Source organism: Falco biarmicus, chromosome 10 (genome assembly GCF_023638135.1).
Source record: "Falco biarmicus isolate bFalBia1 chromosome 10, bFalBia1.pri, whole genome shotgun sequence".
Lineage (NCBI taxonomy): Eukaryota > Metazoa > Chordata > Aves > Falconiformes > Falconidae > Falco > Falco biarmicus.
Genome location: NC_079297.1, coordinates 1407868 through 1551315, shown reverse-complemented (window position 1 = coordinate 1551315; position 143448 = coordinate 1407868). Strand labels below are relative to the sequence as shown.

At 42.5% G+C, this 143448-nt stretch overlaps 4 protein-coding genes and 1 long non-coding RNA gene across 9 annotated transcripts in view; 3 read left to right on the top strand and 2 right to left on the bottom strand.

Annotated features, from left to right (window-relative positions):
• ASIP (agouti signaling protein) overlaps positions 1–26548 on the top strand; it is a 27253-nt gene extending 705 nt beyond the window's left edge. Inside the window, exons 1-4 of one of the 3 annotated variants that reach the window (XM_056354891.1) lie at positions 17756–17795; positions 17919–18073; positions 21616–21677; positions 23261–26548. In XM_056354891.1, coding sequence (XP_056210866.1) covers positions 17920–18073; positions 21616–21677; positions 23261–23437 — 393 coding nt within the window. In that variant the 5' untranslated portion in view covers positions 17756–17795; position 17919 and the 3' untranslated portion in view covers positions 23438–26548. Of the gene's footprint in view, positions 1–17755; positions 17796–17898; positions 18074–21615; positions 21678–23260 lie in introns of those variants that run through there. The other 2 variants (XM_056354889.1, XM_056354888.1) reach the window with 2 other exon arrangements.
• Positions 26549–34298: 7750 nt separating this feature from the next.
• On the bottom strand, positions 34299–63226 carry AHCY (adenosylhomocysteinase). Its single transcript, XM_056353585.1, has 10 exons — positions 63085–63226; positions 61221–61411; positions 58107–58182; positions 56092–56244; positions 49977–50089; positions 46861–47068; positions 45916–46003; positions 44862–44979; positions 38966–39160; positions 34299–35277 (listed from the first exon to the last, which is right to left on the bottom strand). The coding sequence occupies exons 1-10, from the start codon at positions 63110–63112 to the stop codon at positions 35146–35148; spliced, it is 1302 nt and encodes a 433-aa protein (XP_056209560.1). The 5' UTR covers positions 63113–63226; the 3' UTR covers positions 34299–35145.
• On the bottom strand, positions 51110–56085 carry LOC130155845 (uncharacterized). Its single transcript, XR_008824230.1, has 2 exons — positions 52243–56085; positions 51110–52114 (listed from the first exon to the last, which is right to left on the bottom strand). It is a non-coding gene; the product is annotated as an uncharacterized LOC130155845 (long non-coding RNA).
• A 10135-nt stretch (positions 63227–73361) lies between the features above and the next one.
• ITCH (itchy E3 ubiquitin protein ligase) lies at positions 73362–132288 on the top strand. 3 transcript variants are annotated; one of them, XM_056353268.1, is made up of 24 exons: positions 73362–73494; positions 97456–97546; positions 100132–100270; positions 102722–102846; positions 104094–104231; positions 106438–106480; positions 108517–108686; positions 109893–110127; positions 111392–111487; positions 112772–112946; positions 113919–113985; positions 115523–115607; positions 116993–117121; positions 117777–117849; positions 118840–118911; positions 119847–119935; positions 120588–120747; positions 121030–121163; positions 123685–123825; positions 125615–125735; positions 126472–126576; positions 127629–127725; positions 128111–128183; positions 128844–132288. In XM_056353268.1, exons 2-24 carry the CDS (start codon positions 97477–97479, stop codon positions 128941–128943), a joined length of 2637 nt encoding a protein of 878 aa, XP_056209243.1. In that variant the 5' UTR covers positions 73362–73494; positions 97456–97476; the 3' UTR covers positions 128944–132288. The 3 variants fall into 3 exon arrangements, with proteins under 3 accessions (XP_056209243.1, XP_056209242.1, XP_056209244.1); XM_056353267.1 differs by lacking the exon at positions 73362–73494 and adding an exon at positions 74218–74241; XM_056353269.1 differs by lacking the exons at positions 73362–73494; positions 125615–125735; positions 126472–126576; ... (1 more) ...; positions 128111–128183; positions 128844–132288 and adding exons at positions 74218–74241; positions 125043–125571.
• A 1452-nt stretch (positions 132289–133740) lies between these two features.
• Positions 133741–139413, top strand: DYNLRB1 (dynein light chain roadblock-type 1). Its single transcript, XM_056353270.1, has 4 exons — positions 133741–133865; positions 136171–136246; positions 137640–137807; positions 138885–139413. The coding sequence occupies exons 1-4, from the start codon at positions 133863–133865 to the stop codon at positions 138926–138928; spliced, it is 291 nt and encodes a 96-aa protein (XP_056209245.1). The 5' UTR covers positions 133741–133862; the 3' UTR covers positions 138929–139413.
• Positions 139414–143448: the final 4035 nt, after the last annotated feature.

The window sequence follows — 143448 nt, the reverse complement described above, 5'->3', positions numbered from 1 at the left end:
TTACACTGCTTCATTTGGCTGGCTAAATTATTTTGTTTCCCCATCCAAGTGAGGTAAATAAAATTACTATATAATATTGAAATAGAAAAAAACTTTATCTTGCTGAAACTTTTGTAACTCCTGAAAGATTTTAACGGTTTAGAATTGATTTGTCTTGGGAGTGGTAATATTTCTCTTCAAACTTTGGACTGTAATTCTTTTACTAATTTGCCCTGTAAGTTCTCTCTCTAGCATGTCACAAAAAGGTAACTTTACACTACAGATATCCCAAGTGTCTAATCCTCCATTAGTATTCATAATATTGTATAATTTTGTGCAAGTTTAGCAAGCAACAGTTGCTTTACAGAGTTAACAAGATACGAAATGTAAAGATAATTTGTAATTGCCATTTGCAATACCAGCGTTTTTCTTCCACCCTGAATTCCTACAGTGTTTTATCAACTTTATCATGACTGCAGTCACTAGAAAACAAACAGTAACATTGTTCATTTTATTACATTTGTGATTTTCTTAAACAGATGCATTTCTTACTGCTTTCCACATTCTCATCTACTTTTTCTCCCCCCTACATTCTCATCTACATTTTTTTCCCCTACTTTATTTCTCCTTGTATATTATACAGCTCTCTTTCTTTTGACTTTCAGCTATATGATGAAAGAAAAGTGTAGTTCGTTGTGTTCAAATGTGCCTTTGCTGCTTTCTGGCATTTTCACAGTTTGTGGGCTATCCTCTTAATACCAGAAACATTTCTGATGGAGGCAGGAAGGGCTCTCGAGAGGTATTATTTGACTGTAGATCTGCCCCCCCCCCCCCCAAGGTTATGTACATTTTATTTCAATAGTTTGAAGTCTCTCCAGCCTACATTTTGGGCTGGTTTAGTCACAGTCTCTCTAAAATAAGGTCTTTTGAAGCTGGGGGGGGGGGGGGGGGGGGCGCGGCTGGGGGTGGGAAATGTACAACTTTTATGGTTTGTGTTGCTTTGGGCTTTTTTTGCCTTGATTTTTTGGGTTTTTGTGGGGTTTGGTTTTTTTGTTTGTTTTTTTTAAGAACACATCTCCGGTTCAGCTTTCCAAATATCAAACCTGCACTTCCCTGTGCATCTTTTTGCAGAACTTTTCACAGAATAATTTTTTTTTTCCTCTGCTGAAGCAGGCTCAGAAAGCTTTCACAAACATTCCAACCCAAATGCAAAAAATACACAAGTGATCACAGATAGGGAAGATAACTTGGGAGGGGGGAAATCTGATTTTTCTTGTACATGGAAAAAAACAGTTCAATGAAAACTGCAGAAGAATTTTGCCAGCTTCATTACAGGTTTGCATCTTTAGTATTCCCTTTAGCTTGTGATGCACAAGTGGACTCACAAGCAGAGCTACACACAGGAATTAGCCTCCAGTATTTTGCAGAATAAAGACCCACTAAAAACACTGACTAGATAGTTAACTCCTCATTAATTAAGTGCCCACACTCATGTGGCATACATAGTTGCACGGAAGAAATATTGCATAACGTTGTTACTTTTTAACAACATTTCTAAAACCAGCAAATTTAATGAAAAAAGCCCACTGACTTCTTGCATAGCATTTGCTTGTGAAATTTGTTTTTCAAATCACACTATTTCTCTTCAATCTTTTTTCACGTGGGTCATTCAAATTTTATTTAGTCTTCAAACAAGTATATTTAATTAAAGTTACAAGGAAGTAGAAGGCAGCACTGACCAGTGCTCTACTCGGGAAGCAACTCACTAGACTTTTTTCCCCTCTGCATTTTGAAATGCTCATGCCATGAAAAATATCTGTGATGCATTCCCACCTACAAATAACTAGGAAGACATAATAGCATTTAATTCAGCATTTCAAATCCATTCAACGCGATAATTTTGTTTAGCAAAGTATGAAGTATGTGTTCAGCCTGTCAATAGCAGTATCCCAGTTACAAACAAAGCCTGGCCCGAGCGGACACACACAAGCGCGCCTGCCCTTCCTGTGGAGCACATGTGGCACTGGGCTTTGCCAGGTCCTTCTCCAGGTGCCCCAACCAGGCATCCCTGCAGCATTGCGGGGCCAGCCAGGACAGGGAGCGCTGCTGGGGCCGCAGCAGGTACCTTCTGCCAGGGGAACCCCCGGGAAGGCTGCGCCTGGGAACAGCACCCCTGTTTCTTGGTGGCTGTAATAAATTTGCTTAAAGGAAAAGCCATAAAGGTGACTGATCCCACTGTGGGGAACCGGCCATGATGGCCCACAGAGAATCATCAGTTGTTACATGCGATAAAATGACAAAGCTCTGGGCTGAGCAGATCTAGTTCACTCCTGTGATCAACTAAAAACATGAGTTAGAAAGAATCTGTACTGACACTTTTCTGAGCCCGAGCCATATAGAATCTACAAAGACTTATTTCCCATCTATCTTTCTTTCTTTTTTTGTTTTGTTTTTAAAAAACATGAAATGGCAGCAATGTCGCACAGATCATCTGAAAGCAATAAGCTTTGCATTTCAGGGGACACAACACATGAAAAAAATTAGTACATCACTACATATTTTCAATATATAGGCATACCCCTAAATAATATCTGTGTATATATTATATAGGGATTCACCTTGAGCTTTTTATCGTTTGCAGATTGAATCTCAAAGCTCATTGTTCCAGCATGTGCTTTCTAAGGGTTTAGAACGGGCTGTAGTAGGTCTGACTCAAAGCCTGACACTGGAGAGAAATTTTACTTATTTTCCTAGAGCTAAAGAGGCTTCAGAGATCTCAGGATTTAGGAAAAAAAAAAAAAAAAAGAAACAATACCCTTTAAAATAAGGAAATGGAGAGGTAAGTTAAGTTGATAGGGAAACTGTGAAATTACTGCATTTGTCTCCCAGATGATGGGTGAGAAGCGTGTCCCCAGCATGCCCTAGCTGAAGTGACCAGCCACCTCCCGGCACAGATTCCAGGATTTGGAAGACCATAATAAAACCGAACACCTAATCATTAGTTAGCATGTAACACAGACCATGTCATTTCCAGCAGTTTTGCTTAGAATTTGTTTTTCTTACTGAAATATTTATTTTCTTTTAAAATTTCTGTAGTAGAAAACCTGAATCAGCCTTTGGGTGGTCTAAAGTAGAACTGTTAGTAGAGCCAGAATAGTTCAGATCTGGGAAATTTTTTAGACCCGGCTTCTACTTCTGGTCACTTCATCTCATTATGCTTTTGTCATCTTGCTGGCAAACCCTTCTGTCATCGCATCCCGCCTCCAACCCTGCCAAGTACATTCAGGAACTGAGAGACTCTACAGCTTCTCTTTTGTATTAAAGAGATTGATCTTTGAGAGCTCTTTTTAGACATATTTTTCCATTCCTTCGGTCATTTTAATGGTTTCTCCCAACTCTTTCCACTCAGTTAGTGGTGTTCCTGGAGCATGCTCCAGACATAGCCATACCAATCCCAAATAAGCATTCTTCCTCCATTAGTCCTATTTTCTCATTAAAGAACTCCATTAGCACTTTTGACAACCGTGTTACACCGTGAGCTCATTTCCACCACAGCTCCCAAGCCCTTTTGAGTCACTGTTTTCCAGAACAGCAGAAACTTCCCACTCTGAATGTACAATATTCATTTCTTCTTAGATGTTTGTCCATAACTTTTTCATTCTTAGAATGTGTGTTGCTTTCCTATGTGTAGTTTATCAATTAACATCTCCCAGATACTTGTCTTCATCCTCATTTCCCACTTATGGGCCACAGATGGCTTTTCCTTCTTCCATGAAGAAAGCTGTGCCTCGCAGCACTTTGTAGAGATAGCCCAGATCTCTTGCTGATCTTGCATAGATACACAAGACTGCTCCGACATCTTTCTTCCATATGGTACACGATGTCCACGTCATAGGTTTTCCTACATGGACAAGGGCGATGCAAATCGATCTTCTTATTGTCTATTTCCTAATTTCTAAAAGAGCATATAAGTGCAACAAATTAATTTGCATTAAGTAGCTGCATGCTTTGATGGCTCCAACCGTTATTCGCCCATGCCGCAGTCAGGAGAACACGACCTTGCCTGCATGTGTAAGGAATGTCCAGAAACGTCCATTTCTCCCCATAGTCATCGGTGGCCACGCCAGAAGGGGCTGCCCTCCCCCTCATTCAGCACCTTCTGAGCTGTGCCAGGCTGGCGTGTGTCACCAATGTGCAACGGGCACCTTCAAGCAGAAATTGTGCTTCTTACCAGTCAAAGATTAACACGAGCCAGAAGCCTCTAGTCTACGATGTCAAATAGAAGAGTAGGATATTTAGAAGTTCCATTCCACATTGAAAACAAATAAAAGGCATTTATCGTTCTTTCTTAAATATAGCCCTTTAGCCATAGCCCCTTCAAGCCTCCCTTTTGCAGGTCCTTCTGCCATCAGCTAAGGAGAAATTCCTGCCTCCTCTGCAGCACCTGAGGGAAGCAGGGAGTCCCTGAGGGGGCACCTCCCAGCTCTCCCCCACAGCCTGAGCCCAGGTTACAGCTGCAGCACCAGCACAAACCTCAGGCACCAGCAGCGGGGACGAGGCTGCGGACCCGGCTGATTGCTTGAGACCCCAACAGTCCCTCAGAGCATCCTGGGCTGATCAGGAAGTCTGACAACCACAGCTGTACCCATCTTCCATGCACGTACTGCACAGTAGGAACCCTTGCCAACGCTCCATCTCCTATTCCTCACCTGGTTTTCCATCCACCACAAGCAGGCATTGCACGGCACTCAGCACCTCTCCCTGTTCCATTACCTTCTGTGAAACTCTCGGTCCTCTGACTTTCAAGCAAGTTGCTTAAAATTAATCAGCAGCAAAAGCCAGAGCGTGATGTTATTTTGGTTTTATCATCAGATATAAATCGGCTGTTGATCTTATTTATCACATTGCCAGAAGGACTGTTGTTGCCCAAAGGATTTCTGAAGCTAATCCACCATCAGCCTCCACCAGTCACAGATCAAATATCTCACAACTCATACCCTCCTAAAAAAACCAACAACTTCACCTCTTAGATGTCTGGATTGTGACATAAAAGCCATTTTTTTCCTGAATGGATAAACAGAATACAACCCAAGACAACAGAGGCTTGATAGTGTATACAAATGGGAGATCTCCCACACCCCTGTCTGTAAAGCCTGTATCTAGTCATGCATAGGAAGAGAGCAGAAGGATGTGCCAGAAAAGTAATGCCTCTTAATAAAACAGCATGTAAGCTCTTACAGGATAGTACTTTGTATAATTGTGTCCTGGATAAGTATTTCTTATAGTTATGTTGTGGTTTATCACAGCAGGCAGCTAAATGCCACACAGCCACTCACTCACTCCCCCCTGCCAGTGGGACGGGCAGAGAATTGAGGGAAAAAATAGTAAATTCGCGGGCTGAGATAAAGACAGCTTAATAGAACAGAAAACAAAGGAGAAATAATAATAATAACAAAATAATTAGAACATACAAGTGATGTACAGTGCAGTTTCTCATCACCTGCCAGCGATGCCCAGCCAGTTCCCGAGCAGCAGCCCCCAGCCAGTTTCCCCCAGTTTATGCGCTGTGTGATGCCACATGGTTGGGGTGTCCCTGGGGTCAGTGGGGGTCAGCTGTCCCGGCCGTGCCCCCTCCCAGCTCCTGGTGCCCCCAGCCTGCTGGCTGTGGGGTGGGCGAGGAGCAGAAGAGTCCTTGACTTAGTACAAACACCAATTAGCAACAACTAAAATATCAATGTGTTATCAGCATCATTCTCATCCTAAATGCAAAACACAGCACTGTGCCAGCTACTAGGAAGAAAATTAACGCTATCCCAGCTTGAAACCAGGACAAGTTGTTTCCCTGAAAAGTGAACTTGGAACAACAGTTTCATGGCTTCCTCTTTCCTACAGTCTTCAAAGACAGACACTTCACTGGCTTCTCATCTTCTGAGAACATACTTATCCTCCTAGAGGCAGTTCCATAAAGCTGGAAAGAATTATATTTCTCCCAAACAAGCTAGGAGAAAGACTTAAACATGCAGAAGATGAGGGACAGCCCAGAACCCTTAAAGAATGCTTTATAACATGCCCTAAATCCCAGTACAAAGGTGGGAGTACATTTTCAAACAGAGTCCTGTCCCTGAAGATGTTAGTAAAAATAAATAAGAAGATTAGAATCATTTAAAAACAGGAAGCAAAATGATAATCTGTGGCAGGCAGATCAAATTCCAAGTAGAGCCTGTAGAGTGCACTGGAAATAATAAACCCCCCTAACAATGCTATGCGTCTCATACATGAGAGCACAACTTGAACTTAAACCAGAAATAACAACACAGAAAAAGTGAAAGGTTCAAGAAAAAAATATTATATTCACTACTGAAGTAAATCCAGATATTAAAAACACTTTCCCTTCTATCAGTCAATCAGAAGAAGCATCAGAGCTCTTTTAAAGCAACTGGTCTAAATAACTTGCCTTCAAGCATGTGACATGCTGGCTGATGAACAGGGAGCTTCTCACAACTGAGATGCACACTCAGCATTGGGAAAGGAGTGCTCTTCCCCCCTGTAGTCCTTAAGGCAGGAATCCAGGATTCCTTCTATAATCATCAGGCTGACTGACTGATCAATGGATCGATCAGCCCACCCAATCTCAACCCCAGTTTCACCCCATACTGGTGGAATCAGTTGCTCCTTTGGGGAAGGCTAGACAACCAGTTTAAAGAAGGTGCTAATTGTTAAGCTGGTGAAGCTGGGTGGGAAGCTCATTCTCAATAAGACATGGAATAGCTAGATAGTTGCTAATAACCTAAACGACTAATTGGACTATAAGGACATTATATGTGCTTTGGCTTGACTCGGTTCCTAGAAAAAAACTGAAGCAGAAAATAGAGAACTTGATTAAAAAATAACTAGTGGAGTGGAGTAAAAAAAAGAGTGGAGTAAGGAAATTATTTGGCATCAGCAAGGTCACTAAAGAAATACTACCTCTGCTCCTAATGAAAAATTAGAAAATTGAACAGAAAAGCCATGTAGATAACTGAAGAATTGGGAGGAGAGTAATTTATACTTAGTAATTCTATGGGCTGAGCCTGTTCATCTGAGCTGGGAGAATATGAGGAAACTACCTCTCAGGAGGGGCAAAAAAATGAAAACAAAAGCATTTTCCACAGTGAAGAGGAAGGTTTAGAAGGATGCAGGTCCTAGAAACTGAAATTAAACAAATCTAGAGTAACAAAGTACCAGACATTTTATCACTTGGTTTAATTAAGAATTAAGCAGTGAAATCCAGGAAAGGTCTGCAGCCTGTCATGGAAGAAGTCAGGCCATGGATCACAGCAGCCTTGTTTGCTTTTGTGAGCCTGTAGCTTCATTACGGCTTTGCGCTCTCCTAGATATTTAGCAGCGCGGTTTATCCACTCTTAGAAGCTAGAGGCTTCTAGCTACTTTCTCAAGAGCTCTTATAAACCATCAGTTTACTAGTCACTTCTAAATCCGTCGTAGGCTCTGTTACAAGGCAGTGTCCATGAGACGAGTCACCAGCACCTCATCGTTCATACTGATCACTACAAATAGCCAGAGAAATCATTGATTCTCTGTGCCTTTTCCACTTGAGCAGCACAACAACTCCCATCACTCAGAGTTGCTTCTTTTGACATTAGTTGTGTCTAAGTATTTCAGTTATTACACTCTATTTTTAATTTTTAAATTCACTCCATCCTCAGTTGTGGCATCTAATGTGTGTCTGACAACTGGGACACAGATCCATATTTGCTTTATAGGCACCATCACACTGGGTAGTTTTAAAGAGGGTGTAGTTTTGTCTGGCTTTGGTGGGGGGTTTTAATCTGTGTTAGTTTTGAGTATGAAAAGTGGCATAGCAGGCTGACTGACAGACATATGTCTAATTCATTCCTAAATGTCTCTGACTTTGGAGACTGCGTAATTATCTCCAGGCAAGCTATTCCAGTGCTTCCCTATCCTCAATGTTGCAAAGATTTTCCCTATGTCTCATCTCAACCTTTTCTCCTGTAATCCAAACCTCTTTTTGTTGTCCTGACCATCCTGAGCAAAGAATGCAGCACCTGAGCAGGTAGGGGTGGCTCCGAATGAGCGATAGAAGGAAGAGCAAGCAACGTAATTTATAGTTATAGTGACTGTGACGGACAAGTTTTTCTTCTAATCAGACTCTTCCTTTTTAGTCCAAACACAGTTGATCTCTGAGCCCCAGTGAGTCTTGGTTCTAGCTGCCATAAAGAGTGATTCTCACCCTTTTTGCCATCCTGAAATCTGAGCTATGACGGCCCAGTGGACTCAGCTGAACATCCTCAGGATGGAAATTTATTTTCTTCCTTTTCAACGCATCCCAGCTCAAGTGGTTTTGGTCTAAACAGTGTGATATACAGCCTAATTACAGGGGGGGTAGTAGATAAGTGTAGCTGCAGAGAGAAAAATAAACACAGGGTGGTTTGAAAGAGTGTGCTGAGCTATCCCCTTCCCTACGTACACACGCAGAGAATTAAAAATGACTGCATTTATATATTTCTACAAAAATAACACATACAGCATCTGTAAATCAGGGCTTTTAGACATATACAAGCCAAATTATGCGTGTCATTGCATAGTCCTGCACATTGCAAATCTTTTTGGATTGGCTGTGTGCCTCGTTTGCCTTTAATTGTTTTTAGCCATCAAGCAGCCCCAAGCGGCTGCAGGTCATAGCAAGGGTCGATGCAGCCCATACAACTTTTGCAACTGCATCTGTGTGTATGGTTATGAGACACAGATGAAGGAAAGCGTCAGCTTTCTTCCATTGATCAAATTATGACTATTCTTAACAGGAACAGACTGTAGAGGATGCCATCAGTTTCATATTGCTGCTTTTTTTATATATATGTATGAGGTACTCAAAAACATGAAAACTGTAAAGCCTTCTGCTTCAGTTAATGAAATGCATGTGCCCAAAACTTCAGGAACAGCACCCATGCAGCATCTGAGCACTGTAGTGCTCTGGGATTTGAGGACTGCCTTCCATCAGGCTTTGATCACCCCGTTCCCCCAGTGTTTGATAGCTGTGCTCCTGCAGAATTCAGTTACCGAGGTCCTCCGGGACCTGAGGACTTGAAGGATGACTGTTATGTTATTCTTGCTTTACCGAAGGGGCAGGTAACATTAGACACCAGTCTAATGGAGGAGGTCTAATTGGAATCTCCTCCTGTGCAACCTGCTCTAGGAGAACCTGCTTCAGCAGGAGGTTGAACTAAATGGTCTCCAGAGGTGCCTTCCAACCTGACCGTGCTGGGATGCTGGGATTCTGACACAAGAAGAGTAAAGCTCAAAGTCAGTATGACTGAGTTTACTAGAGATGGAACATGCCTCAGATACTCTCAGAAATGCCTTCCTTTTTCAAAGTTAAGAGGGAAGCTTGAAGCAATTTTCACTGTAGCTCATTTTACTTTTACCAAAAATACAGTAAACCAGTTCGATGCAACCAAGGAAATGAGGGAATGGTATATGTTCGTAAGGTGCTTTTAAAACCATGCAGTTAGATGTGATAACAGTGTATTAGTATTCAGGCATCCTTAAAAAATTCAAGAATATTTGACCCCTAAAGCATTGTTTCTAGGCATAGAACAAGATCCTTTTGCCTGATCATGTTCAGGCTTATCACAAATGTAAATGAAATGTTCTCATATTTGTCATCAACATGTATGAGGGGATGAAGGCCCACACCACCTTCCACATGAAGTCATGTCAAGTGGAGTATAAAGAAATTGGGTGTCTAGGACACTATCCTGGGAGACATTGCTAGATCGTATGTTATCTCAAGCAATGACATTTTGTAATGATTTTATGGTTCTTTGCTGCCATCCATTTTAATTTAAATGCATTTTTGTTCTACATGGGCAATGAAATTTGGACACAATCCTCTAAATGAACACCAGTATCTGCATACAATATAAATGCTTTCATAGCTCTGTTACAAATACTCCTCTTGATAAACCCTGGGACTGAATTTGCTTTTTTCACAGCTGCATCACATTATCACTCTTGGTCACGCTGTAATCAATACAGCCAGTTCTTCCCTTTCTAACATTTGAAATCCAGAAGCCATTAACTTCAGAAATTTTTTTGCCCTCAAGCTTCAGTGTTTGAACTTGGCCTTTGCACTGTTGCATCTCATCCAGTTTCACTGCTTCATTCCTCAGGATCATCCAGCTGGAGATGATGAGGACAAGGTAGGGAAACAATGGAAAAGTGCAAAAGGAAAAAGAATTAAATGCATGAAAGGTAGGAGAAATGTGTCCAAAGAAAATTCTGTGTCAAAAGCAAAGGGCACAGTGGATCACTGAAAATGAAAGAAAACAAAAGGTAGACAGAAAATAGAAATAAAAGGAGCAAGAAGGGTAAACTGCGTTCAATAGCTTAAAAAAATGTTAAAATTGCGCAGAAACTTAACATACTACATCAAACACAACAGAAGTCTCTCTGGTGCACTTACCTCTGTACAATATACACAATTCATTTTAGTAAACTGATTGTGGGTTTGATATACAGAAGCTCGAGAAAAGACAGTGCCCTTTGTGCTAGGCTCCTATACCGGGGAATGAAAAAAGTAATACACAAAAGACCAGAGAAAAGAGTCTGAAAGACAGAAACGGAATGAGAATGAATTGAGAGAAGCCCTCCAATGCCACCTGCCCGTTCGTCTTTGGTCAATAGTATTTTATAGCTCTGTTGAAGCAGAAAAGAAGCCAAAATTTGGATGTGACACATTTTAATCCTAGAAATTCGTGCCAGTTGTTTGTTTAAAGCCAAGTTAAGATTACACCATTTTTGTGCAGGTAAATAAGGATATACACCTGTTTTATGCAAAGGGAAAGCCGAGCCTCACAGCCACCCAGCCAGGGCAGGGAGGAGCCGGTGCAGCACGGCACGTGGTGGGCACAGACAGTGGGAACACGGGCTTGTCTGGCAGCAGTTTGGGCAGGCTGATGGATGAAATCCCTGAGCAAAAGGCATGTAACCACCCAGCTTCACCTGCAGTACGGGCTCCAGGGCGATTTCTGGAATACCTAAGGGAAAATATGTAGGCTGGAGGACAAACTTAGCCAATAGCACTAAGTAGGGGTATTAGAGGAGAACTATAAAATTAGCCTCAACTATTACCCCTGAAAGAAAAAAGACTTGGACCTAAGTTTGCCTCAAGTCTGAAAACGGTTGCTTGTCAGCTACAGCCATGTCTATCTTCACAGACAGCACACGGAGCATTTCTTACCCAAACTGAGGTTCTGTTTATACCCAAGCACCACAACCGTGCACTTCAGTTTTTTTAAACAAGTTAAGATGCAAGGGTAGAACATGAAATAATGAACAAAGTATCAGACTGGAACAGATTCTCGAAATATGGAACCTGTTTTCTACAACCATGGGCAATTGTTTAAAAGAAAAGTAAAGTTAGACTGGGAGACGCCCAGAAAAAAGTACACAAATGGGACAATCAGATAGTGACATTTCCCCCACCCCTTGACTAACACAAAATAGATATTGGGGGGCAGGGGAAGGGGGGATCAGGAATCATTGTCACTTATAAATACATTATCGTGTTCAGAACAAAAATGTTATGGTTTTTGTAAAATGCATTTGTTCAATGATTTTAGTTGTTATGTGCAAGGGATCCACATAAACGTAAATCTGCATTCCTGATTCCATATCAAAGCCCATTGGTAAGTGGAATTAACATTGCCCTGGTGGCTTCCAGAACAGCTGAGTTTGGCAGAACTCTGATGCTGTGGTAATTATAAATGCAAGCGATTGGAACTAGTGACAAGCAAACCCTGCAGAGATGTGCCCATGCAAGCAGACACAAACAGCAGGTCTGGCAGTAGCCAGGAAAGTTATCTCCAGGCAATGCAACGGTATTTATCATACTCATCTAGCTGTACTGAAGAAAAGGAAAACTTGGACTATTTTGAGGATTTCCTATGATGATCAGTAGCAGATGGGGATATACAGGATATTTCCCACAGGAAAAAGCCTTTTGTACAGACCCTGCACTTAAGGTCAAAGGGATGCGATGGATGTGTGACAAGGAGACCCAGCGCACTCCATTTCATCCTTGCCGTGTGTTGTGAGGTCACAAAACTACTTTTGCTGTGATGGCTGCTGACAGTTAGGTGGTTAGGTTACAGTTATGTTTAAGTGAAAGAAGCACGTTCAGCATCGTGCGTAGGGGGCTGCCAACAGGGAAGACGTGCTGGAGTTCAGCAGCCGAGCAGTGAATCGCAGTGCTTAACCCTCAGAGCAAAGGTACGCGGGAGCCATGCTTGAGTCTGCGTGAGACCTCTGTGGATGGTGCAGTGACAGTGGTGACAGCGCTCATAGCACCCAGGAGAAGGGTACGGCCATTGGTCCTGCCCTCAGGGAGCGCCCCAGGCACCCCCTGAGCCCCGCACCCCTGGGAACGCACGCTGTTGGGGCACTACATCGCCGGCGAGGGATCCGCGGGAGGGGGTTAGCAGGCTCAGTGTGATCCAGGACAGGGCTGAGCCCAGCGTTGGCATCAAGAGATAGCTGTGGGAGATAACGACAAAGAGCCCCTGCTGCAGGTGGAAGCCCCTACATGCCGAACTCCAAAGCTCACTGGGGGCTGAGATCTGGGAACTTGCAGAGAGACTGCCAGGGCTCCTCTGGGCCTGCGCGCTGCCCAGCCGCACAGACACCCAGCCGCACAGACGGACACCCAGCCGCACGGACGGACACCCAGCCGCACGGACGGACACCCAGCCGCACGGACAGACACCCAGCCGCACGGACAGACACCCAGCCGCACAGACAGACACCCAGCCGCACAGACAGACACCCAGCCGCACAGACAGACACCCAGCTGCACAGACAGACACCCAGCCGCACAGACAGACACCCAGCCGCACAGACGGACACCCAGCCGCACAGACGGACACCCAGCTGCACAGACAGACACCCAGCCGCACAGACGGACACCCAGCCACACAGACACCCAGCCGCACAGACGGACACCCAGCCGCACAGACACCCAGCCGCACAGACACCCAGCCGCACAGACAGACACCCAGCCGCACAGACAGACACCCAGCCGCACAGACGGACACCCAGCCGCACAGACAGACACCCAGCCGCACAGACAGACACCCAGCCGCACAGACGGACACCCAGCCGCACAGACAGACACCCAGCCGCACAGACAGACACCCAGCCGCACAGACGGACACCCAGCCGCACAGACGGACACCCAGCTGCACAGACAGACACCCAGCCGCACAGACGGACACCCAGCCACACAGACACCCAGCCGCACAGACGGACACCCAGCCGCACAGACGGACACCCAGCCGCACAGACGGACACCCAGCCGCACAGACAGACACCCAGCCGCACAGACAGACACCCAGCCACACAGACACCCAGCCGCACAGACAGACACCCAGCCGCACAGACAGACACCCAGCCGCACAGACGGACACCCAGCCGCACAGACACCCAGCCGCACAGACAGACACCCAGCCGCACAGACAGACACCCAGCCGCACAGACGGACACCCAGCCGCACAGACACCCAGCCGCACAGACAGACACCCAGCCACACGGACGGACACCCAGCCGCACAGACAGACACCCAGCCACACAGACACCCAGCCGCACAGACAGACACCCAGCCGCACAGACAGACACCCAGCCGCACAGACAGACACCCAGCCACACAGACAGACACCCAGCCGCACAGACGGACACCCAGCCGCACAGACGGACACCCAGCCGCACAGACGGACACCCAGCCGCACAGACGGACACCCAGCTGCACAGACAGACACCCAGCCGCACAGACGGACACCCAGCCACACAGACACCCAGCCGCACAGACGGACACCCAGCCGCACAGACGGACACCCAGCCGCACAGACGGACACCCAGCCGCACAGACAGACACCCAGCCGCACAGACAGACACCCAGCCGCACAGACGGACACCCAGCCGCACAGACACCCAGCCGCACAGACAGACACCCAGCCACACGGACGGACACCCAGCCGCACAGACAGACACCCAGCCACACAGACACCCAGCCGCACAGACAGACACCCAGCCGCACAGACAGACACCCAGCCGCACAGACAGACACCCAGCCGCACAGACACCCAGCCGCACAGACACCCAGCCGCACAGACACCCAGCCGCACAGACAGACACCCAGCCGCACGGACAGTCACCCAGCCACACAGACACCCAGCCGCACAGACACCCAGCCGCACAGACACCCAGCCGCACAGACACCCAGCCGCACGGACACCCAGCCGCACGGCTGCACGGCCACCCAGGCACACAACTGCACAGCCGCACAGCCAAGGAGGCGCGGAGAATAGCCAGGGTGACTCAGGCAGTCAATGGAGCAGGGAGATATAAACAGATGAAGTACTTGATGTCTTCCCCAGACTGGTCAGGCTGAAAATTAAAAGGACAATTAATTTCTATATGGCAATTAAGCAGGGAGGTGTGGAAGGGCTCTACAATTGCAATAATAGGTCAACTTGTCATGAACCTACAAAGAGATGGACACGCGCTGATTGTGGAGGATAACTATGTATTGGACTTAGCAGTTCAAAAAGTTCCACTCAGTTTTATTTCCTCCAGCTGCAAGAGTTAGAGGGTTAATAATCACACCAAATGGTTACAACTTCAAAAATCTCAAATTTTTAAAAAAATCAAAGTGAAAAAATGTGTAATCCCCTCCTTTCACAGCTAACAAGAAGGCCAAACTTGTGTCAATTGCTCTAAGCATATTTTTTTCTAACAGATCACCAGATATTTGCTCTTAATCATTTGATTCAGTTTCATTGTAGCTTTCTAACCACAAGTTAGTTTTCTGAATACTGGGGGTTTTTCATTTCAGCTTTGTTTCTTGTGGAGCTTTACCCATAATTTCTGAACTTACAGAAATCTGTTTTCTCAAAGTCCGCTGGATTAGTTTGCTCCCCTCTCTCCTTTGGTTCTGAAGACTAAATTCTGTTCAAACATCTGTGTCTGCTCTTAATGGTTCTACACCATGAGAATTTTCTATGCAGTAATGTCTACTTTGCTGTTGTAACCTTCTGCTACTAATCTTGCTGCTTTCGGAGATTCCAGGTTTCTTATCCGTAATCATCAGTTTTACTACACATATGCTGTTATTTGCTTGCTGTGTTCTCTGAACGCTGTTCAGAGTTCCCTGTTGCACACATCTAGCAGTCTACGCTGCTCCAAGGTGTGTTACCTTTTTCAGATAAAATGTATATTCACCAATATATACGTTTTCCAGGTTCAGTCACTCAAAGGCTGTAAAATTCCTCCCACCTAAGTGCTTTTGGCAACCCACTCTCTGCCCCCCACGTGCACAAGAATTCAAATCAACACATGCAGCTAGGTTTGCATTTTAACACTAGAGTGTACTCGCATGTCACCCTGAAGCGAACACATGCAAGCTGTAGAATTTTACTATTTTGTTGCATTTGCACAGGCACAATTGCATTCATTGGCAGTTTTGCTGAGATAAAGCCAAGGAACTGCAATGGAAACAACATTCTGGGACAGAAGAAGTTTACCTAAACAGTACTTTGGGGGCATGTTGACATGGTCTCCAACAGACAGTCATGTGCCAGCTGTGCCAGTACGCCAGATGGGCAGCATGCACTGACCTGTAAGGCATAGGTATGTTCCACAGCGTATCCTGCGACTAGGCTAAAAAGTTGCTTAAGAAAGCAAAACCCACAGCATGAACACCACATGTGCAAATATAAACAGCTTCCAGCTCACAGCTTGCTCTCTTCACTCCAGCTGAGAGCAGGGGAAAAATTAAAGCCCAAATGTCTACATTTACCTGTCCTAGACATGCCGTGTACCACAGAACAGTTTGGGTGGGAGGGGACCTGAAAGGCCACCCAAGTCCAACCCACCTGCAGGGAGCAGGGACGTCTTCAACCACACTGGGTTGCTCAGCGCCCCCTCCAACCTGACCTTGAACATTTCCAGGAACGGGACATCCACCACCACCTGACATTTGCTAGGTCAGGAACCTAGCCTGATTTTATTATTTTTTTTTAATGCAGAAGAGATACCCTTTTATCATTTTCCCCACTTCTTTTCACAGAAGATGCCCAAACCTGACTGAGATTTCTTGATGCTTTCTAAAGACTGTTCTAACACACACTTATATATGTAGATAACTGTTTAGGTCATAACCATAAAAATTCAGGTCCCAATTAGAACTTCTTTTTACGTAACTAATTTTACCAAGCTGATTATCCCTGCTGATGTTCATATTCTAGGCATATGCTTAAAATTCAAAAAGAACTGAATAATGGCTTGTGTTCCCAAAAGCTGGTCTACGTTTCCAAATGCGCAGTTGGTCAAATAAAATACCTTACTTAAAGAAATCTTAGCTTGTTTAGCATTTAAGTATGCTGATTTTCACAGGATCTGGGCATACAGGGAAGGAAGGAATTTTTTACAGTGAGGGCGGTGAAAGAGCAGCACTTGCTTCCCTATATGTTCATCTCCCCTACTGGAAAGCTCTGAGCTCGGATGCATCCGCCTCGGCTGCAGCTTGTGCAGATGTCCCTGAATCACCGGGGGTCCAGCCCAGGTGCCCCGCAGACCCTGGCAGGACCCCGCCGAGGCTGGGTCCTGGCGGTGCAGCTGCAGCCAGCGAGGTGAGCGGTGTCGACGCTCTTCCCACCAGCATGGCCGGTGGGACAGGCTGGAGAAACCAGTGAAGCACATGGAATGGGGTGCAGCATGCAGCCTCTCCAGGGAGTGGGGTCAGTGGAGGCTGTAAAAGCAGGTGTCACACAGACCCGGCTTAGCAGCAGCAGTTAGACTGAAGCTCTTCCGATGCAGCAACTCTGCATATCTTAACTCTCTGGTAATTAAGTAATTACAACCAGATTAACAGCTCAAAACATTTGGTTTCACTCCCTCTTCTTACTGCTCCTAGTGGCTTTTCACTGCCCCAAAGCCAGGCACAAATCTGGAGGCTGCAGTGCCCCAGGGGAGGCTCCCCTACCTCTGACACAGCACAAAACTAATGCAGATGGAAATAAAATCAACCTCAACCACGTAAAAAGGCACCAGGACGGGGACACGCACTGTGCACCCTGCAGAGCTGCACTGCTCACGCGGGGCTCGGCCAGGGCCGTTGGCTTTCCTCCAAGGCCCACAGCCACATCCTGCAGAGCTCAGGCTTCTCCATAAACATGCTTAAATTCCCTAGAATTCATTACATCTCAGAAGTTATTAAGTACATACTAAACCCTAAGACCCATAAATGATTTACAGCACTGGGTGTTCTATAACTTGCATGAGTTATGGCTATGATTTACCATAGGACCAGAGCAGCCACATCAGTGTATAATAAAACAAGACAGTTCTTCAATGACTTGTTTCAAAATGGCAAAAACTAATAGGAAACATAATTTGTGGGTTTGTTTTAAATTATTGTCATTTTTCCAGGTTTTGTAGCACAAATTTTTAAACGAGGTTTTCTGGGAAAAATCTGATGATGTGATTGAGCCAGGCAAAAGTGACTGCAGCAGTTCTTCCCCCCTTGGTCACACAATACACAGCACTAAGCCTCAGTGGCAAGAACACACAGCTTTTGGGAAATCTGAACCTTTTGAGAAAAGAACTGGGGTGGTGGGGGGTGTTAGAAAACAAAAGGCCATCTGTGAGAGTTACATTTAAGGCAGCATTGTTCCCACTCGGACAACTGCAATCTTAGGTGTGCTGGTATCAGAGACAAAGGGTTGGAAGCAAAGGAATTGTCAGAGGTACGTTGCTAAAGCTGCACAGCATGACAGAAAGCCATTGCTGAGATTTGTATCCTTGCGTCTCTCCTGTGTGCAGGTTTTGACCAATTTGGTTTTCATAACAATGGAATTTTTCCTCCACAGGATGGAAAGCAAGAACCTCTTCCTAAGCCTATTGCTCTGCTACAGTTTGCTGAGAGCTGCCGCTTCCCACATGGTGATTGAGGAGAAGACGGAATGCAGCCTCTCGAAGAGCAACAAAATGCACCTCTCGGATCTCCCACCCATCTCCATAGTCGGTTGGTAAAACCTGCCATTCGGTGCCAAATCAGCAAGGTTTGCAGCAAACACAGCCGTGGGTTGCTGTGGGCTGCTTGGCCAGCTGACCACAGCGTGGCAATTGCACCCCAGTGCCTCAGAGTACGCGGAGCTGCAGTGGCAACACGGCCACAGCAGCTAAGAACGGCAACAAGGCAAACCACAGTTTAGAGCAAAAAACTAAACAACTAACTAAATACATAAATTTGTTTCATCTTACAGATTTTGCTTCAGCTCCTCTCATACTGTAAGTGTTTTTATGTTAGAGAAGTGTTCTGCCGTTAATACGGGCATTAGCCTTCCAGTACTCCAGAAAGTCTAGTGCAAAGAGAAGAAGTCAACCTAACTTTTTGGGGTTTTTAGGATCTGCTCTTGTAGCTGAGAACTCAACAGTTCTCTAAGGTGTTCATTTAGTGTAAGGTATTAATTAAATATAAATTCAATCTCAATTTACTTTCATGCCAAACAATTTTTAACCAGGGGAAGAAAAGAGCACTGCAGAGGATAGCCAGGGCTCATCCCTTCACCCAGGACAGGACCAGCGATGTCGCTGCTGTTACGGGCCGGTGAGCAGCTGTCCTGTTAGGGCAGTCCCTTGTCAGGGCAATGCTTACCCATTCACAAATTTTTGTCCTAGTGTCTGCCCTAACTCTTTCAATGTAATTTAAGCCAACTTTTTCCTTCCAAGAAAGGATAATTAGCTGCAGAACATCATCCATAACTGTATCAAAAATATAACAGATCAAAAAATAAAGCTTCTCGTGGTTAGCTTCTTTCCACAGGCTTTTAGGAATTTTGCTTAAAGCAGGTTGGGTTCTTACCTGGCTGCCTGTATTTTCTCTGCACGCTTGCTGAGGACAATAATTCTTTAAGGAGAAGGAGTTGCCCCACACATGCATTTCCAATGAAAGCTGAACCTTCGAATCCCGAGTTAACTCAAGGTTGCTTAACTGCAAGCTTAGTAAAGCTGATGCTGTTCCGCAGCTTCCCAAGCTATTCCATCTCATAGTCCTTGTGATCCTAGATGCCTTCAGTCTCACACTTCCAATAACTTTATTATTCCACTTAAAATCAGAGATACAAAATGCATTCCCTTCAGCTGATTTCACTTATCTTCTCACAAAAATGTGCCTGTGCCTTAAACATGGCAGGTGGGCAGTGCCATGCCATATCACTTTGCCAACCGCATTCATCTGAGCAGCATGCTCAGCAAATATCCACGATTTAGAGCAAATATCGCGAGTGTTTAGATAACCACAGCCACCCCTCCCCTCCTGATAATATCAATTTCTTTATAACTTATTGCTTATAATCTGTCATGCTGATATACATAATCTATTTTTATATTAGCCAACAGAAAGATTTCTCATCAGATCAGTTTAAACATTTTGGATAGACCTTCCTATCCCAGTGACATTTCTTTATACCAAGTCCAGTTCCTTCTGGCTGCCCACACACAGCAGAGATGCAGGCAGTCATGTTATGGCTCCAGTTTTAAATGTTGCCATAGCCATGCTTGAGTAATGAAATTCATTTGCAATCAGCTGTTTACACACCTATCAATCAATCAATCAATCAATCAATCAATCAATCTATCAGAGTGCTCGTGGTACCAACTCAAATTCAATAAAAACCAAGATGGAATTAAAAGGTAAGCAGAGAATTTGTTAGCATCGGCTGGTAAAATACTCAATCATTAATTAATACACGCTTTTTATAGCTCTTCAAATTGCAGTTGTATCAACAGGGCTCAGCGGTGCGTGCTATCAGTATCTTCACAAGCCTGTTATGTTGTCCTGTATCGTCACAGCCGAGCTGTATAAGGAGCTGGCCCGCTGGGCAGCTGTTGGAAATGCAGTAGGTAGAGGAATATGAGATTAGAGGCCAGCTGGGAAAAGCAAGGGTTTTACCCAACCCAGAAGAGACAACTACAGCATTCACTTGTCAAAAAAGGCATCTCTGCATCTCCCTCTCATCTGCCCACTGAGCATCGTTTTCTTCACCAAATTCCCCGGAACAATCAAAGCATGTTTACATCATGCCAATATTTAAATCTCTGCTCGGTCACTTCATATAACCTTTCACTGAATGTTGTTGAAACAGTTTTCTAGATGGAGCAATCCAGACAATCCTGTACAATTGTACTGCAGAAAATTAAATTCATGTAGAATTAAATGGCTTACAAGCATCTTGGTTAGAATCAGAAAGTTTCAAAGGGCAGCATAACAAAGCTGGCATAATCTGCCAGCTGGAACTGGATCCAAACCACTAATCCTAGTTAGAGCAAGGCCCCCGTAAAGACATGCTCTTATTAAATGGCAATAACTTTATATTCTTGAAGTATAGTTTTCCTTCCCACTGTTTCTTAGAAGTGTATAACCCTACCTAAAATGACAAAAGGATAATAAATGAAACTCCCCAAAATAGCCTAAAATATGTATTCTTCATTCTGTAAATCCTGGCAATCATTAAATATTCAAAAAGATATGGAGAGCAAACACTAGAATAGACAAGGGTCTATCATTCATTGGTGGGCATATGTAAATTTTTCATCCCAGTCTTTTGTTACATACAGGTAGCACTTATTACAGACCTCACACTCACAGAATAAAGATATTAAACATACCATACCAGATTAGGGAGCTGGGAAGTGTCTCACACTTGAACAGTCTTGCAGGGTTGATCCCAAGAGAAGTCTTAGTCACGGAGTTTATACGTAGTAATAAACAGCGTTAGAGTTGGAATGATAATAATGACAATAACAACTGCAGTAAATGCTATTAGCCTTCAAGGGATAATAGGAGGAAGTTCACAAATATTAGCGATTTGATCTAAAGAAAAAAAGAAGTTACATCGGGCATAATCTGAACACACACACGCTAAATTTACCAGATCCAAGATTCAACTCTACAAATATTCACAAACCTTCCAAAGCTACAGGCACACTAATGAAACGCCTTTGCAAGTCATGTTCTGTAAAACAAGGCGGTGGGTGAAAAAGGACCAAAATGAAGAAGGAAAGGTGGGATCATACAGATGAAGAGTTTATGCCAAATCAGCAAAGAGGTTTTTGCTTGCGAAAACCAGCGTACGCTCATTAATGCCTGCAAAACTATGCAGGTAACACCACCTATTAAGAGGAAAAAAAATACAGGATTCTAAAGGTTTTTCCCATTTTTATTCATGTGACTAATGTGCATAAGTAACCCTACCTTTTATACAGAGACCTTTAATTTTATTTCTCTGAAATTATTTTTCTTGCTCACACCTGACCAAACAATGTGTGAAAAAGCCCTTCCAGAGCCCTGCCACCAGCACCCCTCTGCCTCGCCGAGCCCCCTGCCCACGTGCGTCTGGACCCGCTGGTGCAGGGGGGTCACCTCCTAGAGGCGACGTGCGTGGTGACAAGGTGGCTGTGCAGGTTGTCTGCCTTCTCTCCCACAAAAATACTATTAAGCATCTCAATTAAATAACACATGATGTAAAATTGATTTAATATTATGTTGTGCTCTTCTCTTTGAAGACTTAACTAAAAGATCCCAGAAAGTCAGCAGGAAAGAGGCAGAGAACAAGAAATCCTCCAAGGTAGGTGGCTGTTCAGAGAACTCTGCTGAATTAGAGCGGTTTCTTACTTCTGCAGTTTTCCTCAGTGTGCTCATTTGCAAGGCTTTTACTGCCATACCCCAATTTAAATAATTGACATACAATTTGAAGCTCTAAATACTGTAAAAACAGATGCAAAACATTAATGGTGGAAAGAAAACTGTGTGATCTTAGATTACTCAGAGGTGGTTGTTTGGGTTTGAAGGGTCGTCTTGGGTATGATTTCGCTTTTGGTTTTTACAGACCTCTTTTACACAAAAGTTACTTTAACCTTGAGCTGATTTAATTATTTGTAAATTTATCGAGGCATCTGCCATAAAGAGGGACCATTCCCAGCCGCACTGTGTGGGTTCACCCTCAGGCTCTGCAGCCCAGGGGCACAGGCTTTCTGTCTGCTGGGTTTTAACTGCAGGTGCTGAAACATTAAAGCAGAGGCATACAAAGAAGCTGGTACTTGGTTGAAAATGTTAGCTAATGATTTTACCAGATCAGTAAATTCAGATTGATGGATTTCCTCAATGTGACGTTACCCATAGGTCTCGAATGTAAAGTATTACAGGGTCCAGTACTTCAGAGATTGCCTAGAAGAGTAGAAAATAGCATTTTTACTTTATTTTTAATGTGTTGTGATAGCCATTTATAGCCAAACCAGTCACTGCTGCAAGCAGAAACGTTTCAAGATCCTTTTCCTTTCTAATTGACTCCCTGTGCCAATAACCCTCCTAGAAACACTTCCTGAACTCCTGGGATGACCCAGGCTCAAAAGGATGTCATTTAGTTCCATTTAGTTCCTTCAGCTCAAAGCAGGATATTCTTGTGACCAAACTTTGCCAAAGTATTTTGGCTTAAAGGCTCCTAAAGCACTTAGAGACCACTTAACACTTTACCTTAAAACTGAAACTCCTGAGGAACTCCCGAGCTGAAGTGTAGGGTGCCTGTGGCTGGAGGGCTGCAGCGATCTCCCCTGGTCCCAGGCACACGCTGACCAACCCCAAGTTTTCCACCTTTCCAAAGCACGGACAGATGAGTGGCACTCCCTGGGTAGGCTGAGAGATCTTCTTCAGCTCACTTACCCGTGTCTGTAGTTAATTCCCGTGCACAAATCTGGTGGCACAGAGTTACCGAGCTCCAACAGTAGCTCCAACAGATTGGTAGGGAGGCTTCACTCTTTCCTTTGAAAAGTCTGGGGATCCAAGAGTAATTCCTTACTTTATGTTACTTGTAACGTCATTACCTTTGCAGATTCTTCCATCCCTTCCTTCACTGCTGCCACATGCTTCCCTACAGAGCATTTCCCAATGCTCTAGCCAGTCACGTTTCCAACTGCTCAGAACGGGGGGCTCAGGAGGTTTACCATGTTGTTCAGGAGGTTGGTCCCCAGCCAGCGTTTCCCGTGATCCAGTCCCACCACACCTCTGCACTGCTGCTAACACAGGTCTCACTGCTGGCAACCGCCTGCTCATCTCCAGCCAGCTCCTCTCACAGTTTGCTTTCATTGCACCTATGCTTTATCCTGACCCACACCCATGTCACCTTTATGTGAATTTCCATGTGTTTTCTTCTAGAAAAATGCTGAGCTGAAGATATCTCCAAAACCAAGGCCCACACCAGCTGCTGACTGTGTGCCAAACTTCAAAACCTGCAAACCGCACTTGAATTCATGTTGTAACTACTGTGCTTTGTGCAAATGCCGTATTTTTCAGACCATCTGCCAATGTCTAATGTTAAACCCAAAGTGCTAAGCCAAACTGGGAACGCAATAAGGCTTCTGTCTTTCTTAGTTTCTCAAGCATATATTGCAAACTGCCCCATGTGTATAGCAATGAAAGTAGAGAGCTTTGAAGCTGGAGGCTTGGATTTGCCCCTCTTAAAACCAAACAAACAATGGCAATTTTTTTTCATGGGGTTAATGCTACCATAGATAGGAAGTTTTTTGAGGGAGCAGACAACCAAGGAGATAGACATTGAAGAGGAATTTTCAGCAAAACTGACCTACATTTTAAGAAGAATTCTTGGTTCCTGTTGGTTTGGGGGTTTCTTGTTTGATTGGGATTTTGGGTGTTTGTTTTTGTGGGTTTTTTAAGGATTGCATTAACCACAGACTGCAGCATTGCCTAACCAGCACTAAAAAACCTGTGCCAATGGCACGCAAACAGCCTCACTAGAGCAGTGAAGTGAAGGACACGAGCCTGGGTTTGCCACAGGGACCACACAGCACCAGCTCCCAGCACCAGCTCCCAGCACCGCCAAAACATCACACTGAAAACGCAGGCTTCAGGGTTAACTGGCTTCCCACAGGAACACGGATTCAGGACTTTGAGGAAGAAAGGAAAGATCAGCAAAAAATGAATGTGTATCCCACATGTACTCTTGAAGAAGGCCATTACAATCAGTCTGTCTTTCCCCGCCCATTCTTACTACGGGCAACTCCCAGCACCTACCCCAAGCATGAATCCAGCTGGCAGCCTCCATGTGCTGCATGCAACCCGCGCCCAGAGGGAGCAAAAAACTTACCGAACGCCATACCAATCCTCCAAGGCTCATAAACAGCTCTAGAGGTACAGGTGAAGCAAACAGGTGTCTAGAAGACATCTTTCTCTTGTTCTTGAAGCTCTCTGCCTTACCCTTGAGATACCCGAGATGGCACAGGAAGGAACCTGTGGTTACACTGCCAGCAGCGGGGTGCGTGCTCACGGGGGAGCCGGGGGGAGCAGACCCAGAAGCTGTCCCCAACATCGAAGACTCTTCATCTGCCAAACTCCAGCTTTTACTTCTTACCTCCTCTGCTCTGTATCCACAATGTTCCTTGCCCCCATCTTCTACACTTTTTTCTTCTGTGGGCCTTTCTTGGTTTTAGTATTTTCCCTTCATCCCACTGCTATTGCCAGTGTCCACAGGAGCCGCGTGCACCCCCAGGGCTAAAACTGCATCCTCCATGTTCACTCCACCTGCCAACCAGATGGCTGCACCCATGTCCACACCAAAGATCTTCAGCTTTCACAATCAGATATTTTCTAACCATTAATTTTCTAATCCCAATCCTGAATTTTCTAATGCTCTCTGCATGTCTAATTGAGAAGAAAATTCTTTACTGATTTATTTCTAAACATGGCTGAAGGCTATAAAAATCTTCTAGGCAGGCAGGCAAAGATGACACAGATGACACTCCAAAAAGGCTCAAGCCAGATGAAGGTTTTTTTCTTCTAATAATAATCAGCCCAAACCTCAGAGCTCAAAACATAGCTCAAACTTTGACAGAAATGTTTGTTCATCTTAGAGATGTATACAGATGACAGATTAATCTACAAAAGGGCCCAAATAAGGACAGGATGTCATTGTGTTACTCATCTTTTATAAAATACATCAGTTGTCAGATATGATGCAAGCTTGCATTCTTTTAAACGTATATGTCTTTTAATCAGATATCCTGGCTCAGGAACCTGTGAGCCATTCCATTATGATAAAAAGAGGATGAGAAGGGAAAATGATACATTACAATGGGCTTAGGAAACAGAATTGGGCCGCTTCTTTTACTAGGTGAAGATTTAGGTTCCCATCAAGTTGTTTCCAAACTCTTGTAACTATGAGAAGTTGTTGTTGGTTCATACTAAAATCATATCAATAATCACACAACAACAACTCATATGGAAAAAATACCATTTTCTTACCAACTGATGAGAAATTTATATTTTACCAGGGTGGAGGGGAGCAGAAGGAGAAGAAAGGGAAGGAAGGAGAGCCAGAAATCAAAGAGACAGCTGTTCTCTAGACAGCAGCTCCCACTCCAGCTTTGCAGAATCCCAGAATGGTTGAGGCTGGCAGGAACTCTGAAAGTCATCTGGTCCAACCCCTGCTCAAGCAGGGCCACTTGCCCAGGGCCATGTCCAGACAGCTTTGGAATACCTCCGAGGAGGAGCCCCCCAGCCTCCCCAGGCAGCCTGTGACAGTGCTCAGTCACCCTCACTATTAAAAAAAAGTTTCCCAATGTTTGACTCTCTCCAGCGTGTCCACGTCTCTTCTGCTGGGGAGCCCCAAACTGGACACAGCACTCCAGGTGCAGCCTCACCAGTGGTGAGCAGCGGGGAAGGATCATCTCCCTGACCCGCTGGCAAGAGTCTTCCTGTCGCAGCCAGACACCGCCTGCGGTCGCGTTCAGCTGGTGTCGCCAGGAGCCCCAGGTCCCTCCCCGCCAAGCTGCCTCCCGGCCAGGGGACCGGGGTCACTCCTGCCCAGGTGCAGGGCTGCGTCTCCTCCTCCTCGAGCTGCCGGAGGGTCCTGCCGGACTTTCTCCAGACCCTCACAGCCCCGGCCGGCGGCACGTCCCTCTGGCGCGTCGGCCGCTCCTCGCGGTTGTGTGTCACCTGCAGGTGCTGAGGGCATGCTCCCCCTCGTCACCCAGGGCATTAATGAAGACGTGGCCACAGCTCGGGGCTGTCGGCTGGGAGGGGAAGGGCCGAGCCCACAGCGAGGAGCTGGGGGCGGGGGGCGGGGAAGGCAGAGCCACCGAGCACCGAGCACCGGGTGCTGCATGGCCGCAATGAGGGAAAGGGAAAGATCCTTTCACACGACAGTGAGGGTATTTGCTTTTCAACACATAAGCACATACTTTTTGGTATAGCATTTATATGTAGTGCATTTTGAGTAATTTGGTTTATTGATAAGCCTTCTACGTAACTGGAATTTATTAGAAAGGAGTTATGCTTTCTTTGCCATTTATCTATCACACCAAAGAATATATATAATCACATACTCTGAAATGGTTATTAGCCTTAACGACTTTACTTTTCTGGGTAATGATCATGTTGCTTGAGGTTTTTTTAAGATACAGAAATCAGTAAAACATGTACACCTAATACTCGCTTCCTGTATTTTGTTTGAACAGATATTGCTGTCGAGGAGCTGTTTGTAAGCATAAGAGTTCCCTAAGGGACGTACCTGAAGTGTCACCAGTGCACAGACGATAAAACATACACATGACAAAGACGGAGTGCTTAATTTTTAGTTGTCACATACCTAAGTGTCTCCACTGAAAACTTACTGGAATTCAAGCTTAAAGACAGACCGGTAAAGCTCCACGACAGTCATTTTGCTCCTAGAGACTAGGGGAAATTTTACCCTAATTACTTCTTAGTAGGATTAAGCACAAATAAATCACTATTAGCTTCTCCAAATACTGCTTACCTTGTGTGAATTTAAAACAGATACTGTATTTTCCCATCCAAAGTCCTGGCTTGATTGCTTACTTTCACACTTAGACCATAACAAAAAAAAAAAATATCCAAGTTTATCTGATGGATAAAGCAAATGGTCCAATTAACATCTCGATGACTATATCAAACCAGCTCTAAACACCTCACAGTTTCCCAAGCTAATTACTGCAACTTTCTATGAGACTCCAGAAGGAAAAAAAACCAACTCCCCATACCAGTCTTCAGGATATTCTCACAGAAAGAAAGATCTGATGAAAGGTAGAAAACAACTTTTTCCAAGTTTTATAGATGAGCCAATAGTACCTGTGATGCTGCTTTGGCTGAGGGTGATGAAAGATCCAGTGAAGTCCTTTGAGATGCAGAGATAGTGCTAACTTCATGATGAAATGAATTATGGGAGAACCAGATGGAGAGTTGTATAATCAAACTGAGGAGCCAAGAAAAAGCTTGTACATGCTATGCCCAAAGCTGACTCTGTGGGAGCTCTATTTTACACTGCAAAAGTCACATCATCTTAGTCTACAGCAAACGCTTCTCGGAGTGTTGTGGGGGAAACTGTTCATGAGATGCTGCAGTCTTGAGGTCACTCACTGTATAGGTGTAGACATATAGATGACATCCAAGACCAATGCAAAAAAACATTAAATCAAAACATTTTCCAAGGCATTTCAAGTTGAATTAGACCATTCTATAGCCAGAAGTGACTCTATAAACACATAAATAGACCAATTCAGCATTTGTTCACATCCAGCATCCTATTTAACTCAGAAAGACATGAATCTGAGTTGCAGAATAAGGGCTGGGGAAAAAAATGAGCACTTCACATTTTTTTCTGTCTACTTCTGAGCTCTGAACTGTTGCCCTTCTGGACAGCCTGCCCCACACAGCAATATGACGTGCAGAAGGAAACACGTGGGATGGCCCACTGTGCTCACTGCACTGCAAATCCCAGCTGCTGCTGCAATACCTGAAACAGCTCGGCCAGACACCTCACTTCCAGAAATGAAAATGCCCAGCAAACAGCTGCTCATTTCCAAACAGAACCATAACCTTAGATCTATTGTAGTACATTTAACAGTTGAAAAGAAATAATTTCTTCCCATGTCAGATGCAAACCACTGCATGCTTTTCTAACTGTGGGGATGAGACAAAGTCCCATCTTGCTTTTGATGGGCAGCCCACCAAAGGCAACGAGTGCCATCCCCCAGGCTGCTGAAGGCTACAGTTAGCAAGTCATAGTAATGCAGCTGGGGGCATCACAGGTGTGCCCACACACAGGCAGCGCTCCGCCTTGGCCCTCCGCCAGCACTGCTTCCATCTCTGGTCGCACAAACTCCACTTGGAGCCATTTCACCTCTCCTTTTGCCAGTATCCAGACTCCACTAAGTATTTTTCAATGGCATCATCAGCTCCAGTCCATCAGTGCCAGTATGGCGCAAAGCACGGGAACACACACAGCAGACCTGCCTCACTCTTGGTAGCTCCTTCAGGCTGTAAAAAGGAAGCAAAATCCTGTGGCTCCTCATCCAAGTCAGTCACTCAGCCAGCTACAGGACCCGTTGTGACATCCCAACACTCGTAACATGTTTAATGTCATTCCTGAACACAACAAAAAAAAGACAACGCCCGCCCCAGCAAGCTCCAGACAAGAGATGCTGAGATGCTCTGCTGGGGGCCGACCCAACAAGCTGTAACGATGCTCTCAGTTCCTTCAGACCCAGCAGCAGCTTGAGGACCCTGCTGGCAGCAGGACCCTGCTTGGCGATTTCCATACAGCAACAGCAAGGGAAGTTTTATACCTCGAGAGGATTTGGTGGGGTTTTCTTCCCCTTCCCCAGCAAATCACCCTGATCCAGGGGCCAAGACACCCAAATGTCAATCTGGCACACCGGGTTAGTTCAGGTTTTTCTGGTCCTCCAGAATCAAGGCGGGTATTTTCTGCTTCTGGCACAATTATATTTGAAGGAGCTAAGGAGAGGGATATGGAAGTTTGCCCCCTGGGAACTGACCTTCCCAAAAGGCCCCATTCATCAGCGTGAGTGCCCAGTGCCATGAGGGACATCAGGAGCACCCGTGCAAGGCTGGCACATGTGACATGGGACCCACAGGAGACCGTCCCCATCTGGAGCAGCAGCACCAGAGCAGAGACACACCCAGCAGCCTGAAGGAGCAATCCATCACTCTGAGTGCCCTTGTGAGATTTGTGATGCACGCAGATTGCTTTCTGAGGTAAAACAAAGATTTCACTGGGAAACTTTTCAGATGATATGCAGATGGCCAGCAGATGGCTAAATCCCTCTCCCAGAAGAAAAAGGAAGCTTTAATCATTTCTGCAAGATTTTTCAGTGAAATGAAAAAAAATATTACAATTGTTGCATGGTATATACACACTTAACGTCTATCCAGGAAATCCTTAGAGACTAAATCATCATCTGAAATACGGGACTCCTGAAATGGCTGCAGTGTTTTCATAACACAATTCACATGTGGCATTCCTTTAATACACATAAAGGCAGGGAAAAACAAAAACACAGCCTTCCTCGTGATCCAGTTCAGGCCCCTGTGGAAATCAGTGGAAATCTTCTATTGACTTTAATAGACTTTAATAAACACCTTCATCGCTCACTCTCTACGATCAGGTGGATTTAGCTAATAACAGTGTTCTTGTGGCATCCTTGCTGGTTTTGGCAGGTTCTTAAGCTAAATATCTTTCATGATCTCATATGGGCTCCCCTTCACTCCACATAGCTGCCTCAAATTGGTAAAGAACATTATTAGGTAATTTATAACAGTAATAGCCAGCAATCAACTATGAGAATATACATTCTCACTCTTCCTTGTGTTCCATAACAAACAACTGTGACATTTTGGAAGGAAAAAAAAATCAATTCATTAAAGGCTAATGATGTTTCAACTTATTGGTGAAAGACAGCAATTCTTTAAGTCTTCTAGAATGGAAACTGTAGCAGATGCATTTAAAGTAATTCAGCAGCCTGGGGTCCTGTGATTCAGTTTGTAATAATTTCTCCATTTAGGAGCCAAATATTCAGAGCACTATGTCAGCATACCAGACAGTCTGCTTCCCTTTATCCTCTCCAGACTGCTCAGCATCCCTCCATCACTACTGCTTTCTTCTGAGTGCAAAGGCTCGGTCAGAGATGTCGTTCTGTATCTACAAAAGGGCATCTCAGCAGCAGGTCAGACAACACCACAGGCAAAGGCATTGACTGCCAAAAAGGGCCAAAAGGAGTTTGTATCCCATTATTCATAAAATACACATAGGAAGCAAGTTTCAAAGGGGAGGAAAAACAGGACCACCGGGTGTGTGTTCTGAGTGGAAATCAAGTGAATCATGCAAAGCAGATACCTGCAATAAGCACCAGCTCAAGACAAAACCCTGGCGTCAGCCTGATTACTGAGCATTTAAGGTGCTTCCAACATCTGCAATAGTCAACTGAGATGCTGTGCAGTTTACTTCTAAAATGCTGCTGTTCCATCAGGGAAAAGGAACACATGCCTATGGATGTGGCTCAGTTAATGTTCCCTTTGGGAAATGATTTCTCAGCTGATGAAACCAAAAGCAGAGGAGTAACATGTCTGCTGAAAAGCCTCCCCGGACTCTACAGATGGAACAAAAAGTAAAAGCTTTGCTATAGACTTTCTAAATGTTCTAAAGAGTTTAATCCCTCTACGATGGAATTTCAGGGGATTGGACAAGCAGGAGGGATGTCAGTCCCCATCCAGTCGAAAGGATGCTGCAAAACCTTACACCCTTTCTTTTTCCATCCTATTAAATTCTAGAAGTATTTGTCCACAGGAGGTTTGGTTTTTTTCTTCTCTCAGTCTTTTGTTTGTTTTTGCTTTTGCTAAGCTGGCGTGCAAACTACAAGCACTCGTGAAGGGTTAGTGATTTTAAAAAAGGAAAAAAATACTTAATTGTAATTGATACTTCTTACAGTTGTGTGAAGTTGTACAGTGGCAAGCAACGTTACTACAAAAACTACTGAGGCTTTGCAGTGTACATTTGCATTTGATTTATCTTAATGAAAAAGCCCCAGAGGCTAAAAACCACAATTAGCTTCTAAGAAGCTTCATATCAAGAAGCACTGTCACGGGAACAAGCTCAGTCATGAATCACAGTCACAGCAGAACACTCATGCACCCGCCCTTGGTGCCACGGTCCCCGGGGCTCCGTACGCCTCCCAGTCCCCATCACACAGAGCATCCCACCAGGCAAAAAATAACGAGCAGGACCCAGCAAGACTGTGTGGCAGATCAGTTGCTGTTTAAACGTCACGGAGACTTGTGCATCTAGCTGAGATAAATGGCAAAATCGGTACAGCCTGTACTCTCTTAGTGCTGCTGACTCGCCAGCGGAGGGAAAACAGCAGCAGGAGCGGCCGTGATTGAAAGAGAATCGGGCTCTCACTGGTGACAGTACCAAAAACTTTAAAAGAAAAGTAATCTGAAAGACATTTGAGGAAATATGTGATTACTTTTCTTGGCCAAGTCAGAGACCTGTCTAAAGACCAGGAGTACAATCCTTCATCATTAATTTCATTTTACCACCAGGGTCAACCACCTGCAGGGGCAGGCTGCCCGAGGCAATGGCGCCTGTTCCCAGCCTGGGGCAGCCCAACCGCACCAAAGGCAGGGGCTGGAGGAAACCACTGAAGGCGTTAAAGTGAAATTGGACATTGCATTAAACGAGAACTTCTCCCGGTGTGGAAAAGCATCAGTCAGGTCTGGTTTAGCATTACTTAATTACGGGGGGTGGGGGGTGTGTCCTGATCTACTTCAAACCCCCTGTTAAATTAATAGTTGGAGATAGCTACATGTGAGGAAAAGATACTAACTAGAGCAGACTCTGGCATTTCCCAGTTCTCGGCCAGTATTTGGGGGACAGTGGGGCAGGGGGAAGCTGTAATCAGCGTCAGTTCCTAGCTTATGAAAGAGAGCACACGCTACCTCTCCGCACTCCTCTGACACACCGTGTGCACTCTCCCAGACTGGATCTCATTTATGCACAGCTGGAAATCTCACTTTTATTTCTGCCTTTCAAAATGAGCCCACCAACAGGATTAAGAAAGTGGCTGATGAAGCGAAGGGCTTCATCGGAGCCGTGCCCGGACAGCCCCCGTGCCGCGCCAGCCAGGGGGGCTGGGTGCAAGAGCGAAGGTAAGTGCACCACCCGCTCACCCACACAGGACCTGCTGAGCTTCACAAAGCCCAGTATGAAATCTGCCTTCGTGCCCGCCTGGCGCTCTCGCCCCCTCCCCGCGAAGGTCTCCGCTCGCAGCACGGCGCCCGGGACCCCGCGGCTCCCGCCTCACCCCTCCCTGGCACATCTGCTGCGCAGCCCCACGGGGGGGAAGCTGGACTCTGTCACTGCCATATGACTCACCACGCCAGATGTGTGCCACCCGTGAGCTGGTGCTTGGGGTGTCGGTGCTGGGGAGGGGGCACTCGCAAGCCTCAATACCGGCAGGTGCTGGGCTCTCCTCGGTGGGATCGTTCTTCGTTCACCAGCTCCAGCTAAAACCCCGGTGAGGTAATCACAGCGGGACTGACCACCCATATCCAGGGAAACAAGATGATTGACCTCAGGCTAGACTGAATACTGAATTAATTGTGTGTAGATTAAAAATAAAAAGACAAGAGAAAACAGCTTAAGAATTAGTAGTAAATGATTTAGTGAAACTCTCAGTAACAGTTGTGATCTCTTGCCAATGAAAAGCAAGCAAGCAATAAGGCCAAGTGTTTTAACAGAATCATTCAGGTTGGAAGACACTTAAGATCATCAAGTCCAACCATAAACTTAACGGCCAAGCCCACCACTAAACTGTGTCCCCAAGCACTACATCTATGGTCTTCTCAACACCCCCAGGGACAGGACTCAACTGTCTCCCCAGGCAGCCTGTGCCAGTGCTTGGCCACCCTTTTAGAGAAGAACTTTTTCCTTGTGCCCAATCTGAACCTCCCTGGTGCAGCTTGAGGCTGTTTCCTCTTGTCCTGTCGCCTGTTACCTGGGAGCAGAGACCGACCCCCCTGCCCACAGCCCCTGCCAGGCACCTGTGGGGAGCAACAAGGTCCCCCCTGAGCCCCCTCCTCTCCAGGCTGAGCCCCCCCAGCCACCCCCCATCAACCTTGTGCCCCAGCCCCCTGCCCAGCTCTGAACATGCTCCAGCCCCTCAGCATCCCCCCTGCAGCGAGGGGCCCAATCCCGCACACAGGGTTCCAGATGCGGCTGCACCAGTGCGAGCACAGGGGGACGGTCACTGCCCTGGCCTTGCTGGCCACACTTTCAGATACAAGCCAGGATGTTGCTGGCCACCTTGGCACACTTTTCCTTCAATACAGGTCAGACACCTGTTGAGACATCAGCAGGGAGCCAGGACATGAAACAACAATTTAACATCTTTTTAAAGGAATTCTGCTGCTGCTACACCTGATGTCATGTTTCAAAGTCTTCCACCGATTCTGAAAGGCTTCAGAAACAGAAGCGAAACCTGCACACTTTACTGTAAAGGGTATTCAAAACTGCCCTTGGGGAAGAGTTCAAACTGAAGCAACACATGAATTTCACCAAAGCACAGCGCATACCATAGCAAGGGGTAAGATGACCCCATCCAGCAAAAGGCTGCTAAGCTGTACCTAAACAACAGCTACATGGTGCACAACAACAGCTGAACAAAAATCTCAAATGCCATCTTGCATTAGTGCTGCCAGTTCAGAGCCACGCTGTTGACAGGTACTGGGCATTGCTTCTCTTCTCCAGGCAGCACTAAACCACAACTGCACTGCAGGGAGCTGGAGGAACAGAAATTCTGCCAGTGTTTTTATTATTGTCTGTGTTTGATCTACTCCTCTCCAACCAATGAAACACATCTAGCAGAATATATCCCAAATACATTTTATCAACTCAAGCCATGTTTCAATTCAAATTGCCACACTGTCAGCTTGCTCTGTATTTTCGGCAGCAAATCAGATTTTCATGAGTGTGATTAACAAAAATGCTGTGCTAGAACCTCATTAGGGACTTCTCTTCCTTCTTGCAGTGATGCTTTAGTGCCCTGCAAAGCAGACAAGGTGTTTCAGACCCGGTCTGGGGTCCACTGAAAAGGACAGTGGCAAGAGAGGACTTCCATGACAAAGGGAGATAAAAATCTGTGTAGGCAGAGGGCAAGAGTGTTTTTCTGTAAGTTTCAGCCCTTCAAATATTGAAATAACCTGAGGAGCAGATTTTCCCAGCTCAGCTATGTGATGCAGGCTAGCCACAGCACTGGCTCTCACCTTGAGAAAACCCCATGCAGATACATTAGATATTTTCAGTAGCTTAAAGATCACACAAAATCCATGGCAAAACCCAAAGCATCTCACAATACAAAACAAGTCAGGCCACAGTCAGATCTTTAATAAAAGCACTTTAAGTGACAAACAAGATACAGCAGACATGACGACTGAAAAATCAAGTTGGGGGTAGAAGTGTGCTGCTGGTGTTTTCAGAGGATCAAACAAGGTCCCTAAACCTAACCAACATCCCCTCAGTGGCTTCCCAGCTGTTCACAACACACTAGAAGGCTGCTAAAAGAGTCACTCTTGCCTCACCCCTCCTTGGTGTGGAAGAAGCACAGAATGTTCTTTGTTCTAACCAAAACCAATGGAGCAAATTCACCCAGAAAAAGACTCCAGCTCCAAGTCTCCAAGGAGATTAAGTTGATTCTACAGAAAGGAGACCGAGCTACCTATACTCCTCCATACTTCCTCCAGTTTTGCAACATGCACTTCAGCTAGGGAACCTCTGGGGAGAGAAGCCTGACACTGCTAGCCTCCTAATAGGATTCATCTAATTTGAGCAGGGCATGGCATTAAGCATCTCCCTGTAGAGACCTTTTCCCATTTTATTGGTTAGTCTGTTCAAAAAGGCTGTCAGTCACATATTTGAAAATGCTTAGTCTTGTCATTTAGCAGTCTTCTGCCCTGCTCCCCGATTGGGACATTCGGAGCCAGTACAAGGTGTGTAGGATCCTTTCCACCATGGCATTAGCTAAGTAGCCAATCCCAAGAGTCAGTGATCCTCTTTCACTAACAAATAAGGCCCTGAAGCTCCCTCTGTAAGGGGAGGGGTTCTGCAGCACTGAGAGGGGTACAGCAAAGGGCCTGTTCTCGGACGCCCAGCACACACAAGAGCTTTGGAAGGTTGTATCCCTGCACTTTGGTCTTTGGGTAGTGCCACCTGCTCAGTATCTGTAGTGGTCTGGCTTGAATGGCCCATCTCTTGATAAGCCTAGGTATTTGGCCTGCTTGTCACTCAGCTTCGTCAGCTTCACACACAGTTTATCCAGATGAGCAGCAGCCACGGCTTCATCCAACTAGAAAACAAAATATTGAGACAGGAACATTAGCAGAACAGAATCCTATTAGTTCAGCAAGTCATGGTCAATAGCGAGAAATAAGTATGTGAAAACCAAGAGCAGCCCTAAGGAAAGCTTAGGCTGACACAGACGAACAGACCGACCGCTCTTTTCCTGCCAGCATCCCTCACTTGCTTGGGCACATCAGCATCTGCTTTGAGCACAGAATTATGTTCAGATGGAAAAGCCCCATACTTTTGAGGGAGTCAAGTCTAGCTTAATGAGACAGACAACTTTACATAATCAAGCTCATTTCAATCTCATTTACACATTCACATCCATCCAACAAGAATGGAGATCAAACTATTCAGAGATAATATCCAGTGTAGTAGAATGGTAAAGCCTAGTCATTTTTCCACTACAAAAGACACCTGGACATACTAGACTATAATCTTACAATTTCAGTTCTAATACTGTTCTAATACTGTTCTAATACTGTTCTAATACTGTTCTAATACTGTTCTAAGTTCTAATACTGGGGGGAAAAAATGCATCTCTTTTCCAGATATCCTATCTTAGGGGTACATGTATGAAGAATCAGTAAATCAGCAAGAACACTAGTATCTATTCGCACTGTCATGAAGAATAAAGACAAGGTGGGCTGCAGGACACCAGCTCAGAAATGTTGATATACTCGCTTTATCCCAGAGATGTCAGGCAGACATGCAAACTCAGGGGATTGAAAGAAGTGTGAAGTTACAAGACAGTTAAGTGCTACAAGAGATAGGTACAGAAAAGTCAGAACACGAACAGTAAAATGGCAAACTAGCTGCTATGTCAGAGGGGAACGTGCAGCCATACAGGCTATTCAAAGATAGAAAGGACACCAGCAAGAAGGGATTGGGTGCTCCCAAGTTACAACAGAACAACAAGCGTGACCACCATTTGTAATTACTGCAAAATACAAGTAATCCTTGCTAAGGAAACAGATACAAGGTAAATCTAAATTCCAGCAGCATGGGAAAGACTGGCAATATTTCCCCCATAGTAAATCAATAGATGTGAAAGGTTGCATGTTTGAAGGGCAATAAATCAACAAAATATTCAAGGGCCAGATCTTCAGCTTGTGTGAATCAGCACATCCTAAATGATTCAATAATTAGTGCTAGATTTCCTACTCAAAGGGAGCGTGGTAAGAACTACTCTGAAGTAATCCCACTGTAACGAGCCAGGTAAAAGCTACATCTACACAGCGCATAAGTCACCACAGCTCAGCCTGCTCACAGTAAGTAACATGGAACTGCCAACATCTTGTGAGAGCCAACACAGCCAGAGATGTACAAGACAAAATTAAAAACATAAGATGAAGTGGTTGAAGAATGTGGAAGTGAACCATGAAAGCTACTAAATGCTACGTAAGTGTCAGAAAAATCATGAAAGAAAAGCTAACTGGAAGGACTGTGTTTCAAAGGGAAACAAGTATTTAAGCTTAGTAGATCCTGACAGAAAAAACCCAGGAGGGTTAAAAATTGAATATGTATCTGGTTGACTAGACTGACACGTGAAGATCTGATAGCTGTGCTTCCAGCAAGTTTAAGACAGATTGCACCCATGTAGAAGAATGGCTGCAGAAGCGTGGCCACAGAATCCCTAAAGATCTGCACAATCCAGGCCTGGAATTAGAATTGTGCTGAAGTTGTTGTGCTGAAGTTAACAAGAAAGTGGCCTTGATCTATTCTTGAATCCTGAGACCAAGTAACTTTGTTGTGCTAACAGGCTGTGGCTGTAACAAGCTGCAGCTGTTAGGGAAGACAGGTGCAAGGCCAAGGGAGATAGGGAGCGGAATGGGAATAAAGGGAGTAACAAACCGCAAGGCTAAAACATAGCTAACTCAAGTAGCTGCATGGACAGAATGCTTGTTCTAATCATGATAATTAGTGGTGTGAGAGCAGCGTGTGCTTAGGGGCTAATAACCAATTATATGTTTGCTTTGGGAACATGCTTGTGTATCGAGTCTATATAAGAAGTGTTAGAAGCTAATAAGGATGAGCAAGATACATAACTCATATTGAGTAATTTCTTGACTCCAGCGGACCCCTCTCCCAACACACCCACTTGAAAAGGAGCAGAGTCCCGACACTTCCCAAATCAGGTTCTCAAACTGCAGCACAGATGTTTCACAACTGCTTCACCTTGGGAACTTCAAGATTTAGATAAAAAGGTACGTAAATTTAGATGAAGGTAAGCTGACATTCTTACCTTAAAATCAGATAGCCGAGTATAAGGATGGACAGATTTAGTCCAAAACATGGACACAACAATTTGCCCAGATTTCTGGGAACACACATTGCAGAAACATGTGCATGTTTGTAATAGCTGATCATCAAAGTGATATCCTTGCAGTCAAAGAAAGGGCAATGTAAGGTACTTGGTAATTCTTCAATTCTTCATTTGTACCTCAAAGCTACTACACAGAAAACGGAAAGGTACTAGCCAGAAAATTACCAGAGAAAGCTCCTCTGCCCATATTTTGTTAGTTCTGACAAGGCAACTGCTTTATTCTTTGAAATTTTCTATGGAGCACAGATGGCAAAAAAAGCATTTTGTCACAGTATATGAACCTGAAGGGACCACTGCCATATGCTCCACTAACATGCAACTCCATTTGTAACTAACTGACCTGGGTATTACTTCTCATTTCCAGATCAAGTGTCCTTACTAAAAGTTGTTATTTAGGAAGAGGATGAAGCTACATTTTATTAGCAACATTGGACTATCATTTTGGAGATAATTGTCAACAAAACTTTTCCTTTGAAGATGACTGTGTGTCAGCTTGCTGATCAACTCCTACGTTGTATTTCTGGTGTGCTTTGCTTGATCATTAACAGATGGTTTTGGAATCTTAAGTCCTTCAGCAAACACTTCATAAAAGAGCCCAGACATACACATTTTACTTCCCAAACGAAAATATTTCCACATTTAGTCTCACACCTGGTTGCACTCCAAAGGCAGTGGGATTTAAGTCCAGCATCCTTTTCAATGACCGTATCTCAAATTCTCAGGCTTGTTTTGGAAAACTAAAACCAGGTTAGTTTTTTAAAAGGCAGCTGCGAGTTGTGACATGATCCAGATTTTTCCAAGAACAAAGAATGCAGAGACAAGTTTAAAGGGAAACCTGAGGGAACTGTCATTAGTATTTAATGGATCTATTAGGACCAGTTTGTGATAAGCTCTGCCTAGGTGCAAATGGGACCCAGATGATCAACCACAGTAAAAGCGGTTCCTAGATTCACTCCACGCTCAACTCTGCCCCTCAACTTGAGGCTGCTGGACAGGCATGTGAAGCTTGCTGTGAAGCTGACATTCAGCAGAAGGAACAAGTTGGTTGGGAGAAGCTCCCCGAATACCTTGAGGCAGTACAGGGTTTCCCACCACCTTAGGGAAGAGCCCCAGATCAAGCTATAAGGTAACTGGACACTCCTATCACAGGACAGACAAGTCCCAGTTCTCCACAACAGATTAACCCCAAGAAACAGCCCACTTTGACTCAGCATCACCAAAGCCAAGCATTCAGAGGGACAGAAGCTCCCTGCAACAACAACATTCAGTAGCAAAATTAACTCAGGCACCAATAAAACAAATCTACACGATCACACCTGAAGCTGGATTCCTTACAAGCTTGCATCTTCCTGCTGCTCTAGCTCACCTTCTTCGGCAGGAAATGGACTCCGACAGCATATTTGTCACTATGGGTCCACAGCTCGATCTGCGCCAGCACCTGGTTGGTGAAGGAGTTGCTCATGACGAAGCTAGGGTGACCCATGGCACAGCCCAAGTTGACCAGTCGGCCTTCTGCTAGCAATATAATGTGACGACCGTTGCGCAGGGTATAGCGATCCACCTGGGTGGGAAAAAAAGCAAGAGCGGTGCAATGCCAGGATGAAAAGAGCATTTTAAATCACGCAAAGCTTTGTGGGCTTTCCTCCCACATCAACAATTCAGCAAAGGGCTTGCCACACAGACTTTGATTACAACTGAGACACCCCTCCCTCAATTCCCAGCCAGTGTTTGCAAATCCTGTAGCTATTCTGGGCTTCACACAACATAAATCTTAGCATCTGTTTCATATTTAACCAGCTATCCAGTTCTTCTGGCTTTCCCATATGCATGTCGTCTCAGATAGCTGTGGTGGGGCACATGCTGCTAGCAGTAAAATGCAGTTCAATATATGCCTAATTGAAACTGGTGGGGAGAGACAGGAGAGAAGAAACACCTCTGCATGCAACCGCCCAGAGCCTTTGCATCTAATGGGTAAGAGCCAGAGTCCTCAGCCTGCTGAAACTGCTCCCCTGTAACTCTTCCCACTTCGTAAGGCCAACGCTTTACAGTATAATAAACAGCTGTCCCAGCTTCTGGCATATTCTTCTTTGCTCTCAGGGGACCAAAGGCATGGTCCTCCACTCAGGCTGACTACCAAGCTATGCTGGGGACAACAGGACTCTGCACACAAGATCAAGTCTCAGGTGAGCTAAGGAGACAGGCCTTCTTCTGTGTGAGAGTCCCACACAGCTCAGGAGATATTGTCACTTAACATGTGCCTCAGCTGTCTGGGCCAGATTGGGATCCTGCAGTGTTAAAGTTAACTCTGCTTCTCCTTTCCAGTCCCCACTAGCTCTTCTTTCCCCTGCTTTCACCCATGCAGGAGGTTACAATACTGAAACCCAGAATGAAATGACAATACACCCTAGGAGTTACAAGAATATTCAGTGTCCACTGGTATTTATGGCTCGTGTCACACCAAGCACAGGGGAGCAAAGCAAACCTTTGGTAAGACTTAAGATAATCAACGACCAACTCTGACAAAGGTTAATGCTTTCAACCATTTACCTTATGCTGTCATAGCACAGCAACTGTGAAAGACCTACAAGGGTTCCTCCCCACAGCTGTATTTATACTTTTAGTCTCAAAAGTTTTTTTAATATGAAGTCAATATTAATATGAAGTAAAACACACTTCATTTACTGTTTTATTCTTAAAGCTTTGGCCTGTAAGTTAAAAGCTACAGGGGATGAAGCTTTAATTCTAACACCAGCACCTCCTAACAAAACATCTTAGTGCAAGTCCTTAGCAGAGATTTAACAAGTAAACCAACACAAACCATTTCATTAAGAACAGGTATTTTGCCATAAGAGAAGGTCTGTGCCTCCACCTGCCTTCTCCAGCTATGCTTCAATCACAGCACTATTTTCTACTTCTTGGGTTCATACAACAGATTGTGTTTTCATATGCAGACAGTAACCACCTCAAACAGAAGCCCTAAATAACATTCTTAATATCTCCTAAGAGCAGTACAGCAAGGGAGGGTTAATAAGAATGCTCTCCACTGAGCAGCTGCAATATTTCTTATGGACGCTGATTCTCCATTGTGGACCACCAGTGGCAGTGCTCTCAGTCCCGCAAAAATATCATATGGGCTATCTTAAGATTGTGGAAGCAAAGAAAGAAAGAAGAAAGCAGCCAAAAAGCAGAACACTACTTATATTGAATATTATATTTACAGATTAAAACTACTACAAGGTAGCAGTTAAGTAGCATTTCAGTTCTGAAGTCTGAATTGGGTGGTTTAGGTGTCAAAATATTATATCCATACAATATCCACACAATTTGCACATGCACAGCTGCTGGCTTGTGCATAGAACCGCATATGTTTGGCAATCTGCTGACGAGTCATTCAGTGTACAGGGTAATGTAGAAAATGCAGATTAATGTCTTTGCACAGAAAAGTAGAAGAGGCACCAGCAGAGGCTTAAGTCAGCACCATGGAAACACATTTCATCTACAGGTACATAAACGGGCTGATTCATAAATCAAGAAATTGCTACAGAAGTAGAATTCAAGTTATCCAAGTATTAAGTTCATCTCCACACTTATACAAATGCCTCATCCCTTTCCCCATCAGCATTTAGCTTGCTCTGCACTTTCTGGCTGTTTTACACTTCCCTCCACACCTTGCTACACAAATAATTTGTTTTCACAACCAAAGCCCATTGATCCCACCCTGACCTTTTCTTCCCCTCTAGGGCTGAGCTTGTGCTAGAGACATCAGTCTCTCTAACACCAGAACACAGGTAAGCAGGACTGCAGTGCAAACCCATATTCAAAACAACCTGCCAGCATTTCAGTAAAACTTATTTCCTCCTTAACTGTACTTGGAAAGCAACAGATGAGTGAGAATGGCACAGTAAGATGTTTTCCTTTCCCAAGTATTAAACATTACTTACACCAGCTCACCACTTGTAAATGGAGACCATATGGTACTGAAAACTACCATGTTGGACACTTACACAGTTACTCTGTACCTCTAGCTGAAGCCTAGCACTTCTCAGCTCTGGTATTAATCCTCTGAGCAAGAGACAGATGTCTTCATAGGAGGTTAGAGATTTTTGTTCCTGTACTATATTCTGCCCCCTCCTACAGGATATAGAAAAAAAAGCTGCCAGGTCTTAGCAAAAATTTTAATATTTTTAGTACTTGATATTACAAAACATAGGATACCACACCCACAACACTGATGTGAAAAAACTGTGTTCCACTAAAGGTAAGTGCAAGATTTCACACCTTTAAAACACAGCACTGACCTCCCCTGGAGGCCCCCACAAGACAAGATGACAACCTAAGTGTCCCTTCAATGAATCTGAGAAAGGAGTAACAGCCTAAGTGGCACACCAGCTGTTTCCTTCCCAGATTTCAGTATAAGAACAACTCTATCAATTATTGTAATGACTCATCACCACTGCCCAGAGAAAGGTCTTAGCACATGCAGACAAATGCCCATGCAGGTGGTGGAAGCTGCAGAATACCTCCTGGGAGCTTGCTTCTAAACCTAGTTATTGCCTAACTCTTCCAGAACACGCATTTGCAGAAAACATCTACTCAATCCTTTTTAATTTGTTTCAAGGATGGAATTTGGGGCTCTAAAGTCACATTTTGCTGCCCAGTCCCTGCCTCTCCACCTTCTGAAACAAGTGAGCTTTTATGATGTGTATTAGTCCACTCCTGCTCAACTGCCCAGCATCCATAGCTATTAGGCACAGAGAATGAAAATAATGAAGCTTTTACACACAACTTGTTCACATCACACCTGCTCAGCAGGTACTTCTTTAACTCATCATGCAGGTCTGAAGTGTTCAGTGACAAGAAATTGAAGCAGACACAAAATGGAGCAGAGGGGTATACCACTAGCACAGTGTAGCTACCTACAGCATCAAGTACACCCCTAAGAATCCAACTGGAGATTCAAACGCTGCTTCAGATTCACTGCTAGAAGTCAACAAAACTCAAGAACTAACCTGAGTCACAGACCAGCTTTTATTTGGCTTAGCAATGTACACATCCATAAGCCATACTCACTTCAGTAAAGCTTTGAACATGTTGCATGGCCATGTAAGATCAGATTTACCTCCAGGCACAACCCAGCTCCAGTGGCAACCAGTAGGTGGGTAAGGAAAAGTACCAGAACAGCCCCTGGGTGAAGTGCTATTTCCACCAGCAAATCCTCTTAGCTTCAGCTAACTGTGCATCAGGCTGAGACAGAGGTAGTCCACTCTGGGCTGTCAGACACCTTTTACAAACTTTAGCTAATGACTTCCAGGCAAACACACTCGCGGCACCTACATCACGCTGAGCAGCTATTTTCACAGCTTTTGCTCTGTGAGCTGGTATCTCCTTTGCATCACTCTGAACATCCTGCTTGTGACACCAGCAGTTTATATAATAGATCAGAGAGTTCAGGTCAGAAGGTAGGTAGGTCTTCAGCATTAAACCATATGGATAACCTTGACCCCAATTCCACCCTTTTTGAAAGGTAATACACTAGTTTTAATCATAAACTTGTTAAGAGTTTTCATACCTTGGATTAGACTACATCTCGTTGTGCCCATTACATCTGTGACAGACAGGCACATTCAATATGAAGGTAAATGAAGAAAAAGGGACTACTCTGCCAACAGTGACAATTTTTCATATGGACTTTTAAGAGCCACATTGAATGGCCACGTGCAGGTAGTTTGCATGTTACCATATTAACATCCAATTTAGCCTTCAAAAACATTTACTTTTCGAGCAGTCCAGTTTTAGTTTTAAAATCCAAGCTACCAGCAAGCAAGCAGCTAGCTACAGGCTCCTCTAGGACAAGAGCTGCTGAGTAAAGTCAGCTCCACCCTAAGGTCATGGGCAAGAGCAGACTTGAATGTAGTGAGAACTTGAGGGTATAACTTCATAACTAGCTGAGCCCACATAGTGTCCTAGCAGCAAACAGAATATTGAAAATACTCTCACAACTGCTTAGGAAGAGTTTGATGTGGGTGGCCAATAAGCCACAGGGGAGTTATGAAAATTGGAAGACCAGACTGAGATCTAAGATGTATGCTTGGGTGTGGTGTTTTTAAAAAAGTAGAAAACCTGTCCCAGAATCCTGCTGCTGGTAAGCACGCTCCCTCTTGAAAAGGTAACTGGAAGCCCCATGCCAAGTCAGACAAAGCCTGATTTGCTTTATGTGATGTTCTTCCCCCATTGCTGGTGTTACAAACCAGCTTTAATTCAGTTTCATTTTGTTTCTCTGCTTTTTCTGCTGAAGAGCTGAAGTTTTTAGATCCCTACTTTCCTGTGTACCTACAGCCACAGCTTGACGTAAACACATGGTGGGAATGCAAGCTAAGCAAGGATAACACATCTCGTCTTGTCTGCCCACACAAAGACTTCTGGTCTATACAGGTTTCTAAAATGAAGCCACTAAGTCTGGGAAAGAAGTCTCAGCTTGGCAGAGCTCCAGATAGGCTTTCCTGAGGCTTCAGTCTCCAAGTAAAAATAAACATTTTGAAAATAATGAGGTGTGAATTTTTTCAAACCTTGACAAAATACCAAAAGACATTCCCTTGAGATTCACTCTAATCCTGATCCCCTGCACCAGGACCAAGACTGTTCTGGTGCAGAGCAGCACACGAGCAAGCATCTTGCTGAGAGGAAATTCAGATCAGCTGCCAGGCAGCCTATGGGCTCTGTTCTTAAGTTTTATGCAGACTCTAATGGTCTGTTCTGTATTCATCATCCAACTTGCTTTTTGAAATTGAGTTATGGCATTGTTTTCAACTGGGGGCTAACAAAGAAAGCATATTGCCATACCTCCTCACCATACCCCAAATATCAAAGCTGGCTTCCTGTAAGGAATGAACTTGGTGTAATTAATTGTCTACACAACCACCAGTAAGGGGTAGGCTCCTGTTTGCCAAGGAAGTAGGAACAAGAAACACATGGAGAAAGATGCATCCATACCAGGTGCCTCTCAGAGAACACATTGTACACTTGGGTACTGGCTGGAACCGGTTGCTTTAATACGAACACAAGAATACAACATGCAGCTTGTTCCGGGTTAACTGGGGAAGAGCAGAGCAGAATCTCCACTCTGATCAGCCCAGAGCAACACTGGCTTCCCAGAGAGCTAGAAACACAGAGTACCTGAAGAGAAATAACTCCCTTTCTGGAAAGGGACACGGATTAGCTATTGCTTCTTTCTAGCAGGAGAGCTTGTGCAAGGGCTGTCTCACCTGAGGTTTAACATTCACCGCCTCTACTGCATTTTCATTCAGCCACTTTGCATCAACTTCCACATCAAAATGACCAATATTACACACTATGGCATCATCCTTCATCTGCTCAAAGTGCCTGCAAAAAGAAAAAAAAAAAAGCATATCAGAAGTTAACGCACAAAATTTTTTTTCTTCAGCACCAGAAGATTCTCTGGTCCATAGCCCTGCTCAAGGAGAAATGAAAAGTGCCTGGCTCACCGACTGCATTTGACTCTCACAAGATGTGTGGGTCTGGTAATCTTCCAGGCACGTGAAGTCTACTGGAAAATAACCTCTCAAGCTTCTAGAGGAAGGACACTTCCCAAGGAACATAAAGAGGTTATTGGAGAGGAAATATTTTCCCAGTATGGAAAGTAAAGCTATTTTGTTTAATTGATTAAAAATGAAATATCTGCAGTTATTCTCTGCCCTAAACAAAAGAAATTTTTCTTCATGATTTTAAAGTTTTCAGCAGTTCTACATCTCTGGAGACTAATGGCCTTACTTGCTCCCACTTAATCTGATCTTTCACTACAACATGGGGAGTCATAATGGCAAAGACAGGAATGAGTTTGTGAAGAGTGGAGGGGTTATAAATTGAGATCTAAGAAGTGGCAACCAAAAAACCAGCAGGGCAGTTTATTGAGAACAGACTAGTTTCAAGTCTGCTACACATACTCACAGACAGAATCACTTTCAACCTTCACCTACCTCTTCTGTTCACATTTATCTGCCCTAACACAAATTTAGCCCTGATGCTCTCATTCTCTAAAGTTTATATATCCCTCTACACCTTTTGTTTCTCCATCATCAGACACTAAGGCAGGAGCAATTGCAATGTGCCAACACCCAACAGAACTGAAAGGCCAAAGCCCCATTTTCTCACTAAAATGATGTTAAATCCTGGTGTCCAGAATTTGTGTGTTAACCCTCACCATACCGCTGACAAGTTATGACTGTATTTAAAAAAAAAAAAAAAAAAAAAGGTAACTGTACAGGGATGCTTTCACTAAAGCAAGTGGCTAGACCATACCTGCCCTGAACAATGTCAGTGCAGCCAGTGGTGGTAACAAAGATATTGCCTTCTTTACAGGCCTCCTCCATGGTTGTAACTTCATAACCTGAAAAAGGGAAAAAAGTTATTCCTCCATCCAACCACCAGCACTTTATTAGAAATCAGATACAATATTACAAGAAGAAAAGTACAGAGAAAGAATGCATGAGAGAAATCTGTGCCAGCACCTGACCTATGGAGGATGCAAGGTAGTGGGCATACCTGCCTTACTGAATACCAACTTAGCACAAAAATATCTATCCCTCAGCTGTTTCCAATCCATAGATTTACACATTCAACCTCTTCTGTCCATAGGTGTAGTATCTCCCACAGCACTCAGACTGGATTCAGGAGGTCAAGTTTTCAAAGGGAAGTGCACACACAACACCTCCAGGTTCTAGTCAGGTATGAATAGAAATGGGATAAACTGGTACTAAGGAGCACAATTACATGAGGCACCCAGATGAGAGAAGGAGCACAGCTGCCAAAGCACACTATGAGCACAGCTGGAAAGGCAGAGCACACGGCATTGCTCTCCAAGAACACCTACTGAAGGCAAGCCTGATGTTTCACTGCAGAGATATTCTCGTGAAGTCACAACCCACACTGGAGGTTAGAGCTGCACAACTTGAAGATAATGAACCCGTTCAAAACCAGACTTTCAGCACTATGAAATTGGAGCCTTACCCCTCTATGGTCTCTATATCCTTGACCCCAAACACATCTTCTAGGTCTATACACTAATAAAATCCTTCACTAACAGGAAAAGAATTCCTGCAGCTGAACTGGAATCACCTTCACCTCAACAGGGACAGGGCTGAAGCCCACTGAAACTTTCTCAGCCAACTACCATGTATTGCTCCACACTGACACACAGAGACCCCCGCCAGATGAATGAATTTCTGCATCTCCTTCAGTTCTCACCTTCCATGGCTGCCTGCAGTGCATTGATGGGATCAATTTCAGTGATGATGACTCTAGCTCCAAAGCCTCGCAGAGCCTGAGCACAGCCTTTGCCCACATCACCGTAACCTGCCACGACTGCTACTTTTCCAGCAATCATGACATCTGTAGCACGCTTGATGCCATCGATGAGGGACTCTCTGCACCCATACAGGTTATCAAACTTGCTCTGAGGAAGAAAATGGAGCTGTTTCAAACAGATGAAAGTCACTCAAGTAAAAATTCCTTAGAGAAACAAAACAGACTTGTATATCAGTACTACAAACCAGGAGACTGACAGCCAGCTAAATACTTTAACCACAGTGAGGGATGGAAAAATAACCTGGTTTGATATTTTTACGTATCCAGTTTCTATCTCTATAGTTATTTATACTAGATACGGGCTTCAGCACACACCCATGAGAAGTATTTCGTATATATGTTGTGTCTACTGACTAGGGCTTGTACATGTTAAAAGCTTGTTAGAGGTAATCTGAATTTATCAAATAAAAGCACAAACAATTCTTGCATACACAGGTAGGTAGGTCTTAAGTTCCTTAACCAGATGATCACCAGTTCTCTGCTGCTGTTTATCAGACAATGAACTGAGCCAAGTGCCACAGGCAGGCAAGACAGCACCAGAACTGCTGGCCAAATGATTAGCACGCATTCTTATTTTTGCAAGACACATGCACCCTGCAGAAGCAGCAAGTTGCCCACATCAACCATGAGAAATTGGTTCCTGAAGCCCAGGAAGATGAAAATTGCATCTTCCTCCAGGTTGAGTTACACTAACACTGCCAGACCTCACCACTGCTCAGATCTAGAAAAATCCAGCAAGAAGCCATTCACAATACTAGTCACTGCAGCCAAGAACCCCTGGATTTCAGCTCCTAACACCCCATCACACAGCATCCTCTACTGTAACATTTAACATGAGCTTAACAGCCCAATCTCCAAAGCAAAATTCCCCTGCCAAGTCAGATGTTAAACAGTATTCCACTTGAACATCTTCCTAAACTCACGAACACATATTGCTGTACTGATTTTTGGAATGCTCCTTCTTGTTCTCCTTGGGCCCTTTGTTTTGACCAGGAAGATGGGCTGTATAAACAGTTTTGATTATCTGAAGAGTTACAGAAGCCAAGAATCTAAAAAAAATTTAAAAAATGAAAAAAAAGTCTGACTACACAAGTTGTGCTATGCTTCCCCAAGGCATGGGTATAAAGAACTCACCATTTACAGCAAAATTCTGGTCTCAAAGCCTGCTCTGTGCTTTCTACAGCTTTAGGTCACCAATCACTCTTGCTTTCACTTAACACAGATAGCACTGTCTGCTATAAGCAATCTTAAGACTGTGTACCTAGATGTGAGTAGGGGCACAAATGGGACCTACCTTGCAGCTATGACTGGTACCATCTAGCTTGTGTAAGGTGATGTTACAGTTTGGTTTCAGCCTATAGCTTACAACAGTAAAATTTGTATAATATAAAAATGCAGAAGTCTATGTATAAAAATGTTGCAGCTATGACTCCCAATGCATTATCTCAGCAAGTTACAAGGTAAGCAGCACATTGCTCCCAGCCTCAGAAGGTGGCCAAGGACTAATGTGTAAGAAGTTATACTTCAGCTCCAGACGTTCATGACTCAGTGCCTCTAAGTTATCACAGGCCTATCTGCCATTAATATTTCAGAATATTTGTGTTGCCAGTCCTCCAAATTCCAAAGTTAGTGCCTGTTGGTAATCCTCTTTTCTAGTCCTCCAGCAGATTTTCCTTGCGTTACATGCCTTCTAATGGAGGAAAACAGCATGGCCAGATTTGATTCCTATTCACCAAACCCCACAGTTGCAATTGGAGCCTTTCAGACACCATTGTATTCCCATGCAAGGTAGCAGAGTGCCAGATGCAGATATCTGTACCACCCAAAAACATATTTGGGTGGCAGGAGGGAAGTGCAGACCTGGATGCTGCCTCCCTGTCTCTCCAAGTACTAGGATAGGAACCTAATGCCAACTGAAAATATCAGCCTGGGAGAGCAGAATGTGTCATCTCAGTTGCATGTCATCCTGGAGATCTGTAACTGTGGATTGTACAAATCTTTTACTACATAAATACCAAACAGTACTTGAAAATAAGCACTTGTTTGGCACTAGAATAAAGTGAGGTCAACCCAAGAGGCTTTTTTAGAAACATCTGAATTACCAAATCTATTAAACTAATAGTTATTATGCAGGAGGCACAAATCTAGGTGAAAAGATGCAAAGAAACAACAAGCTTCTTCCAAGACCAACTGGATTGCAGCCCACTAGCTATGAAATAAAAATGCCAGATGCATTTTTGTGAACAGAAAGGAGATACTCTTCAGATAGCAAACTGCAGAGAAAGCAGACCAAAGAGTCAGTGAGAACTTCCATGTCCAATAGGATAATGCTAGCATGGTAACTTGAAATAGATTTAGCAACTAGATTTTAAAAACATCTAGATGCATAAACCTTAACTACACCTGAAATCCCCACTATAATTCACCTGCATCCAAAAATCGCCAGCACCCGTTAAACACCATTCCCCTTCATCCCTCAGTTCACCAGAATTTGTCTCACAAGCAGTAATATAGCTGCACAAGGAATAAATAGCTCCTTCCCCATCCTTTGCAACTGCTGCTTGCAGAGATACCTTGCCAGATCAACCACCCTTTTAACAGCCACAAGCTCGTGTAGGTCATGCTCTCTTTTCCAGCTGGTACCTGCCACCTACCTGTGAGCTTTAAGCTACTCAGAGTGAGGACATGCTCCTTGCCACAGGAATTGGCTGTATCCCAGGAGCCATGACTTGGAAGGGTGTTTTCACATTATTAAAATGCAGAAGAATGCATGTCCTTACACACAAAAAAGTCCTTTATGTTCTGAAAACAGGGTATTTACAATGGCATCTCCCATTAGATATCACGGGCTCACTTCAAGGATAAGGTGAAAATCTGTTCAGCACCAGGTCAAGAATAGCTCAGCAAGAGGAGGAATACTTGCATGGGACTGACAACAACCCGAAACCAATCCAGTCAGACAGCAGAACACAGCAGAAGGGGTCTGGCTGCACTACCTTGGTGACAGAGTCGTTAACATTGATAGCTGGCACTTTCAGGGTCCCATTAGCCTTCATCTTGTACAGGTTGTGAACTCCAGTGGTTGTCTCTTCCGAAATACCTCTAATTCCTGTGAGGAGAGTAAAAAGATTCACCTTAGCTGAGTTAACACTGCTGCAAACCAACACATCCAGGTGCTGGGAGCATGCTCTAGAGGCCCAGGTTAAACAAACCCTTTGCAGGAAGCAGAAAAGAGATAAAAACCTTCACCTGGATCCTCAAACAGTAGTTTGAAACTTCAAACCAGTTTCTTCCCCTACAAAGCAATTTAAGAGCAGGACAAAATATTATTTGAAAAAATGCAAGGAACCAGGGGAGTCAGGAAAAACCCCACTAATTGCTCACAAAATAATCAAAAAACTCTTTTGCAAAAAGGGAAAGATGTTCACCACAGTGATGTTCCTATATCATAGTCCATTCTTGCGAGGTAGCTTGAAAGGAGATGGTACCTAGATAACCACACTTAAATTTAAAGCACTTGGATCAATTGGAAAAAAAAAAACCTAAAAAAAAAAATCAAATACGCAGTTCACCACTCCTGTGACTGTATGAGCTCATCACCTCCTGTTGTAATCAACTTCAGCTCTGATTAAACAGCAGAAATGCCTCCACTAAGCCTGGATAGCAGCTAACGCGAAACTTCAGTTTCATGGGTATTACAAGCGCAATCAAAAAAACATTATTTCAAATATATCCTTGTTTGAAAACAGTCCAGGTGGCAGAGACCAGAGAAAAAGGACTGTCTAGAAACACCAACATTATATAATGGACTAAGATCCTGATAATACAGGGACTTTCATGGCATTACCTGGCTCCACATTACACTGAAAGCCCAAGCTGTAAAGGCATCCCCCTGCTTTAAGGATCCTGACTCTTCATGGACCTTTTGACAGTAGCCAATTGTTCAGAAATGGCATCACTGCACATGACTTCTGGATCTCTCTCTCCTCTTCAATGTCTCAATAATATCTCATTATACATAAACTGTCTAATTGCTACACTGGGCAACACCTTGATTACTTTGAAAGCCTATCTGCACAAAAAGGTACTCCATGTATGACAATCAGACTAAATCTGAAACTAAACTATCCAGTCTGGCTGAATTTCCAATGTAAAAGATATGGTCATTATATTTGTTCTTTAAGGACTGGAGGCATACCACAAGACAATTACTTTGTTGAAGTATTAACTACTGGGGGATATAGAGGAATTGTGCTAAATCAGGCTTAAACCACCAACACAAGCAACATCTCTATAAAGAGATCCATGTGGCATTTAGAGCTAATTCAGATTCACAAGACAACAAAAAATATGAAAACAACAAATACCAAGTTCCACATACACCAGTGATGCAAAGATACTGCCCCTCCAGGCAAGCAACTTCTCACATTGACCTCAGAATAAAATTGAAAGGATGCTCATAAGCAAAATAATTTTACAGTCACTTTGACAGAAAAACTGAGAAATAAACAACATTCATAAATCGATCTCTCCAGGCCCTTTTATTGACGACAGCCCAGGTTATCCTATGTGAGTGCATGTAAACAGAGACATTCCTTCTTTTCATATATTTTTTCTTAATTCTTCTCTCTCATTATATAACATATAATCACTCCCAACTCCTACAAATATTTTTTATCCACATTCTATCCACAGCCCTCCCAGTATTTAAAAAAGGCGAGTAATAGCCTTCCTATTTCAAAAACAGCAAAAGGAGGAAGGCCAAAGGACTTGCCCAAGATCCCCAGGCAACAGGAGGGCTCTCAACCGCTGCCCACGCAGCTCCTCCGCAGCCAGTATTACTTCAGGGACAGGCAAGTGGGAACCAACAATAACCCCCAGCAAAATCCCCAACATTATTTATGTAGTACGTTAATTCTGTGTATCGAAGAGAAGTGTCCAAGTGCCACTACCTCCCCAGCCACCAAGGCCTATGTGAAATTTATAGGACAGGATGAATAACTGGAGAATCACCTCTGCAAACAGCGTGCAGAACAGTCATCCCTGGCGGGAGCAATGGCAGTAGCACAACCCAAGGGAGGAACAGGAACAAAGCTAATGGGATCAATGCCTGCAGCTGAGCAGCTGGCTTTACCTACAGAGGACAAAGAGGGAGGTCAGCCACCCAAGGGGGCTGCAGGCTCCAGGGAGGCTCCCTGAGACCAGACGAAAGGACACTGGAGGGCAGAAAGGCCAGAGCACATATTTCAGAGCCACACGTACCTGCACCCACCAGGCACCCAGGGGTGCTGTGCCTCCTGGGCACAGCTCCCTAGCAGGCTGCAGCGGCCTGGCTCCTGGGAGAAGGCAGGCGGGTGCTTTGCCCCAGCCCTGTGAGTTCCACCAGCCCAGCTGGAGCATGCACCACAGCGCCAGCTGCCCAGCCGCTCAGGTCACCCCCAGCGACGGGGGGAGCGAAGGGGAACCCCAGATTTGTACCAGAGCTCTAATAAGTGCAAAAGAATAAAGCTTGTTAAAATCAGCTTCAAAGTTCCGGGCCCGGGGCAGCGCAGCTGGGACCCACGTGCCCCACCCCCGCGTGGGCCCCACTCGCGCTCCGCGGCGCCACAGCGCCCCCTAGCGCCGCACGGCCCCCCCCACGCACGGCCCCCCCCCCCAACGCGGGACAGCAGCAGGCAGGTGCGGGTGCTGGTCCAGACGCATCCCTGCTGCCTACAAAGCTGCCAGCTGATCTGAGCCAGGCGAGCTGCCAGCCACCGACACGGGCAGCTTCAGTTTCAGTTCCCAAGTGCGATTCAAAGCAGTTTTCAAACCAGAATTTGCTCAGACATCCCAATGGAGCCCAAGACACACAGCCATTAGACATTCCTTTCACTTCCCAGACCACCAGGCAGAAGCACCAGCACTGTGTCACCCAAGGGAAACCAGACCAACGACACCAGGAGGACATGGAGCCTTGTTAGGATTTACCCCCACAGAGGTCTGTCACCGCAGACCTCTAAGGGCCTTCAGGAACCACCCTCCCAGGCAGTTACCTAAAGAGAGAACAAATTTAGGTTTTAACACGTTCAGGGCTTGCTTGGAGGGGACAAGACAACTTAAAGAACATTGCTGGGTGCACAATGAAATATAGCAACAGTAACAAGTCTCCCAAAATTATCAATCTTGCAGTGCAACTGCCTCGATCAAGTACAACCACCCCCTTGTGAGGGAAATCTGTGGGAGATTGTGACAGAAACCTCCAGTTCAAACCTGCTCTCTCTCTTCTGGTCTGTCTGGCAACTAGGAGACACGCTCATCCTTCAAAAGCTCTCCTGGCTAACATTGCTAAGCCTAGCAGATTGCCTTTAAAATTGCACCAAGTGAACCTCCTACCATGTACACCAGCAGCCTCCTGTCCCTGAAGGCCACCTGCCTGCTGCCCCCAGGTGACATTTACAGCTGGTCTAAGCTACTTTGCAACTCTGCTAGAAGTGCTGCCTACACCACTTTGTTTCAATGCCAGAGTGACTTAAGTGACTGGAGAACAGCAGGCGGCCTACAGCAAGGAAAAGGCTGCATTCAACTGGAGAAGTCTTGCTAAACACTCAGACCCGCTCTGATCCCCTGTACTTCTTACCTGATCAGCGAGCCAGTCTGCATCAGGCCACAAATGTTCCAGTCTTCTCCTTCCCTTCTCAACAGCAGACTTCTGCAGATGCCAGAGACCTCCCTTGCACAAGATGACTTTCTCCTCTCTCTCCTTTGTTCAGTTCTAGCTTTCCCCCTACTGCCTCTATTTGTCTTGGGTTTAAAGGCATTTAGTTCAGCAGAATAAGGCCACTCTGCCCTCCAACAGCAGTCACAACTAGGGAGAGGCAAAGCTTGCTGAGCATTTCCACCCAGCTATTTAACACATCTCCTAGTTGAAGCAGACTTGAATGAGCCCTACTTTCAACTGTTACTTCCCACTAGGACTGAACTAACTTCTATTCCAACGCTTCAGCTACTTCTAATTTAAGACAGACAGTTCCCTTGCCCAAAAAACTTGTCCAGCCTTTAAATGGCATATGGCACTTTCAGATGCTGCATGCAAAAATGTCTCCTGCACTCACGAACCCCTCTTTTGACACACTCTGCATGCTCTGCTAATATTGCTATTGCCCTACCTCTCACCCAAAGAGGTCCAATATCATCACAAGCCCTTGGGATATTAGCCTTGTATTTTCAAGATACAAAAAACGGATGCTACTCAGCTTAATTTAAGCAGTCTTTACAGCAAAGGGTTAAGCACAGAGCTCAGTTAAATGAGATCAAGACCACTTGGTGGGTCCCATTCTGGAAGTTTTGCTGTTTCCAAGGAAAAATGGACTGGAAGGTAAAACAGATCACATTCTGTCACCCTCCAGTGGCAGCTTTAATTTACTGAACTGCTGCAAGGAAGCTTTTCAGCTATGGTCAGTGCAGGTAGTGCACGCACAGGTTTTAGCAAGAGAAAAGTTGACACGTATGGCATCCTGCCTAGACTAAATACCCAGTGGAAAAGCCATTCCTATGAATTTAGGAAGCAACCCCAGGCAGAAGGGATGTTTTTTATCCATGGGAGACTAGAGATGGATGGAGGCAATCCAACTAGGAGACAGTTCAACAGCCATTGCCCTACTGCACCATACTATACCAGAGAGCAAAGGGCCAGAGGGGAGAAAGAAGCAGACAGCAGGAGGGCTGGAAGTATGAAAGGGGCTAAGCACAACAACCCCCAGGAACAGGGACACCAACTGAATTGTTGCATGTGCATGGCAGGGAAACAACCCTGCAAAATAAAGGGTATGAACATGGAAAATTGACAATGCCAGGAAGACAGGGAGGAGTGACCAATTGTGTTATTCCTGGGCATCAAATAGCAGGAAAGCAAAAGGTCATGAACATCAGACAGAGGCAATCTAGGAAGCAAGAGACCTTCGATGGAAGACAGGGGGTCCCAGCATGGCTGAGCAGACACCACCAAAAACCTCTCATTAGTTTAAGTAACAAAGATGTTCGGTGTTGAATTACTCATGACATCAGGCTGAGGATGAACAAGAAAGTGAGGCCTGTCACACAGATGTTGGCTGTCTTCCTGGTGCCCCTACCCGCATGAGCACATGGATGGGGAGCAGCCCCAGACTCCTCCCCTCACACAGCCCTAACCATGGCCTGCCACCTTCAGATTTTTTTTCCTCCATAGCTTCCTCTAAAGTCAGTCCAAGTCAGAGGAGAGCTGATCCAGCAGGCTCCTACAGCAACCTCACCTCTACAGACCAAGGTGCACATCATCACACCCCACTGTATCTGTTTAGTTTCCACCCCATAGCATCATCCAATTTTCTTCATATCCCAGATCAAACATGCTCTTTAGCAACACTGGGCACCTGCGACCTGCAGCAGCACAGATGATGGACACTGGCAGAGCTAAGGAGAATCTGCCATACTTGCCAGGCATAGACCAGCCTGCTACTGCAGGTCACATGAGATTCCCTTCAGATAAATCTTTTTACATAAACACATGCCAGCAACCCCACACTGATCTGTTTTCAGTTTTGCTAACTTACACTGAAGGAAATAAGTCAAAGCAAGAGACCCAACCCTGACTCCACCAGCATCTGTGCTGACAAACTGGGTAACACCTTGTAGTTTATAAGGTTAGAAAACTGTTCCCTTTCCAAAAAAGACTACAGGTTGTCATAACTTCATCCAGAGGTTCACTAAGAGGATGGGGGAGAAAAAAGCATTAATGTTAAAAATATTAATTGCAAGCAGACATTAAGCAATCCTAAAACACAGCCCTTTTCCAGGAAGCTTTTGGCAAGTCAGCAGTACCACCAGATTCTCAGGTAACGGGCACTGTGAAGGACAGCCAGAAAGACAGGTCACTGTAGCTTACACGCTACAGAGATGGAAACAGCTCCTGTTGGTAAGAAGATTCTGGTCTTGGACTGTAAGCAATTCTCATAGACTTATTCATAGCCTGTTTGTACATGCCAGTTGCTCTTCCTTCACCCCTTTTACACAAGCAGGGAACTCCCATAGAAACAGACTGTCTAAACAGCCTCCCAAGCAGAACTGTGCCTGACAAAACAAAATACACATCACCTTTCAAGAGCTGTGGGTATTTGGTATGAACTAGGTTGGTAAGGTCTCCACCATCATCCAAAATCATGTTGAGGGGCTGCCCATCCTTGAAGTACAGGGTCTGCTCAATGCACCACAAATATTCCTCATCAGTCTCCCCTTTCCAGGCAAACACTACATGGGAACAAACACACACAATTAGCCAGTTTCTTACTCAGCACGTAGTAAAGCAGCCAAAGGAAGATTTCATCAGCAACTCTCAGTAGCAGAGCAGACAGACAGATGATTATCTGTGCCTGCAGGCCAGAAAAGACATTTGCATTAGGAAAAAAAAAAAAAAAAAAAAATCACAGAATGAGAAGTGAAATCACTTTGCCTTCTGTTCCAGGCCACAAACTGTCAAAATTTTGAGACCTCACTGCTAAGATGGAGAAGGCAAAGCAAACCAAAAGAGTTATGCTCGTAACACTGCACTTGCTCCCCTAATACACCCTATGATACCAGGATTTAGAAATAGCCACTAGATATATTGATACAGATAAATGAAAACACAACTACAGGATTTTCCAGCACAGCAGAAAAGAGGGATTAGACTTTAGCATGAATTAAGCACCAGACTAAACTCTGAGTTTAAATTCTAGTCTCTAGCACAGCACCCAAATCTAAGCTGCTGTGCATTGTCTGCTCTTATTGGGGCATATTTCTGTATCAGTACATCTACCACCAGCAACATGCTGCAATCACTAGCATGCTGTATCTAGCAGTATTTTTGCCTTTCCAGGCATTTGTACTGGCTTCAAGCTATACTTGAGCCTCAGTGGTACTCAGTCATCCAAACATATATCAGGCATATGATTTACAAGCCCCAACATTTGGCAAAATTGTCATGTTTTCACTGTTCACACAGAATACTAACCTTGAGACACAGAGAGACAATCATGCAATTGTCCCATCTGAAGAAATGTGCATCAGTATCTCATATCGTATCCAAAGGATCAGCATTCCTCCATGGTCTCATGAACTCAGTATGTGAAGTCCAATATTAACAAAAAGACCAAGTTCCACAAAACAAGGATACCAAGGGCAGAGGTCAAAAACTTAGACCTCTGCCCTCCACCTGTAAACTGCTCTTCAGTTGAGTTTTGGGTGTCAAAAGCAGTGAGGAAGGCAATATCCTAACATCACATCTAGAGAGTCCCATCTGGTGCTTTGCCATCACATGCCAGACAGGCAGAGGAGGCAATGCTTGCAGCTAGTAATGCCAAAGGAACTGATAAAGGGACTACTTTCTTCTGTTAACTTAGAACGGACCACTGCTAGGAAAAGACTTGTGGCAATAGCTAATTAGAACAGAGATGAAAGACAGCTCCCAAAGCAAAGAACCAGGCTGCCAGAAACCAAGTTTAGCCTCTGCCAACATCCAGGCTCAGGCCGTAGAGTTCCCAGCACAAAGCCATGAGGACTGTATGTCCTTCAGGCTGAGTAAGACAGCAGACAGCTTAACGTATTCATACTGATCTGCAAGGTATTGCTTTTTATTGGAAGGTGACATTTAACAAAACAGCAGCATCCGGATAAACCACTTCAGGGATATTAGGCAGCAACACAGCTGGTCTAGCTCTAGCCTAAAAATATCTTGAGCATTGACCCTGTCACTGTAGCTGTGAACAAGGCAGTTAACATCCCTTCGCGGACTGCTGTTTAGCAGCAGGCTTGTCAGAAAGCACCACACACACCTACACACCAATCCATTTAATTAACTAGCCCATTCAATCCTCTTAATGACCAGGCTTAAAGCTGGTAACATACAGCCAGGCTCTTTCATAGCCTAACACCATCCATTGTCAGGAGTACTGTGCGTAGCCTGATGCAATGCAGCTTGAATTCAATGTCCTGTTTTGTAACAATCACTGCTTTTGATGGGCTATTTCTATCCTGAAGCTTGTTCAGAAGAGCTTGATTTGTACACAGTTTGATTTAGCTAGAACAGGCAGTACCCCCCAACTCGGAGCCAAATCAGAACATGGAAAACTTACCAGGGATACCAGCTTTTGCAATAGCAGCTGCAGCATGGTCCTGAGTGGAGAAAATGTTGCAGCTTGACCATTGTACCTGGAAAACAACCCAAGTTTTGTTTGCTGAACAAAGTTCTGAGATATTAGCCACTCTCTCCCAGACACAGGAGTCCAAAAGGGAGCAAAAGCAGGAAGGTATATTTAGTGCAGATTTCTGCCTTTCTCAGTAGCTCTGCAAAGTTGAGGTGAAAACAAAAGTGTCTGACTAGGCCGGGAAAAATAATGTCACTTTGGGAGAGAATGTAATGGAGCTTTAGTTGTGCCACATATTCAGCCATCTCCTCACTCACGAGAGCTTCTGCCAGACAGCCAGCGCGTACATTCAGCTATAGTCCTTCAGCAAGTGCACAGCAGGGCAGGTTTAGAAAGTTTTGGTCAATAAAGTTCAAGATTTTCAGAACAGCCACATAGCAAGTGTCCACTGTGTGATATGGACATGCAGCAACACACCTGCTGGCATGCAGCTGAAACACTACACTCGATCAACAGGCATTCTCCAAGATTATGCTCACCGAGCTGCCACTCTGTGCTCCAGTCACGAAAGCTTTTCCAGCTGAGCTAAGCATTTTCCACACATTTCATAACTAGGCTCAGGCACCTAGAAAAGCAACAGCATGTTGCTGAGTTGCACTGAAAAGTGTCTGCGTACCTACTGCAGCTCCCCAGTGTGCAGAGAAACCACCACATCCCAGAGCCACACATGTGTTCTCACTCTGCTCCCTACAGGGCTGACTGGCAGGTATTTACATGCTTATTTGTAAGCAGACCTTGAGGAAAGAGGGCAATAAGGCATAATCCTTCAGCCTGTTTTCAGATACTCATCCTACTTCATCAAAAGTTGACACTTCAGGGTAAGGGCTCCAGCAGGAACCACCTCATCTGAGCCTACACAACCAACACTTGCCAGTGAAAACATACCTGGCAGGAGCACAGGAAAACTGAATTCATTATGTTAAGCACTGTACCTCCTCACCTGAGTTTTTCTAAGCTCTCTCCATCTCAGTACAGCTAACATCAGGAGGCACCGTGAAATTCAAAGTATACAGAATAGCTATATATTGTTTACACTTCAAGCACTTGATGCAAGACATAGGCCACTTCAGCTCTGCATCCTCAGATCCGTAACACCAGTTTGTGATAATGGCATAGGCCCTAAATAAAAGGCACGTCTAATGGGCTCAAAGCCTAATATTTACATCACTGGTTATGAAGAGGATGCATTTTTATTACAATTTAAAAACTTGTATTCTGAAGCCCAGAGTATTTATTCTATCATTGTTAACTTAGCCAAAAAAAAGTTACCAAGGATACCAAGATTACTATGCTGCAGCTACATCCTAATGTAGGGTATGGTTTCATCAGAGTTTCAACCCTTCCCCTCAGGCACCAAAGTTCTGGTAGAAAAGGTGACCCAGGGCAGAAAAGGTGATCCAAACTCAAGTCAAAGTCTAACACGCAGGCATCAGGACAGGGAAGGAGCCAACACAACAGCATACATCATAAAGGCACAACCACAACTTAGGCTTAGAACTAAATCTCTGCAGGTACCTCCCTGAATGACTTGGATGAATCCCAACAGCACTGATTTGGGGTTGTGCTCAGACTAAAGCAGCTTGGCAGTGTCTGAGCAAGCATACAGCTGCCACCTAGGCCAGCCATACCGGGATACAGCAACCAAGAGAAGCAGCAAGAAGCTTCCTAAATTTCAGTGGCTACTGCTTTCTCTTAAATCCTGTGGAGGGACAAGAGTTTCATACACAGAGTAGCTATAAAAGCCAGGACTGTGTCACCTGATAGCCACAGCCTGAAGCTGAACAGTCATTGCTGTATATGTAGCTGTGACAGCTTAATCAGGCAGATTTTAGTTTTGTACGGCTAGCTCCTGGTTATTGAACAAATTTAGCAGTACGTAAAATAGAAGTGAATTCCTTGGTAGTCACTACTCTCTTTAGTGTGCCTGCATGACCCTCTCCATTTTGAAGTGCAACATTCTGCAAAGCTCTCCACCATTTGCAACCATGGAACAGCTCTAAACAGGCTAAAGGACACCTGCACAACAGCATGACCAGGCTGACCTGGCACGCTGTCTACACCTACCCCCTCCACTTCTTGAGGAAACATCTTAGCTGCTACAAAGAGAGCACCTCCCCTTCTCCCAGTGCATTTTGATCAGCATGACACTGCTCAACTCTTAACTGTTCCCACTGAGGGAACCTAGATAGGGCATCTCTGGGCAGCTTGAGTTTAGGCAGCTAAACTTCAGCAAGAAGGAATTTCAGTTCACATAGGTACTTAACATAATCCATCATCAGGTTCCAGTCAGCCCCCTGCTCAGCACAGAAGCTATGTGGATTGTGCTCAGATGCCTGGCTCTCCTCATGCCCTGCAGGGTAAACACTCAGACAATGTTTGGACTTCATTCAGCAAGACAGGCAGAGAACACAATGCAGTAAATGGCTTATTAGTATCTCAGTCTTTAATAAAGGACCAAGGTAACTGGTCCCCATAGTTACACAACAAATTCAAAGTCAGTGGAGCCCACAGGCCTGGATCACTGAACCACACTGCCTCCCTGTTTTCCTGCTCAAGGGCCAGCATAAGCCCTCAGAAAGCTTCATTAGTTTTTGCTGACTTTACCAGGGCATGGTGTGGTTCTTAATACAAACTAATCTGTGCTGGAGGCAAGCACTACAGCTTCAGCACACAGCACCGCATGCCCAAGCACAACACAACTGTGTGGGAGCAGTTTTTGGCACCTCTGCTCAGGGTGCTGTACGCACAGCTGACAGAGTGGCTGAAGCCAGTGAGCCAGCCCAAAATGGTTACTCATGCAGATGCGACTTGTCCAAAGGAAAGATGCATACCACATCCCAGAGGTGCATGCAGCACTGGTGACAAGGTTTTTGCTTAAGGAGAGAAGGCATAATCCATCCATCTGGAGACTGCAGCACAGTCTCTTCCGAAAAGCACAAATATTTGCCAGGATCCCCCAAGGTAGTTATATAAGCAGAAGCAGTGCCCCAGGCAGAGCATTACCTAAAAGCACGCTGAAGGAGAAACTCAGAGACACTTTACCTCCGCTCCCAGCTCTATAAGGGTCTCTATGAGAACTGCTGTCTGCACAGTCATATGAAGGCAACCGGCAATACGTGCACCTTTCAGCGGCTTTGATGCAGCATACATCTCCCGCATCTTCATCAGCCCTGGCATCTCATTCTCCGCAATCTCAATGGCCTTTCGACCCCAGTCAGCAAGGCTGATGTCAGCTGCAAGAGAAGTAGGACAGGTGTCATAGTTTAAATAGCTGAGACCTTGGTATCTGTTCACACACTTGTGGATAGGTATTGGCTGCAACAGCTGAACTGAACAACCCGCAACAGCTGGGAGAAAGACCATATTCCACTTACTATGGTTTTTTACTATGGTACACAGGCTTTCAAACAGGTTTAGGCCAAACCTAACAGCCCCTCTGAAAAAAGTGTGCTCTATATGAGCATATTAATCAACTGATCTAGCATGCAGACATCCTGATGCTTGTTAATTCAGCAAGCACCAGCCTTAAGCACTCCCCCTTACAGACACTGCCCAAGGGTCTGACACTTCCTATAGAGATTTACTTCCACAGTGTTAAGACTTGTATGGGGGGGCTGCCTGCACAGCGATAACTTCCCCATGAGCCACATGTAGCATGCCCCCTGCCAAGTGCACCAGGAGCTGGGCCCAGCCCCCCCCCCCCACCTTGGATCCACAAAAATTATTTTCAAGGCACCATAACTACTTTAGTTACAAGTCTCCTTCTGCCTTTGTACACAGGACCTACAGTAGAAGTTTGGCTAAAACTGAACAAAAGAGACCACCTCTGACAGGCTAGCTCGCAGTAGGAAACACCACGCTCGGCATGGGAGCCTGACTCCAGCCCTGCAAAGGGACAGGTCAGGCAGCAGCCGCACAGGTGTGCCACCCAGCAGCACCAGCCACCACCAAGGTCCCCTCGCACTCTGTCAGCTCCCTCGGAGACTTCAGAAACTTACCATTTCGCTTAGGAACATAGCCAGACACTTTTCTTTCACCTACCTAGCAAACACAGGCTGTTTAAAGCACTTCAGAACACTAAGACCTGAGTCAGACTGCCACGTGCAATATCGATAAGCTAATTGCATTTTGCTCCAGCACGAAGCCCAGGAGGCAGCAGCTGCCAGCCCTCAGCCTGGCAGGGAGAGAGAAACCCCCAGGTGATGGAAGGGCCACGGACACAACGGTATGGGGGGGGGGGGCTGCTTCTTGAACTTTACCCCTTTTAAGGGCTCAGTGGTTTTACAAGGGCTGCTTAAGAATATATCCTGTAGTATTTCAGGTTCATAGCCTCCTGATAAATAATAGCAAATTATTTATGAGCCTGAGCCTTACAGGGTATCTTCTCTTTGATTTCAGCCTTCAAAGAACACGCAACCCTTAGTAACAATTTAAGGGGTTTATGGAGCTTCAAGCCTACAAGAACACCCGTCAGATCCCATTGGGAAGTGTGTAACACGAGTCCCAGCCGCGAAGCCACCCTCGCACTGGGGGTGAGGGCCGGTCCCCAGGGGCGGCCCGGGTGGTCCCGGGGGGCCAGGGCAGCCGCACTCGCCCAGCCGTGGGCCGCGGGTGGGCCCCGCCGGTGCCGCGCTGCGGGAAGGGAGCGCGGCGTCAGAGAGCCGCTGCGGCCCCCGGCGCCCCCTTCCCTCCCCGCGGGTCCATCGGCGGCGGGAGGGCCGCGGCGGGGCTCCGGCCCCGGGCTCCCCGCCCGCGCTGCTCGCCCCCGGCGGCGGCCCGGCCGAGCGGCAGCTGCCATCTTCCCGCTGCCGCGCCGCGGCCCGGCTCCCCGCCGCAGCAGGCCGGGACCGCCCGCTGCACTCGCCCCGGCCGCCGGGGACCGCGCCGGGCCGCGGCTCGCACTCACCCACTTTGTACGGCAGCCGGTCCGACATGCTGGCGGGCCGCGGCACGGCACAGGAGAAGGAGGCGGCAGTGGCCGCGGGAGCGCTTTAAGTAGAGGCGGGGCCGCCGCCTGCGTGAGGGGCCGGGCCGGCATGTGCGCGGTGGCACCCGGCCGGCGCGGACTCTACCGGCCCGCGCCCTCGGCCCCCAGCGGGCGGAGAGGTCCCGAGCCGGCCCCAGCGGCGGCCCCCGGCGCCGCAGTGGGCTCCAGGGGCCTGGGCCCTGGCACCGGGGCGAGCCCAGGCCTCAGCGGGGCCGGCTGTGCGGCCCGGTGGTGGCTGCGGTGGCCCGGCCGGCCGGCGCCGGGGCAGCCGCGCAGGAGCAGGGTGTCGGGGCAGTGCCGGGCAGCCCCGGGACCACATCTGGCCATGGAGCCACTGCGGGCACCGACCGGGCGGCACACCGCGCCTGCTCTCCTGCCAGGTTCCCCCTGCTGCCCCATGGGGTCTTTAGCAGACACGATTACTCGGCAGTGTGGCAGACCACACGCAGTGGAACCCGGGCCGTCAGGCGCAGACGGAGCCGAGGCACGGCATGAGAGCTGCCCTGCCTGCCTGGACCTTGGACTTGGCTGCGGCCCGCGCCTCTTCCGGCTCCCGCCGGCCTGCCGGTGCGGGGCAGCACCGGTGCGGGCAGGCCTGGCGGCCTCTGCCCCCCGCCGCAGCCAATGCCCACTGCACACGCAGGAGGCAGAGCCCTGCTTCAACCTTGCCCGGGGGTCACCTGCGTGTTCACTCCTGTTCTGACATTGGAAACACGTTTTTCATAATCCTCAGTCATAAACTGGGGTGAACTTTGCAACCAGGGTGTTACACGCCTTGTATCTGTGAAATACTTAAAAATGAGGCTCCCCTCATACCCAGAAATTCTCACTGAATTATTTTGAAAAATTTGAAAACTTTCTCAGTGCTGAGTTCACCCCAAGACCCCAGCTCACAATGCTGCCCCTAAATGAGGTTCAATATTTGCTACCTGAGCAGCAGGTGATCTTCAGTGAGCATCCTACAGTGAACAGCCAACATGCAAAGACAGAAGTCCCAGGAGGAAGCCTGCAGCTCTACAGCCAGTACGCATGCAAGTGGTAATGTTTGTGTTTATATTCAGTGCTGCAGGTGCACTGGCACACCTGATACCATCCCAAGCAGTTCTGTAAATCAAAAGGTGCCCAAAGGAGCAGCATGTCTGTTCCCCTGGGACAGGTTTGTCTAACTCAATTGCTTTGCATCACCAACAACCTTTTTGTCACAGCTCAAATGCACTGGCTCACAGCGTCAGGAGAGGGGTTGGGGCTCTGGCAGTTCCCCACCCACTCGTCCAGGACACCAGGGTTGTACCATGGGCAGAGTGCAGTTTCTGGTATGCTCCTGCACACCTGCCTCTGCCCACAGGCAAAGGGGACTTCCCGACAGCTCTGTTACACAGTGTGACCTAAGGGCAACAAAACTCTCCGTATCCACCTTGTGTTAGGTGTCAGCCCACAGCCTCCCCAGCAAACCCGATCATTAGTTTGTCAGTTATAGTCAATGTCTTTACGCACTAACCCACAGCAACCCCTACACATAAACCATCCTTCCTGAATTAATGAGCAAGGCCAGAACAAAGACATCATTTCATATAACTCCCACTAATTTCAGCTCAAGGCATACTTCCCTGTGAAGGCTGAAAGGGACCAGCACCTGACTACAGCGAAGCCAAGGAGTGAGTGGTGGGAGCTGACAGTATTTATTAAAGGACAGATCAGCTCCACCTAGTGTGAAGGCACCCCAGCGCTTGTCAAAATATTCTCTGTTGTTTATAAATGCATAAGGAGTGCTTAAATACAAGCCATGCTAGTGGCATGGTTTGCCCTGACCCTCTGATTTAGGAGATTAACACCTCATAGCGCTGTGTTACACTACATCTTAATGTATAGAGTAGTCAGTGCCTTGATTACTCATATACACCCTTGGCCTTTCATCGTTGCTGTCGTTGGTGGATTTGGGACACCAGATGGCACAAGATAGGCACAAAATGAATGTAACCAAAAAGAACAGGAGAAAGAACAGAAGTGTACAAAAACTCACTACCTAACAGAGCAGATGAAACAGTAACAGGATGTTGTTCATGTTATACATCCTGTGATTGTTTCATTTACTGTAGTAGTTCAAGTAGGGAAGTTCTGGGTTATAAATTTAAGTATCTCAGTCACCAAAAAGCTGAGAAACTCGGGGGGGGGGGGGGGGGGGGCAGGGGTGGGAACACTTAAAACCCCCAAGAATATGACATTTCTTCAGAACTATATTTACAAAAAGATTGGCCTTACTGGCATGACTGGGAAATACTAGATTTCAAAATTAGGAGAAAACATCAGTCTAAGATTCTGTATGCTTCACACAGGCACTCCATACAAAGCCAGTCAGCTGCTTGACTGGGGCAAGTTATATATTGTACACCTTATAAGAAGGATTTTTTGCAATCTGATACTTTTTTTATAAAAAGAATGCCTGTGATTTGTTCAACAGGATTCTCACTTGACAGTGCATTGGGAGGATCTGTGCTGAGTGTGAATTAGAAATGCACAGAAAACGAGGCTGCTGTTCACAGTACTTCCATTTGCCACAGCAGGTAGAAGATGAATACCAAAGAGTGGCAAGGATGGTCTGACAATTAATGCGGTGCTGTGGGAGCATGGAGAATGGGGTTCTATGCCTACCATAGCACATCACCCCCTGTGCTCCTTGCTCAGTCCCTTAGGACAGGCTTTGCACAAGTGATCATTAAATGCATACTCATTTTCTAGGTGCCCATGACAAGCGTCCTCTGTTCTCTCCTATTTGACCAATGTTCTGCCAGGCTGCATGAAGTTCAGAGTACATCAACAACCTTAGAAAATGCAGCACAATGCCAAATACTCTAACAAAACAAAACCTGAGTGTCTCAAAGTGGTACCCACTAACAATGAGAACATTTGACATTACATTCTGTATCTCATCCTTACCCGTAAACTGCAGACAATGATTTCATTTTCCCACAGACTTACATACCCATTGCAAAACTAAATTCATTTCTGCCTGTGAAGCACTACAATATTGTGGTGGCAGCATTCAGGAGCACCCTGAATTAGGAAAGAAATGTTGTTTTACCCTGCATAGAGGTTTGATAAGGAGTGAAGAATCCCCACAGTGAATGATGCAGATGGAAGAAGTGTTGCATAGCTACAGTTCCAGCTAGCACAAGCCATTCTGTGCAGTGGGGCAGGTACGGTGTCTGATGATCCAGTTAGATTGTATCATAACAAATGTCACAAGGTGCCTAATGAAGGTTGTAACTGTGGTGTCATCACTGGCATCTTCTAAGTAAAGTACTTTGCTCTGTAGCCCTACCGCTTGTGTGGGCCCCAGGCAGCAGCTGAAGGTTGCAGCAGCCTTCTTACATGCACACTGGATGACTCACACTGCTAATTTAGCTTAGGGGTCCCATGTGGACTAGAGCCCTTATTCATGCCTTAAATTGGCTTTCAATATAGTGCTATTAAAGGTAGCATAGACATACACTTACAGTACTTGCAAATGTGTTACGGTTCATGCCACAAGTAAACTTCCCCTACCTGCCTCAAGTGTAAACTCTGAGGCACGTATTGCCTCACGTTTGCAAAAAATCCTTCAAAACAGGATTTCCCGCTCACTATCATCTTGTGCAGCAGTACAGAATACCATCACTGGGGATCTAATTCAGTTAACACTACCTCAATCCACAGTAATGTTTATATTACTGTAGCAGGCATTAGCATTATGATAACACCATTTGCCACAGTGATTTTAAACTAACACATTTCAGATTCACCATAGCTAACTTTCTCCTCCCCTCTCCTCAGTAAAGGCTTCTGCACTTCACCAGGTCCTGATTTTGTGTTTATGATACTATCCACTTTCCATCAGTAACTGCCCAAGAGAGGGCAGAGGGACCCTCTGTTTTGATTTCCCTGTGAATAAGGACTAGCAGCATTTAAGTAAGAGTCTGGTATGATCAGGCTGGTGCCAAGGGTTAAAAGGAGGCTATGTTTTTGTTGCAAGAATGCTAGAAATTATTACTTGTGAACATGCTGTCTGTATACCCAGTGCAAGCACGAGCTGAAGCAAGAGCTAGAAGATAATAAACGAACTGGTGTGAAGAGAAGCCTGGACTAATTTTACCTCTTGCCTCTTATTTTCCTTATACCCCCAACAAGAGAAAAACCACCAGGTTCTGTTTCTTAGAGGAACCCTGGGGCTAGCCTGTTACACAAGAGGCTGGTTCAGCCCCTGAGAGCCTGAGGCTCCGGGTTGGTGGTAAGTCAGTACATCATCTTCTCCTCCCTCTCGCAGTTGTAGCAAGCATGAGCGTAATATGAATTTAGGACCAAGCCCTGAGCCTTGTAGAGCAAGTTTAACCAAGTAAATTCTCCCTTAATCCAGTCTGGGAAATTATGAGCACTGCACCTGGTATGCTGATGGCATGCGATGGGACTGGTACAGCAACCTTCCTGCCCCTTGCTGTGACTCACCTCAAGTTTGCAATTCAGCTGCCCAGTTACTTAGGGCACACTGAGCATAAGAAAGGCCGGATAAAATAAATAGCATGAATGAGCAAGATTACTACTCAGCAAGGGATATTCAAAGCCTGGGCCTGTTAGCTTCCTTGCAGTCCAAGACCAGAGGTTTCATTCAGTATTCTTGCCAGAAGTATAGTGCTGCAGCTCCAGGGGATAGGCAGACTTGGTGAAACTTGACCTCTTACTGAACAGGATTGATTGCTTGGGTTGTTTTATTCTTTTTAGTGGAGGGCATTGGGGTATCCTGGTACAAGGAACTACATAAGGTAAAGAAAGTACACTCCTTGGAGCTGACACAAAGGCTTTTAAAGAATTCACAATGGAAGCCGGTTCATTAGCTGTATTTGGCTTTGGATCAAGCCCCGGGTATTTAAATCATACATTCTCCCTTTGTATTAGTTTTGACATTACATAGCTTTTTACCAGCATCTGTTCTGCTCTGAAATGCAAGCTGATTTATACCAGAGCAATTTGCAAGGAGGTAAACCACTCAGGGGATGAGTCAGCCCTTCTGATGTAGATAATTCACAACTGTATAAATGAGGGAGGTTATCAGGGTGGGACAGGAACAAACCTGGGTCTAAACAAGATAAAGGCTCCCTCTCTAGTAGCATCTCCATTTCAAAACCTCTTCTCAAAGAGCCTGGCAGAAGCAGGCTTCCAGCTTACACTGACACTGAGCAAATGCATGTGTTCCCATCTTTTCATATGTCCTAGATGCAGCATCTAGAGAGCAAAGCAGTAACTGGGATCCAAGTGTTACCTGTGGGTACCCTGCATATCTGCCATGCTGTCCCACCACAGGCCCAGCTGATATGAAAGCTGCTTGCAAGGTCTCTGTAGACAAAAGCTGGACAGAGCTGTCAGTTAAAATGCACGGTATGTTTCACCTATTCCAGCACCAGCATTCCATGTCTTTTTCTGACACCACCACCCCCAGCACCCCAGTCCTTCAGTCCAGTGAAAAAGTGTTCAGCCTTTTGTGTGGGGAAGAGAGGAACAATTTTCCCAGTATCTTGCCCTTCCTTTGAAATACATATCTTGGTTGTGTCATTTCCGTTCTCAAGACACCTAATCACTCCCTTCCAGTTCTCTGATTATGCACTGCAGAGCAACTGAGTAATAAAATACTTAATTAAATAGCCACATGTCTTTGTTTTACCCTTTAATTAGATTACTTGGAAATAATAATAGTTTCTCAGCAACCTGAGGGTTTCATATATTCCTTCTGCAGATAACAGGAACTAATTTATCTTTTCGTACTGGTATTTTTCTAAATCCCAAGTCGAATTAATCAATTCTGATTTAAAAGTCAATTAGAAATAGACACACTCTCGACTTCACACTGTTATCTTCATGAGTGAAATCATGAATTCAGACTCTGATAACAAGGCAGCACAACAAAAATTCTCTTTTTAGGGATGACAATTTCAAAATAGTAGGTCTGATTTTAAAATATAAACCACTTGCTACAATAATTACCTAGTTAATAAAATGCTCCAGAAGACTTATTTATAAGAAGACTGACTTTATAGTTTTTTATAAAGTGCCTTGAAATCCAGTAATGAAAAATGATGTGAAAAAAAAGTATTCCTGCATTTCTAAATCACCAGCTTCAAAAAGCCTTCAGTGAGACAGAAGTGTTAAGCCATTGTTAAAAGATTTAAAATGTCTTAGTAGCTAATGGATGCTGATGACATCTGATGACTACTCAACAGTCATTGTGTGATACTTGCTTGGGGCTGTGTCTAGCCCAAAGTGGCTAAGCATTCACACTAACAAAATGGCTTCCATGGAGAGATGGTCACTGTGGTCTCTTCAGTACCAGCAGCAGCTTTATGTTGTTAACTTACATGGTGTTAGTAGACTGAGGTCCTAAATGAAGGTGGAGAAAAACTCATGAAACTCAACAAAGACAAATGCAGGTGGAGGGAGTAACCCCAATTCAGCAGGACATGGGGTCAACAAAAAGCAGTTTAGTGGAAGAGGTTTTGGGGTCCTGGTAAACAAGTTGAGTAAGAGTGCACGGAGTGCCCCTGTGACAAAGGGCAACTGCATCCCAGGCTGTGTCACCAAGAGTGGAGCCAGCAGGATGACATAAAGGAACCTTGCCCTTTACTCTGCAGTGGCAAGAACCCATCTGTCAGTGCTGGGTGCAGTTTGAGCTCTCCGGTATAAGGCAGGCACTGCCGTACCACAGTTCAGGGGAGGCCACCAAGATGATCAGGAGCACTGGACGTATGAGGAGATGCCGAGATAACTGGTTCTGTTTGGCCTGGAGAAGAGAAGGCAAAGTGCATCTTACGGCCGTCTACAGCTGCCTGACAGGAGGGTGTAAAGAAGTGCCATACCTTTTGCAGAGATGCACAGGGACAGGGTGAGGGACAAGAAGCAAAAGTTCCTGCAAGTGAAATTCCAATTAGATATAAGGGGGAAAAAAATCGTTATGACCCCATCACTCAACCAGAGCATGAAGAAGCTATGGGACCTCTGTCCTTGAAGATATTTGTCTCTCCACTGGACAAGGCCCTCTGCAACCTTATCTAAGTTGGTCCTGGTTCAAGCAGGGCGTGATCTAGAGGCCTTCAGGGGCTCCTTCCTACCTAAATTATTTTGTATTTATGTGATTCTGTCTGAATTTTCATGTGCTTCACTAAAATAATAATAAAAAAATATCATTAAACACTTGTCAAGAAGCTAAGAAACCCAATTATGTTTCCAACTCTGACAGCAACTTGCTGTTCAACCTTTAGTAAATTATGTAATCTTGGAAGGAAGATGCTTGTCTTATGTGAGGTCAATGGGGATCTGTTGGCTGAGAGTAGAAAAAGGGAGTGAATGAAGGTGGGGTCTGTTCCAGGAGAGGGATCCCATACTCTAGGGACAGCAGAATAATAAGGGTGTTCAATGCTTCTGGAACACAGTCTGGTCCTACCCCTCTAGCTGAGGGAGCTTAGGGCTTTTGAGGTATCAGGGAGCAATCTCCATTTATAGACTCCTGCTTAAAAATCTAATAGAATTGCAATATTTTAATGATCCTGCAGGATTTTTTTATTACCACTTGAAAGATTCAAACATGGAAGAGATTTACACAACTCTGCCACACAGACCCTTATCCTCATTGGTTTCCCAGTCAACTACCAGCACCAACAGCACTAACTTAGATCTGACTGTAACAACACAGTTAAGATTGCATTCTGGATTAGTGATTTGAATATTGTTACTCGCAACAGCCCAGCTGAGAATAACTGCTATACATACCTTGCCACAGGAAAAAATCTCTGTCCCAGTGACCTTGAAATCTAGATTGGACTGAGAAAGAATGGGAAAAAAATATTAATATGATTTAATATTCTCTCAGAAATTAACTCCCAGAAACACTGCTTGACCATATCAAACCTAGCAAATCTGGAAAGCTATCAAGTGTACACAATTTTCCTAAAAAGTCTTTGTACAAGATCATGCTGCACAGTTATAGCAAAGTTTCCTAACCTGTTGGGATTCTTACTAGTCAAAAGAAAGTTATGACAGGGAATAGCAAGAAAAGTCCATCCTGACTGAGTATCTTGTAGTTATAGAAAGTATAGGGAAAAAGAAAATAATCAAGCAGTCCCCTCCTTTCCCCAAATAAGCAAACAAAAGTAAAATCTTGGATACATAGCTCTTCTGCCACTCAATTATATTCATCTGTGCTTGCCAGGTTGTTCTGGTGTTAATTCGTTATTTGTTGTTCCAGTTCACTGATAGGCCATGATTTTTAACAGTGAAAATAATCTCTGAAAGAGTTTGAATGTGAGGGTTGCTTTACGTTCATCTTGCCCTGGCAAGCATAAACTAATCAGTAGTCTGTGCACCTGGAATTCATTTTTTTCTCATGAATTTTGCAGAGCAGATGGTGCAAATGGAACTTGGAGGCATCAGAAGCTGAAAAATAAAGAGATTAAGGTTGCTAGTGTTGAACAACAATCACTTTTCTGAAACACCAATTACAAAAGGAGGGAAAAAATTATATTACAGAGGACAACTGTGATGGTTTCACCCCAGCCATCGACTAAGTACCAGGCAGCCACTCATTCACTCCCCTCCACCTTTGCCTCCTGAGATGGGGAGAATCGGAAAAAGGTAAAACCCACAGGTTGAGATAACAACAGTTTAATTATTAAAATAAAGTAAAAATAATAACAGTAACAACAACAACAGTTATAATGAAGAGTACAGGTAGAGTGAGGAATAAAATCCAAGGGGGGGGGGGGGGACCCAAACCAAAAAAACCCAAGGGATGCACCATGCAGCTGCTCCCCGCCGCTGGCCGATGCCCAGCCAGTCCCCGAGCAGTGACCGGCCTGTCCCAGCCAGCTCCCCCCGTTTCCATCCTGAGCACGATGCTCTGTGCAACGGGACATGCCTCTGGCCAGGCCGGGGCAGCTGTCCTGGCTCTGCTCCCTCCTGCTCCACGTGCCCCTGCTCGCGGGCAGAGTGTGGGAAACTGAAAATTCCGTTTAGAGTAAGCAGGACATAGCAACAACTAAAACATGGGTGTGTTATCAACATTATCCTCATACTAAATCCAAAACACAGCACTGTACCAGCTACTGAGAAGAAAATTAACTATCCCAGCCGAAACCAGGACAACAACTTAGCCGGTGCCCTCGAAAACAGACACTGAATGTTACTAATTGCAGCTGCTTTAGCTACCTTTACCTTGAAAAACCTAAACCCCAGGAAGATAAAAACAGAGACTGCAAATGTCCACACTGCCCTAGGGATGCATGCACATTTGCTGGATTTCCTAAGAGTGTATATGTGTACTTGGGGTAGCATTCATCTTCCTGCAAACACTAAATTTCTACTGAAGTTAAAATTACTTCAGAAGACAGCTGTGAAAGGTCATAGTACACTTAACTGCACTGTTCCTACAGTTTTGGAAATCAAACCAGGGGGTGTATTGTCATTTCTACATATTCACTTCTGCAATAGTACATTCCAGTTAAGAAGAAATATGCTTGAAACAAGAAGGTTTTATGTAAAGGTTAATATCAATAGCTTGAGTATCTGCAGTGGATACATTAAACCCACAAAACCCTAATTGCGTGTCACAAAGCCTGCACTGCTACCTGTGGCACTGCAGCTGCTTGACTGTTAGAAACTGGGATCACCCAGAACATCCCTTGGCACTATCTGAAATTTCCAGTCACCAGTGCCACCGGGGTAACGCCAGGGACGGCCGCAGGTTCACTAAGGTGATTTCAGAGGAGCGTTGGCCTAGCCTGCAGGGCTGCTTTGGTATCCGTGACTTTTACTGTGGCGTGTGTATACATACCCATAAACACACCCGCGTGGATACACTGTGTGTATACACATACCTACCTCCTCGGGGACCCGCACACGGGTAACTCTCCTCAGGGCGCGGCCCGGGAGGCTGCTGCGGGACGTGAGGGGACGGCCAGGCCCGAACGGCTCCCCGCTGCCCCGGGCAGCCCCGCCGGCGCACAGCCCAGCAGACCCCAGCCGCGACCCGGGAACCGAGTGCTACGGCGACGCGCTGCCGCGAGCCTGGCGCAGGGCCCCGGCAGGCGAACGACGCGTCTGCCGCCCCCACCGCCGCTCGCCCGCCGCCCCAGCAGGCGCGGCGCCCCGCGCGGGGCACGCCGGGAGTTGCAGTCCGTGCGCCGCGGTGGCGGCGGGGCGACTCGGCGCGTGCGCAGATCCCGCCCGACTTTGTAAAGTCGCTGCCTCAGGTTGGGCTGGGACCGGCTGCCATCTTGGCCGAGAGACGGGGGAGCTGCTACGCCGCCGTACCCGGTGAGGGGAGCGGGGGTCTGCGCGGCGGGCGGGACGGTGGGGCCGGGGCGCGGCGGGGCGGTGGGGCGCCGCACGGCGGCCCTGGCGCTGCCCGGGGCTCCGCGCGGCCGTGGCGCGGCGGCGGGGGCAGCGAAGCGCGGGGACCCCGGCGGGCGCAGGCCTGGTGGCTGGTGGGGCTCCTCGCCCCCGGGGGGGCTTCGCCGAGGGCGGTCTTCCCCGCTGCGCTGCCTCCCCGGGCCCCGGCGGGGGCAGCTCCGGGGCCGGGGGCCGGGCTGGGACGGCAGAATCGTTCCTTCCCCGCGGGACGGGGCGGCGGTCCCGGGACACCGGCGCTGCCCCTCCGGGGCTGCTCGGCCCCGCTCGGCCGCGCCGCCCGTTCTCCGGCGCTGCCGGCGGGTGCTGCGGAGCCCCTGCGCCTGCCCGGGCCCCGCGCCCCCGGCTCCGGCTCCCTGTCCTAGGGCTACCCGGCAGCGCCGGCTGCCCCGCCCCGGCCGGACCCCGCGCCCCTCCCGGTGGTTCCCCGCCCCGAGCCCCCGCCCGAGGCTTTGCTCCCCGCAGCCGCGGCGCAGCCCCCTGCCCAGCTCCGGCGTCGCTCCCCCGCGGAGCGTGGGGCCCCGGCCTGGGGTCGCCCCCGGGCGCGGTGGCTGCTGCAGCCGCTCCCCGAGCGGTCGCTGCCTTCGCCCCGCCGGGGCACGGCCGTGCCTTGGAGTAACGTTTCCCGGCGGTAACGCGTGCCTGGAGCTGGAGGTTTGTGCCGAGCTGTTCCTCCCGTAAACACGGCAGAATGGCAATGCTGGTGCCACCGGCTTATTTTGGAAACACGGACAAGTTCTAGCTGTTAACCCTCCCGCTCCCAAACCGGGTGGCTTTGACCTTGTGTGGCGATATTATCCAGATAACAGCAGAAGAGGGTGTTTGAGGGAGCCTTTATATCGTTAGCTCTGGTATCCAAAATTGCAGCTTGTTTTAGTAGCTATAGTTGACGATGTGAAATTGACAAGGACTTCAGATCTGTGATGCAGAGGGGAAGGCAGGTGTAGCACTTGGGATGTCTGCTGTCATTCGCGTGGCATCCTTTACCCTTGAAGCTTTGGAAAATATCCCCAGCAAAACTTAGAGTTGAAGTCAGAAACTAGGGTATTTTAGACCATTTCCCCCAATATATTATTGCTTATTTTGGTGAGTTTCTCATTGTTTCGTTTTGTCTACCTGCTGCCCTGCCACTTGTGCTTTTCAAAGAGAAAAGGAGAAATGCAGACTGATTTTTGTAAGACGACAGTCCGTGTCAAGAGAATGACAGTAGATCTAGCTATTGCTTGCTTGTATTTACCTGAATAAAAGGCACATGAACTGCTGCCTGTCTTCAGTTCTGAGGACTTATAATATTCAAAAAGACATCTTCTTTGAAAAAGGAGATTTAAATTATTTTTTTCTCCTCTTATAGCGGAAGTCCAAGGCAGTTCTAATTTAATCACAGTTACATTGCTCATTGCTACAGCTGTTTAAATCAGAACTTGGTCTAGTGTGCATCCTTAATTGTGGTTTGGCTGACAGTTTTGATCACCATGCTGAATGCATTCACCTCCAAGTGATCATTGGAATAAGGCAGCATTCTGATCCAAATGTCTGAATCTTCCTGTCTTTAAAACAAAGAACTGATACAGTACATGTGAAAGGTGACGTTGCAGTGGAAAATAACTGAGACTTCCGAGTGCTAACTTTGAAAGCTTCTCACAGATTAAACAGTTATTTTTGGGCCTAAGAGAGATTGAGAGAAGATTATTTATATGAATTTATTAGTTAAGCAGCATCACCTTGTTTTCTTCCCTCAGTTTTATCTCCCTTCTTAGAGTCCTGTTTCTTCTGTGGTGAAGCAGAGCTGAGATAGGAAGTTGTCTTGTTTCTTTGTTTCCAAGTTTCAAAATATTTTGGTGAAGTTGACTACAAAATAAATAAACTAATAGGAAGACAAGTGGTAGGTGTTTCTCTTGTAGAGTTTAAATGAATTATTGTTTCTAAGAAAGCTTGACTTTGGACTGCTTGAAAAATGTTTCATGAGAAATTTACTCTTTTTCTTTTTCTTTTCTATTTTACAGCATATGCAATAGATAAGTCTCTTTTTAACAGCATCAGTTGATGACAGCATCAAAACAAATATCTTTTATAAGTTTAAGCTGTTTAAAGGAAATGGTAAACATACTCAGCTCTAGTGAAGTGCTTTTATGTTGCAGCAAAACCATTTTGATTTTCTACTTAAAAGCCAGGAAAAGAGTCTATAGGGTTAGAGGAGAAGAAAAAAACCCTTGCAGATGGTAGTGGTAAAGCTTCTGGGAATGCTGTCAGTGATGCTGTTTAGTTTTAAGCCTTTCTGTTTGGCTACCCAGTTATGTTCATGTAATGCTCAAATTTTTTGACAGTCTGCTGTACCTGCATGTAATTGAAGGAACTACTTTGTGCCCTTACACCTAAAGAAAGTGAAGACATGTGCATAATCTAGAGGAGAGTATTTGCCTCGGTTGCTTACTGTAACCGTACTTTGCCCAGCTATAGAAGCACTTTGAAGTGTGTGTTCACCTCAGAAGAGGAAGTAGACGAGCCATGATTATAGTCTACCTTGGGAGTATTCTGTTTTTCTAGATACTTTTTACTGTCTCATAAATTTAGTATTTTTAAAGGTTTTAGGCAATCCTTCTTGGGCTAGGTTTGACTGTTACCTGAGGTAATTCTGTGTCTGCATTTTGGGGAGGGACAGATAGTTTTTCTTCTTCATTCCTTTCATCTGAAGAATAAAGCAGTAAGGACTTGAGCATTTTCTGTGACTGACACTCAGGTTTTACTGTAGTGCAGAGTTTAAGGATCTTCTTCAGAAGAACCACAAGTTACACTTAATAAAAAGTATCATAATAAACTGTGAAAGAGCATTTTGAAGAACCCAAGGCCCTGTTTCATATGACCAGCTCTTAAGTTATGCCTGGAATTTCTACTTCGACTATACTGGGCCATAGAACAAACTTCTTGGTAAAACATCAAAGGCAGATTTATTTTTTTCCCTTCTGAGGAAACACGATACTGGATCTTGTTACGCTGGTTATCCAAATAGTTTTTTAAAACTTGGCAGTATGCTTATATGCTGTGCTTTTTTTTTTTTTTTAAAGTTTTGTTACAGTGCTCCCATTTAGAAACTGATGATGCCTGCCTTCCACCCACCTGCCTGAGCTATTCTGAACTGTGCTGCTAGGAGAGGCCGGTTGTTTCAGTGATGAACGGAGCTACTTACATGTTTGCATTTAGAGCACTGATTTTGAAGTTCAGAACTTAAACCCAAATGGTGGTGGTGTTGAGCAGAAAAGGCCTGTTTTCTTCAGGTGGACTGTTAAAGTTTTATTATGTGGAACCCTGTTTTTAAGCAATAAACGGGGAAAGCTAGGTGACACGTTTTACCCGAAATGTGCCAATCTCGGCTTTTGTATTGGTAGGTTGTGATACAGAAATGGAGCTTTCAAGAAGAGGGTGTTAATATCAACCTCAATAAAATGTGTATGTTTTCTGTTCTTTATAGGTCTAGTTTTTTGTCACTGGTAGCCTTTAGACATACTTTTTGTCTCTTAGTATTAGCTAGATACCTGGTAATCTTTGAAGTTTAATACTAAGGAAAAGAAAGATCAGTTAAAGTTTAAATCAATCTGGAATAGAAAAAGACATAGTAAAGACAGGTCTGTAATCCAATTCTGATTTATTCATTAATTCATCAAATGGATAGCCATTTGTAGTGAAATATCCATCAAGAATATAACATTTGTGACTGGAAGCATGTTCATTTATGTAAAAAGAAAGTGGGCTCTTTGATTCCTTCAGTTTCACATGATTGCGATGGAACTTTTGCCTGTGCAAGTCATTCCTAAGTGGTTACTGCCCTTTTTAGCTTTGCATCGTCCAATACAGTAAAAAAAGCTAAGGAAGACTAGATGCTGAGCAAGTTGAAGAGTACGTATTGAGACAGAGTGAATCGTCCTAATTTTTAGCACACTTTTTGGTATCTATCCCTAGTGCCTGCTCCTATCCACATTGCTAGCTGTCTTTTAATAATATATTAATAATCATTATTCTTGCTTGACAGAGTAGTCGGAAAACTACATTTTTATTTCTTCACTTCTGGTTTCATAAACATTTGAGTAGATTAAGATCTGTTGCTCCAAATACTGCGTTTGTACTTTTCTGATGCCTTAATTTTTGCTCTACCCATGCCATGAGCTGTTCTTCTCATGATTTATTTGCAAAGCAGAAGCAGCTAGATGGAGTGAGTTCATTCTTTATGAGGATTCCTTCAACTTTTAAAGATTTATTTTTTTTTTTTACTTTTGCTTGTTGGAGCCTGAATTAATTGACCTGTGGATCACTCTGATTAATTTTTCTTCATTGAGAAGTGCGTGTGTGCCCTTGTGTGTGTATGTGTGCATTTCCTACTGCTGTGAATATATTGTTTCAGAGGCTAGGTAAAAAAAAAAGTGACGATTAATATACAAAAATGTCTAAAAGTTGATAATGTGTTTGGTCTAATCTTTAACAAGGCTTGCAAACTTCTGTGAAAGTGATGAGCTGCGCCTTTTCACTAGATTTTACTTGAACACCCTTTCCTAACTGTTCAAGTCAAGACCCCTGGTCAACGGCACCTCTGAAATCCTCTGAATAAAGGAAGCGAGAAAAAAGGAAATACAGGAGCTTAGGAGATAAAATGTAACAGTGTAACACTGCCTTGTTTTTTGTATAAGGATGGCAAGTCAGCTTCTATTCTTGGATGTATGGGATTCAGCCAGTGCATGTGTTGTCAGCAAAGATGCGGTCTTAAAAGCAGATTCTTATTCCAGCTGTTTGAAGGGGAATAGTGTGTATAATGATAACAGGAAAGAGGAGGGAAATGCTGAGAGTTTAGGAAAACACGCTGACCACCTTATTCTACTTCAAAAAAAATTCTAAATAAACTAAATAGCTATCACCTCTGTTTTCAGAAGTTTTTTACATTGTGTAATAACACTTGCCACATGTACCATTTCTAATTCCATTTAGAACTGTTCACCATCTAAAGATGCAGAGGAAAACTTACGTTCAGTGGGCAGTACTTCTGCAGACAATTGGCACACTCTATTTTGTGCTTGTTAAATTGAATTTACTGGTAAGACCTTAGAATGTCTTTTGTAAATGCAGCATGTGCTGTATATTAGATTGACCAATTTCCAGCGCGATGCTACGTTTGTTAAACATTTGCCTGAACCAGATCTAGTTCAGGTCAATGAATAAGCTATCACAAGGCAACCGTGTTCTCGTTGTTCTTACTGTGCACCCGTTGAATCCGTATATTTAACCCCTGTTCTGAAATCTTGTTTGGGCAGGTGGGTTTGCTCTGTGTGGAAACCTGTTGACATTGCTGGTGGTTATTTAGGTATTCTCAGGGGTTTAAATGTTTCAAATGTAGTCCTTTGAGGTGTGGCACATCAATACTTTTTTTTTTCCCCTTCCTTCCTACCCCTCATCAGGCCCTCAGAACTACAAGACCTTTATGGCATTAGTGACAATTGGAGTTATTAAAGCAAAAGATAACATTTAAGAAGGTCTTGTTTTCCTCTGGGATGTGTATGCTTGAACAAAATAGTACTGTTGTAATGGTGATGTTAGAGGTGAAAATGCTTTCAGATGAACGTAAACAAAGTTCAGCTGTGAACTTTGCAATGAACCATATGTTTGAGTGTAGAAGATACCAGTGAAATGAAATTCCCTGTTAAGGGTGGATGATGCAGGAATTGAGAGGGGAGGGACTTTGTAGACAGTAATGACAGCGATAGGATTTATTATGAGAGAAGGCCTGTGCCACAGCTGGGATTTCTCTGCTTTTTGGAATTTCACTTCCGATTTTTAAAATAGTAAACTATATTTTCTGTTTCTGCCTTCATGACTTCATTATGCGTTACAAACTACATAAAAAAGGGTCTGATCAAAATTTAGAAGAACAGTTGTCGAAACTCCTCACGTGACTTAGACTCAGGGTTTATATCTTGAAGAATGCTTTGCTGGTTAAGGTCATTACATAGTATTACAACCCTATGGGCCTATACTTTTACTCCAGTATGTGAGTACCTTTTGGTTTGCCACAATCCAGGGACAGGTAAGCCGTGAAGGGGTGTATGTATGGTGTAAAAACTGCTCACACAGAGTTACACTCCTTGCATAGAATACTTTGCCAGGGCATGCAATGTATGCCTATTTTATTAAAAAAACCCAAAAAACATATATATTGCTTTGCAGTTATCAGGGGCCCTAGGCTTTTTTTCCCCTGAAGATTTACTGCATTTAACCAAGTCATTGGATGTCAATTTAGCACTAGAATTGGCACAAAGACAGGGGAGGACTGTGTGGCTGAGGGGAGTGTAAGGGGAAGATGGGGCTGCTCCTTCAGCAATATCAAGCTGCCAGAGCAGAACTCACCATCTGTGCTCCACTGATAGCTGCAACAACTGTACCACCGTCACTCTTGTTGCACACTTATCTCTGGCTTATCGTCAAGTTTTAGTTTGAGACAGTTCTAAGCTTCATCACAGACCTGTGGGTTTTAAGTTGTATCCTTGCAGTATGGCAGTTCCCTTGAACTTGAAGGATGCAATTAATGTTTGTTGTTAGCAGATAATCCTGATGTTTTTTTAAATGTGCAATTGTCAGTTCTTCATATAGAAGATCTAGGCTGTAAAGACTGAAACTTTAATTCAGGATTTTAATTTATTACTACTGTTGGAAGTCTTGGGTAACCCAGGATTTCAGAAGAGAAGTCTACTTTACCTTCTGATAAAGGGAAAAAGGGTTTTAGGGCAGCCCCACAAAAAACAAGTTAAAGAAAAGCACTGAGAATATAGGAATAGCGGTGCAGTTCTAAGCCATCTTTTTCCTGTAGTTTCTGTTTTATTTTTCAGAGAGACGTGAGCTGGAATGTAGCAAGCAGTTGCATTTTGCAGGGTTGGGATGGTTATGTTGTCCATTCCTGGCTATGCTTTCATGTTGCCATCTGGTCACTTAGAAAAGATTCCTAGGAAGCAGGTAATGGACTTCTGTTGCAATTAGAAAATATGAAGGTGGTTCTTCTGGAACTCAAGATTTAGCTTGCAGCAGTTTGCAGTTTTTTTAAAAAATTACCCATAGTAGACTTTTAGATACCTCTGTGTTTACTTAATCTCTCTCTTTTTTTTTTTTTACCAGAAATTCTCATTTCCGTTACGTCTTTCGGTTTTGTGTGCTTTACTTTAGTAATGCATAATTTAGGTTGGAAGGATGCAGCCTTTATTTCTGGCTGGCATTGAATTTAGCACACAGGAATATTACTTCATTTGGTGAAGATGCTAGATTTCTAGTTCTAGTTTCTTTGATTGCTTGTAATGCTTACAGGTATTCAGAGGAGCAGCTTATTTTTCTTATGGGGCAATGTATGTACATCTTGGTAATGTAAGTTAACTAAGTTAATGTAAGTTAAGTAAGAATTTCAGTGCATTGACAACAGTAGTTCTTGTTCTTACAGCTAAGTCAAAGTTAATCAAGAGGAACTGTGTTTTATAACATCTAATCTGCTAAAGCAAATACAGGCAGCAAGTGACAAAGAACTTTCTATTTCAAGAGATTTCAAATAATCAGCCAATTTCAGATTTGTAGTTGTCACGGGTAGTAGAGAACGACTCACAGTTTCTTTGATGAGCCTTGCCAGGTTGGATTGCAGATTTGTGCAGTCTGTTTTGATTTGGTTTGTTGCTCAGGTACCTACAGTGACAACCTGTTTAGCAAGATAGTTTTTGTCAGGGGATATCATTTACTGGAAACTTTCTACTCGTACCTCCATGGCCCATTTTATCAGTGCTCTTGGGAGCAAAGAAGTGGAGGTGTATCTGGAGCTCTCTTCATTGTTACACCCCCAGAAGGTGTAACAATGAGGTACCTCTGTACACGTGTGAAACTCCATCAGTGCCACTGAACACTCTTAAAACAAGGTGTGTTGTGTGCTGTACAGTTCTGTACAGAACATACTAAAGAATCATGTTTAGGTTAATGTAGATATATTTTTCAGAAGCATAATAAAGCTGGTATCTGCTAGATTTGAGTCCTCCAGGTGACAGGATCTGGTTTTGGTTCTGGGACTGCTAGTAAGCAACAGCCTTTCAAGGGGCTACTTTTAAAAACATTCTTCAAAACAACTGTAATAGTGGCTGAAGTTGTCATACTTGGTAATGAATACAGGTAATAGCGTAATTTAATGGTCAAGCTCTATGTTTTTTTTCCATTCCTCCCAGACTTAGAAACTTCATGTAGGTTTGTTTGAATAAGGGTGTGTGTGAACCATTGGTAATGAAATGTAGTGCTGAGAATGGCATGGGGAAATGCGTGGGAGCAAGCACTGAGCTGTAAACAAGAACTAATGGCTGGAGATTACGACATCCTCTGTAGATGCTGTCCTCTGTTAATAACTGAATATGTAACTGCTTCTGAAGTGACTTATTTAAAAGCTGCAAGGTGGATGGTGAAACAGGAGGTGGTGGCCTTGTATTGTGCTTTACTGTGAGAGTTTATAATACAGAGATTGTTTCTTATTGACATTTCAAAAGTAATGCCTTTGAAATACATTTAAATATAGCTGTAATACAAAACCAGTCATTTTCTTTTGATGCCAAATCACAAAACAAGCAGTCAAATTAAAGATCAAGTGGTTCTCCAACGTATCTACTAATATCAGTGTTTTATCTCTCTTCCCATGAGCATCAAATTAAGTTCTGCAGTTTCCGAAATTTGCTCATGAAGGTTAATGATTTCTGCCTCTTTAATTGGAAAATAGCATAAAACACTAATCTGAACTGTGATGCTATGTGGTTATTTTTGTAATAATGAGATAGGGGAGCTAAATGTATGCATTGGGAACTGTGAAATGAGCGAAGGTTCATGGATGTGTTAAAAGAATAAGGCTGAAGTGGTAGAACAGGACGTTGATGTGAATTTGTCAGTTTGCTATGCAGCTAGATGATGCCTCCACGGTCACATTAGCTGTATATGTCATTGGGATTTTTGGCAGCATAATTTTTATTTGGTTTTAGTATCATAGGTTAAACTCCATTGCCGTTCTTGCCCTCTGAGGTTTGGATTAATTTGTTTAGATACCTAGGAGAAACTTCTAGAAACTGTTAAGAGGATCAGCATCCTTTAAGTGACTCTCTAGCCCAAATTTGTCACACATGGAAAATTTTTCATGTAAAATAGAGTAATTGGTTTGAAAGTATTTCAGAGATTGGGACAGAGGCTTTATACATGCATGGGAGAGATATGAAGCAACATATGGGTAACTGTCCAGATTTGCTCTGGAAAGTTATCAAATGAGTTAAAAGGAAGGAAATTATTAAAGGTATGAACAGCTAAACACCAGCCAATAGCGAAGTAAAATGTCATTTTGAATGAACATGATATTCAATGACTTCCCTATTTCTGATTTTACATAAATAATGAAGGGATGGATACACAGGTTCCAAGGCAGTGATGTGTGAATGTGTTATGAGATTTCTTATCAAGGCAAAAGAAAATTAAAATAAGCTAGGAAAGCAGTGTGCATATGAAGTGTACAGTAGCATTCTTTCTGTTTGGGCAGTTGAACTCTGCCTTGATTTTTGCATGTTTCTCAATATCATGTTACCTGATGGTCATTAATTGAAGCTAGCTAACGCTTTGGTATGTATGGTCTTGAACATATTGTTGAAGAAGGACTCAAGCTGCAGTGCTTTGCTCTTTATAGTAGAGAGCAGCAATAAGGGAAATAGTTTTCGAAAGTGAGAAAAAATGTATAGACTTGTGCGTTGGATTTTAGTACAGGACTTGGGAAAAGCTGTAGAAATTAAACATGACACTCAAGATAAAGATGATTGAACCTGAAGAAGGTGCATGTTGACCTGTGCAGTCTGTGCCTCTCTATTCAAACTAGTAAAACTTAAGCTGTAATGAATAACTGGGCACTGAAAGCAAACCTCAGTTCAGGAAAAAAAAAAAAGCAGCATATAACCAACTTGTAGCAGATTCTTCCTCTAAAGAAACCTCTATCAAGACCAAGACCTAAAGAGAATAAGAGGAAGAACAGGCCAGGTACAATGGGAATTATTGAGTTTGTTTTAGGGAAGTCAAAGAATCACAGAATAATTGAGGTTAGAAGGGGCTTCTGGACATTGGTCCAAATCCATCTGCTCAAAGCAAGGCCAGTTAGAGCAGTCAGTAACATGTTCAGTTGGGTTTGGAATATCTCTGAGGATGGCAACTTAACCTTTCTTGGCAAGCTTCTCCACTGTTCAACCACCTCACAGTAAAATAGATAAATCTCCTGGTTTTAAGTGGAATTTCCTGAATTTTAATTTGTGCCCACTGCCTATCACTGAGCACTGCTGGAGACAGTCTGGCTTCATCTTTTTTAACCCTTTATACCTCCCTTAGGTATTTATACGCCCTGATAAGATCCTACCAAGCGTTCTCTTTTCCAGGCTTAACAATTTTTGTTCTCTCAGCCTCTCCCCATATGTCTTGTTCCAATCACTTTATAGTTGGTATGGCCCTTTGCTGGTGCCACTCCAGTATGTCTGTGTCATGCTTGTTTTGGGAAGCCCAAAACTAGACACACTAGTACATCATATGTGGTCTCACTGCTGTTGAGTAGCAGGGAAGGACCACCTTCCTCATCCTGCTAGTAATGCTTTTCTAATGGAGCCCAGGATGCTTGCGACACTCCCCCTCCCCCCAAGGAAGCATTACTAGTTTGTGTTCAACAGGTATTTGTTTTCTGCAAAGTTGCTTTCTGTACAGCTGCCCCCCAGCCTTTGCTGGTGCGTAGGTTTAGTCCTCCCCAGGTGCAGAACTTTGCACTTCCCTTTGTGGCACTTTTGTTTCATTAGCATATTTGCTGAGACTGAGCTTGGGCCCATTGTCCAGGTCATAATTGAAGAATTTAAACAGTACTGGCCAAGTATGCACCCCTGGGGTACAGCACTTGTGACTGGCATCTAACTGGACCGTATACCGCTGATCACAACCGCAGCTCAGCCGGGTTTTCCATCCACGCCACAGTCCTCGATGTGGCCCATACCTCATAGTCTTGTCTATGAGGATGATGTAGGGGACAGTGTCAAAGATGACCAGCTGTCCTCTCAGCTACCAAGTTGTCAAAGAAAGCTGTCAGGTTGGTCAAGCATGATTTCCCCTTCATAATCAATGCTGACTAATCAAAATCAGTTTTTTTAGAACTGTTAGATTTGCCCTCCAGTTTTAGTAAAGCAGTTTGATTTACGGTTTGCATGAAGTCCTGAAAGAAGTAAATTATCTTGATTGTGAGAAATCTCTTATGAAATGACAGCTGGCTTGTAATTGAACTTGGTTGGAAGGTGACTGCTTAGGGTAGAAGAGGCAGTTGTCTTTGGAGCTCACCTGTTTCATTTTATTTGCTGTATTTCTCCATATTATTGCAGTTATCAAGAGGAATAAAATTTCTAAGGAACACATCTTTAGGTAACTTTGTATTTTAACTTTCATGTTAAATAAATTTTGTTTCTCTTGATGCGTTTTAGTAGCAGTATGGCAAGGATATGTGAAAGGCTTGAAATGCTAAGAATGTAAAGCATTTGCACATTTATGCATTAGGAAAACAGGATGTGTGTTTATGTAAAACCACAGAGCCACTCTACTTTGTTGTTACTGTATCTGGAAACTTGAATATATATATTGAGATACCTTTATTACAACTTGTATGTTGCTACTAGTTTACTGTACTGAACTTTTCTGAGACACTGAGCAGTTTGGTCTGACTTTGAAGTTGGCCCTGTTTTGGGAGGGTGTTGGACAAGACAACCTCCAGAGGTCCTTTCCAGCCAACATTGTTGTGTGGTTCTATTAAAAAAAAAAAAACAAACAAAAACAAAACCAAACAAACCTGCAAAACAGCACTTGGGAGGAAATTAGAAAGTAATTCATAGAAGTGTGGTCTCATTTCAAGATACACTTGTTTCCTCACATGCTCTTTCCAGCAACACATTTTCATTTGTTATTTTCAGGTCAGTTTTAGCTAGTGAGGGGTTTTTTTTAAATGCACAGCATAGGTAGGGGAAAACAAAAATATACATAGGAAGGTTCTGAGAGACAGAATATAAATGCTGCTTGACAGTTGTTTGGACTGTGTTCGGATATGTCTGAGAGTAAAACCAAGCAAACTTTTCTCATAGTGTGTGAAATGTTTCACAAGGCTTTGTGCTATGACTGTAAAGTCAGTGACTGTTCTATTTGTTTTGTTTCCCTGTCCTTAATTTTCTGGGCAGTTCGTAACAGGCAAAATTTAATATTTTTACAGTGTATTTTTATTTTTTCAAGTTTTGTTTCTGTGTTTTATGTGAAATAACGTCTAATCCTTCAATATCTTTGTTTTAAATATGGAAATGTCAATTTCTTTTTTTTTTCCTAACTATCTCTACTAACCTCTTGCATTTCAGGAAAACTGTTAAAACTGCAAAAAGATGGGTGGTGATTTAAAATATCCAGGCAATCATCACTTAATAGATTACAAGTAAGAAAATTGCTTAAAGGGAGAAAAAGTAACTTGCTATTTTGACTTCATATTTTTGTTCTGGGTGATCACATTAAGATTATTTAATTCCCCTAATTAAAAATTGAATAACATGAATAAGTAACTTGTGGATTTGTGTGACCATCTCTTCTTACTACTGTGTCATGTAGATAAAGCATTGCTAAGTGGAGGCCTCCAAATAATTTCTTTCCTTCCCCTTCCCATAGCAACAGGCAGGAGGAGACTTTGGGTAAAGTTCTTTAAAAATTTCCTTTTCCTGCTTTCATGGCAAGGTCTAAAATAACCTGTGGCTAACACCAACAGTAATATTTGACTGAGATACTCAAGACTGGGATTTTTGCTTTGTAGGAACCTCTTAGTCTCAGAGCCAGCTGAAGCGTAAATGTAGCTGTAGGGCTAAATGAGATTTTTTGGGGCAGACAGAACAAAAAATATGGCTGCTTTTGGTAACTCTGTTTTGTAATTATCTTGGAATTCTCTTCAGTGTTTCTCTGTGCTCAAAGTTGTCCTTTGTGATAAAATCTGAGTAGTGTCGAGAAAATCTCCAAATTACAGAACAAATGCCTGTATTTCTGCAGTTAGGATACAGTCTTACTTAGGTAAATGGTACCAAGGCTGCATGCTAGAGAATATTGTGTTTATGAAACAGCTGCAATTCAAAGTAAACACTGAATGTTTCCAGATACCTGCTCAGCTTCCTGTTAGTGCAGTTTCAGTGGCTGCTAGTAACTGTCTGGCTGCACTATCTGCTTTTCCCTTGAGAAATTTCTTTTCCAAGGTTACCACTGGAAAATGTTGCTTATGCTTTCTAGGTACGTTCTTTTTAGAAACCTGGGAATAAAACAATGTTGTTTTTTGAAAGTTAAATATAAAAGGGTTTTCTGCCCATTAGGGCTTTGTCAATACATGTCTGTTGATTACGTTGCTTCGGTCTTTGTAGCTGTCTTCTCTTCCTCTCAGAGGAAAAATGTCCTTGAAGTTGGAGCACAAATTACTGTTTTGTTTAACCTGTATTTCCACAAAGGTCTGTATAGAACATGGTTCACAGTGTGAGGAAATGGAAGAACTAATCTGTGATTAATTTCTACAAGATACGAGAGTTCTAATTGCTAGAACTTGATGCCTTTTTGTCAGAGATCTATAATAACAGTCGAACAGTCCTAATAGCAGGAATTGTGCAAGGTCAGAGGAACTTTGGTATTTGCAGGTGCTCAAAGGATATTTCCCTATGAAAGAATATTGCTCTTTCTGAGAAGCTGGATCACTATATAGGCAGTCATCCCCAGCTCTGGTACATTCACCTCTTCAGGGCGTAAACTCTCTGATCATAATACTGTCAGCTCATAATTTTCAGATTGTGAGTTTAATTTGTACATTGGAAGTTGAACTTCCATTAAACCATCCTAAAATAAACGTGATGCGACTGAAATGTGATGGTCACAGTAGCTCAGTGAGATGGGTTAAATACATTATTGGAGAGATGCTACCAGCATCGCTGATGGTCTCGGCTTTGGCCAACATGGGTGCAGCCTGTGGTCTCTTCTCACAGTGGCCACCCCTGCGGCTGCCCCGCCACTAAAGCCTTGCCATGTAAATCCAATACAACCACCTACTATGGAGACAGGTTTGGGGCTAAATTTGATTAGTTGTCTTTGATAAGTAAAAATATTCTTTCCTCACACCTTAGGGTTTTGTTAGTCCACCAAGAAAAGGCAACCAACAGTGATTTTAAAATCTTGACCTATAGGGTAAGCTTCCAGAAGAGGGGGCCTAGGAAAACAGTTTTGCCCATCGTGAAATGGATAGAAGAGCACAAACCCTTACAAACAAACTTACCTTGCGAGTGTATTGTCAGCCCATGATAACACCTGGGTACTTTCAGCCATAAAAAATAGGCTTGAATATCTGGTTTCTTGATTTGTCTTGCTTTGCAAGTAGCAAGGTAACTGCTTACCTTCCAGGTGACAGGTTGTAACGTTGTTCCAGTTGTGCACTACCACCGAAACACTTCCTGAAACCTCATCACAGAAGTATTAAGATGAAACAGTTCTGAGTCAATGCAGGATTGTGTTGAAACTATACTATTACAAAATATCTTTTAAAAACAGTTTTAAAAGCCAAAATTAATTTCTAAAAGCAGTGGTTTGTAAAATGCAGGAGTTAATCCAGTTAATGTCCAGTTAATATCAGTAAGTCCAGCAATTTAAAAATCTGTTTAAGTTTGTGGTAGTTACAGCGATGCCGTTTTTACTGTCTTCTTGGTCTTTCTAGTACCAGTTTAATTCTCTCTACAGTGGGTTAGTGTGCATGCCAATTTCAATATATCCTGTTTTCCAACAGGGCTGTTTAAGAACCAGCCATTTAAAGTATTACTCTATTTCAAAGTTTACAGCAGTGAACCGGTTTTAGCTTAGTGGTTTGCATATATGAATTGTCCTCTTTGAAATGGATTGTACCATGAGAAGGAAATGGCTAAAATAAAAATAACTATCTCTTTGTTTTCACAAACGGTTTTAATTATCTCTTGCAGCTCTGCAGTAGCTTTTCTTGCCAGGCTTTTTGGAATCAAGCAAAAAGCATATGATGTTCATGTATACTTCTGTCTTTTTTCCCCTCTTTGAGTATTTCTTAGAAGTTAGTAAAAGCTAACATCCTTTTAGTTGGGAAGAAAATTCATTGGCGAGTTATCTGAGTTGGTGGCAAAGCCTGTTTTGTCCCTTTTGTCCTGCCTGCCATGGTGTTAGTCTTAAGAACAGCTTGTGGTTGAGGAATTACTGATGTACTACTGAAAGGGGAAAAAAACCCTGTCAAATTACATGCTTTTTTTCCTTTGAATTTTGTATATTGCAGTACTGTTTCTGTACATGTCTTTTTTCCAATTCTTTTATTCATTATCAAATACTATATGTAGAAAAAAGTAATATGAAATATTTCTGCTGAGGTGCAGGTTATACAAGCAGGCTTCTTGGTGCGTAGAAATGCTAATGAATGAATTCTCTATAATTTTGACGTGAGTCTTCAGTTTGGCAGGCCTGAAGACATAGTTTAATTTGGATTGCAAACAGTGTTGTTGGAAGCATTTTTCTCTGCAGTTGAAGTTGATGGACCAGTTTTTCTAATCTGTGCAGTTTGTATAAGGAACACTGGTGATCCCTAGTATTGACGTAAAAGCTACAGTGTGAATATCACTGGGTGTCTGCCCCCAACGTTTCTGGAGTTACTCTTTCCTTGGGCGATCTCTTTGTCTTGATTGTCAGATTAAATGTTTTTCAGATTTTCCAGCTTAGATACTTTGGATTCAGAAGAGTTCCCATGTTCATTTTATGTTCTCTTTTTTAAGTGATAGATGTTTAGGAAAAACAAGGAATCAGTGCTGAGGATTACTGTTGCATAAATAATTATCTGAGTGTTTTTTAGCAGAGTGTTTAAGGCTGTTAGCCTGTAGTTCCATAGTCATTGCTACTGTAATTTTAAATCTGTTTGTGACGCAGAATAGAGCCGTGGTTTGATCCTGTTGTAGGCTGTCAATATGGTGTCACTGACTGTCATTCATGTTGTGTCTGAGGTTGTAGGAAATTATTATAACAAAACTCAGTGTGAGGCTTTATAGGAAGAGAATGTAGTATTTAAAGTCTCAATTTTACCCACTCACACTCATGCTCTCATACATTTTACTTACTGTTTCTCTCACACTCGTGTACTCACAAGCACTGGGATGTTTTTGCATGGTGAGCTGGTATAGCCAGTGTCTTTCATGTGCAACATGGAGGAAGGAACTAATGGTATCTGTCAGCTGTTGATCATGCCACAGGTTCCTTTTAGTGAAGCTACTACTTTATAGATGATTATTTTATATCCTTTGGGGGTCAAGACTTGTTTTATATTTATACTTTGCTTTAGAATGTGGCTTACTCCAGCCTCCATAACTCTGAAGCGAAGGCTAATGCTGGTTGCTTTTTCCTTATTTGGAATATCCGTATCTTTATAGCTGCAGTATATTTTCCTGTTGGGCTAACGGGAAAAGGAATGACGTATGTGATGTGATGTAACCCTCTTGGCACTCCTCTTTAAAGCACAGGCTCTTTCGCTGGCCGTCTGTGCCATAGTCTTATCAGAGTGAAGACATCCTGGTCTTGACACAAACACTCCTCAGTTCTATTGTTGCAAGAAGTGTCCTTTGTTATCAATAAAAGCCATTCTTTTAACCTTTGTTTTGCTGTTTTTTTTCTGATTTATACACACATTTTTCTATTCCCTCTTTGTTCATACCAATCTTAACATCTCTATTATGATTCTCTACAAGGTATGCTTACTTGTAGCAGAAGAACATCCGATAGAAAAATTCAGGATGGTAGCTATCTAGAATAGATTCAGATAATCTCACTTGTAAAATATATTTAGACATGTTGATTTAAAGGAGATTTAACTCCTGACTCTGATATACCACTGTGTTTTGAAAGGGTGTGGAGATGATAGTCTGTAAGCAGACATTAACAGGAAAGTGGTTCCTGTGCGGAGCCAAAAGTAAAATGAATCTTGCATATTGTATACAGGAATTAGATAGGGGAAAGCTTAAAATACATGGGAAAACTTAAAATACATGTTCTTAAGACAACGTAGTGGATAAAGTTTTGATTTCGATGTCAAGAATGCCTCATTAGTAAGTCCATAGTAGAGAAAGGACAGAAGTTGGGCACCTCTTCTGTTTCATGCGTTACATATCTTGCATTTCCCTCATTGCAGCCTCTGAAGGTCATGCCACTTGGATTGTTTCCCAAACTGATTAAATTGTATTTCCCACAAATATATTTTTAGCAAGTATATTGAATTGGCACAGATGTTGTCTTTGAGCTTGCATCTCACTCTTCTGGGGAGAGCTGCCTGTACATTAGCTTTGTAAATAGTTAAACTGAGCGTGGGTAGCAAAAGGGAGGTGTGCCTATGGTGCTGGCTCCTGCCTGGGGGAGCACAGCTGGTGGTGACAGTGGGGATGTGACAGCAACAGCACGGTAATTCAGCCTAGAGTCTGGGTTTGTACCCGGTATGCACTGTATTTCACATTCGTTCAAAAACAGTTTAGGCATCTGGATTTTAAATTTCAACATATGTATTATGGCAGAGACTACTTTGGTTTTACTGCATTTTCAGGAAAGAGGTGTAGTGCTGCTCACATGCAGTAACGGCCAAGGGAGCTAAGCTGCATTCTGCTGTTAAAACCCTCTTTGTTTCCATTCCTTATATAAATATCCCTTGGTGCAAACCTCATAATTGCTTCCCTTTCCAATGTGGACTCAACACTCTTACAATCTTTTAATCTATTCTTTTCTTCCTGGTTGATTACTCAGCAGTTTGTTTCTTTCTGTATGCCTTATTACTTGTTTGGGCAAAACTGACCATGTCCTTAAAACTTATTTTAGAGAAAAAGACAAAAATATGAAACAATAAAACTAGCTTTGTCAAACCACTTTTTACTTTAAAGATGAAACTTGAACAGGTAAAGTAACTGCAAATTTGCTAAACAAGTAAGTTGCCAAACTAGCCGTCTCTGCCTAGGCTTACTCGGTAATTATATCTTAACATTTAAGAGAAAATAACTTTAATGTGCATGCCTTCAATTAAAAAGAGGCTTCAGTGCTTTGGGGGAGGGAGAGAAAGCATTTGTATTTAATTTCTCACACACAAGAAAGTGCAGTATTAAGGTAAACAGGTGACTTTGAACTTGCAAATATCTAGTCTAATCTCTTTATTGTCTAACTAGCATACCTGTTGATTAGAAATAATTAACTGTTGTAAAGGGGACATGTAACATCTCACAGGCAGTTTTTTAGACAAAACTTTGGGTTTTGTACACTTTTTCCAAAAGTCTGTATTCCTGTGTTACACACAGTGAGGTTTTCAAAACCATTGTTAAAATTACTAGGTATGTTAAAGAAATTTTTTCACTATACAATTTCTTTTTTTTACTTGATTATTGAAATGGCAAATACACTCTGAATTGGTACACCTGTGAAGAGCAGTTTAGCCTGTTCTTAAAATTAATTAGTAAACATAAGGCTTATAGCAGCCAACAATGTGCGATTATTTCAGTGGTTTTTAAATTATAAAGAGCATGTGCCAACATATTTTCAAAGCTATGTCCGTATAATATACAGTCACAGGATTTCATTCTGACCTAGATGTCTTCTGTTCTTTCAAATAACTATGAAACAAAATTATCTTTTTCGATAAGTCAGTTCTTTAACAGATTAATAACATCACTGAATAAAGTCACACCATAAGTTCAATTGGTCTGACACTCTGAAAGTCTCTCAAGCCTTTGATAACATTTTTCTTCTGTTTTTACTCCCTGATTTTGTGGGGTAAGAAGGTCCTTCCCACATCTGCCTTTTGCTTTAACCAAGAAACGCTCAAAGCTGCTTTTCTCCCTGTTCTTTCTCATGATTTCTTAAAAGAAAAATAAGTGAGACTCCTTCCTTTCTGCATTCCTTTTTCTGAAGGTGTTTGTAGCATCTGGGCTGCGCTCCTCTAGAATTTATTCTTTCTTCCCCACCACACTGGCAAAAAAAAAATAATATCTGGTGGTGAAGCTTGCTGTCTTGGATCAAAGTGCTGCTGAAGATGATGACATTTGGCCGAACAGCATCAGGTTGTGCCGTAGGGGAGATTCTGAGAAGGCACTCCAGTTAGAGGGGGAAAGAACCAAATCCCAAAAGGATGCATGGACTGTTTCCTACTGCGAGGCAGACTTATTTGAAGCAGTGTTTGTTCAAACCTGCCGGAGTACAAACAATGGCATGTGCAATTATGAAGCTGAGCGTAATGTATCTAATAATCTATACATTATGGTAGCATGTTATAAAAACAAACAAAGATACCTGGGAATAGGTATGCAGCTACCAAAGAAATTCAGCCAAGCATTTGAATGGTTTATTTTTAATATCAACAAGATAATAATTCTGTAGTATTCTATATTATATCTTTTTATATGCCAAATAATTTTCTAAGAAAATTATACTTAGGTGATTGTGCTCTGAGTGTCTGTTACACTGCTCTGCTCTCTCTGTCACAGCTTTCAAACCTTTCAACTAATGTTCTTAAATTTCAGATTCTTACAGGTTTCTTGGGAGTGGGGAGCAGCATCTGAGGGGGAAAAACTGCAATATAAGCTTACTATAATTTAAAACAAAACTAGAACAAAAAAACCCCAAAGGAAAACAAACCAAATCTCTAAGTATTTATGAAGATGTGTGTAATTTTCTACTGCAAGTAAAAAACCTTGAGTATGCATTCTCAGTTGTTTGGAATGACAATTTCTACTTGTGGAAGTACTCGTTACATTACAATGAATTTATAAAGCAGACATATCTAGTTTATAATGATTTAACAAATTATATTTTTGTTCATTAAATTATTATTTGTAACATAGTTTGAAAGCAATCGTTATATTCCGTTCTACTGACAAGGGGTCTAAGGGTCTAGAACAGTTAAAATGCTTGTTGGTGTTCACACATGATGGTCTCGTCAAATCTAGTCACTGACAGAACTGCTTAAGACATTTGCTTTTCACAGAATCTTAAATATTGTTTCTATTGTAATAAAACTAAATGGAAATATTTTATTTATGATTGAAGAGTGTATGTTGTCCTATTTTGTGATTAAGTTTATAAGTAGCCCTAGGCAGGCTTTGAGTTGAAATCATATGCAGTGTTACCATTAAGAATAGCTGTGAATATAGTAGCTTCTTATCAAACAAATTTAATTTGTATGTGTATTTTATATAAACAAAGAAGAGTTAAATGCTAAAAATTAATTTTAAATACAGAAATTGGCTGGATGTGTGAGACTTATGGGGTTATTATCTTCTGCAATATCTTTGTACTTCTTCAAAGTGTAATTCATTAATCATCATGGTTTGTTATTGACTAATTAATGTATTTTAGGCTTCTTTCCTAGGAAAATGAAGTGTATATAATTCCGGCTGCCAGTCCTGCTCTACTCTTTGTCCTCTTTTGCTGTGTATTGCACTACAAACTTTCTTAATTGCTAATACATTCCAGCTAAAAATTGATGGAGACAGAGATATCAAAGTTGATTAAATTTCTGTGTTAAGAAAAACCTGGATGGAGTATATACATGCATGGTAGGGAAGAGACTTAAATTAGCACCCAGCTGAGAGAAAAGCTGCAGCATGATTTCAGTGATTATTCCTTGCTGGATGCCTGGCATGGAACCAGCTACTTTGCTTGCTGAGTGTTTCAGCTGGCAGTTAAGGAGAGCAGAAGAGGCATTGGAGTTGAGGTATTTGAAAATATGAGGAGAGAAATAGAGCTATTGCAGTGTGGGGCACAGGTAGATTGCTTCTTCATCCTCTTTCCTGGTTAACCAATGGAGCTTGCTTTAATTGAAGAGCCTCTGGATTTTAGCAAGCGTACAATAAAGTAAGACTCTTCAGTTTTATTATTTAAAAATACTTAGAAACTTTATGGCAGCTGAGAGAACTAAACAATGTGTAATGTAGTTTCTTTTTCTTAGAAGTATTGGGAGGCAGTAGAAATTTTACTTAGCTAGTTAGTGAAAACTATGTCTCACTACATACACACTCGCACATATGTGTGCAGGACAGTAATTTCAATTGTGATTAAGGTGCTTGATTTTTTTTTCCTGCATATTCTTAATGAAAATAAACATAAAATTGTAGTAATGGATGTATTTTGCACACTTAGAAATGAAGGTTAGCTTTAATGTGCTTCTGAGTGTTGTATGCTGTATATGCTTATTGTATGACAGTGGAAAATTACCACCTTCAGTAATTGCATTTGTATTGTGTGCAGTGTTATTTCTCCAGGTAGAAAATAGCAGCTCTTCTGTAAATGCAAACTCTTGTAGGCTATCCAGTATATGTCTGTATTGGTCTAGATGCTATTAAACTGCCTTCTTAAAGCATAAAGGATACCTTGTGAGTTTGGTAGAACTAATCACAGAATCAAAATAAAGGATTGTCCTCAGAGTCTTCTAAATTTAGACTACTTTTGAAATATTTATGTTAAAATTTTTTCACTTTAGCAGGATTTGTGTGATCCATACCTGGAATCTAGTAATTAACAGTACTGAACTCCTCTAATAACACTATATACTATTTTTAAGCAAGTCATTAGTACCTTTTTTAGTGGTGTCATATTCTGCAGTAGTTAACACTAGCATCAGAAAGCTGTAGGATGCAAGAACTGCCTGTTTTACCACTTTCAAAGTATCTGTGGAATTACAAATTTTGTAGTAATTGTCACAGTATACAGACTTTTGCTTCAGGTTGCAGCCTCTAAAAAGAAAGCTGCAATGTTCAGATCCAGTCTCTTTTTATGAATTCTCTTTTCCATGGCGTGTGGAGGATAGGATCTGCACTTGTCTAGGCAGCTCGTGGTGTTGTCAGTAGGTAAAATCGTATGTTTAGCCTTTTATACTCAAGATACAGGTATCAGCAGCTTAAGCTAATGTGTTATTTCCTTATTGGAAATAATGTTGTGTGCAGAAGGTGACCTGAGAGCTGGCACGTGATATCTGATGTGCTTTGGGATTCGGATTGGGTGGCTGCCCAGGGCCATGCAGCAGTGGGTGGGAGATGGGCACATGCAGATCAGCTAACCCACCGGCCGCCGAGCCTTGGCCGATGGGAGCCCAGGGAGAGAGAGGTCAGACAGGTGGGAGGCTGAATGGTTGTGACCGCAGAAGACAGTGAGGAAATGGCACAAAGAAGGGAACACGGGATGAAAGGGATGCGGTAAGTAGTCAGGAGGTTGTATCCAGCAAGTAATTTGGAATCTTCATTAACACATTCATTTCCCAGTGGGTAATCTGCTGTAGAGGTTTCTATCTAATGTAGCTGGTAAGGGGTGTTGGGCTGAAAATGTGTTTCAAAAATGAGGAGACAAGGATATCTGGATATTTCCGAAGCGATGCCTAGTTTTAATATAATAGCACACTATTTCATTTTTGTCTGTTAATATTGAAGCTAAATGATGCATATTGTCCACTTTCACTCCCCTGCCTCCCAAAACCAAATACTGAATTAAATACAGTTCCAAGAGTAGCTGGAATACCTGCTTGCTTTGGTATTGGGAGATCAGGCTAGCACAGGTGTAAGTATTGGGGTGTGGTAAGAGGGAAGATTGGGCTATAAATTAAGGTTGGTTTACCCTCTTTCAGAAGTGATGTATTTCCTCTTCTAGTTCAGTGGTTTGTAGAATTACAGCCGCAGTCTGTAGACTTGATCTGATCAAGTGTCCTGGTTTAACCCCAGCCAGCAACCCAGGCCCACCCAGCTGCTCGCTCACTGCCCCCTCGGTTGGATGGGGGCAGAATCAGAAGAGTAAAAGTGACAAAACTCATAGGCTGAGATAAAGACAGTTTAATAAAAGCTGTGCACGCAAGCCAAGCCCGGCAAGGCGTTCATTCTGCACCGCCCGTCGCGGGGCGGTGCTCAGCCACCCCCGGGACAGCCGGGCTCCATCCTGTGTAACGGGGACCTGGGGGACCAACGGCGTCACTCCGAGTGTCCCCCCAGTTTATGCGCTGCGTGATGCCACATGGTTGGGGTGTCCCTGGGGTCAGTGGGGGTCAGCTGTCCCGGCCGTGCCCCCTCCCAGCTCCTGGTGCCCCCAGCCTGCTGGCTGTGGGGTGGGCGAGGAGCAGCAAAGCCCTTGGCCCTGTGTGAGCTCTGCTCAGCCCTGAGGAAAACGCCCCCCTGCTATCAGCGCTGTTCTCAGCACAATTCCAAATCACAGCCCATCCCGGCTGCCACGAAGAAAATTAACTCAGCCAGAACCAGCACATCAAGTGAAAAGAAAAGATGTACAGAAGCAAGTTTCTCTACATTTGAAGTTCACTTTTTAATTTATTAGTTCATTTTCAGTCTTTTTTCTGTACCTGTGGATTGTGGTGTGGTTTTGTTGTTGTGTTTTTGGGGTTTTTTTATAAACCAACTAATACTTAACATGGGAAGATAAAGTTGTTGCCCAGGACTTAGGACATCGGGATAGGCAGATATTTTCAGGTGTAAGAGGTACAGCAAACTGTGGTGTTAGTGTATCATTCACTCTCAGTTAATTGGCAAATTGAAGGGACAAAATCAAAAGACATCTTTTGCCTAGGACATGAGTATTGACAGAACATGTAATTGTAGAGACTAAGGCCTTTGTAAACCATTTTCTGGGAAATGGAAAGGAAACAAAGAAAAGAAGTGTAGTGGGTTTGTTTGCAGTATAATGTATCTACATGTCAAAAAACAGATGATTTAACTTTTGGGTGTCTGAGGATTCAAATGTTTACATTGTCTCTTCATCCAGATTCAAGATCCAGCCCATATTATGGCTGGCAGTGGGTCCAGATCAGGACCATCCAGTGGCTTTTCCATGAAATCACAGCTTCAAATCACTGGTAAGCATTTTGAAAGGTTATATCTTTTCTGGTTAGAAATGTAAGTGTTTTTCGCAAAATTCAATGGAAGTTGCAAGTGTGTTGCATTTCAGGAAGTTTTGAGTTATACAAAACCCAAGAGAAGTCTCACAATAAATTTGATGGTGTTATGCCATCATTATTTGGCAGAAATATAGCTATTTTATTCACAATTTTAGATAAAATGCATTTTGTCATGATACATTTTTGTCTAAAAAAAGGAAGGAATAGTTCTTTTTGAATGCCATTAAGTAAATTGCACAGAATAGTCCTCTTTGAAATGTAATATTGTATTATGATACTGCTTTCAGTTACTAACACTTGACACAAATCTAACACTTTCTCCTAACATTAGTTTTACACCTCAAGCAAAGTGAATCTGAACTGCTGTTAATTAAATTTTATTTACTGCTTCTCCTTTGTTCCATATTTTTTTATGGCCACCATTGTAAAGTAGTTTTATTAAAAGTGTTGGAGAGAGAATATTACTGTAATTAGGCACTTGTAGATTGCATAGGAATGCATTGACATTACGTGCTTTGCTTTTTGTAGTGCCCCACCAACAGGGCAGCTGTTGAAACAATTACCAAGGTTTACTCACTTTTGCTCTCTGACAATTTTTACTGAAGCATAAGAGCTGATGCCTGGGCATGGGGGATCTGTGGATGTGTGCAGGTCTATGTTTAGAAAGACCAAGGGTAAATTTTGCACCCTTAGTGTGAAAGATCTGCGGGTATATGCAGAAGTTCCACAAAGCTGGTACGGTGGAGGTGAAAAGAGTTGTCAAAAATAGACAGGAAAGCCTTAGACTAGAGAGGAATTACAGAGGAATAAGTTACACTGGCTCTAGCTATCACACTGAGCTCACAAGCTTGTTTTTTCTCAGTGGGCCATAAGACTAAGAGAAATATTGGAAAGAATAATTGAAGGGGCTTGGAAGGAGGTACATCCTCCACACAGCTACAGAGAACAGAGCTAAGGGTTGAAGTGGTGACTGCTGTCTGAGGCTCGCTCTGTGCAGGGCCTGTGGCTCACATCGAGAAGGTGAAATTGAAGAAATGTGTCAGTGTTTAGAATTGAGATTATTAAGATACTTGAATGGTTCTTGATTTCTTTACAAGTTCAGTCACAGCCTGCATGTAAATGATTTCTGTGCAAGCAGGCATTACTTTTTTGTGGGCATTTCTGTAAACAGCACCCCCCAACTGCCCTATCCTTGCCACCCTGATCTGCTGTCTTCGTTACTTCTGCATTAACTTCCAGGTTGTCTGAGTAAGTAACCTTGGAAATAGGTACAAGACTGCAAATTTGTGCTGCCTCAAAGTGGGTCTTGATGCCTTTGAGGCGATTAGTGATATTGAGGCATGAGATGCTGTAGTATACAAGTACTAGAGACATGAAGGGAAGGGGATTTTTTGTTTGTTATTTTTTGTTAAAATTAGCATTAGGTAACTGAAGTTAATTTCTGTAAGATGTCTGTAGTGTAGAGAGAAAGAGTTTCCCTTGGAAGCAGTTCAGAGCAGTTTATACTAAGCTACTTCTCTAAATCTCTAAAGGAGCATAGACTATAAAGGGAATCTAGGTAGATTAGCCATATGGGCTTGAATTAGTCTTTTTAAAGATGTAGTGCAGCTGAGGTGAGTGACAAAACCACAGGAGACAAAGTTGTTATTTGTTAGAACAGAGTGGAGTTCACTGGCCAATTGGAAATGATAATATCTTTGTCTTAAGTACTGTTTTGTAGTGTAGTGTTGCCAAGGGATCCAAGAACACTCCTAATCCAAGAGTCAAATGTTGGAGGTAGGCTCGTGCATGCTGCTTTGGCTAAATGGAGGCAACATAGCCATGGTGTTTGGGACACGAGCAGTGCAGTTGATGGTGAATGTTCAAAAAACAAAAAAATGACAAAAAACCCCCCCAAAACCAACAAAAAAACCCAAACCAAAACCCAAAACAAAACATACCCACCCATCCACCCAAATTAAAGCTCTGGAGCTGCAAGTCCTGTTCAGGTTTTGTTCTTTCTAGAACAGTAAGTAGTTATTGAACTCAGAGTTTGCCTTTAGTTGGCTTTTCTGTAAGTTTGCTTTGATACAGAAAACTTACACAAAGTGCTTTTTTATGTTCTTTTCACCAGCAGTGGTAGCAATTTTCCATGATTCCTTATATGAGACAGACAGATCATGTTTTCAGCTTTTTAACAAGCAAGTGTAATAAACTCCAGGAATTCTCTTGGCTGGTGATAGACAGAAGGAGATTTAGAGGATATTTTTCTACTTTCAACACCTAAGTGCTTTTGTGGATATAATACTGAATGTTATTAATTACGGTGTCTGATGTTATAGAAGTACTGTTGCGTGGTTTAGGCATTTGTGTGAGCTACAGCGTTGTATAAAATGATCTGGAATGCAAGAGTATTTTTGTCCATCTAATGTGGTTTTTTTTACTTGAGTGCTATTATCAGTCATCAATGACCTGATATTTGAATACTGAAGCACACAACTCAAAAATATTATTTGCAATTCAAATCTTACTGAATAGATAATTGTTTTTCTCTTTCTGAACAGTTATTTCAGCAAAACTAAAAGAAAAAAATAAATGGTTTGGACCTAGCCCTTATGTAGAAGTCTCAGTAGATGGACAGTCAAAGAAGACAGAAAAATGCAACAATACAAATAGTCCGAAGTGGAAACAGCATCTTACAGTGTAGGTTTGACGTTGGGGTTTTTTTTCCTTTTATTTGAGCTAAATTAATGCAATTGACAATGGACTTAAGGGTTGTGTTTTTATTTTAAGCAAGGCATTCGATGTTACATGATATGTAGGTATTTGTGTGATTTTTTGAGCAAATATACTACAATCTGGAATACATATTTACAAACTATTGCATTATGTCCTGTGGAAAGGACCCAGTGCTTACGAAGGAATATATTCTGTATTAATGTATGTGGCATATGAAAGGAGCTTTAATTCTGTGAGTGGTAAGGAAAGTAAAGTAATTTGATATTAAAACTGACAGTCCCATGCATGTTTTTGTTGTCACGTTTAAGGTTATAGTGTTTTAGAAATACTGCGGCTGAAAAGTGCAGCTGTTCTTTGTGTACCACTGTTGTATGTCATGCCATAGCATGGGTAGTTAGCTCTGTGTTGCGCCTGTCTAATTTCAATCATAAGTACAAAATCTCTGATTAATTGGTGCCTTCAGAGTACAAAACTAACATTTAAGTTCAAGGTGAACACAGCTGTTGATGTTTGCTTGGCCCAGTATTTCTGTTGTGAGATGATCTGCAGCTTCTATAGAATTTAGTTTTCTCTTAATGTGTCACATGGAATGCTGGCATAGAGGTCAGTCTTGTGCCAGCAGGTTTACTTGTGTTTAAACTCTAGATTATTATTCTTAGGGCACCTTGAACATTCCTCCCTGATAAAAACAGTTTCTGTGCCTGTTCTTTTCTTCAGATTATTATGAAGTTTTAGTTATTACTATTTACCTTACTTTCTACTGCAAAGAAGTATTTTAAGAAATACAAAACTTGGTGCTTTACATGCCTATCTATGTGCAAAAGCATAATTCTACCTTTTTAAAGCCTGCCTTCCTTCTTCTTTTTTTTAATTGAAATATCTGTGGCTTGTGCTGTGCGAGTCCACACAATAATAGATGGGTGATTTTTGCTCTTGTTCAGTAAGCGCTGAACAAAGACACCCAATGCATAACAATTTCACTGAAGATTGCATTAATGCTGTGTGGAATTTAGTGGAGTGAGTACATTGTTTTTTAGGAAGTATTTTGACACAGGTGCTTACATTCAGATTCAGAACAAAAAGGGAAAGTGTAATGGCTTCTGCAGGGTGGGTATGGGTGGGTTTTTCTTCTACGAGGCAGTCTGTTAAGTGAGCTGCATATTCTGAAGGGATTGTCTGACACTGGAAGTCGGAACTTAGCAACCATATACCATTGAAATTATCCACCGAGAAAATCAGCAGTCATTTGTAATACTTGTTTCATACAGTTAAAATAATTTAAAAATATACAAATATTAGAATGCTCCTTATAGAAAAAGAATTATCAGTATTAAAAATTACTTTGAAATTGCTGTTGGGGATTTGTAAAAAAACAACCCAGAAATGTGTTCATACAGTATCAGCAACTGATATTGGTATAAATTTGTTTCTCTGTCGTAAGGCTTCTCAAAATTCAAGGGAACATGAGGGGCAGGTGAATATTTTAATATAAGAGCAACTTCTCAGAAAAAAAGTTTTGTGAGTCTGGTCTTAGTTGTAGTATCAGCTATTTTGTGGTGCTCACCTTTCTGCTGTTGTCAGAATACTTTTAAAAATGAAGAAAAATTAGGCGTTATTGGACATGTTATATTATTCTTCAAGATTTGCCCCATCACATACACTATCTCATCTGTCATCATCTTGCTGCGAAACGTTTAGTGAGATGTGGCAGTTTTGAAATGAGCATTGTTTGATTCAGCTTGTTTTGAAGCTAGGGGGAGGAAGACTGAGTCACTGCTGTGGCAGAAAATATTTCTGTTTGCACATGTTTCTTCTCCAACAAGGGGCTCTCCCAGTTCCTAACTGCTGGCATAGATCTGGGAGTGGAGGGTCTTGTCATAATATGATGGAAGTATGTGCCAGCTTATTAGGGAACAGTCATCTTCTAAAAATCCTTGAAATAATTTTCAGTATTTTTGAGTACTCCCCTTTGTATGGGATGTCTTAAAAATTTATGATAACATCTTCAGAAAGAAAATTTGCTTGTCTTCCCTCTCTGTGTGCAAGAATCTGACATCAAGGTGCACAAATGCTGAACACTCATGAAATGTGATCCTGCAAGAATCGGCCTTTTCTTCTCATCCTGGTTACACTCAGATGCTGATTGTGAGCTGGTAGTTTTTCTATAGATATTTTCCTTAAAATGGTAATAGTAAACAATGTACTCAGTCTGTGATCAGTCTTGCAACAGTCTTGATTTACATGACACAAATGTGACTGCATACGTGAATGTGATAATTACAAATGGTTCGATTTTACCACCATTATTTCTTTATTTTTAATTAATTTTAAGTGACAGTTGAAGTAGAATTCTTAGTTAATCTGCTTCCCCTGGCAACAAATGCTCTTACACAGTGCTTAACTTTTTCTTTTCAGAATTGTCACTCCTGTAAGTAAATTAAATTTTCGAGTCTGGAGCCATCAAACATTAAAATCTGATGTCCTTCTGGGAAGTGCTGCTTTGGATATTCATGAGACTTTGAAATCAAACAGTATGAAACGTAAGAATAAGATTAACAGTACTTTGGAATGCTGCAGAATTTGTCAATAATTGTCTGTTAATGACTGCTGTGTGTAACTCTCTAGATGGCCCACAAGAATTCCTTTTGTTGCTATGGATTGCATTAATGAGCTTCCTTCTACTTTTTCAGTGTAATCTTTTTTTTCCTTATACACAGTCTGCCGCGGTGTCATTGAGAAGATGGATTTTATCATTTTGCTAGTGTGTGCAAGAGTGAAAGCCTAATTAAAGAAATGAGTGTTCCCTTTTATATAGCTTAAAAATGAAAACTGTGATATGTTCCTGGTGCTAGACCAGGAAATGTGTGAAGTTATTTTTGTTCTAAATAGTGTTACAGGGCTATGTTGTATTGTTTCATGCATCTCAGAACTAGTTAGCCTTTAGGCAATATGTGCATCCTATGAAGCTGAAAGAGAAACAGGGAATTCTACACAGCCATTACAGAACTTATGTTGCTACAGCATGTAGCTTTGTGCTGTCATACTTAGGTTTTGTCCTTTCAAGAGTGTTTGCTTCCAGACTTTCAGATGTGGGCATTGTAAATGCAGCGTGTTGATTGCAGTGTAATAAACTGTTCTCCTGACAGAGTGTTACTGTCCTGCTGAATCTGGGTGAAAATTCCTCTGGGTAGCTCATGGCTCTGTATGACACCAGATACCCTGCAGTGTTTCACTGGGTTTTGTTTCAAAACATTTCATCAAGAACATTTATTTACAGTTCTGTTTCACTGAAAAACAGTTATTTACCCTGAAAATACCTTTGATCTGGGAGTGTGATGCAAAGTCTTCACATTCTAATTACATAAGTGAAATATTTTAATCAGAAGATAGAATTGATATCTGCTTTGTATGAAGATTAAGTTGAATTACATTTCCTAACTATAGTTTTTTGAGGACAGATTTGTTAATTGCTTTAGAATTGTGGGCAGAAACGTGAGACTCAATCTCTGCTGTAGTAATTAGCCTTTCTTTAGGCAGCAACCAGCTTATGCTCCCGTTTTCCCCTTTTTGTAGAATTAGTCACTTTTTACTGACATCTGGAAATTATTAGTTTTACTGTAAAAAACATAAAACATCAAACATTATGGAAAGACAGAGCTGTAGCTCTGAGGTTTGTTTTGTGTTTTTTCCCCCTTGATCACTGTAGCCTGTTACTGGCTTCTTGAATAAAAAGAGCTTTTTTGTCATGTAGTAAGATGAACTCCCATTCTTTTCTGTACTTTTTCAGTTGAGCAGGTAGTGGTGACATTGCATCTTGTTGGTGACAGAGAACCAGCAGAAGTGGTAGGAGATTTGTCTGTCTGTCTAGATGGGATGCAGGTAGATCCTGAGCTCCTAACCAATGGTGATGCCTCAAGTACAAGAAGTAAGTACCTGTCAGTTCAAATGTGCCCTCTACGTATGTTTAATATACAAAGCTTTTTTTGTCTGAAAGCTTTAACACAATGTTTTAATAATCATAATAACAGCAGTTTCTATAACATTCTGTTTGGAGAGACTAGAACTCATGCATTTTTATTTGAGGTGGAGTCATAGTTCACAGTGAAGATTTTCAACCTTATTGTAACAAAATAAAATCAACATCTTTATTTTCTGGACTTTGCGAACTTATATCTAGCAATCTCAAACTTTAATGAAAGCCTCTAGCTTCCCTGAATGTTTAATAACATCATATGTTTAATAATGTTAATGTTTAATAACAACAGTTATTCTGTTCAATAAGTTATTATGATGCTAATGATGATATCAAATTACGTATTCTGCTCACTAGGAGACATGGATTTATATTAAGTTTTTCTTAAAAACTCATTTAAATAAATGTTTTCATAGATCTTGTTCCCTGTGGAGTGCTGCAGAGAGGGATCCACTATTCTGTTTAGTTGGTGTCTTCAGTTTCAGATAACTAGTATGATTTTTAGCTGAAAATCTTGAATATGTGTAAAATGTGTAATTACACTGAAACAAAAAGTAAGGGAGTCTAATTCCGTTGGTGCAGGACAGGTGGTGGAACATTTTTGAGGGTATTGTACATTAAGATTAGAAATAGATGTTATTTCTCTAGAAGGCAGCACTGGAGAGACTGCTGTAGCAGCTAGCTAAGCAGTCAGCGGGCAGGTTTTAGGCTTTTGGATTTGCTGGGTTTTTTAGAGGACTGTAGGAAGTTGCTTTGAGATTCCATCTAAGTACCACAGGAATGCTGAATTAACACACTAGCTTGGTAACTGTTACTTTGTAAAGCTTTTAATCTGTCTTTCTTTGCATCTTGTTAAAAGGATCAATCATATGATGTGATGGTGTGGGATTTTTTTGTAAATAAAAGCCTAGTGCTGGGATTGTGTGGGGCTTGTAGGGCAGGGCTGAGGTGTGTTTATTGAAATAGGTAGTGAAAGTAACAAGTATCTTAATGCCATACTTTGTTTCCGTCTGTGCTTGCTGCCATTTCCTGAAATTCACCTTCTGAGGAAAAGCTGCTGGCGAGTAGGAAGCGGCATGCAGGTGGTGGCATTGCGGGCTGCACGCAGCGTTGTGCCTGACAGTGCGCACAGACCTGACATACCGAGCCAGGTCAGCCAAGGGTTCCCAGACAATCAGGGGACTGGAGCACATGAGGAAAGAGTTTAATATTAGTCTAACACATTCTTACTGTACAGGCTAAAGGTACTTGCAGGCAAATACATTGTTTGTTAAATAGCTTCTGAAGTTAAGATTTCTGTTTCTGGTTTTAAAATCACTGCTGTGCACAACCCGCTAACAGCACATTATCATAAACCTTTACATGACTACATACGTGTCTTTGGCATAGATCTGTACATAGTTCCCATCAGAATTGATAAGTGTTTTCTTTGTTAATGGTATTTGTTTAATTCTATGGAAATAAAGTATTTGTGCTGTCTACATGAATGAGTGGTTCTGTGCTGCATATTCAAGTATTGCAAATGCTGGCACAAAAGGCAAGTATTTCCAAGCTGGCAGGATAAACAGTTGCAAAATGTTTGCAAATCTAGGCTGAGCTGCTATAATTTGGAGTGCAGCCATATTTTATACCTGCTTGAATGCCTTTATGCTAATTAATTTACAGAGAAAGGGAAGGGTCCAGGCTAGAGTGCCCCAGAAAACAAAGCCCCTCAGCTGCTTGCAAGCCAGCTAGAGAAGATTGTAGGGAAGGTGTTGCCCTTCCTGCTTTGCCTGTCTTCATTGATAAGGGAGAGAATACAGAAAGCCAGCTCCACTTGAAGAGTGGATAACACTGCTTGATACTGCTACAAAGACAGGAGGCAATGTTATTGATCTGTGTGTATTAGGGAATATTCATACAGTCATATGATATCCTGTTATAACTTCCATAAGGTGAAAATATTATGGTGACAGTGGTTTAAAAAAAAAGCATATGCACATGCATATAGAGACATGCAAAATTTATATAGCTTTGAAGTAAGACAGTAGATAAGCAGCGCATAGTGTACTGCCTCCACATTTGATAGAAACGTGAACATTAAAGGCTACCTCTTTTCTTGGAAATGATACAGAATGTTGCTTAAACTTTTATTGTCTTTTTCTTTCTGGTATTTAAGGTCCTACACAGAATGATAGCTCCAAAATAAGGAATGATACACGGTAAGACTTTTTTCTTCTTTTTATATGGCCTTTTAGTGTTTACGGTTTTGAAAGAGGAATTGTATGTTTTATAAAGAAGACAATTTGAAATTCTGAGTATGCCCTGCAACAGTGCCTGTTAAGATCTGAGCATGTCCTAAACGAAAGTACTCTATATCTGTACATTTACATCTGAAATTGTTTTCTGTATGAGCCCCATCTTCTAGCTTCAGTTTACTTCCATACAAAACCTAGATCTTCTAGTTTTTATCCCTTTGTGTTCCTCATCCTTCTCCCAGCGATTAACCAAAGTAAAATACATTTAAAAAAAACCCCACTGGTGAGTAAATGGCACTGGTTATTTTTATACTGTTTTGCTTTATAGCTTGGAGGTATCAGAATTATATTTAGCTTTGTTAAGAAAATACCCAAAGCTGTCTAGCAATTGCAGTGTTTTAAGGTCGATACTGGATTATGTACCTTGCTGCTTGGTAGGATAAAAGTGTGGCCATACTTGATGGTGGATTAACCTGTGTTGTACAAGTATTTTAATGGTCTGTACTATGCATAACACTCTTGGATGACACCTGGAATAGCTAAGTTAAATTTCACTTTTTTTTCAATAGATAGTAACTTTCTTAGCTATGTTGTCTAAAGTCTTCCTTTGAGAGTTTATTTTTGTTCTGTTTCCTTTTCATGCTCACAAGAGTGCTTTCATGCATGGGTATTCAGAATGCCTGAGCGTGTAATAGTACAATAATAATGGTAATAATAGCTGATTTGGTTTTAGTACGAACCAGTGGGGGTTTTGGTGTCCATTAAAGGTCCATTTTGAGGATCATGTAAATGATCTGCAATATGTCTAGTGGTGGTTATTGTTACATGTATAATAATGTTTTGGTATGCACTGTTATACCGTAAGCCAACTGGTCAAATACACTAAAGATGAAAGGTTACATTTTTTACTTTAAAGTTCAAACAGCAGTATGCTTTCTGGGACTGAGGAGAACCTAGGCTATGGCTCATAGAAACTTCTGATCACTAATGATTTGTACATACTTCCATAGCCATTTACTTTGGGATTAGTGTGGTGTGGTATGAATTATGTGCACCGCACCTGGTATAGAGCAAAAGTGTGTTTGACAATGATACTGAGGTCAAATGTACATGATTCTGCTTGATCCTCTATGACTTGGGCTTGCTTACTGGTTTTTTGTTTTGTGTACATATAAAGGAATATAATTTTAGAGGTACTGGGCTGAAACAGTAACTTGTGGTTTTATTACTGATGGCCTATGTACTTGATCTGACAATCCATAGAATTTTAGTTGACAACATATTTATTTTGCTCAATATATTCTGAAAATAAAATGCTTTAGAAGTAGATGTAGATACCTGTAACTTTGCTCAAGGAGCTACAAGTATATCAGGATAATACACTGCTAGGTATAACTGAACAGTACAGAACGGGTGAGTACTGCTGTTTACTGCCTTAATTCTTGTGAAGTTGAAAAGTTTGTATTCATAGCTGTTGGTCAGAACTTTAATGCTTAGTCCTAAGTTCTCCAGCTCTTTCCAGAATTGAGTTTAGGGGTGAAACTGATGTATGCATAATTAAGTTTTCTAAAAATACGAACCATTTTGTTCTGAGCATACGCTAACCCTGTGGAGTAAACACACACAGGCTGTTAGGCTGTTCTCAGGTCTTAGTCAGCTTCCCATCTCGTTAGAGGTACGTGTCGTTCATGGGCAGAAATAGCCAAGCACAAAACCCAGAGCCCGGGTTAGAGGCAGGTGTACTGAGTTGCGAAATGAAAGAGGACAGCTCAGTGACAGAGATTACATGCATCCATTTCACAACCTCTTCATCAATCGAGGTATCATACACCTCAGGAGATAAACTCTAGTATGTTTATACAGATGTACAGGTTTTTGTAATTATTATGAATGTAAGACTGTCACCCAGCCATAACTATTACATTCCAGTGTCTTGCATAAAGTCTTAACGCCATCCGTACACTGTTAGAACAGTTCTCCTCTGTCTTTTCCTGCAAAAGGACTAACTCAAATGGCCTCGAAAGCTGTGAAGACGTTGTTCCCAATGAAAACAAGACTGTTAATGGCAGCGATTCTCCGTTGCTCACAAATGGAAACTGCAAACCTACTAGACCTCCCAGGCCTTCCAGACCACCTCCGCCCACACCCCGCAGACCTGCGTCCGTAGCTGGTATGTTCTGGGGCCAGGCACTCATTTCAAAGCTGTGCGCTCTTTGAATGAACGTGGACATTTCTGATGCTGATTTTTAACTACATTTTTTCATGGTAAATCCTTTGGCAGATAACTTTTGAAGGAGTAATATTTTTTTTTAGCATTCAGTGTGTGCTTAATCATTTTTCCTATTAGAAATTTTTTGTTTCCATGTCTGCTAAGTAGTGATTGCAGAGGTACTGCTGCGTGTAGTGAAGCTGGGACAAAAAGAACACAATGCTGTTGCTGCACTAAGACATCCACTGAGTTTGAGGCTTGAGATGAAATCTACTAAAGGACTTGCAGAGCTGTCTCAACTTGATAATACTGGGTTTTGGAATACTAGTTATTTGTTTCTGCGATTCTAGTTAAATTCTGTGAAACAGAAGCACTTAAAATATTCATTACTCTCTTGCATGGAAGTGGATAGATGATTTTTTTTATTTTGTCTGGTTATTTAAAAACTACGAAACTTTAAGAGAAGTAGTCCTGAAAAGTTTTTGGTGGTTTTAGTTTGTTGCTGTACCTCCTTTACCTCAGTACACTACAGTCTGTTTCAGTAGTCCCATTATTACAACTGATAAATGCTGGGACTGGATGGGAAACTGTGACACAGTAATTGCTTTAAAAGGTTAATCCAGTGTAGTTCAATAATAAGGCCTGACTTGTGTACAACTTTTAATCCTATCCATCAAATGATAGGAATTTTTCATTCAGAAAAAATGAAAACATTTAGAGAATGTATATATTCCTCTTTCATTCTGATAATTTCTTTCTGTGTGATGTCAAATCTCTTGAAAATTGTATGCTTATAATCTCTTAAATTATTATTCCAAATAATAAATGGGAAACAATTAACTCATCAGTGCAAGAAAGTAGGGTTTTGTTTATAATTTTTTAGTGTTTACAGAACGCAGACAACTTGCTTTGGTTAGTATGATTTATTCTATTAGAAAACACAAAATTGTGCTGTTGATGGCAGTTCTTGGATTAAAGCATTTTTACAAAGTGAAACAAAATTGCTTTCTAGTTCTTGTGTAAACTGTAAAATGTGACTGCATGCACTTTGAAATACCAGTTTACTGCATGTTTACTTTTGTGATTTACGACTTCTAAAATACATTGGTGGTAAATATCGGTTAAAGGCTTTTTTTCCTTCTGTCTTTGATATCTGTGACATCATAGCAAGCGTAAATGGTCCTTCATCCACATCCATGGAAAACGATGGGGCCAGTGCAGGATCACTGGCAGGTACAGCTGCAAATACATCTTCAGAACAGAGCCCTGAGGGGGCAACAGCTGCAACAACAGCTCCTGCAACTGCTGCACTCACCACTCCTCCTGTATCAAGACAAGTCCAGCCAGTAAATCCTCCACCTCAGGCACTTCCTACAGTCAGTCAAGGTCCTCTTCCACCTGGGTACGAGTTGAGTGATTTATATTTTTTTTTTCTTATGCTGACATTTCTGGTTTTATTTTTTTATTTACAGTAGGTGTAACAAAACATTCATAACATCTGCCTTTTGCTGCGTAACAAAGTCCTCCCCCACCTGATACTAGGTTGGAAGTGTTCATAACTGTTTTGTCTGGTAGGCCTTCAAGCATGGTTTATTCAAGAGATGAATTAATCTTTGAGATATTTTTGATACTTGTCGTATCTTCCCATGAAAGCAAAACATAGAAGTTTTAAATAGCGTGGCAGCTTGCTGTCTTCAAGTTGGAATGAAGTCAGGTAGTAAAATACTGGTACAGGTAAGCAGAAGAAAAGCTGCTATTGCGGTACATAATCTGCGGTATGTCCTGAAGTTTTGGACCTTCATACTGCAGCTCCAGGGGGTACTATGGGCACACTATTGTGTTTCAGGCACATGTGGAATTTGCCAGATGGTTGGTCTGTTGCCTCAAAGCTCTCATTTAGATTCTAAACGCTGGGGGGAGGGTGAAGTTTCTGGACTCTCAGTAGTGGAAAGCAAAAGCTTCCCAATGTGAATGGTGCAATATCTGCCTTAATTTGCAGGCAGCTGAACCGAAAGGTAGGAGGGGTCTGATTTACCTCGCTTACTCATAGGATTACTCTGAAACACAAAAGCTGTCTTGAAAACATTAGTAGCTGCTTTACCATTTTAATTTCAGCAGAAATGGCAAATTAGCATGCTTTTTTCCCAACAATGTTGCATTTAGGTTGATGCAAATACAGGGGTAAGTCAGTATCCTAGATGCTGCATAAGTAGAAAATATGTGCCCTTATGATGAACATGGTATGTGCAAAATTTGTATATTTTAAGGATTTAAATTGAATAAATGTTACTCTAAAAGGGGATTATGCCCTGCAGATGATTGTTCAACAGGTTATTGATATACTTGATATTGAACACAAAACTTAGCTTCGTGGCTTGCTAAAATCATATAGGTGGGCATGAATTTTAGCTTCAGTTTCCCAGAAAGTGAAGGTGGTCATGTAGAATGTTTTTTGTATTCTAGTTAATGTAGAATTATTGTTAATAAGAACATTGTACTCCAGTATATTGTACAACATTTTAGTGCATCTTGTGAACCAAGTGTTTCAAACATCTTATTTAGAAATAAGCATTTTATGGAAACAAATACTTCTCACCTTTATACTGTAGATGAATAGTTGTTAGATCTGAAGAAAGATAGATAAAAATAGCCTTTTTTTTTTTCAGTTGGGAGCAACGAGTAGACCAACATGGTCGAGTATATTACGTAGATCATGTTGAAAAAAGAACGACATGGGATCGGCCAGAGCCTCTTCCTCCAAGGTGAGCCAGGATAAGTCATATGATTGCCTAGGATATGCCTGGATTTTTCAGAAATTGACTGTCAGTTTACTAAAGCTAGGAAGCATGTTTGTAAATAGAAATGCAAACAGTTGCTCCAGGTTGTCTCCAAGGAGTTCTGCAAAAATGCATACATAGTACATAGTAAAGAGTTGAATGTCAAAAATAACAGAATTTTAATTTCTTGTCAATGATTAAACAAGTATATCTTTACTGAGAAACGGATTTAAGTTAAAGACAGTAGGCACTCCCAACTGTAAAAGAGAACCAAAACCACTGAAAAGTATTTTGGGATTGAGGTAATTTATCAGCTTGAGCAAGAATGCCCTTGGTTACCTCTTTATCCTGAGGTTACTGTTTGCAGTCCTTTGATCTTGTCTCAGGGTTCCCAGCTGCCAATTTACTATGCTCTTATAGAACAGCTTTGGTTAGTGTGCTTTTCCAGCTGTTAGCATCTGAACAGCCACTGATGTTAGTCTCTAAATGGAAATGGTGTTCACATTTGTTCTATGTTTCTTTTTTATTTTTAAATGTAAGAAAAACTTAAGAATTTTTCTGTTGCACTTCATTCTCAAGCGGTTCAGATGCTATACAGATTTACAAAGTAAAAACATGGGGGATAGAAAAGGGAACTTGATACTAAAGAACAAAAACTGGCAGACAGTCTGACAAATGGGAACCCAGCTATCATACTCAATTTATTTTTAACTCTTTGAGGGGATTGACTAGTGTATTACATAAACTTAGAATGGTAGTGTTTTCATTCAGGTTTTGTAAATATTACTGATTTCACATGAACTGAAAATAATAAACCAAAGCAAAATCCCAGCCCAAACCCCAGCGCCCACACCTTCCTTTTCTGCAAAATCAGAGGGTGAGGAACTCTTTCATTCTACAGCCCAAACCGTCAGGGTTTTTGCTGTCTTTTTAGGAGAAACCAGCAGGCTGTTGTCTTACGGGTTGGGCAGGATAAATGCAGTAATGACAGTGTATATTGACAGTGGTTTGTGTAGCTCTTGAAAACTTATATTTTGGAATGGTCCGACTTGATACGGTATGCAACAAAGTAAAAGTGATTTTCCTCAAACGATTTTAGCTCTTACATAGTTTTGGTGGAGAGTAAAAGGAGGAAAAAAAAAAAAAAAAAAGTCTGGTGATGAGCTCATGCTTTATAATCTGCTTCCAATATATGCCTGTTTGCCTGAAAGTGCTTCCGAGTCCTGAAAGTTGTGTGCTATTGAGAACTGTTGCTTGTAATTTTAAAAGCTGGGAGCGACGAGTTGACAACATGGGAAGAATTTATTACGTTGACCACTTCACTAGAACAACAACATGGCAGAGACCAACGTTAGAGTCTGTCCGAAATTATGAGCAGTGGCAGCTTCAGCGCAGTCAGCTTCAAGGAGCTATGCAGCAGTTTAATCAGAGATTTATATATGGGGTAAGGCATATAATGATGACTATAAAGGTTAAATAAGAGAGCTATCTTTTTGAAATTGTCAACCCATTAGTCTCTCTTCTGCATATTGAAGGTATGTATATGTGTGTTTGGGTTTTGGGCATGGTCGTGGGCAACTTTTTCTCATAAAGATACTACACTTTTATGGTTTTTTCGTTACGATAATGTAGTATCTGTGCATATGTAGCATGACAGGAAGTAATAATTGGTAACCTTAGGTCATGTCCTTGCAATGACTGCAGGCAGTGTGATGGGTTTTGTCAGTTGCGTATAGGTGGTGTTCTTTCATAAAATTTATGTACAATATTGATAAAAGCCATTAGTTCACAACAAACTACAGCTTAGTAATAAGCTGTTTTATTTGTACTGTGACTTGTATTGGCTTGGCCAAAGACCGGAAAGGAAAGCAAGCTCACAGGACATATATTTCTGCTGTTGGTAAAATGAAATATGCACTGTGAATGTTATGAAAGGAAAATTGAAAATAAATGTTCCAGAATTTTAAATCCATTGTTTATCTCTGATGAATAGCAGACTTTAGATAACTCCAGCTTGTCCTACTTGTTTATCAAGAATGGTGTAGATTCTAAATTTGCTGTATGTGTAGAGAACAAAAATGGACCTCATAGATGGCGGTAGGAAGAAGTGTACTGAATGCAGGAATGAAGTGGTTTGCTTTCTGATTGTTTTGGGTGCTACTGCACTAATTTCCCTTCTGTGTAGGCAGGGGCACTAAACAAAGAATAATTATTTTCTTGGCACTGTAGTTAACGAAGCATGCCAAGGTCTGTAAAATAGGCCTTCTCTGTGGAGAAAAATAAATTGTTGGTATCTTTGCTTATATGTAACATAAACAAAAATGTATTTATTCCAGTAATTCGTAATGGCTATGGTAGAACATCTGGAGAGCAAATGACTAGTCATTAATGCACCATTTGTTTGTGTGACTTGCAGAACCAGGACTTTTCGTCCACACAGAACAAAGAGTTTGATCCTCTTGGCCCTCTGCCACATGGATGGGGTAAGACTGACTTGAAAGTGTTTTGTAATGCAGTGTAATTAAACATTAAAGCATACTTCTGCCAAATTATTTTGTCAGCTGTTCTAGACTAGTTTGATAAAATAAAAATCTAGATTAAAAATCTTCTAACATTAAATGTAATCAAATATGACGTTAAAACAGAGTTGCAACAAGGATATCCAAAGTAGATATTTCAAAGTAGATTAAAAACTGTAAAGTATTGTGGTTTAGTCCCTGTAACTATCATAATAGCTTCCTTCGTACTGTCATCCTTTTTTTACCACTTTCATTAGGCAGGATCACACCACCCCCACACCCCCATCCTGTTCTTGCCAAATCAGACCCAAATCTCCTCTAAATCAGACTGCCAAATTCCTTCTCCAAGCAATCCTTGGGAAAGTTTTGTTGGTCTGAAAATGCTTTTGATAATGACAACTAACCACTTGTCAACTTGTCCCTCTCTCTGGAGTAAATTTGGTTTTGTACTTTACAGTTTAATAATTTACAGTTAATATAATTGGGGGTGTGTGTAAAAAAAAAAAAAAAAAAAAATGTAAGTGTAAAATTAATTTCTGGTGTGACTATGAAGCAGATATAAGAATTCAAGTTTCATGATACACAGGTAAAGTTCTCAGAATTACATAATTTTAAAGCAAGTAATTACTTGGCAGAGTTAAACCTGGGATTTTGGCTCATCTGTTTTTCAAATATAACTATTTGGATTTTTAGTTTTGCTATTGATGCAATTTCATGCCATGAAATTATTGTTCCCCACACTTGTGCTTTGTTGCATTACATATATAACATTTCAAAGAAAGTTCTCCAGGCTGGCATTACCCAGGAAACAACAAAACTGAGTTTCCGCATCGTATTGAACTCTGTTATCAGTGTAACTCTTTAGACAAGTGTCTACTTCCAGACTTCTCTTGTAAACTGAAGCTTTTTACCTGCAGTAGTCAGATTTTGGGTTGTTTTTCATAATTTGTAGTCTATATTCTGTATTTCTTTTGCAACATTGAATAAAAATTGCATAAAGAGCTGCAGAATGGCGCAGAAGTCCAAGCCAGGCCATTTATGATAAGTTTTATTCAGTCATGGGTATACACTAAACTATCTGAGAGAAAACATGACTGTAGTTCCTTGAAAACTACATTGATGATTTTTTATTCCTTACTCATAACTTGAGTATGGTGCCTTTGTGCTTTCTTGATACTGGCGTATATCTCTGATCCCTATTTTGTGTTTACTGTCTATACTGCTTGTAAGGTATGTCACAGTAATGGAAGCAGCTGGAATTCCCTGTGGAGAAAACAGCTTAACTTTTTTCTTTCTTCAAATTGATCTTTTCCTACAATTGAAAGATAAATAGCATAGTAAAGGACCCTAAGAATCAAAGAAGGTACAGAAAACCTGAAGACTGTAGAGGCTGTAACAGGGTCTGTTGATTAATTTTAATTATTTTATTTGATGTAGTCTCAGCAACACATTAAGCAGGGTTTGATTTTTTTGGTTTTTTTTTTTCCTTTTGTCTTTTCAGAAAAAAGAACAGACAGCAACGGCAGAGTGTATTTTGTCAATCACAACACACGAATCACTCAGTGGGAAGATCCCAGGAGTCAGGGGTAAGAAATCAGTTGCAGCTTCATCTAAGTCTGGAATGAAAATGTAACAAAGTAGTGAAACTGAGAGCTAGGAAATGCTGCCCACAGCTGAAACATGGACTGTCCTGCGCAAACTTCAGACAGCCTGTTAAAATATTAAAAGATACTAGCCAAGATGGAAACTGTCAAAACACAACTTAGTAATAGTACAGTTACCGGGAAAGTCTTGGTCAACATCAGTAGGTTCACTCCCCAGAGCAGCTCCTGCTCTTTTTCTAAATAAGATATGCATGTCTAAACATTTGTGTCACTGCGGGAGGGATTTCTTTCGTACTGCTGATGGGGTAGTGCATTGGATCCTGAATAAGAATTTGATCACTTTCTAGACAGTCAATAGCTAAGAGACAGAAAGAAGACAAACTTGAATAACAGCAGCACTCCTCCTCACAGCTTTTAAAAAAAGGGAATAAAAAAAAAGTGACAGAAAGAACTTGAGGCATTACTAAAAGTAACAGAGTACTGCTTATTTTGGGCTCTGGTCACTCTGACCCTTTGAGGTAGGGAACACAGGCAGGAAATTGAGGATGAAGGGTGATCAGGCTCGGCTCCTCCTGTTGGAGCTGAACATTTCCATTTGGTGAAGCAGCTTCATCTGTCCTCCCTAGAGGAGGAGAGGAATTGCCTAATATGTATGGAGAGGTGATAGCTGTAGCCAGAGATGACATATTTTCCATCCCAGTCACATTTGCAGCAGCTGACCGTGGAGAACACTTATTACTCTTAATACAATCTGGCAGCCAGCTGTGCGGGCCTCCCAGTTAGAAGCGTGGTCCTACGGTGGCGTTTTATGGTGGGAAGTCACTATGCCAGCACGTCAGGGTGATGCTGCTCAGGCCTTCCAGATACATTGAGATCTTTCTTGTTTATACTAAAATTGAGTTGGGAGTTGTTGAAAAATTATATAAGATCGGTATTTGCATTTTCTTTTATTTTTGTGATTCTGGAGCTCTTTTTTTGGCTGCAGTGATGACACATGAGGTACCAAAAGCTACTTATTAAAACTGTTGTGTTTAGAGTAGAAACCCAATAGTTAGAGGATAAAATTCTGTTGTTCAAGTGGGGGAAACATCCATAAACCTTGCTTACATTTTTCCCTTATGTTTCTGTTTGCTGTTATTCCAGGTAGCGCAACCAAATGAGCTAATATTTATTTAAAACAGTCATTTCTGCTAATTGAGAGCTGACATGAAAATTTAGAGGAATAAAAGGCAGAATAAATACTGAATGGAAATTTTGTCAATCTGTAGGTTTTCTAGATCTGCCAAAATTTTTACTGTCTCAGGTATTGTTCAGTTGACTTAATACCTTAAGCTGGTCAGTTACCATATGTTCTCTTGTTTCCGTAGTCAATTAAATGAGAAACCCTTACCAGAGGGCTGGGAAATGCGGTTTACTGTGGATGGTATTCCATATTTTGTGGATCACAATAGAAGAACAACTACATATATAGATCCCCGCACGGGCAAGTCTGCTCTGTAAGTGTTTTTAACATTATACTAGTTTTTCAAAAGTGAGGTTTAGTATGCATTGGTTTTGCATTTTTTTTCTCCTTTGTATGCTTTTTATGCAGAAAGCTTTACATGTAGTAATCCTTCTTAACTTCCTGGGGTTTTCTCGTGCGCTGATAACTGTCCCTGAAGAACGTGGTGTTTTGAACATTTTTAGAATCCTTCTTGCCAAGTAGTATATAAGATTTGAGAGTAGTAGAGGAGCTTCATCAGCACTGTTGATGACCAAATCCCCTCTGTCCAGTTACTATTCTTTCTTTTGAAAAGTACACTCAACCCTTTCTTTCTTTGATTTTTAGGAACCAGATTGGAGTTAAAACAAGAATTTAACTCCCAGCTTAAATTACCTGAATGCCATCCCATCCTTATTGGTAGAATGTTTTTTTGCAGTTGTTAATCAATACCATTTAAAAAGTACCATGTATGCAGTCCACAATTTACAAAGGAAGATTATTTTTTTTTATTTGAAAATGGCACCCCAAAATGGAAAAACGTGAATAACTGTCTTCCAACTAGATAGCCAACTAAACCAAACAGCTGTATGACTGATACATTTACAGGCTTTTACTTAAATTACAAAAACGCTTTTGAAATTCATTTTTTTTTCTCTTTTTGGTTCCAGAGACAATGGACCCCAGATAGCTTATGTGCGTGATTTCAAGGCAAAGGTCCATTATTTCAGATTCTGGTGTCAGGTACGGATTAATTCCTTGGCAGTATTTATTTGTATTTTTGAGTTTTGCTTATGTGCTTTAAATGAACTCTTCAGTGCCTTGCAAGTAAAGGTAATAAAACCACTTTATTAAAGGCGAGTTAAATTAGAAGGGATAAAAACAGGACTTGTATAAATCCACGTATGCTTTAAAGCCAGGTAAGCTATGGCTTTAAAACTTTTTAGAATAAAGGAAAACATCAGTTTAGCTCCATTTTTTAAGTGTGGGTTTCAGAACAGTGTTTTCTTTCTGCTGTTAATAAGGGAATATATGGAGGCATAGTATTTTTATAGGTAATAGAAGTTCTAATTCCTGCACAAATACATACTTCTGGAAGAAAATGCAGGGCATTTGACACAGAGTGTGTCTGTCTGAACACTGAAGAATAATAGTGTTGCACATTAGTGTGCACTAACTTAATATCAAATTTCGGTGTGTCACTCTTGGTCCTCTAAACACTACGTGTGTCAAAAAATTAAGTAACTTGGTGTTTAGGAAAAAGTTTTAAGTTTAAATGTTCCAGTTTTCAAGAGTCAATGAATAATCCTTTGAAAACGTACAGAGACACTAGCCTAATTTTTCACTTCGAAATTTGTGCAGAATAACCTAAATTTCCTGTTTTTTTTTTTTTTTTTTTTTTTTTAAATTAAGTTCTGGAGTAGAAAACCTTGCTGAGTTCAAATGTTATTAATCTTAAAGTTTTCTGATATCTTGTTAGCGTGTACTGTATTTGAACCTGTTCTAAGCAGGATCTGGAGGCATGTGTACCTCACTGTAGATATCAGTGTTGGAAGTAATTTGGTCATTGAGAAAATGACAATTCAAGTATCTTGATTACTGGGTTTGTTTTATATGGATTAGTGAAATTCAGCTGTACCTCTCAAAACAATGTATACAACAGATAACCATCCAAAGTCAGTATTAGATACTTTAAGTGATTGTACATTTCACCTCTGAAAAATTTCATTTCAGCAACTGGCAATGCCACAGCACATAAAGATTACAGTGAGCAGAAAAACGTTATTTGAGGATTCATTTCAACAGGTATTGTATTAAAACATGTTAGTACTGGGCATGAAAATTTGAGTTAAATAAGTAGTTATGTAACCATCAGCAAACGTAGGTTTCCGTAGGAAAATGAAGTGCCTTGTCAATAATTTAGAAGACATAATCACAGAGACCTGAGTTCATTTTGTTTGTACTTGTTAGTCGTTCATCATCGGCAGATAGCTCTGTTGGGGTTATAAAGTTTTGTGTGGTGATTACCACAGACATCTAACAAGATTTTAAAATGCAAATCTTCACCCAAATTCTGTGCCTTTCACTGCAAACAAAAACTTAAGGTATCTTGGGCATGCAAAAGTGTTGTGTGAAATTTCTTATGTAAACCTCTGACAATTGACCAAATCAGCGTAATTACAAATTTGGTCATTGTATTAAACCCACCATTAGCAAAGTTCCTTAGCATCTGTGATTCTTTCTAACTTTTAAAAACCAACCAACCAAAGCACTTTGATTTTTATCTCTTTAGGAGATGAAGCTATAAAATAAAGAAATATATGATGTATGTTTATTATTGTTTTGTTTCTAACTAATTTCTTTGAGTTCTTGATCATGTCTCTTCATTATTTGTAACTGGGGTACCATTAGCGTGGTGTTCAAGAAATACTGAATTTGCTCACTTTGGGCCCTTTATTGGCTGGCTTTCTGCCATATACTTACAGGCAGACTGCTGGCCTAAGCATCTCGTCTTTAATGTCATAATTATTATTTCCTTTTCTTTTACATGTTTTACTACTTAAGCTATGGAAATAGGTTTGCACTAACGCGTCAAATTCCATGAACGTTCTATGAGCAGGACAGTTAATTTTATGGTCTGAATTATTAAACACTGTATCGCTCGCTGACTAATAGTGATAGCCTAGCCAGTGCTTATAACTGTTTTCTTAAAAAGAATTGATTGTTTTTCTTTTACTAAGATAATGAGCTTCAGCCCTCAGGATCTACGGAGACGTTTATGGGTTATTTTCCCTGGTGAAGAAGGCTTAGATTATGGAGGTGTTGCAAGGTAAACTAAACTGAAATGGCAAATAGTAGCTTTTTCTGCAAGTTGTTGGTGTGGAGAATATCCCAAACTATATACTTAAACTGCAGTGCTTTCAAAATATTAGTGAAGTTTATTCTTTATCTTTCCTTGGAATATCTGAGGAAGACAGTTCCTTAGGGATGTATGCATGTCTTAGAACTGTATAAAATTATTTACAGTTTGCATTAGGAATTAAAGTGATTGAAGAGATGCAGTTTAGTGAACTACAGTAAGCGTTTGGCACAACTGTTAATATCAAAGTAGAGGTTTATTTGAATAGACATCTACTTTGGAGTCAGAGGTCTTTACTGGAATGTAACCAAGAAGTGCATATATTCATCAGCATTCCCTAAAACCCTAAAGCTTAAAAACAGTGGTAGACTTTTAATCTGCACATTTAGATAAGGGAGGGTTTTGTCCAAACTACTGACAGCATAATGTTGTAACTTCGCATATTAACTTGTAATTTGTGTTAGTTTCAGTTTGGTTCAGGTTTGGTTTAGCATACTTTCTGGTAAAGAAGTCAGAATGACTGCCTATGTGCCAGCAAGTTCCTAAGTCAACATGAGTTAACTGAAGTAATTTTTAAGTTGATTTATTTTGAAATGTGTTTTTGTTGTTTGTGTGATTTCAGGGAGTGGTTCTTTCTATTGTCACATGAAGTTTTGAACCCAATGTATTGCCTGTTTGAATATGCAGGAAAAGATAACTACTGCTTACAGATAAACCCAGCCTCTTATATTAATCCAGACCATCTGAAATACTTCCGATTTATTGGAAGATTCATTGCCATGGTAAGTTCAAAAGTAGAAAGAGGTTCTCTGATGTAATTTTCCTATAAATAAATATTATACCATCAGATGGATCATTAATTCATTTTTTCAACTGAAACTACTATCAGGTGTTTGGATGTAACTACTGTTGGTATAAGTTAATTCAGCATATTAGCAATCATGATATTCTAGGTTGTTTTAATTCCTTGGCTGGCAAATTCCATTGGTACAGAGTACAGAATGTTGTCATATTAAGTATTCAATCATCCTTTGCATTATTTTGTCTGTTTTCATGTTCTTCAGGCTTTGTTCCATGGGAAATTCATTGACACTGGTTTCTCTCTGCCGTTCTATAAACGTATCCTAAACAAGCCAGTAGGACTCAAGGATTTAGAATCTGTTGACCCAGAGTTTTACAACTCTCTCATCTGGGTAAAGTGAGTTTGACTTGATTTTGTTCTTGCAATAGCAATAAAATGTTTTTAATTTTCACTTATGCCAGGAAGTAGGTGTAAATTACTAAAAACCCCACTGGAAAGTATAATCTATTAATTTCAGAGCAGTACTGGAATTTATACTGTAATTTTAGGTACACAAATAATAATTTGATAATGCAGAAGCCTTTCTGGTTCATTGAATATTCTGCACAGCATCTTGCGTTGCAGTTTTGCTGTTTTTTGATAAATCTAGCTAGACGTTATACAGATGTGGCAGTCTTGAACACTTACAAATAAATGGCTTGAGTAAATTCCACTGACACTTCTCAGATAACTGGTTAGAAGAAATCATCAAAAATCCTCTCAATGTTTATCTAGTACCTGATTTAGTTAGAAACCGAAAAGTTTAGTGCTACGATAACATGAAGTTAACAAATGTAGTTTATTATTTACTACCACATAATTCTTCTGTTAGCCATACCTGAAATTTGACTTAAAGGTTAATATTGAAGATCTAATGGTTTAAAGATGTTAATGCTCATGCATTTTTCTAGCTGTCCTTGTTTTTACGCTCCTTTCGCTCCCAGCTGAATGATTCAGGACCATTCCTATGTATAGCCTTCCATGTATGCATTGTCAGTCATCTGTCTATTCTACATTCATACTTTTTGAGTCCTCCTTCTCCACTCCTTTGCAGATTCCTCTCCAGAGAGCAACAAGTAAAAACGATCTGGAGTTTGTGGACCATAACTATTTGGAATTATGAGCTGAAAATATTTTCAAAGCCACCCCTTAGATCTAAAGCACTGTAATTCTGTACTTAATAGCAGGACTCCAGAACGTTGTAGTGCATGGTTGATGTACACAGATTTTCCTTTTCCAACAGTTAAAAAAAAAGAGAAGGAAAAGACAAATTCAGTTAAAACATTTTTTGCTTCTGCTATAGTAAAAACAATTTAGCAGAAAAAGTTTTCTTTGTAGCTAGGGAGATTGTACATAAGAGTCTTACAAAACCAGAATAGTTTTAAGAATGCTTTGAGAAATTCATAAAAGGTGTATGGGTAGATTGGTTTTTTAAATGCAGAAATAAATATAAAAGACAAAAGATTCCTGTAGCAGTGAATCTTGGAAGCACTACCTTGAATACCAGGGAGCGGGGACAGCAGCTGTATGAGCTGGTTACAAACTTGAGACAAGAATTTTGATTTGGTTTTTGAACAGTAGTATGTTCTGTAACCAATATATGTGCTGCTAAAAGGTGTAGCAAATTAAAATTCCGTTAGGAAAACTTAAAATAGTTGCTATTTGATTAAAGGTGCCAGGAAACTGGGACCTGAAAGGGAAGAAAAGGTCTCAAAGCTTTTCAGTCCTGATTTCTGTAGGTAAGGAATCCTGTTATCTGTTTTGTAGTCGGAAAATGTACATGCAGTTTTTAAAAGAAGGGCCCTTTTTTGTCGTCTTGTGGCTTTCAGAGACAAAGCAAATGGGAGTTACAGAGAAAAAACTCGCATTACACCGTGGGGGAAGGTATTACAATTCTGACTGAATTGTAGCAAGTTGCACCCACAGCAGTGTTTACCTTGTGAACAGCATCAATCCCTTAATGTTTTGTGGAAAGTCTAGAGTGGCAGGGTGTTATTTTAAGCCCTTATCTGTAGACATAGTTGCATCTTTGCATGTCTGTGCATGTAAGCTGGCTACTTCTCACGTTGCAGAGCAATAGGTTTGCTTTGTAACGTCCCATAATTCCAAGGGCTTTCAGTGCTGCCCGAGTGTGGTACGTTTATTCTGTGTGTGGTGCTTTTGGTGCACGTGTGATTTATAATGGTCTAAAAGGGAGCTCAGAGGTTCCTGGGTGTCAGTGCTGGGCTGCTAGGGTGGCTCCTGCCTGCTGACACCTGTCACGAGGCTGGAGTTGACCTGAGCAATGCTGCTTGGCCACAGATCGTACCTGTCCTGAAACTGCTAAGACGACTTCACTTCAGCAGGAGTATTTGTACCCTGATAAGTCAGGAGCTTGGGACGTTTTACTGTGTGCTCACAAGATAGTCCCATAGATATATTGGAGTTGAAGATAATTCATTAAACATGCAACTTCTTTCTTAGTTGCCTACCTGCTATTGTCTGACAAAGTGACAGCTACATTTTCACACAGTCCTTACATTACCTGTTAGAAGAAGCAGTCAGGCAATGAAATATGCAAAAATGTCATTACCTGAATAGTTTTTGTATTCCATAGACATTCCACAGGTCACAGGCGGCAGGTGGTTTGTCAGCCTTGTCATTGGTAAATTTAAGGGTACTACTGATCAAAAATCTCTGATCAAGAAGACAATTAATGTATGCATATTTGTAAAATGAGTCAGTACGTCTTGCAAAACCGTAATTACTGTGTAAAGAACGTTGCTTTATCTTGATTATTTAGTTCCAAACCTTTTTTCTTAAGGTTCTTCATACTCATCTCCTCTACAGAGTATAAGGTCTTGACACACTTATTTAAAATGGTATTTTTTTCTTACAGAGAGAATGATATTGAAGAATGTGGCTTGGAAATGTTTTTCTCAGTTGATAAAGAAATTCTAGGTGAAATCAAAAGCCATGATTTGAAGCCAAATGGTAGCAACATTCTGGTCACAGAAGAAAATAAAGAAGAATACATTAGGTAAGAATAAATGAAGATTTTAAAATACTCTTTTCTCCATTTTCTTTCTTTAGTTCTAGCAAGAAAAGGTTGTCAAACTATAATCTGAAGTATTGTTGAAATTCTGTCTCTGAGTAATTGCCGATGTTGGCAACAAGTAGCAATTGTTTTGATATCGTATTTGAAAGATGAATATTGATAGAAATGGGTTTTTAGAATCCACTTTTTCCAAAGTCTACAGTTAGCAGAAGGTCCACGTTTTCCTAGAGATAAATATAAGTTAAGCAGAACATCATGACAACAAATGTGATTGTCAGGTATTTCACGAAATTTTTGCATATGTTTATTATTGGAATTATATTGCTTCATAGTCTGCTGATGCTCTACTCAGCCATTTATGTTTGGGGGCTTTTTTAAACTTAATGTTTTTGGATGCTTTTGTGGTAATGATTATTTTTTTAAAGATACTTGGGATCACTACTGGTTTTATCTGAACTGGTCTTACAGTATAATGAGGTCTTGGCATTTGTAACGGGACAGTGTTGTGAATGATGTCGTAAGTTGTGTTGTCATAAATGAAGGATTATGTTTGCAGAACCAGAATGTTTTAAAGCAATAGGTTAAGAGGGAGGGAGCCTAAGAGTGATTAAAGAATAAAAATGAACAGTGACCTGCTTTGCCTTGAAATACTCCCTTTTTCCTCAATGTGCAGCAGTACATAAGCTCTGCTTTAAGGTGTGAACTTCAACCTATAAGCTTGGAGGATGTGCTTGCAAAAACAAAAAAAAAGTCATACACTGCACACACAAAATAAACTGAATCACAGAAGTTTCCTCCCTTTCCTACAATGTGTTGTGTGAAGGTTTCTTTCACGGGAAGGGGTGAGGGAGAAGGGAGTGGATTTTGTTTGCATCGTGTAAGTAATCTGAAGAAATTTCACAGGAAGGGTGGTATTTGCAGAACAAACATGCTGACATTTTGCAGTTCTGCAAAGTATTAATATTGGGGTTGAAAATAGGGAAGATCTGCAGAAAACCATCTCTTCCAGTTTCTAGGAACCCAGGGAGAGTTCGGATTCCAGTTTCACTCATACTCTTTAGTTTTACTCCGAGTCCTGCTTTAAGTCCCCGAAGTTTCTAGGATTGAAATCAGAAAGTAGCCATCTCTCCTTTAGACTCCAGTTCTCCTGACAGGTTAGGCTTGAATTCAGCATAATATCTGCTTCTCCCTGGGTTCAGGTTCTTCGGGTCTCCTGCCTGCTTTTCACCCTTTTATTAATGGAGAGTGGAGTTTCTGCCACAGAGCAAAGTTTCATGATTAACAGAAACAAATATGGAACTTTCCAAATGGACATAGTCATTTCTTGGTAAGCTAGCAGTCCTACTTATCTTCACCAGTACAATTTGACCTAGTTTTTACCTTTTCCTGGATAATGACTGAGATTTCTGGGGAGAATATTAGACAAATACAGCTCTGCATTTTTTTTCCTTCTCCAAATACCTAGGGACTGCTGTGCTCTCATTAATGTAATCAGTGAATAGATGCTGCCTCCTCCCTCCTCTTTGAGTCTAAACTACTTTCCGTAGCAGAATGGTTGGAAACATAGGGTTTTAACTTTAAGAAAAAACAAAATTGTTTGCACAGAGTAAAGGCTACTAATAAAATTATACAATGCTCTGTCCCCAGAACTTTCCAGACTTTCCATATTTTTTTAACTTAGCTTACAGTTCATCTCAAAATAGGCTAACAAAGATGTGGACTTAGGTTACCATAAGCCATTTAAATTATCTTTCTGTGTCTTCTTTCACAGGCTAGTAGCAGAATGGCGACTTTCCCGAGGTGTTGAGGAGCAGACACAGGCTTTCTTTGAAGGCTTCAATGAAATTCTGCCACAACAGTATTTGCAGTATTTTGATGCTAAGGAACTAGAGGTAAAGGATTGTTTGGCTATTGCTAGATCCAAGTAGTTACACGTAAAATACTGAAACTCCAGTCATTGTCTGAAGAGCAGAACTAAGGCTGACATCACCGTTTTATAGGGCGTTAGGAGGGAAACTTCTATAGAGTAGCATTTCATTAGTGTGCTTCCCTTCACTTTCCTCTGTACAGCCTATTTACATGTTTCTAAAGGTTAAGATTCTACTGGTAGAAATTTCTGATCGAATGGCTTTTGTAATCCTTAGTGATTTGATTTGCCTGTGTTCAATGAATAGGTGACAGAAAGGGAGGTAAAACCAGATATGCAGTGGGTGATTGCACATTGATCGGACCAGGTTCTAGATAGCTTTGATCTGAAAATTACACTTTCTGAAGTATCTCTTCAACTTGTAAAAACATAAAACCAAACCTCCTGTTCCTAGTGGAGAATTTATGCCTGGGCAATGATAAACTGTTCCTGGCTTGAATGTCTAAATGCAAGCAATTATTCCATTTTTCATGACAGAGGAGCTTTCTGTTTTGTGGCATCTCCAAATCCACTTCATGAGCAGTCGTCATTCTTTGTTGTAGAAGTTTTGGATAAAGTTTAAAATTAAAACCAAGTATACTGTCATTGCAGATGCTTCTGAGTATGGGTGCAGTTGATGTTCTGTTTTGCTATGTGGGAAGTCATAGAAGGAAAGCTGCAGCTTGTACTCATATGTTTATTTCCCTTTTTCTCCCCTAAAGGTGCTTCTGTGTGGAATGCAAGAAATTGATCTGAATGACTGGCAGAGACATGCCATCTACCGGCACTATACTAGGACCAGCAGACAAATAGTGTGGTTCTGGCAGGTTTGTAGCCTTTGTTTTAGTCTCGGACTGACAGAATCACAGAATCATTTAAGTTGGAAAAGACCTTTTAAGATCATCAAGTCGAACCGTTAACCCAGCACTGCCAAGTCCATCACTAAACCCTGCCTCTGAGCACCACAGCTACACATTTTTTAAACACTTCCAAGGATGGGGACTCCACCACCTCCCTGGGCAGCCCATTCCAGTGCTTGGCCACCTTTTTAGAGAATATTTTCTAATACCCGATCTGAACCTCCCTGGTGCAGCTTGAGGCTGTTTCCTCTTGTCCTGTCGCCTGTTACCTGGGAGCAGAGACCGACCCCCCTGCCCACAGCCCCTGCCAGGCACCTGTGGGGAGCAACAAGGTCCCCCCTGAGCCCCCCCAGCCACCCCCCATCAGCCTTGTGCCCCAGCCCCCTGCCCAGCTCTGAACATGCTCCAGCCCCTCAGCATCCCCCCTGCAGCGAGGGGCCCAATCCTGCACACAGGGTTCCAGATGCGGCTGCACCAGCTGGCCACACTTTCAGATACAAGCCAGGATGCTCTTGGCCACCTTGGCCACCTGGGCACGCTGCTGGCTCATGTTCAGCTGGCTGCCCACCTGGCTGCGCCGCTTCCCTTGTAGTCTCCTGAGTTGCCTGCCCCTTCTTCCAAAGGTGGTAAATTCTTTTTTTTTCCCCCTGAATTCCAGCCAAAGCTCTCTGTTCAGCCAGGCCAGTCTTATTCCTTGCCAGCTCATTTCAGCATGTGGGGATGGCCTGCTCCTGTGCTTTTAAGATTTCCTTCTTGCAGGACATCCGGCCTTCCTGGAGCCCCTGGCCCTTCAGGGCTGCCCCCCAGGGACTGTCAGCCAGGCCAGGGTCTGAAGCTGCAGAGCACAGCCCACTAAGTAAACAATCATCAGAATTACTGAACAGATCTGTAGTGTGTAAATATAAATTGTTGCCAATCCAACTATTCCTAATAGTCAGGTAATTTGTTAATGTATGGATGATGTGAAAATCTGACCATCAAATCTGTACCTAAATGTTTATTCAATTACTGTTTTTCAGTTTGTGAAAGAAATAGATAATGAGAAGAGAATGAGACTCCTGCAGTTTGTTACTGGAACCTGCAGATTACCAGTGGGAGGATTTGCTGACCTCATGGGTATGCATTAATAATCCCTCTAATGCAGTAGATTTTTATTTTTTTTTAAAAGAAGCGAGTTTTATGTTTGCAGACATTTTTCATTAATTTTACATGGAATGCTGTTTTGTAAGTCCTGCATATGCTTCAGCTACGATGGAAAAAGACATGGAAGGAGTATTTACACGTGTTGTGTTGAGTTTCAAAATCACTTCAGATTTAGCATTTCACCACATGCATACTCTGATCTAGACATTGTATAGTGAAAGACAGATGTCTGGGGGGGGTTGTGCAAGTAATGGTAACGCCGTCTTTTGCTTAAGCCTTTTGTTCTTACCTTGCAGTGTGTTACCTTCTGGTACAAAGGTAGCGAGACCTATGCCTTGTTTGTTTGAATTTGTTACAGGGAGCAACGGACCCCAAAAATTCTGTATTGAAAAAGTTGGAAAGGAAAACTGGTTACCTAGAAGTCATACCTGGTGAGTACGTAACAAATCGTGATATTACTCTTGTTCTGGTTTTGCTGACAACAATCTACTTGGAGATTTTAGTAAATGGGTAACATCCTTAAGTGGTTGAGACTGTGAAAGCAAACACTAAGTTATGCCAATAAACTTTGTTGTTGAATAATAGCTGAACTTCGAGAAACTCCTGTGGCGTGGGGTACATTACATGGTAAATTCCATGGATTTGTGTATTACTGAAAATCTGAAGTAATAACCAATACTGCCTAAAGAGGCTGGGATTGAATGTCTGTTACCGCAACGCTCTGTCTTGGTAGTGAAGTAGCAGGCTCACACTCCCTCTTCCCTAGGGAAAAGGTCGCTTCAGTTCCTCAGGGGTGTTAGTGGTTAGTAAAAAGACGCATTTAAAATTTCAAATGTGAACAACTACTCTAGTTAACCAAGTAGGAAAATTAGTAAAACTTCTTACCAAGTACAAAATTATCACTGTTCAAGTGCTTGAACTCTTAACTTTTGCTGTCAAATATATATATTTATGTCAGTAGCCAGCTTTTTAGAGGGTATAAATCCAGGTATCTGTCTATACTGCAAAACGTTTAATTACCCATATTCATAATGGATTTTTTAGGATGGTTTAATTATTTTTCAGTTCTTAAGTTTTTTCTTTATTTTCAGTTTCAATCGCTTAGACCTTCCACCCTATAAGAATTATGAGCAGTTGAAGGAAAAGCTGTTGTTCGCAATTGAAGAAACAGAAGGATTTGGGCAAGAGTAGCTAAAATTTGCACCTTGAAGAATGTGAACTCAACACGATGTATGTTCTTCACTTCTTCTGCTTGTTGCACACTTCATTGTAAAGTAGACTTGACTTGGATTAATTTAACAATACTAACGTGTAAGTAAACGGATGTTACCCTGAGGTTTTATCCACATTAACTCTGGATTTCTACAGAGCACTTTCAGAAATCAAATGAGCAATCAGATACAGCTACAAATGAATTACGACCTAAGTAGAGGTTTAATACAGCTTTGGGCTCTGCTTTGTTTTACCATTCATTAATTAGAATGTGTCCTTAATGACTGACAGATTTTTAACAATAGTTTTGTCTTTCCTTTTTAGTAGCATTTTTTGCTACTGATGCACTGGGAAGTTCATTGGTAGCTGCAATGCTGCAGCAGCATCGTAAGCCTCTTTACAGCGGTGTGACTAGAGACAGCCTTTAACCATCCTCCATGCACCGCAAGCAAATTCATTGCTTAAGCGCTTTTCTTTTTTTAGCTTGAGTGTGGCTAGACTGTTTTTCCCCTGCCGGGAGCCTGCTCCCATGCCAGCTGGACTCAAGCTGCTGCTTAAGGGGATGTCAAACCGTGGCACAAATCCAGGGCATAGCTTTGCTTTGTTTTTTCCCAATCCTGCTAATTTCAGCAAAACAGACACCCGCCCAAAGTTGTTCAAACGTTTCTGTGTGCCCTCAGAAGAATTCTGATCTTTTTCTGTGTAACATGTTTAACTTTTAAATCAAGATTAACACTGTGGTACTTCACTTGTATTGCAAAAGACAAGGCCACCTGGGATTGCACTGATTCCATTTAGGTTCCTGTTTGCAGACTGATGTTTCTTGTCAACAGTGTTTGCGGACATTATTCTCAGTGTTATTCTTACATGTTGCAGTCAGTTTGCTCGGAAGACTTTATTGGGTTCTCAGGAAGAGGTACAAAACAACTGGATTCAGAAAATGAATTACTATTTTTGCTGATGAAGTGATAAGCGATACTGGCTAAGGCTTAAGAGGATTATACAGTTCAGACATGGATTGCAGATCTTTGAAAAGCTGGAGCATCAGTAAATAGTTCTATGAAGACTGAAACTAGTTTTTTGCAGAGGTTTCTAAGCCAATTCACCCTAAGCTGCTTATAGCTAGTAACTTTTGTAGTGAGTACCTACTGGATTAATTACATCTTTTAATTCCTTTTAGAATCTGTTAATATTCAGTTCACTTCTGGTTTACAATAACATTTTGCATTTGATGCTCCTTTAGACTGAATGCACTTTTTGGGTATGGTCAGCCCTTTCCCTATCCGAGGGGTGTGAAGTAGCCTGCAGCAGGTGAGCTGTTAGCCATGGTAAGAGACAGGGCGCTTGAAATGGCATGTAGCACATATTAAAGCATAACACAGCTCACAGTGTTGGGACAGGAGCTGTTTTTAAGAGGCTTCTGGGTATCAGAGCTGAAACAGGACAGTGGGAGACTGTAAAACTAACTTCCAGTCTTGAGAAGAATTCTTTCCCGCCGTCCCTTCTGGCTAAGCTCCAAGAGGGAATAATTTTTTTCAGGCCTAAGAACCAAGACTTTGAAGTTTTTAACTGACTTGAACGAGAGTTTTTTCAGGGCATACAAAGTGGTAAATGCTTATTGGAAGGCAGAATCATTAGGCTTCAGTGTGAAGAGCTCTTTCGTCACTCATTGTAAGAAAGGTGTGCAAAGGAGTTTCTGACAACACAGAAATGACCCTCTTACAGCTTCATTGATGGTGAGAACTAACCTGACTTCATGGTTTTACTAGGAGAAAAACCTGCCAACTTCAAAACATTTGATGGATAGATTACAGTATACAGCTCATGAGGAGAAAAAAAGCCTTATAAATATTTTCTGTTTATATTAATTCTTACAATGAAATGTAGTTATCTAACATATTTACAAGAGGGATTAAATTAAGCAAGATAATGCAAGATTAAGCTATGAAAAATAGTCTGTGTTCTGCATAATGCTTTATGATTCATGTAGGGAACCTAGAACTATTGTTAATGTATAAATATCACCCAAAAGGCTTTCAGCCCTATATTTTTAAAATAAAAGAATAGTTATAATTGAAATAGCCTTAGCCCTAGTTCTATAGGGTATGGCTGTTTAATATTTTTATGGTTGAAATGTTTAGTTCAGGAAAAAGGTAAATGCTTGTATATATTTTTGCAGTCCGGGATTCCACTTATTCCATTTTTCTTTCTTTAATTTAAATGGCATGTTTGTATGTCTTTTCTGCTGTATTAGAATTGGGAAAAGGGGGCTGGATATCCCAAGATACAGTTTTAAAATACTGCAAATAAAGAATTCATTGTGTGTGTGTGTGTGTGTAGGGAATAATCGGTGAAAGATTGGATTTGGCCAAAATATGAAAAAATTGAAGCAACTTTACTGTGTTAAATTGGCAATATTGCTGAAGTCAGAGGTTAAGATTACTTAAGCATTTTACTTCCTCAGCATTGTGAATGCTAACCGATCTGTTAACTTTTTACAGCGTGTTGTGTAGAAATAAAAAAGGAATCAATATAAGCCACTGGTACACTTTTCTGTTCTTTGTGGGGATCTGGTGAGAGTGTGGATGAGCCCACAGCATCCACTATCGCAGATAATATGTTGTTATGAATTGGACTTACAAGCAAGACTTGCAGCAGAGATTAATGAATTGGTCTCCCACTACTTCAACTGATTTTAGCAACCTGAGCTGCATAAATTCATTGTAGTCGCAAATGTATATCTGTATGCAGCTGGTCATTGATACTAATTTTCAAGTATTAAAATAATATTCACTTAGAATTTTCCCTTATGAGAATGACATGAGCCGCTGATCTAAGAATTAACAAAGCCTTACTGTTCTGGGTAGCTCAGGAAATGTTAATATACTAATGAAATACACAGTAAATGAGTCATGTCTTCATCAGATCTAGTATGGAAGTTGGTTGTTTTTTTTTTAAATCCAGTTGCATGTGTTCTTTTAAAAAAGCTTTTTTTAATTATTCTGAGAAAAATATCACAAAAAATAGCTTGTTTAATTTTTTTTGTTTCCATTTTTATTACATGCTGCACTGGATTTGTAATCTCAAGCTATATTGGTATCTCCAGCCCCCTTTTTGCGGTGTCTATTAATTTTCTTCAAGAATCCCTGTTTGTGTATATGTGCTCTAGTGAACTCGTATATAAACTGGGATCAGCAGCACTGGATTGTAAAATACTGTACTGAAATTCATTGTTGAAATTTCCTTGCATTGTAATTTCAGATACTCAGGTAACTGTAACAGTATCTCAGTAAGTCAAATACTTTTATAAAACTACTTAAAGAAGCTGGCAGTCTCGTCATTATTCCTTCTGTGTTATGGAGCATACATATGCAAATAACTGGTCTGTCTGCTCTCCTGGGGGTGAGGGATCGGGCTGTTCTGGCAGTTAGTCCTTCTAGCAAAGATCTTCAGGAATGGTTCTTTCCCCAGCCCTCGGCTGCCATTGTTGGTTGCACTGGAAGTTTGTTAGGGGATTTCGGACCCGGCTGCCTTTGTGACTGGGTAGAAACTGCAGCTAAAAGAATTCCTGACTGTTCCGTGCCCGTGGTGCAGGGGGTGCTGCTCTGCTGGGGTGGTACTCAGAGGGAGGCAAGAAGCCTGGAGATGGGTTCTGCAGGAGCCGCAGCTTCAGCGTTTTCTTGTACGGCTACTGCAGTAATAACAGAAATGAGGTGGCACTGCACATTTGTGTCTCCTGTTCAGGAATGACAGGGTGACAGGGAGAAGGGAAAAAAAGCTCAGACGAGGCTGACCCTCCCTGAAGGGAGAAGTGGTATTGACATTCTTTCTGTCATGAGGGACCTCTCCTTATCACCGTGACCTTTTGAAGATCGTTGAGATTGGCTTTACAGTGATGTGGCCGGGTCCCTCAGACATCATGGGCACATCCCATCAGGTCTCACGCTTTGTTCAAATGTTCCCTGAACTGATCCTCCTCCACTGAGGGCAATCTTCCTTGCTGCAGCCCTGCTTTCACTCTGCTCACTTTCTCAGCTGTTCACACAGGCTGGTTTAATGCAGTTGTGTTGGCAGCAAATCCCAAGTATGCTTTTCTATGCCAGGTAAATACATGCAGTAACAATTGCCCTTTTCCTGTAGTGAGGGAGGTTAGTTTTGAGTTGTTGCTTCCTTCATGCTTTGCATTGAAATCACTTAAAAGCTTGCTAGTAAGTTGTGTAAACCCCAAAACTGACGCTGCTTGGGGTAGTTTGTAGTACGGCTGTGATTCTGTATTTCACATACATTTGAAGTATTAAAAAAAAAGGGGCAAAACACCCAAGAAGGAATCGCAGCACAGTGCATGATAAATACACAACTGGGTGCCGCCACCGTGTTAGCTCCTTGCTCTTTTCTTCTACGATGAGGTTGTGGGTGGGGACAGCGGTGGGTTTGTGCGCGGTGGGATTCACACGCAGGACGCGCTTATTCACACAAAATTCGGTTTGGTTTCGGCGCCGGGGGCATCTGGGCACGGCGGCTACCGGGACCGTCCCGCCGCCCCGGCGGTGCCCATCAGCGGAACCGACCTGTGCCGGAACCGCCTGCTGCGGCCAAGGCTTGACCCGGACTGCTGGGCCGGCGGGCAGAATTGACTTTAACGGGGTTGCAGCGCTGCGCAGGCCCACGGGAGGAGACACTGACCGTCTCTGCTGGGTCCCAGCGAAGGGTTTGTTCCGGGCCTCAGCAGACGCCCGGGGGCAGCGGCGGGGCCGCCCTGAGGCGCACCGGGTCGGGCTCCACGGCGGCAGCGCCGGGTCCCGCCCCGCCGGGCACAAGTGCTTCCGGGACACAAGTGCTTCCGGGGCAGGCGGCGCGGACGCGCGGGGCGTGGCCGGGCGGAGAGGCGGCGGCTCGAGATGGTGGGTGCCGGGGGCCCGGGCCCGCTCCGTTCCGCAGGGCCTGGGGGTGGCGCGCCCCCTCAGCGCCGCCCTGGGCCCCTGGGCCTCCCTCCGGGGGCCCGGCGAGCGGAGCGGCCGAGCTCGGCCCCGGGCAGCGCCCGCCCCGCGGCAGGGGCAGGCCGGGGGAAGCTGGGGCGGGGGGTCGGGACCGGCCTCCTGCGCCGAGCGCGAGCGGGGCCAGGCCGGGCGGTTTGACCCCTCTGGTTCCTCGTAACCGCCGGGTTGGGCCGCTGTGCCGGGGCCCGGGGCCGTGCCGTTGTGCGGAAGGCGGCCGGCTGTGCAGGTGTTGGTGGCTGGCGCGTGTTTGTACACTTGGGGATCAAAATGTGGGGGAAAGTCTAAAGAAGCAAATTCCGGCCTAAGCCGCAGCTGGAGGGTGCAGCGGTCCAGTCAGACGGTGTGGGGGTTAACGCTTTCCGGGTGAGGCCGGGAGGTGAAGGCTGCTGCTGGGTGGGCAACAGACATCGTAGATGTGCAAATCGGTGGTGGCGCAGCATTTATGTTCATTTACCGAAGCGCATCTCTCCTCCCTATACTGTCTCTTGTAGTTATTCAGCCTTTTTTGTCCATTTCACGAGTTAAATCTACAACCTTTTTCTCAGTAATATTTTTTCTGCTTTGGTGAGCTGAACTGACTTGCGGAGGTGTTGGACAAGCACCAGAGGTGGCGTGTGCCAAGTGGTACGTGGGTGTCAGGGAGTAAGAGCAGGAGGAGCAAGACCCTCCCGTGCCACCAGCAGTGAACTGCTAGAACAGATCACCGCACCTTGTGACTTAGATTATCTGTTGGTTGTTAGAAGAAATTTGAAAATGCTGTTGTTCCATATGGATGCTTCTTTGCATCCAGATAGGTTTCTTAAGGTCCAGTGAAGGAAAGTATTTAATGCATCGGGACTGAAATGCTTGTAAGAAGTCAGGAGATTATTTCAGACTTAACAGTGTGCCACCATGTTTCTCTCGGCATTTTTACACCTTGTACCTTGTTCTTTGTTTCACTTTTCTTGTCTTCCATTGGAAAATAGTCCAGCATTCAGAAATAATCCAGAGCTGTGTTGAAACGACTGAATTTTTCTGTGCTGGATAAGACAAAAAACTGCTTCATAAATACCAGTGATGGTTCTGGAATTATCTCTTATTGGCAACAGCTTATGTTCCTCCAAGCCACTTACACTAACAGCACTCTGCAGAAAGTCTGCTGGTAGTTCTGAGGTTGAGGCCATGTTTTGTTAGCACAAGTCTGCTTCCTAGGGAACAGGGCTTTAACAGGACCGTGCCCATGTGCTGCAGGGTGGAAGTGGAGAGGGGGTTATTTGCAGCGCCTGAGCAGCGCGGTCCTCTTTGCCAAACGCCCCATCTGGGTCTCGCCTTCCCTCAGTTCAGGTGGTTTCTGTAGGACACTGTCTTGCAGGATCTGAAAGATGCTGCGTGTCTCTGTTTCCGTTAATGGGAGTAAAAAATTGCCAGATACTCACCAAGCTGTGGAAAACAGCTCAGGTGCTGAGGTTTTATGATCCTATTAGAGAACCCATAGTTAAATTTTGGCTGGTGTCTCGTAGCAATGGGAATTGCGCAGAAGGGTTTGAAAGCTCTTCTGAAGTTTATGGTGATTTTTACAGAGAAGGCAGAGGGACTACTTACCTTGGCCTTCATTTTGCATTTTTTCTTTTTTTTAAGTTGATTTTTCAAAGTTGTAAATTGTTTTTAGTGGTTATAATCTTGTAGCTATCCCAGCACAGATCGTAATTATAAATAAATAGCGTGTTCTAATTGGTGTTTCCCTCACTTTTCTTATTTGCAATTGCTTTTAGCAGTCATTTGACAAAAGGGAAGGTAGCCTTGCACCCAGAACGTATAATTTTCTACTTTTTTCATAAATTCCATGCATATTGTTATACGTGATTTTTGCTCAACATCTAAATTGTAGTAGTCTGACTAAGCAGTCTTCCAGTTGCAAGGCTACAGTAAGGATCTGACGCGGGAGGTTGGGGAGGGGTTGGGGAGGAGGAGAGAGGGAAAGATTTGAGGAGACCTCCAAGTTTTCACAAGATTATAATCACAGGTGAGTAAAGAGTGAAAATCAATGGAGAGCAACTGAAAAGGTCATGCAGGAAAGGTAGTACCCAAGGACAGTCACTTTGCTGTATAGAACGGTGTGGGTAGTTTGTTTGAATCATCTTTGTACAGCTTTATTTTCAGACACATGATTACAGAGCTTTAGTGGAAGGCAAATAGCAGCTGTGGTCTTCTATTGATTCTCTGTTTGCAGGCTGAGGTTGAAGAAACGCTGAAGCGAATTCAGAGCCAAAAAGGAGTGCAGGGGATCATTGTTGTTAATTCTGAAGGTACTGTCTCATTTTTCTGAGCTATAACTTACTCTAAACACGCACTTTAGGGACCACTGATTGTGCTACTTGCATTTAAATTACAGTCTGTCTTTAGCAAAGGTTTTCCTGTAGCCAAAGCAGATAGACAACAGTTTGACTACAAGAGAAAACTAGATTCCCATTTCTGCTGTTCTGCAAGCTCACTTTATTATTTAAAAAAATAAATTAAGTAAAATAAATTGCAAAAGCTTGGAAGTATTTGAGTTATGCCAGTGCTTGAGACTGTGTTCTGTCAAAACCTTTATCAGTAGCACTAAAACCTCTCATGACATCTGAAATCTTGCTGCTGTGCATGTCCAGAATGCTGCTGTCTTGGCAGACTCGGGTAGCTTAGCAGCCATCGCGTGCTCATGGCCTCACGAGACTCACAAGCTAGTTGTCTCTTTTCGGAGTGATTGAAGGGTCCAACGGAGCAGACTTGTTCAGAGCACTCTAAATACTCCGTGAGCAGCCCAGCTTCTTAAGAAGGTGACATCCTTAGGAAAGGTGACAGATAGCTATATATGAATCTATGGAAGATCAGATCACTGCATACTTGTATGCAGCTTGTGTTCCTGCTCGCTGCTTGTTCATGGCAGTGAATAATGGATTGTGCTCTGTAGGCTGAATCTGCGCTTCTCTGTACATACACCTGCAGCGGTTTTTCTGCTGTGCCAGTGTTAGTAGTTGGCTGCTGTGTTGCTCTGACATGTGAGCTGAATTTTGGCTGGCTTTCTGTGAGGAAACATGTCTGCTGGGTGGTGGAAGTATAAGGGAGGGCAAGCTCTGGCCAAGGAGTGTGTGTGCTCTCTTGGCTGGTGCACTGGAACTGAACCAGGGACCTCACAGTCTGCATCAGCTCGTGCAGCTAAACATTGGAGCCTCAGTTTTGCCACTGTATGGTGCAGCAGCTGATGCCCTCTATAAGCAGCACTGGTCCCAGCCTAGCTTGCTTGAATATCATTTAACTGTGATGTTCAGGAGCCTTTCTGAAAGGAAAAGCTGTCCCCAGTCAGAGGAAAAAAATTGAAAGATTGGTATTTCCTCTCTCCCCCCTCAAATGCTTGGTTTTGTTATTACTTATTTTTGTTTCTAAATGTCAGAAATAAATGAAAAAGCAAAAGTAAAGCACTGATGCTACTAGCAGTGAACAGTTGTTCTCAGCTATGCGTGTGGTTCCAGATCTTAGCTTTTTCACATCTTATTTCTGTTCATGTTGTTCTTTTAAGCCTTCAAAAGAATGTTTCTAATCCTGCTGTAGCGACACCACCTGCTTAGGTTAAATAGCCAGCCCAGCTGAACCTGGTGATGCTCGAGGCAGAATTAGTTCTGGAGTTTGTCACCCACCCTTGCTGTCCCCTGTTCCTTGCAGGTATTCCTATCAAAAGCACGATGGACAACTCCACAACGATTCAGTATGCAGGCCTCATGCACAGCTTCATCATGAAGGCAAGGAGCACTGTGCGAGACATTGATCCCCAAAATGACCTCACCTTCCTGCGGATCCGCTCCAAGAAAAATGAAATCATGGTTGCACCAGGTAATAGTGAGTGGGATGAAAGCAGACGTCAGGGAATCCAGCAGAATTCTTTTCTCATGTGATTGATGCTGTCAGCCTGAGAGAAAAGTTCTGCCTGCTGCTTTATTCATATTACATAATCTTTTATTTTCCAAGAAGCTGTTTTACTTTGTTCAGTCGAAAGCTTTTATCATTGACCTAAGTTCGCTTTTTCATGTTTGAATGTGGGAAATCACTTTCCTCATTTCATGTTCATTGAAGTAGAAAGTGTTAAACAGTGTTTGAAAGTGTCTTGCTGCCTCTCGTGCTTTGTGTTTTTCCGTATAAAACCACAAGAGTTGGTAAAGGAATCTGGTTTGAGAGCGGTTTCGGTTCAGCCCTGTAGACCAAGTGATAAAGCAAAGCAGTCTAACAAGATTTGTCAGTTCAGAGAAAAGTAACAGAGCATATTGTAGCTGTAATCATGAGTGGTAGAATGTAGCAGCAGCGACCTTCTTTTCGGGAAACATCCCCAACATTTCATCGAATTATGAAACGGGAAGCAGTGAGATGAGTGCAGTTCACTGATGTGGCAGGAACTCACCTTTGTTCCTTCATGCTGCACTGGCTCTGTGGTGGGATCGTGCTGGTGGAGAGGCAGGGAGAGCGGAGGATTGCAGTTGCAGCAGACTGCTCTGCAGGGACTGGTCAAGGCAGATCTTAAGACAGGCTTGGGGGCTTGTGCTGAGGCAGCCTCTGATTTCCATGTGAAGGATGAAAAGAGAGGAGTAAGTATTGGTCCAGAAAAAATGCAGCTACAGCCGCTGCAGCCCAGCAGTCTGCCTGAGGGAGAGGTTACCGTTAGTTCCTAGGCACAAACTGAGTTAAATTCAGTTGACCTGGGAGCATGCAGTTTCTGGAGCTGAGCCTTTGTCTCAGTAACGCTGATAAAAACAAGTGACCTGACATGCCAAGCATGTTTTGCTCATTGAGGATGAATGTCAGGTCTCTATAGTTCCCTCAGTGTGTCAGTGAGATGTGAAAAAAATGTTGAAATTTACTGTTGCTGTGAAAAAATACAAGCAATGAAAGAATAACTTACTCTTTTTTTTCCTCCAGATAAAGACTACTTCCTGATTGTCATCCAGAATCCAACTGAATGATTACACTGACTTGGTCTGGTTTTTTTTCCCTTTGCCTGTTTTTGGGGTTTTTTTTTTTGTTTTTTAATTTAATGTTAAAGAATAGAGCATTAGTGTTAACTCTGCTGTACCACTTCAGTAATGTCTGGAAAAACAAAAGCAGGTGTTTTTGTTGTTTACAAACAGAAAAGTGGCTTTTTTTTTGTATCACAATTCGTTCTGAGGAGAAGTTGGTGAATTAGAATCAAGCAGTAAAAACATGCTACAGATCCTTTTAACAGTTAAGAACATAATATAATAAAATTCTAATAATGTTCTAAAAAAGATTATTCTTTGTATGCTTCCATGCTTCTGTCACTACTATTTGAGATATGCTTTTATGCTATTACTTTTGAATGACTGTAAATATGAAACTTGCCTGTCCTCTAGTTCTGTCTTACTCTGTTGGTTTTACAAGTTACTTTGAAAAAGTCTGACCATATCAAATTAAAAAGTGTCATCGGTGACTGGTTTTGTCTTACGTGTTTTCTTTCTGATTTTAATTATTCCCATGACTGACAGAGTTTTTTCTTCAAAACATAGAACCTTCTTAGGACTAATTTTACTAGTCTGTTACTTCCCCTAAACAAAGATTTAGGCTCAGTGCATGTGCAATGTGCTCGGAATTGTAAGTTGGAGCATTTTCCTACCACTTCCTTTTTGTTTCAGACAGAGGAGTGTTGTGGCTCAGGCAGGCCATCGGGACTGCCTGATGGAGCTCTCATACGGTCACAGTTCGGTAGCCAATTTGATCTGCTGTCTTCCTTTAGCAATTTTTTTATTGATGGCCATTAAGGACAAACAAAGGGTTCTCTGGTTGTGCCAAACAATAAAGCGGCTATTTCTTAGCCTTGAAAGCACCTTGTAATTGCATGCAGAGCTCAAGAATTTATGCAAAATGTCTTCCTTTTGAAGTTGTTTGTCAAGTGTGTGACAGACACAACTCTGGCTTGTACTGAAGAGTCCTGGTGATGCGCTGAACGTCATAGTCCAGATTCAGAAATTATGCCGATGGTCTTGTGCTGCGTTTTCTTTGCGTACTCAGGTAGCTCGACGCAGCTAACCGCCGAGAGCAGCTCCCTTCCCCAGCGTCTGTCCCGCAGAGAAGGGGGCGCTTGCGCAGGTGGTGTAGCTGCCTGCTTCTGCTTCAGCATCCTCTTGTGTTAGTGTTACCAGCCTGAAAAGGAATTTCTTCTGAAGTGCACCTGAGCCTCAGGCATGAAACATACTCTACAATTAAAGAAAAAACGTGGACTGAGTGACTGCAGTTTTGTTAGGGGATGCTGTTTCTTGTGTTGGTGAGTGATCACTTGTGGCTCATGGATTTCTGTTACCAGAAGTGTATAAACCATGTTTAGCCCTGCTTTTTCAAAATTACAATCAGTAGTAGGAAGATGTGATACAGTCCAGTTCTACACTGAGGAACAGACTAAGGGTTTATGGGTGATCTCAGCAGGTTAGCAGGAATTCCAGGCAATTGGCTGCAGTGCAGTTTTGGAGTCTTTAGCAAAAATTGGTGTTGACTTGCAGGCTTTCATGGATTTCACAGCACAGAGTGATGGGGTGGGTATGTGGTGACTCAAACAGCTGAGATAACCTGTATGTTTGGCATTTGTTTTCTGTGCATTTTCAAGCTTGGGCATTAATGTACTGACTAATTTTTTAGGTAGTGATTGTGGCCGTGAAGGTCAGAAATGCTTATTGAGATCTGTAAAGTGGTCAGTCCTGCAGCATCTGGGCAAGGGTGCTTTACAGTATTTTGGGTATCTCAGCTGTTATCATGACTCGCTGTCGGCTGTTACTCAGTTTATGAACAGTTTCTCCCATCAGCATATTTCTGACCACACTAAATTGGTGTAGCCTTGGGATCACATTTTGTGCCAAGAAGTGACTGATGTTAACATCCATCTCCTAGTGTTAGCAAACCGACAGATAATTTGCATAGCATGTATTCACTGGCCCTTTTATTATTGAATCTTTGTTTAAGCCATGCCATCAAACCAAGGAATAGGGTTTGGAATAGTTCCTGTTACACAGCAACTTGCTGCCTCTGCACGTGATCTGTCATCATTTTATTGAATGCTGTCTCCAAAAAATTCTCTCCAGCAAGCAGAAGTCTCTGGATAATAACTGAATAGTGAGACAAAGCAGAAGAAAAATGTGACTTCAGTTATCTCCTCTATCTTTTGTTATTCATAGCCATAGTTCCTTGGAGGTGGTGACCTGTTTATGTATGTTGGCTTTCCCTAGCAGGTGGGAGTGTTACTTTTGAACAATGAAGAATTTCTTCAGTGTCCTGCATTCTTTTCGACCCTTCCTTAAGGATAGCTATCCTACCAGTGATTTTGTGTCATACCTGAGTTTGGGAACCCTATTGCAAAACAAAGATTGTGCTTGTTTTCTGCATTGTGTTGAGAACGTTGCAGTGAGTTTACCGAGTTCCTGCTGTATGCTGATTGTTTGGGGTGGTTTGGGGTTTTTGCTGGTTTTTTTTCAAGGACTGTTAGCTGTCTGGCTTGAAATATACTCAGGAATTTGAATAAAGGAGTCTTTGAAGAAGTTGGTTTTGCAGTCTGGAGGAGCTTGTTAAATCCATCTGGTCAGGGCAGGACTCTGCTTATGCCATGCTCGCACTACCTTTATGCTCACATTTAAAGTTAATTCAATTTTTTTTTAAAAAAAGGGGAAAGGGTGGATGAAGCTGAAGAACAACAATAACTTCCATTTCGGCGCTTACCATGGAGAAGAAGTGTCTTACTTGGATCGGAGCATCAGAGAGTCACAGTGGTCTGACCAGAAGCAATTCCTCCATGTGCAAGTTAGGGGAGGATTTCGCTTGTCTTAAGTTACCTTAAAGAGAGTCAAGAGAGATGGGATGAAGCTTAGCTTCTTTCCAGTGTTGCTGAGTCTGGGCCTGGTCATTCATACAGTAAAATTACTGTCAAATTGAGGAAGAATAGAAAAATGTATGTTACAGTTCTAGTCCTTCTTTCTAGGCAGAAAGCATGATGAGGTGGTTCAAAGTAGGGCTTGAATAACCTTTGCGCTCTGTGCCTTAGAGATGCTTTGTGTTGTGGCTGGAAACTGGCCTAATTTGCTGTCTTGGAGAAGTCAGTTTTGATGGATCCCTTTCTGAAGGCAGGGGAAACATCTGCTGCTGAGATGTGGAAAACAGACCCCGATGCATTAACAAGCTAATGAAAGGAAGTTTGAGGTATGGCTCTGGGCTATGAACAGCAGCACTTGAGGCCCAAGGACATGCTGTCTTGTGCTGACTCTGCTCTGAGATAAAGTTCTGGCAGAGAAATGGAGATGATAACACATTAATACTGCAAAAGCTAGGCTTGCAGGAACTAAGCCACAGGTCTTAGGGCAGCTGTTTTATGCTGCTGCAGCTTGTGTTTGCTCCAGCACCCTCCAGAGCAACTCTTTGCCCGAGATGGCTGAGCTCTCATTGTGCAGCGCTCCTCTTCACATACAGGACATTTATGTTTGATCTTGTCTTAACACTTCTGTTATGTATAGGTACAGCTATAGGGGATGAAAATCTGGCATAGATAGTTATACCACTATAGGCTGGCCTTATATTAGTAGAGCTAGAGCACCTCTGGGAACCAGTATAATCTGCAGGAAAAGCTATGGCAGCTGGGGTGTGCAGGGGCGGTGAGCTCTGACAAACGCTACCATGTCAGCAGAAGCCTGAGTGTCAACACAATTTCTGTTGACAAAAATACACTTCCTTTACCAGCATTACAGGGTTCCTTCAGGGAGATTTCCCTCTGCTAGCATGGTTTTGCAAGCATCCAGGGCTGCTTATTATCAATGGTGTTTACCCTGTAGGAGTGACGGTGTGTGTAGAGCTTGTTGTTGATCCTAGGTCATGTTAAGACAGCTTGCTGGTGCTGGGTTGATACAGCTGGTTCCTCCCATCTTCTTTAAATTTTTGACTGGTCCAGGATTTTTTGGATCTGAAATGCACCTCCTTAAATAAGGAGTTTTGTCAATGACATCTGTAAGAACAGGCAAGAGAAGTATTAGTCTGTGCAAGATTTTTCAGGAAAGCTGAAGGAAGAAGTATGTGCTGTATACATCCTACGCTGCTGTATTAGAAGTAAAATCTCCTTGAGCCGTGTCCCATTTATGCAAGTACATTAATGTGCTGAGAAGTTACAGAGCTTCCACAAACCAGTGTCTTTTCTCCCACTCTGGCTGTATGAATGATCTCTGGAATTATGGCCTCAGTCCTGCATGGATAAAATCAGGGTTCAAGTCACTAAATTAGAAAAAGTTCCTAATGCCTCTCATTAAAACCACTTTATAACAACAGTAATAAAAAATAAAGTGGTCTGTAAAGTTGATCAGCTTGCCACGTCTAATTCAACATTGCTGCATTCCCTCATGTATTTTCTGATTAAAAGGACCTACATGGCAAACGAAGGTCTTTACTTGTGAATCTGAAGAGTTTACACTTCCTTACCAGTATGTGTGTAATTGACTACTGG

Coding starts and splice junctions, on each gene's coding strand:
- AHCY (XM_056353585.1), bottom strand. CDS start 63,112: ATGTCGGACCGGCTGCCGTACAAAGTGG. Junction 47,069..49,976: donor TTAACGACTCTGTCACCAAG/GTAGTGCAGCCA, acceptor TTTCTTCCTCAG/AGCAAGTTTGATAACCTGTA. Junction 39,161..44,861: donor CGGTGAATGTTAAACCTCAG/GTGAGACAGCCC, acceptor TTTCCCACCCAG/GTGGATCGCTATACCCTGCG.
- ITCH (XM_056353268.1), top strand. CDS start 97,477: ATGGCTGGCAGTGGGTCCAGATCAGGACCATCCAGTGGCTTTTCCATG. Junction 121,164..123,684: donor AACTCTCTCATCTGGGTAAA/GTGAGTTTGACT, acceptor TTTTTCTTACAG/AGAGAATGATATTGAAGAAT. Junction 128,184..128,843: donor TTACCTAGAAGTCATACCTG/GTGAGTACGTAA, acceptor CTTTATTTTCAG/TTTCAATCGCTTAGACCTTC.
- DYNLRB1 (XM_056353270.1), top strand. Junction 136,247..137,639: donor CATTGTTGTTAATTCTGAAG/GTACTGTCTCAT, acceptor TGTTCCTTGCAG/GTATTCCTATCAAAAGCACG. Junction 137,808..138,884: donor TGAAATCATGGTTGCACCAG/GTAATAGTGAGT, acceptor TTTTTCCTCCAG/ATAAAGACTACTTCCTGATT.